The sequence below is a fragment of the Strix uralensis genome, chromosome 2 (assembly GCF_047716275.1).
Source record: "Strix uralensis isolate ZFMK-TIS-50842 chromosome 2, bStrUra1, whole genome shotgun sequence".
NCBI lineage: Eukaryota > Metazoa > Chordata > Aves > Strigiformes > Strigidae > Strix > Strix uralensis.
This window is the reverse complement of record NC_133973.1, coordinates 8,523,218-8,667,396: the sequence shown is the minus strand read 5'-3', so window position 1 is coordinate 8,667,396 and position 144,179 is coordinate 8,523,218. Positions and strand designations below refer to the sequence as shown.

The window sequence follows — 144,179 nt, the reverse complement described above, 5'->3', positions numbered from 1 at the left end:
ATTCAAATGCAAGCATGACAGGCTAGCAGAATCTTGACAGGTACTGTTATCATCATGTAGGATATGATGTAGGCAAGAATTGTTTGATGTAACTAAATCAGCCAAAGAATTTGATTTTCCTTTGGCATCTCCTTCTGTTTGTGAGCCATTCTTGAATTCTGCATAATTCATCCTCATCTTGCATTTTCCCAGGGTTTGGTGCTGTTGCAGAAGAAACATCATCTAACTTTTATGAAAATAAAGTAAATTAAAATAAAGAGATCAAAGGCAGGGAGAAATTGAGTTATTTTTCATAACTATTTACCAGACAATTTAGGGATATTATTTTTCAGCCAGTAAATTATTTATGAATTACTGACTTTGGCTGTTACTCAAATTGCATTTATCACATTAGTCATGTGGATGACATGTTTTCAGACTAATGCCCCAATACTCACAAAAACTTCAAAATTTTCTTAAATTTATCTTTTGTCAGCAAATCACTTAAGCACGTAAATTGAGCACATCAAAAACTATTTGTGAAATAGTATTTTAGCCTGTGTTCAAAATATAGTACCTGCTAACATGAGAAACTAAACAGAAAGTTTACTGAATTATATTCTGCATTGTCAAAAGTTTGAAGCATAACCATGGCCAATAACTATTTAAAATTATGATTGTTGTCTGATCTTTATTACACAGAAATATGAGAATGAATACACAAACCAAATATTCCTGCAAATTCTTCAGCCAGAAAAATGCAGACAAGGTAAATATAAAGTGACCATTTGCATTACAGCCACAGCTCTTGCAACACTGAACAGCTCTCAACATAACAAAACATACACATTTCTTTTTTTATATTATTTAGTTACATAGAAAACTTTACTTATCTCTATTGTCCTTGAATGTTTTGCACATTTTAGCAACCCTGAGCTAACTGTTTGGGTCAGATCAATTTTTCTGGAAATATGCAATTAACACTTTACTAGTTATTTATATAAGACATCAAATCAAGAAAAGGACACTGCGCTACATGGGGAGCAATTAGGCTTACCATGTCATTCTCACATTCAGAAAACTATGCCATGTTTACCCACAATTATTTGCAGGGAAAAAAAATTGCATGTTTCTGAGCAAGTACTTTCTTAAAATAATTTCTTCAAAAAATGGGGATACAATAAAAGATGCAAATTATCAGTTTCTCATTATTGTTGTTGTTGTTGATGTTATTACTATTATTACTACTACTGCTTATTGGTCAGTGCTTCAAGCAGATCTGAATACAGCCTCAGAATGGCCATTAGGATTACTAACAGGAAGGACAAGAACCCCTAAATCCTTGCACCACATCCCACATTCTGAGACCTGGACAAGACCCTTCTGGATACAAACTGTCAAAACCTCACCTGCTCCAGTTGCCTAGGGCAATAAGCAGTACAGCCATGACAGTGAAAGGAAAAGAGAGGGGTGCAATGAAGGTAGCTCAGCAGACTGCAAGACAGACCCATTTCCTTACCTCTGGAAGAGTCCTCATCCTTGTCACTGAGCAGGCTTTGCTCCTGTGGTTACAAAAGTTGACACTCTGTTTACTTATTTACTATCAGTCTTCTGTGCCAAAACACACTACTAAGTTCAGTGACAATCTCTTCTTCCCAGCTTGACTGATTGCTGTGGGGAGGAGAAAAGAGAGGAAAAGCTCTGAGAAAAACACCCTTAAAGAAAATGGAAGGGAGGGAAATGGATATACTTCTGCAACTCTCCACCCACCTTCTCTTCCTAACACTTCCACTTCTCATAAAACTATATTTTTTGTTCCCTTCTGCCTCTGCCTCTGACCCATGTGTCCAGGAGCAGTCCTGAAATCTTTTTGAACAGAAATATGTGATTCTTTATCTGCCCCAGCATCTTCACAACTATTTGCTGTTTCTTTTCTCTCCAATAGCCTTACTATCCTGCCCACCCAACAAGGCTCTTTTGGTCTGGTATTCTCACTGCTACTAGCCTGTTTCAACCTGCTGCTCTGGGGCCTGAAGGCCTCTGCCTATTGCATGCTAGTGTGGGCTATGGATCCTAGTGCTCCTCCTCCTGCAAAAGAAAGACCAATGTGCTTTCTCTTTTGCTCTCTCTCATCTGCATCCAAAAGGCCTTTCAAGGGGTGAATACAAATCCATTTCTGATTCTTTTCCTTTTGCATTAAGAGCCATAAAAGAAATCATTCATTACTGATTCTATTTACAGTTGTTCATTTGCTTCTCAGATGATGGCTAGCCTATGTGTCTTTGCTTCCTTAAGGATGCATATTGGAAAGATTTGGGAGGGAAGTTTCTCTGCTTTGAGGACTAGGAACCAGGATCATTTCCCTGAGACATTAAAAACTGAGTAGTGGATGTTGGGAGCTGAGACCTTCTCAAGTGGTAGCTGGGAGATGAGAGATATGGTGGGGACCTGTTTGGTGTCAGCTTTCAAAGTGACTGAAACAAGCAGAATACCAGGACAGAACTTTTTACCTCCTCACCTTGCTAGTCTCTCAAGGGAATATGGTGTCTTGGTTCACTAGTCTGAAGATAATTAGATATCTCTTTAACTGTTCAGAGCTCCCCAAATCTTTGGTCTCTCTCCTAAAGTCCAAATCTTCTTCTCATCTTCATCAATCTGATTTTTTCCCTACTCCTGTGTGCTTGCATAGTTTCCTAATGACTTTTTAATGATTTTAATGATTTTTCCAGACCTTGTAAACTAATGAGGACACATCTTGAAAAGTAGTTGAATCACAACCTCATTATAAGTCTGCATAGGATGTTTCAGGAAATGAAATGCATATCACTTTCTCAGTGAAGAGAATTAGTACATGTTTTAGTGGTGCTGCAATGCTGAGAAAGCAGTCTTGCAAGATCTGTCATGGAGGTGATGTTCCCTCTTCTAAGTCATCACAGACCATAATAACATTATATACCGTGTCTAACAAACACTGCTGTTGATTTCCATTGGAAGAGTATGCTACTGAGTAGCATTCTGCTGCAAAAGAGTTTGTTAAATAATTCACTAGCAAAGTTGAACTGTTATGGAGAGAATCAAGTTGTTACAACTTTCATTTATTCCAAAATTCATGTCTTTCCTTAGAGAGAATGTGGATTTATTTCACAGAGATGCTCACTCTGTGCTTGTGCTCTGAGATATCCAGGTGTAAGACATATTTTATCTAAAATTATATGACCCACACTTCAGAAAAATCTGTTTGACTGTGGTCATTAGCTGAAGCTGAGTAATTCAGACACTGTATTTACGTACCTTTTCAAGCAGAAGTTTCTTGCATCTATCAGAGTAAGGACAGAGCACATTTGCATCTGGCACAATAAACAGGGAAGCATATCTTACATTTTCCATACTACCAACTGGATATGGAAATCTTCTTCAGGTTAGGTACCACAGGACAGTGTAATGTCTGTATATGCATTTAGGCCTTGAAAAAGGTCTACCTTGGTGAGGATTGCATGATGGCAGTGTGCAGTGTGACATCTTTATTGAATATACAGCTTATAGAGCTTTGGGGATCTTGTGAGCTGAGTACGTGAAGTATTCACATATACAAGAATATGGTGCTGTATATATGCAGTTGTTTTTTCCTGCTAGCACATAAGTTTCTTTGAAGACGCCTTTATCAACTACTGAAAGTGAATACAAAAAGTTTCCCTGTAAACTTTTTCTAACTACAGAAGCAGGAAGAGGGTTTGGGAGGGGGTGTGGGAGACGTCACAAGTAAACCTTATCGACTGATTCCCTTCTTATCTTTAAGGCACAGATGACAGCTCTGCTCTCTTGAGTCTACAAATTAGTGAGAGGACCTCTGGCTTTTTTCTCTGTGACAGACTCTTTCTCTTCTCTATAAAGTGCATTAGTTTTTCCAAATGTAACACTTATCAAGCCCATTGAAAAGAACACAGTGTTGGACATGCCTTCCAGCTGTCGAACATAAAAATGTTTCATGACAATTATCTTTTAGATACCTCTTAGATTTAAATAGATATATAATTCAAAGAAATTTGGGATTATTAAGTGCATTGATGTGTGTTTCACAGATGTTGCTGCAAGCATCTCTTATATATTCAAGATGGTTAGTAAGCTAGACAGATTTCAGAAAATTATTTTCTTAATATCTGTCCTGAAGTGAAATTGAGTTGGAACTTTGATCTTCTACACTGTGTGAATAGCAAATTCCCCTGCAACAGTTTGGTAGGGTGAAGTTTTGCCTCATAGATTGATATTCCAGCTTCAACCTTCCAAAAATATGTATGTATTGTAGACAGCACAAAAAAATTGCCAGCTTTATGTAATTAAAAGACAAAAAGAGCATTAGAAAAACATGATGCAGCAACATTAATGTCACTGGTCATCTTGAAAACTCATGTGGAAAGGTTATCACTTACAAAGAGACTGTACTTCATTTTTAAAAATAAACTCATCTAACTCAAGCTTTTCTACCTCTCTGGTGGTACTACCAGTGACCAGTGTGATTTTTGGATTAAAGCAACATGAAAGAAATTCTCATTTATATGAAAGACTGTCTGCCAAAGGCTAGTAGTAGTTTTGGTAACCACCAAAAGCACAAATTTGTTTTGAAAACATCAGAACACTGTAGCACTGTGAGAACTTGTTGATTCATTAGAGAAATTCAGAAAACTGGAGGCAGGATAACCTGAGAGCCATAATGTTTTCCATTGTGGATGGGGGGACTGATAGCAGGATAAATTCATTTTAAACAGCCAAGAATTGGAGCTGCCAGTCCAATCTAGCTGAGTGTTCTAACTGCCCCATGTGTGACATAGAAAGATCCCTTCTAGGGCAAAAATGCTCTCAGAGACCCGTAGTCACATATGCAGATGGGAACTTTTCACTACCTTTTTTACCATGAAATACTTGCTCTCTCATCTACCTTCAGTCCATCAGGTACATAGAATCACAGAGTTACAGAATGGTTTGGGTTGGAAGGGATCTTTTAAAGATCATCTAGTCCAACCCCCCTGCCATGGTCAGGGGCATCTTTCACTACATCAGATTGCTTAAAGCCCCGTCTGACCTGGCCTTAAACACTTCCAGTGATGGGGCATCCCTGACTTCCCTGGAGAACTTGTTCTTCCAATTTCTCTGGGCCATTTGTTCAACATCTTTATTCAGGAAAAAGGACAGAAAGTCACTGATACTTCTAATCACTAACATCAGTCAAAAGACTTTAGGATCAGAGGAGGCAGGAAGAAGAGGAAATACCAAAGATTGTAACCACGGACTAACTCAGTGTATGGTAGTTCAGTTACCTTGTTGAATCTGTTAAAGATGATGAAAAAAAAGATGGGATAGCCTGACCTGTGTGGGTCCTTCAAACTGAATATTCATCAACCCATTCAAAAGGAATACTCAGACCTGGAAGCCAAGTGGATAGAATAGATGTGAGGTATGTGAGTCAGAAAGCACACAGGAAGGGTAGCCTTGATGACAGAGAAAGGGTTGGCTTCAGGTACTAGAGAAGGGAAGTCTGAGAATGAAGATAGGAGGGTAGATAAGGTTAGGCAAGAAAGCCAGGAGAAGGGGAAGAATTGAAAGTAAGACTGGCAGGAGAAGATATTGAAGCTGAAACTACAAAACACCCACCTTATTTTCTTGAGTTTCCCTGGGCATAATCGTGCCCTACATGAATGTCTTGTATTATTTTCTGTGTTACTTTAATATCTCATTTTATTGCTTCACTGGGCACAATCTCTAAGAATAAATAGGCTTAATTATAATATCACTTCAGGCTGTTGTTAATGAGTTTGGAGTTTGCTGCAGTTACTGTACTAGTGAGAACTTGAATTTATTTCTATGCAACAGGGTAAAGATTTATATTTAAAAAGATTTTTTTATAATTGTATATCTTTTTACACATTCAGACATTAACTGTGAAACCATCCCAAAACACCCAATGAGGCACTGTTATCCATTCAGAAAAGCAAGCCCTAGCCTCTGAATTTTTTATTTAAAATGAAGGAGGAAAAGGAAGAATAAAAACATAATCCCCGAACAAGCAGCCACACAGCCTGATATGGAGGATACATACTAAGGCAAATGAACTGTCTAAGCCCAGCAGACTGCCAGAGGGACTCTTTTAGAATTGAGCATGTACCAACTCTGTTCTTGCTTCGCCACAGTGCACCACCTTCCAAAATACACCCTAGAATACCCTTTTCCATAGTTCTTTAAAGTATTGGCTACCTACTTTTTCTTTTACAATTGTTTGCAGGATGATTTAAAAGGGTATTTGCTCTAAAATTCAGTTCTGACTCTGAAAAGTCAGTAGAACAAAAAATCCCCTTTCATATTCAGTATGGTATCCTGTGTTTTACTGCATTAGCCCTACAAATCCAACTGAGATGAGAGACAACCTTGTGTGACATATGGAGTTGTTCACTAATATCTGTTTATGGCAAACTCAGGCTAAGTTCTCTGCTTGGTATCAGTAAAAGAGAACTAAGTCTTATAACCTAAATGATGGGTGCTAATGTGTGAGGTGAAAAGGGCCTTTAATTCCAAAGATTATGGAGCTAATAACAAGAATCAATCATATTTCACATGCAGATAAAGTTCTTCTGATGCAGAATCACTTGAGTCGTGACTGTTAAAATGCAGTAGTCACTTGACACTTGTGTCTCAACATGTATATTTTAACTGTAATGTCACAACAAGAAATTATGCAGAAGCATAGTGTTTACAGTTAAATTAGAAACTGTAAGAATTCCATGGCCATTGGCAATGCTTTAGAAGGTGTCAGCAAGAACACTGTTTTTCAATATTTTTTGGACAGAAGTATGTCCATATTATTTACCATTAGTTGCAGCTGTGGACCAGATATTGAAGTGTCATGAGTCATAAAAATTCTTCTCTTCTGTTCAGTCCCCAAATCTGCTGTCCCCATTATGTTTTAGATTGTACTTGATACTAAAGATCATCATATACTTTACAATATCACAAATAAGGCTTGTGAAATGCAAAGAGGATTGACTTTTTTTTTTTTAAAAAAGAGTGACCTCATCTCTCCTGAACAGAACCCTCAATTTCCTTGCTCTGTATTTCCATCAAGTTATCATTTTATGTCTTCTCTTCTTACCCTTTTTGTCCCATTCAGTATCTCCAGTTATTGCACTGTGTTTCAATAGTTAAGGGTTTTCTTGGTCAAACCCTTGGAATTTACTTGTGTTGAATAGCACTGATATTTATTATTTTACCATCAGATGGTATAAATATGGTACTGGGATGGACTCATTGATAAAGTTCCCAGGCACCGCCATAGTGCATATTATCAGGGCCTTGAGTGCATTCCTTCTCCACTACTTCTGGGGTTTTGGCTGTCTAGATTCAGAGCCAACTTTCACAATGCAGCTGGCTGACCTTGAATCAAATTGCTGTGAAAAGCCTCAGTGGAGGTTGATCCCTGCTACTTTCAGGAGCTGCTTTGCAGAAGCTGGGAACTCACCCTTGGTCTCTACCTGAGCTATGCTGCAGCTGTACGTGTGCCTTTACACGTGCTTAGATGATCTGGATACTGATCCTGACCTGCAGACTTGAATTCCTGGCTTGATCTTGGACATGCCTTAGCACTATGGACTTTTCTGGCAATCACTGGACTGCTGGCTGACCTTAGTTACCATCACAGAGCTTACGTGCTATCCTTGCTCATATGGTGTGGGACTGCATGCCTGACAGTGCCCTTGCTGTCCCTGCCTGCCTTGTGGTGATGCCAACTTCTTGGGTCACCCTCCCTTATGGAACAGCTCCTCTTGACGCTCCTTGACACACATGGCCATTGTAATCTATGCTTCATCCATAATTCTCCCTCTGGACTTAAAGCATGTTGAGTAGCTTTTGAAATCAATGAACTGATACTGCCTCTCTATAAACAGCATATGGGGATATGTACTTTGTTAATTGTCTCCATGAAGATGTGGAGTTCCTGTTCAGCTAACACACATCTGATCTCTGTGATGATGTTTTTGAGTCATGGGTAGACAGTCTGGAAGATGGCCTGGGAAACCTCCATCTCAATCTGTACTATGGACTTCAAATTGACTGCCTAGCAATCAACACTGATATGGCAAGGCTATACAACACAATGGAGGACCTTCTTCACAGGTGTTGGAACCCAGTGTGTGATATGGGGACACCTGGTGACAGGCACGAGGTCACTGCATAGAACCTTGAAGGTGACCTTCTTCATGTCAAAATTTGGCACTTCCTGCTGGTCCACCCAAGTGCACAACACAATATGACCCCGGGAAGTGGAGGGTCATTTTCTGCAGTGTGAAGAAATTATCTACCCTTCAGCAGCATATTTTGCCACTTCCTGAAGAAAAAGATTGGTCCAGTATTTCTAGATAATTCCTAAGCACGAGCGTACTTGAGAATACTGCAGCAGTAGAATTATAACAGCTAGAAAGGAAGCAGTATCAGTCAGCTGGTCAGTTAATTGCCAGACAGGATAGGCTTGGCCTGGCTTTTGAAGTGTGCAATGAATATATGCACATGAGTCGCTCCAGGTCTCTTAGCCATGGAAACAAAGATCATTCCCTGGAATGGGTCACCAGGACGATAGAAAGTTGAATGAAACTGTAAGTTCTGTAGTTTAATTGTTACATATGGGATGAATTGTAACATACTAATAATCTACCAAAACTAAATTAAGAATAATTTTTGTAAGCAATTTGCTGACATGATCTGTGTCCAATTCTCTAATTGCACAAACAACTTGTACTATTAGGACAGTATTGTAGCATGTTAATAACTACTAACAGACATTAGTACACTGTTACATAATTTTGTTAAATGTAGAACTAATCTATCCTGTTGAAACACCACCAGCATAGATGGTATTCATGATACTTGTTTAAAGCAGTCTCTATACTTACTATTTTTCTTAATTAGATTCTATAATCTAAGGATTGTACTGCTACAGGTTGATGAATCCATTATCCTCACGATGCATGAATGCTGTGGCTTTGTTTTCCTGAGGTTGAGTTGGTAGTGAGGCTGAGCACATACTCCTCAGGCATATGCAGAAACACACAAGCACATACAGTCAGAATACTTAAGCACACAGCTGGCCACACAGATCAACATGCACAGAAAGTATGTCACCCTATATAATGTGCCTTGAAAAGTTAGCTAATGACACTATGAAGCCATCAGAGTTAGCAAGACATTTAAAAAATAAGCATCCAGAACATGAAGACAAATCACTACAATTTTTTCAGCAATGTTTCAAGCTATGTGATATTCAACCCAGTACTTCACAAAATTTCACAAAATATCAGGCGCGCATGCTCAAAAATTTTTTATTCATGGGGATGCGTTATCAAAAAAGTTTGATTACTGCCATAGGCAATCATAGATCACATTAAAGCATTTGTAAATTCAAACTACACTGTGGTGGTTTAGCCCCTGCCGGGGTCTGAGACCACGAGGCCGCTGCCCCTCCCCCATAAAGGGAGTGAAATGCAAAGCCCCAAGACTGAAATAAGGAAAGGTTTAATACAACAGTGCAATAGCAACACAACAAACAACAGCAATAACAATAACAGTAATAGTGATAGCAGTGAACAGAGCAAAATAGCTACCAAATACAGCAGTGGGAAGCACGATGTACAAAACCACGAGTGCACCGCGCTCCCCCGCCAGGAAAAATGTGACCTGCCAGGATGTGACGTCCGCATGGTATCTGAATAACCCGGCTAGAGCTCCCCCCCACTGCTGGGGAAACTTAACCCTATCCTGGTTAAACCAGGACACTACACAAAGAAACAGAGCTGAAAAAATATTTCAAAATTTCTCCCTTGATAACTGCCCACACCTTCTACTCTACTACTGACAGCAATTTGTACCACTTCATTTCTAAAAAGTCTTTGTGTTTTTATTTCGCTGTTCTAGCCTACATATAAAACATACTTCCCAAACCTTTTCACTAAACCCAAACCTAGCCACTCACTTCGAAGACCCTTGAATTTTTTCTTGTATGTGGGAAGTGTTTGAACTCACTCCTTTTAGCAAGTACAACAGAATTTTTAAAGCATGCACGTTCCATATGGGAGCAAGGCTCTGGTTCTGTTAACACCTGTGCCATTTCTCCTGTATTTAATGCTGTATGTTTCCAGATCTTAAATTCCTCAGGTGATTTTTTTTTTTTTTTCAGGACACTAGAGGAAAATGGACTGGTGAAGTACTTTAGTAAAATAATTTTCATTTTCCCTGTTCCTAGCTTCCTACAAATTTATTATTCTAGTTTGGGACACTCAGAACAAGCATGTAATGATAATTATAATGTTTAAAAATCTCCACACACGTAAGAAAAATATGATAATCCTCTTTGTAACAACCATTTAAATATATCTGATAAAGATAAGGAGCTGACCTGAGGCCCCAGTATAAGGACATCCATTTTGTTTCTTAATGTAGAAGAGGCCATGGTAAGTGTTTCTCATAAACTCAGAAGTGATAACTGTGCAATTCAGGGAGAGGTTTAGGCATCAGATATAAAATACAAATATTAGGCATGTAAAGTGGGACATTAGACACTTGAGTTCAAAACTGCAGTTGTAAAAACCCCAGTTCAGCTGCTGCATAACCCTAGCCATGCCTGTATTCATAGCATTAGGATGTCGGTATGTCTGGTCTGTCACCTCTTCCTCTGCCAGGGCTAAGGAAAGCACCTCGTTTCCCAGTGATTGTTGAACAGACACAAAGGAAGAAAAGAAAATGCCCAACTCTTTCTCAATGGAGTGAAAGAGATGTAGATACTTTCCCATCCAGAGTACTATTCATCTTGAAGTACCTTTTCAAGGTAGAGAGATTCCTGTTCTTCTTGATAATGTCACCTGCAAATAATTTCTGAAGTTACAATGTGTTTTTTATCATGGGAAATGAAGCAGGGTCCCTGTATCTTTCTCCTCTACTATATAGCAGTTAAGATGTTTAATTGAAACTTTGAAGGCTTGGCCAGATTCTCTTCTGGCCAGCATGAGTAATCTATCCCCCAGACCACTATGCTCCAGCACGGTGGGTGAATAAAAACAAGGCCAAAACAAGTAGTCTGGCAGCAGTCTAAGCAAAGAAACAAGGCAGTAGATCAGATCCACATCATGACATGATGATCACCAAGAGCAAATTATGTGCTTGCTTCATCAATTACCTGGTAGGAAGAAAAGCCAATCTGTAAACTATACCTTTCTCTTCAGTTCGCTTTGGTGTGATTGGTCCTTAAAGGTGTAGTTAGGCTGCTGGCTGCAGAACTTTAATGGTAGGGGGCTAACACTTCTGACTGGTCAATACATATACAAAATACCATAGATTCAGGAGCAGGGGGGAAAGACTGTAAAACAAATGTACAAAACACCCAGTTCCCTGATGGATGCAATGCTCTCCTTAGATAACACTAGATATTCCGTTACAAGTCCATAAGTAGAGTTGAACCAAGGTCTGAATCCTGCATTTTGTTGAGGAAAAATCAAGCATATAGTAGCCAAGCCATGAACGTCTTTTCTGCAAGCCTAGGTCCCAGTGTGAATGCTTGCCAAACAGTAGCAGGAGTGAGGGAAGAGGAAGAATGTTAACTGCATGATGGCCAGACATGGAAATCAGATCAGGCTTCTCAAAGAGGTTTAAGAGATTTTAGGTATTTATGTACAAAATCTAGTTCATTGCGTATTTTCTGAAAATGTCTTCTATTTCTTGCACTTTCTGATCTTGAATTATCTTTCTCTCCCCCCAGATAGGGGTATGGGGCCCAATCCTAGCATGAAAGAGAATACACACATTTGAAACTCTTGTCCATCTTGACATACATATATTCAGAGGGTTCTGTGGAAACTGGATTACAACATATTTTTAAAAATGCATCTGAGCCCTTTAAATGCAAATCCTTTCTCTGAATTGAAAAGACTGTAATTGAATCTTTATCCAATTTGCATGCTTAGAGAAAGCAGCTGACCTATTATCTGAAAAAAAATGTAAAATAGCATAAAGATAAATGACTTACCATTATACTTCTTCCTGTGAGATAAATAGGTGAGCATGTGCCGATAACAGCTAGTTGGGATTGACATTGCTCTGGAAATCTAAGGCTCTCAGAAGCCCATGAAAAACTGAACAAAAATTGTGAGTTCTTGAGTTACTATGCTCACATTATTTTCTCTCCTTATTCTAACAATTGCTATAATTGAATCCATGGCAGGACTTCTAGGAAATGGAACTATCTTGGCTGTCAGTTCAACTAGCTGCCTCAGGAGCAAAATATTGTCCTCATATGATATGATTATGATCTGTCTGAGTTTATCCAGATTCTTTTTACAGACCTGGATGATGTTGGATTTGTTCCTAAGCCTGTTTTGTGAAATGTCTTATTATGAAGAAAATTTGTTTGTAATTTTCAAGACAGTTTTTATGTTTCTGAACAACTCCAGCCTCTGGTTTGCTGCCTGGCTTAGTTTCTTCTATTGTACCAAGGTTGTTCATTTTACTCAGTCTTTGTTCATCTGGCTGAAGCAAAGAATTTCCAGTCTCATGCCCTGGATGCTGATAACATCATCATTTTTCTCCTTTGCAACCTCTCTTCCTTTTGCCTGGGATATCTACAATGTGCACGTCAACTTCACTGATCCTTTAACCATGACAAACTCTTCAGAAAGGAGAGTCACAATGAAAGCTAGTTTGTTTGTTTTGATTCTTTTCTGTAACGGTGGTATAGCTTTGCCTTTAATAGTGTTTGTTGTTTCAAGTATCCTGCTGATTAGGTCTCTCTGCATACACATCAGACAGATGCAAAATATTGCAACTGGCTTCAGGGATCCCAGCTTAGAGGCCCATATTGGTGCCATCAAGTCAGTCTTTTCCTTCCTTATCCTCTATGTTACATATTTTATTTCTTTGGTTCTTGTTTTATCCAATTTTTTTTTACCTTTAAGCATGGGGGAAGCCATGTGTATAGCTGTAATGGCTGCCTGTCCTGCAGGACACTCTATGGTCCTAATCTGGAGCAACCCCAAATTTCGAGAGCTGCCAGCTAGGATTTTGCACCACACAAACTGTCATGCCAGAACTAGATCCGTGTAAAAGACACTGAGCTAGCCTGGGCTTTCTAGTTTAAATCCAAATTAATTAAATTGAAGTCACCAGAGGTATAAAATAATAGAAGCATGAATGAGTAGATTATGGCCCTGCTCTGGAATAATGAAGAAGCTGGGAATTTGCTTTACTTGAATGTGATCCTTATAATGAAGAATTCTGTAACTAAGTTCTCTCCTACTTTAAAAGATGATTGCCTGCAGAATATAAGTACTGTACTTGCTGTACTTCCTTTGGAAATCACCACTGCTTCTCCAAGACAGCAGAAAAACAAGGCCAAGACTCAGACAGTAATGTAATCTCTTGAAATGGTTTAAGTTACAAATCAGACTCTCATGATGCTAACAAAACAGACCTGCTTAAGCACAGGCATGCTCAAATTTTGTATGTGAATATGAAGTTTGAAGGCTGTTTCTGGTTAGTACAAGCACACAATGAGGGTACTAAGGAATTCCCAAGAATTTGGGAATATCTTACTGATCATTTTTGACTGCTTGTTGAGTCTATAAGTAGAAAAATATTTGTTGATTCTAAAAGCATCTTTAAGATTCTAGTATGATTCAATAAAGAATGACACAGCCTTTTGAGCTTCCTGCTATTGCTGAACTAGTAATCAGTGGCTGCGTTCCCAGAAAAAAGATACATTGGAAGATTCCAAAATCATGTGATTAGAGCTAATAGGAAAAAGAATTTCCTTAATGTCAGACTTTTCTGAAGAATGAATTGAAAGGTTAATATTTTGGGTTTTACTATGGAGAATAGATTTCTCAAATCAGAAGCATGGATTTGTGTCACTTAAGTATTGTCAAGTATCATTAAATTACTAACATATTAAAATTAATTAATTAGTATTATTGAGAAAATAGTTTACCAGTGTTTAAATATATGGCTGGAAATTCTCTTTAAAAGTTTCTAGAAATTGCACATCTCCATGAAGTGTCTCAATTTTGACAAGGTGTTTCCTGTAATATTTTCCTATACAGGAATTCCTTCAGCTTTAGAAATAAATTGCAGTTTCCTGGACAAATCACATATTTTGGCAGAGTCCAAAACTCAGCACATTATTGTTACATTAGGACTGGGACTTTATGATCCTTTTCAGTTCCAGTGGGAGTTTATATTCTTTTAAAGTGATCATCACTGAAATATATATGGGTTGAGCCTTGTGTTGACTAAGCCCATTCTGATTTAAAATATCCATTTTTGATGTTGCCACAGTCAATCTGTTTGAAACAATGTATCTGTATTTAAGCTGAGTTTGTGCAAGATCTGGGTTTTAAAAAAGATTTTAAAATGCCAATTAAGAATTATTTCTGTTGGAGTCTTTCTTCCCCTTATGACATAAATTGTTCCACAGGTGACAGCAGTGGCTTGCAGAAGAATTTTCTACGGCATTTAACAGAGGTGGTGAAAATTCAGGACGTGGCAATGACACCATGATGTGACATTTTCACCATCTGTGAAAAACGGTGATTGCCAGCTTAGCACCGTGAAACACATATGTTGGGAGGTTTGGACTATCCTCTGCCCCTCCATGGTGTCCCCTCATTGGCCTTAGGGAAAAAAACTCTTGTGGAGCAGTTTGCTAACAACTGGCTACGTGAGAAAGGGCACAGCACCGAGGAACTGCTGACAACGGCGACGTGATGGGAAAATACCGAAAAGTATCAAAGAAGAACAAAGAACAGAAGCAAGACTATGTAGAAGGCCTTGCAGAAATCATAAGGGGTGGGATTGGTATTTAACCTTAGCAACCAAGGTATCTAACCTTAGCAACCTATAGGGAGCTCGCTTTTTGCAATATGTATGAACTGATTATTGTAGATATAAAAGAAGTGTGAGTACTAATAAAGTTGAGTCTTTGTGCATTAAATGATGGCTGGGCTCCCTCTGCGTTCTTTCAACAAACTCTGATCTCTCTGACCACAGGAACAAGCAAGACACATGGTATATGGTCAACCCATAAAACGTGTATTTTGTCCTGCTCCAGGCTGAGCTATAAGGTATGCGGCAGCTCAGCCTGAGTACCCTGAACAGCCTCTATCACATAATTTGGTTTACGTTACAGTTTTCTTTTCTATTTCCCCTCTCATGAAAACAACCTAACCACATTCCTTGGTGGATCTGGGATTTGAAAGATGTTCCTGTGTTATTTTTCAGACTCTTTAAGTGGGTCTTCCCTCCAAAGTTTTCTTTGAATAGCGTTAAATGAAAAAGTCACCTGTGCATCAACATGCATTTTGGAACCTAAGAGGGAAAGCAGGCAGAAATACTGGAAGGCACCTTATTGGGTCAATCCTCTGGTAGATCCTTCTTCCTGTAACTGACCAGCTAACTAATTTGTCATATTAATAAAAATGTCTTTAAAAGGCATTTTGTAAGCAGTCTACTAAATCCTTGTTGTTCTGTTTGATAAATTATTAAATAACATTGATAAACATTACCCCATGTAATAGTAGGAAAATAGTAGTACTAGAGTTAAGATTCTTTGATGTCATGCATCTTATCTGATAGTAGGCATTTTTCTTTTTTCTGTTTTGTTTGTAAGCCTGAAGTTGGTTTGATTCCCCCATCTTAAGTTTACCAGTTTGGAACCTCAAGAAAGTTTGAAATTCATCTTATCAGACCCTTCTAAAACATCTCAACTATTTCCACGCACAACAATGCTAGAGGCACTGGCAGCTCTGTTTAAAATCTGGTACTGCAAATCAAATCAGGAAACAAGCAAGGTTCAAAGCTCATCCTGTTCTAACACTAGCAGAATGAGATGATACAAATCTGCTGTCTTGTAGCTCTTTTCATTGAGGATCCAGAAAAAAAACCCACATGATTTTCTAGGAAACTCCTCAAATGTAGCCACAAAGATGTCAGCATTTGAAAAAAAGCTCTTTTCCACCAAAGAGACTTTTCTGAATTACTGTAACGTACTAGTTTAATTAGAAGCCTTTCTTTTTGCCTGAGGAGAAAATTTCTCATAAACTATTATGGAATGTGATTTCTGTTCCCTGAAGGAGAAGTATTATAAAATTGCAACATTATGACTATATTTTAACAAGATATATGTCCTTTATATTATTTTGTAGTGGACAGACAGAAAATTACTTCTGTTATACTGCATGGGACTGTGGACTATTGGATACTGATGAAGCCATACACAGAAAAGGCCCTAAACAAAATGGTTAAGAAAAGGGGTCACAGTGAGAACTTCAGTTTTGTGATAATATCAATATATTGTATTAAAGTAGCCTATAGATGACTAGTATATCATGAAATCCTTCATAATGATAAAAAATCATGAATGAGTAATTCAGAGAAAAAAGGACACAGCCCTCATTTGTTTTCTAAATCACAGTCTGTCCTCTTTTCCAAGTAATATGACAATAATTTGATTCTAGTTGTTAGCTCAAGGCAAGAAATGCAAAGATGTGCTATGTAATTGACAGATCACTACAGGATCCTTCTCTGATTTGCATACCTGTAAGCACAGCTGGAATTTTCATAACTGAAGTTCCGGAAAACATGCTATGGACTCTCTTTTCAATGCCTATCAGAACATGATTTTAAGAAATAGGAAAACCTGTCAGTAGTACACATATACAGCTCATTCCTCACATACCTTCCTGAAATGAACATTACATGTACACACCAACATATACATGCACATGTACATATTGGCAACCAGGCATCTTGTATGATGGTTCTTTATATATATGCATGTGCATATAAAAACGGAAGGCAGGACTTCAACATTAAACTGGATAGCCACTTAACCCCAAACACACATCTTTTTAAAAGACATAGTTTCTTCATTACACTTCATTTTCTTTCATCTTCATGTGGCTTAGTTTGTGGAAATACGGAAATGAAACTGTTGCTCATGCCTAAAACAGCGTATCTGATATGGCAGGTTGCAAGAGTCTTACACAAGCCAAATTTTGTTGTTTTGTTGTTTGTTGTATGTTTATTCACTGAGCTCTCTTTGCATCTATCTTCTTACTTTTTATTAAGAAGTGAAAACTCTTAGAACAGTATTTTTGTGGCAGTTAAAATTGTAATATTTACACTTAGCATTTGAATTATTTTCCTCTATCCTATGAAATGGAATTCTTTTTTTTCTTTTTTGATACCTGGAACACTACACTAAGCTCAGAAATGAAAAATGGGATTTCTATTATCTTCAAGTTGTTGCATGAATCTAAAATACAGCATGGACAGAAATCACAGTTTATTATGGTATATATGTGTTTGTGAAAGCCCAGGAGCAGTTAACATCAGTTCTTCCAAAAATGGAGGAAATTTCTGCTATAAGGAGTTGTCATCAAACCACAGTTTGTTGAAACACAATCACAGTAAGGCTGTATCTACAAGTATATCTTACATTCATGTGGATTCCTAGATCACTTATTTTAAAGGGCAGAAAAAGAGACCTGAATAGAAAACCTCTTTTCCAGCAAAGATGTTCATTTTAACACATCTCAGCTTCTCTCTGTGTGTATATGTGTATGCATGTGTAAAGTTGTCCTGAAAGTACATTTTGTCAAACCCATTTTCTGCAGAAATCACTTTTGAAAGGCTTCTAAATTTAAATTTCTTCATGGATATATAGACATTCAGGTTTGAAAAGCTGAATGACAGATATCAGCCTTAATGGTACAAGAGGAATGAGCTACCAAGTTATTTTCCAACATTGTTTGATCAAAGCCAGAAAGATCCCACTGTGTAAGAATCAGGCATGAAGTAACTAGTACTCTCTAAAGTGAGGAAAGAGTTGAAAGGGAAGACAAACATGACACATACTAAGTGCAGGACAGAGAGAGAAAAAGAGTCAGAGAAAAACTTAGGGAAAAAAGTAGACTATTGCATGACTCGTTATGAGTGCAAGAGACCAGCAATATAAAGGGAATTAATTAATTAATTGGTGGAGCTTTCCTCAATCATCTGTATTTTTTTTTCTCAGCATCTGAGTACATGTTTCTTCACCATTTATGTTGGAGTCACCACATTTTTCAACTCCTGAACAGGCAGGGTCATCAAAGTCTTCACTCTTCCAACCAGAAGTAGGAGCTTGAGGGCACATTATACAAATAGCCTATTGTCCTGGTTTCAGCTGGGATAGAGTTAATTTTCTTTTAGTAACTAGTAGAGTGTGTTTTGGATTTAGTGTGGGAATAATGTTGATAACACACTGATGTTTTAGCTGTTGCTAAGTAGCGCTTATCCTAAGTTAAGGATTTTTCAGTTTCCCATGCTCTGCCAGCAAGCAGGTGCACAAGAAGCTGGGAGGGAACAGAACTAGCCAAAGGGATATTCCATGCCATAGGACATCATGCTCAGCATATAGAGTGGACAGAGCTAGCTAGAAGGGCTGATCACTGCTTGGGGACTGTCTGGTTATAGGTCAGCAGGTGGTAAGCAATTGCATTGTGTGTCACTTGTTTTGGTTTTTTTCCTTCAGTTTTATTTCTCTCTCTTTTTGCTATATCCCCTTTCATTACTACTACTACTACTACTTTTATTATTATTATTATTATTACATTTTATTATTGTTACTTTATTTTCTTTTAGTTATTAAACTGTTCTTAACCCATGGGTTTTACTTTTTTTTCCAATTCTCCTCCCCATCTCACTGTAAGGGGGAGGAGTGAGTGAGCATCTGTGTGGTGCTTAGTTGCTGGCTGGGCCTAAACCATGACACCTATATTATTTCTCAATGGGTTGTGTCTTTTACGGCAAAACTGCATCACCTTCTGGAAGAGAAGCAGAGGGGGCAGCATATTCATGAACAATATAGCTTTTCTCAGGAAGCAAGAAAATAAGAGAAGGATACTGAGTTACAGAAAAATTTCACATATATATGGATTTTCTCTGCATATTTGAAAACAGTTAAGACTATTTTTGAGGAAGTCAGTTTTTATATCTAACATTTTTTAGCAAAGTAGCTTAGTCTTATAGTCACACCATAAATGAGGCAGAATTTTGTATATTCCTGTGCTCATTAAACACAAATGAGTCTCAAGGGTTAAGTGGGTGACCTGAAACTCCATACATACTTTTTTATGTACCCAATATTTTAATGAATAACTGAATGTAAGGTAATCATTCAAATTGTTTTGAAACTTCTTTGTGCAGTTATCACATTATTGTATAATTATTTGCTTTGAATGTAAGTTCTTACTGTAAATGATATTATAGTTTCAAACTATATTTACATACAGTTTCAGACAATTTGTGGATAATTTCCTAAATTTGAATAATTTTAGTTTTTGCATTTGTAAGGAAAACTTTTTATGATTAAATAGAAGTAAACTGTGCTTAGTCCTGCAACTTTTTCATCAAATAACACCATGTTATGAATTAAAGTGTTTTGCATCTCATATCCAAATTTGCTGGCATATAGTGTCTGTGTGGATTTTTCACAGACTATTTTTACAAGGTTTCCTAACAATAGTGACTTTGAGGATTTTGAAAATAAGATTACTGTTATAACTGCTGTTATCTGGTATAGTTAATCTTTACTAATGGGTTAATCAAAACACTTATGAATGCTGGTATGTGCCTGCTCTCTGACCACAGTGAGAACTCAGAGATACCAAGGCTACAGATACTACAAATAGTTGCATATTTAGGATAAGACTACAGAGGAATTAACTTGAGAAGTATTACCAGTCTCATGTATGGTCATCATTAGGCAAGCAGGTTTGCTATACTTGAGGAATAACATTTCTCCAGTTATTGTTGCACTTTACATTTTTGTGACTTACCAGCAATAACTCATCCTAAACAATGATAGTGTCAAATATAAAGATAAGTCATTGTCACTCTGTTAGGAGCAACAACCATGCTGTTTCTGCAAGCCAGAAAAGAACTTAACCCTTACCTTTATATAACATTGTGGTGGTTTGACCTTGGCTAAATGCCAGGTACCCACCAAGTTGCTATATCACTTTCCCCCCCTTCCCCCTTTTTTTTTTCTCAACAGGGCAAAGAGGGGAAAGAAAATAAGATAGGAAAAAAAACCCAAAAACAACCCTTGTGGGTAAAACAAAAGCAGTTTTAATATAAGCAAAGCGAAGCAAAGGTCCGCGTGTGGAAGCAAAAAAAAAGAAAACAGATTTATTCTCTACTTCCCATTAACAGGCGATGTCGGGCCTTCTCAGGAAGCAGGGCTCCAATACGCGTAGTGGTTGCCTTGGAGGACTAAGGGTGACCCCACCCCCTACCTCCTTTTTCCCAGCTTTATACTTGAGCATATGGAATATCCCTTTGGTCAGTTCAGGTCAGCTGTCCTGGTTGTGTCCCCTCCCAAGATCTTGCCCACCCCATCCCACTGGGGGCGGGGGGGAAATGTTGGAAAGAGCCTTGGTGCTGTGTAAGCACTACTCAGCAGTAGCCACAACACCAGTGTGCTATCAACACTCTGCCAGCTCCCGACATAAAACACAGCACCATGAGGGCTGCTATAGGGGAAAACCAATTCCGGCTCAGCCAGACCCAGTACAAACATATTGTAAGAAAGTCAGATTTGAAATAGAAGTCCAAAAAACACAGGAAGAAACTCCTGAAATTTTCTAGATTTCTCATTGCTTGTCTTTGAAGTTTATTTGTGTCTAGAGTTTCAGTTCTGCAAGCATCAAGAAGTACTCTATACTATTTCTGACTTGAATTCTGGTGAAATAAAAAAAACCAAACAACCTAGGTAAAGCAGCACATACGTTTGTCCTGCCCACATGCAGCATAAATCAATATTGTTGAGCACCTTCAAAAATCTAATCACAGCTGCCTTATTTTTGTTAACCTGGTAAGATGCAAACAAACATACCAGCAAGACTTATTAGGCTGTAAGTGTGAAGGGGTTTGGGCAAGTAGGAGTTTCTCTCCACTCATTTGGTGGAGATGCTTCCTAGTCTAATATTAATTGGACATAACAGAGAAAGTGTCACTTAAAATATTAAGTGTCCTGAGCTAAGAGAGCAGAGTCCTTGTTTCCAGTTCCTTTCCTATCCATGGATTATCAGGTTTAAATGAAACATTTATTGGACAAAAATCCAGTTGAAACAGGGAAAAAAACCCAACAGTTGCAATCCTACATGTAAGAGCTGAAGTGTCTTCCTGGGAATCCGATGTCATGCTCAAGTTTGAGCTATACACCCTTGGCCTAGGTTTTTCTATAGAAAAGTGTACATTTCTTTGTACATGGGTTATCATTTCCCTATGGGGCCCTGTCACTTTGCTTTACCAAATCAATTTCATATAACCTCCAGAGCCTTAGTAACTCATATTAGCTAGGTCAGCTCTATTCTAGGTGTATGATAATTTTGCTTTTGTAGACTGTTCAGGCAGCAGTTACAGAATCACAGAATCACAGAATTGTCTAGGTTGGAAAAGACCTTGAAGATCATCCAGTCCAACCATCAACCATCCAGTCCAACCATCGACCCAACATTAACAGTTCCCAACTACACCATATCCCTCAGCGCTAAGTCGACCCTAGTCTTAAACACCTCCAGTGATGGGGACTCCACCACCTCCCTGGGCAGCTCATTCCAATGCCTAACAACCCATTCTATAAAGAAATGCTTCCTAATATCTAGCCTAAACCTTCCCTGGCACAACTTGAGGCCATTACCTCTTGTCCTATCGCTTGTTCCTTGGTTAAAGAGACTCATCCCCAGCTCTCTGCACCCTCCTTTCAGGGAGTTGTAGAGGGCGATGAGGTCTCCCCTCAGCCTCCTCTTCTCCAGACTAAACAACCCCAGTTCCCTCAGCCGTTCCTCGTATGACATGTTCTCCAGACCCTTCACCAGCTTCGTTGCCCTTCTCTGGACACGCTCGAGTAATTCAATGTCCTTTTTGGAGTGAGGGGCCCAAAACTGAACCCAGTAATCGAGGTGTGGCCTCACCAGTGCCGAGTACAGAGGTAAGATCCCTTCCCTGTCCAGTTTAACTGTCACAGCTTGCAATGAATTCCTAATTTTCTTATTGCCTGTTCTTTCTGGGCACAAGATGGAATTGTACAGAAAGATACACAGGTTAAACAGAGAAAGAGTTAAATGATCCAAACAGGATATGCAAACAGCCATTCACTGTAGTTTACATCCTTGTGATAACTGATTGAGCTTTTACAATCAAATTCTTTCCTGAGCTAAGAGAAATGGAAAATCTTAATGCATCTTTGAGGTTTTCCCAGAGATCCACAACTTTGTATTTATCTGGGCAGGTATCTTAAGGGCAGTAATCTCATCCTGATTTTAGTTTGATTAATGCCTATACACAGATGGTGCTTGTGAAAGGCAATAAATAATTTTAAGACAGCATCTTGAAAATATGCCTAATATATGTTGCATATAATATAAAAATATAAAAACCTCAAAAGTGACCAAATTTTCAGTGCTGAAATTATTTCCTTGAAAAAATATAGGCATTCTTCTATTCTTCAACCTTGAAAAAATGAGGATTCAATCAGATATGCATAATAGGAACATTTGAAACTCTTGAATAGATTTTCTCCTGCTGTATATCAATACATTTGACATTAGGCTTATTGCAGATTCCACCTTTCTTGACAGAAGATAATGACACGGAGAAACTCAGACCACAAACAATATTGACTTTAATGTCTTTTATTACTTAAGCTGCTATTTTCTTAGAATACATTTTTCATTAATAGATAGCTATTCACACAGTACACACACTTACCTCCTTACACAGTTCCCTCTCTCTCCCTTTCTGTCTCACATACACACTCCCACACCCCCCCATATACTCATAGGAACATGGTCAGAATAATGGCTGAGAGACAAACCCCAGCTATTTATTCAACAGCTGTGCAACAGTAGCTTTTAGGTCAGTGTTCAGAAAATTCCTAAAGGAATCATTCCTTTCACCAAATATACATGTATATGTATATGTATACATACATATACCTAAATTTCTATATAATCTTCTAGTCTTTGTATATAACAGCTATTCCTCCTTGGCTGTGCTCTGAGCTGTTCAACCTGCTGTTGACACCAGTGTCTGCTGGTCTTGTGTTCTGAATTTATCAATTCATGTGGCTTCAACAGTACCACTGGTCTCTGGAGTGTATCAGTTGTTGGAAGATTTTCTCATGATACCTCTAACCATGCAGTTTTTAGTTCTTCCACCTGCTGTTTTCTGGTAACTATTTCTTCACCTACACCCTATGCAAAATCACACGGAACAATTTTTATGGTGCAGTGATGATAATTTTTGCAAGAAGATCTTGTGCTAGAACAATGAGCATGAAAGAATACTCGGATCTTTTTTGTAATCTTCCTTCCCACTCCTTTGTCTTCCTTTAAATGTATTTTCTTTCAGTACCAGATTACAGTACCAGATACAATGGGGGTTTTTCTGTATTTCTCCTGTATGAGTAGGATTCACTCACCCACTCCTAATGTAATTACAAAAGGAAAACAGAATTAAAATATTAGCAATAATCAATCACTAGCACTGAAGGAAGAAACTATGCAAACATTGTGAGCAGCAGTAGAAAGTTGATTATTGACTGATTTGCATCCCTAGCTAGTATCACCATATGAAATCATTTCCTTAACCTAGAACTGAGTTATTTTCAATCTCACTCTTTCTGAATCTTTATTTGATACCTAGAGAAAACAGTCCTGAAGAACAGATATACAATCATGCTGTAGTAAAGCTTTTCACCCCAGAATAATTCCTGCTGGAAGTCTATCCTGTGAAGCTTATCTGGGAAAAGGCTTCCTCCAGTTTCTGAAATGCACTTCTGCAAAGTAATTTCCTGTCATCTGTAACACATCCTGAATCTTTACTTGAAGCACGTAGTAATGTAGACACTGTGACTGTGACTGTGTTAACAATGCTTCTTACTTCAGGCTAGATGCTCCTTTACTGGGATTTTAGCTGTGACCCTGAAGAGATTCTAGTATGGACTGCAACTTGTAACCAATCTCATAGAACATTATTTTGTTAATCATCACCACAGAACTCCAAAGACACACTATTATACATTTATGGAAAGTCAACCCTGAAAAACAATTATTCTTAATTTTTCCATTTGTGTTCATTGGCTTTATTACTGTTTCACAATTTTAAAGACTTTTATCTATCATTGTCAATTAACCCACATCACAGCATGTTTTGACAACAACTTGGAACCATGGTTCCTTTTCTCCCCAGTGAATTTCCATGTCTCGCTTTCTCCATGTATGAGGTGTAAAGACATCATTGCCTGCAGCACTACAGGGGGTAGTGCTCTCTTTCCTCCACCCTACAGAAGGCTGTTGCAAGTCAATATGAACATACAAGAACATGTGTTTGACCCTATCTCCAGCATAGCCAGCATCAGCAGCCCCATGCTTTTCTGTGTATGTTTGGGGAGGGGGGCTACAGAAATATATGCAAACTTTCTGATGAAATTAAGGCCTTGGATACAGAACTATGAAGAATGTACAGAAGGTTCATGGCTTCCCATTCAGTATTGAAGGTGCAGGAGCAGGCCATCCCCATGTACCAAAAGACAAGTTGGCAGGGAAGAAGAATGGCCTGGCTGAACAGAGAGCTTTGTCTGGAACTCAGAAAAAAAAAGAGAGTTTATGACCTTTGGAAGAAGGGTCAGCAACTCAGGAGGACTACAAGGATGTCATGAGGTTATGCAAGGAGAAAATTAGAAGGGCCAAAGCCCTTCTAGAACTTAATCTGACTAGTGCCATAAAAGACAATAAAAAATGTTTCTATAAATACATTAGCAACAAAAGGAGGACTAAGGAGAATCTTCATCCTTTATTGGATGCAGGGGGAAATATAATGACAAAGGATGAGGAAAAGGCTGAGGTACTTAATGACTTCTTTGCCTCAGTCATTAATAGTAAGACCAATTGTTCTCCAGGCACCCAGCCCCCTGAGCTGGAAGGCAGAGATGGGGAGCAGAATGAAGCACACATACTCCAAGGAGAAATGGTTACTGACCTGCTACACCACTTAGATACACACAAGTCTATGGGACTGGATGGGAGCCATACAAGGGTGCAGAGGGAGCTGGTGGATGTGATCACTGAGCCACCTTCAATCATTTATCAGCAGTCCTGGCTAGCTGGGGAGGTCCCAGCTGACTGGAATCTAGCAAATATGACACCCATCTACAAGAAGGTCCAGAAGAAGGATCCGGGGACCTACAGGCCTGTCAGACTGACTTCAGTTCCAGGGAATGTTATGGAGAAGATAATCTTGAATGCCATTATGTGACACATGCAGCACAGCCAGGTGATCAGGCCCACTCAGCCTGGGTTTACGAAAGGCAGGTCCTGCCTGACTAACCTGATCTCCTTCTATGACAAGGTGACCCACATAGTGGATGAGGGAAAGGTGTGGATATTGTTTACCTGAACTTTAATAAAGCTTTTGACACCATTTCCCACAGCATTCTCCTGGAGAATTGGGCTGCTCAAGGCTTGGACAGGTGTACTCCTTGCTGGGTACGAAACTGGCTGGATGGCCGGGCCCAAAGAGTTGTGGCGAATGGAGTTAAATCCAGCTGGTGGCCGGTCATGAGTGGTGTCCCCCAGGGCTCAGTATTGGGGCCAGTTCTGTTTAATACCTTTATCAATGATCTGGATGAGGGGATCGTGTGCATGCTCAGTAAGTTTGCAGATGACACCAAGTTGAGTGGGAGTGTTGATCTGCTTGAGAAAGACTCTACAGAGGGATCTGGACAGTCTGGATGAATGGACTGAGGCCAATTGTATGAGGTTCAACAAGGCTCAGTGTTGGGTCGTGCACTTGGGTCACAACAACCCCATGCAACGCTGCAGCCTTGGGGAAGATTGGCTGGAAAGAGAGCTGGGGGAAAAAGAGCTGGCAGAAAAGGAGCTGGGGATATTGGTTCACAGCCGTCTGAATATGAGGCAGAAGCGTGCCCAGGTGGCCAAGAAGGCCAATGGCATCCTGGCTTGTATCAGCAATAGCGTGGCCAGCAGGACTAGGAAGTAATTGTCCCCCTGTACTTGGCACTGGTGAGGTCGCACCTCAGATACTGTGTTCAGTTTTGGGCCCCTCACTACAAGAAAGATGTTGAGGTGCTGGAGGGCATCCAAAGAAGAACAACAAAGCTGGTGAAGGGTCTAGAGAGCAAGTCTTATGAGAATCAGCTGAGAGAACTGGGATTGTTTATCCTCGAGAAGAGGAGGCTGAGGGGAGACCTCATCACCCTCTACAACTACCTGAAAGGAGGTTGGGTGGGTGTCGGTCTCTTTTCCCAAGTAGCAAGTGATAGCAGAAGAGGAAATGGCCTCAAGTTGTGCAGGGGAAGCTTTAGACTGGATATTAGGAAAAATGTTTTCACTGAGAGGGTTGTCAAGCATTGGAACAGGCTGTGGTTGAGTCACCATCCCTGGAGGTATTTAAAAGACATGTAGACATAGTGCTTAGAGACATGGTTTAGTGGTGGACTTGGCAGTGCTAGGTTAACAGTTGGACTTGATGATCTTAAAGGTCTTTTCCACGTCACCATAAGATTCTATGATGCACACAGCTCACCAAAAATGGAGGTTATGGGCTACACATAGCAGTGCTGTCAACTCTTCCATTCCCCACAAACCAGGAGAAAAAGTTCCTGAGGAGTATTTCCTTTTATATTGTATTCAAGACTGCTGGCAGCTGTGGTAGGGGTTGGTCGTATTAATGATCTTTCCTGTCCCCACTCAATATTCAGCAAGATGTCTGTCTGGCAAGCTACTTCAAGGGATTTGGGGTGTTTCATGGGAATTTCCTGGTGTTTTCTGGCATGCATATACCATCACATCATACATGTACCTGAAGGAGAAGTTAGAGTCTTTTGGGGCACAGCTATCTCCCCAATGGCCTTCAGGAGACACAGAAAAGGCCTCCAGGACCACCATCCAACTGGCAATGGTTTTGTGCACTTCTTGGCCTGTACTGAGGTTCACATTCTTGTGGAAATAAATGCTTCTGTACCCTGAGCCAACCTCTGGATGTTCAAATGTGAGTTGCCAAGATCGCCTTTTAGTACACTCCTTCACGTGTCTTTGAACAGCTTGAGGGATGTGATGGTGTTTCCTGGCCTTAGCCACCCTTAATGGCTTTGGGGTTGTCACGGTCCACTTGGTGGATTTGTGATGGTTCATTTGCTACAATCTCGAAAGTGCAAAGTTAAGGTGACCAACACCAAAGGGGATAGCAGTAATCAAACAGTGAAACTTTATTGTGTTGCCTGTGAAGCGGCATGCGATAGTTAGAGATGGGTGAAAGAAAGGAGAAAAGTAAAGTTAAGTTTAGAGAGAGGAGGGAGAGAGGTTATAGCTACCACCGCTGATCTCACAACGTCCTAACGGTCCCGGGTCCAGCAGATGCTGTGTCGTCGATTGCGTGGTCCTTGGTGGGGAAGCTTCCAATTTTCGTTGTCCAGAAGTCATCTTTTATGCTTAGTAACACACCTTGCTCCACCTCTGCCTCAGGGGTCTCTGCCCTTCTCAGAATTCAATTATCATATCTCCGCCCTTCTCGAGCGAGTCCACTGCGTGTGCGCAGGGGGGAGTGTCCGAGGTGTGGTCAGTCTTGGAGGTGGGTAACCTTCAACCAGGAGGTGTGTTTTGGTATTATAATGAAGCAAAGTTCGTCTAATGTTCATGATTTCTTCATCGATGTTATGGCAGCAGTTGCGATCCATCTTTTTTGACAATGACTATGCAATTATCTCTAACAGCTCCGGCTAGGCCCAGGTACCGAACAATAACACAGCACTCTTTGTACTACACAGCTCAGGCACTGAAGAACAGCACTGCACTGCCTGCACCACACGGTTCAGTGCTCAGGAGAACAGCACAGCACTGGCTGTGCCACACAGTTCTGCATTCAGGAGCCTTTGCACCACATTCCACTCCAGGGATCGGCAACTGCACTCCAAACAGGCCATTGTCGGGTACCTCACTGTCCATGTCCCTGATGACAATGTTGAGACAATGCTGATCTTCTGACTGACTCTTACAGGGGTGGCAGAAGTGAGGGATCTAGAACCCCTGTTGTCAAGTGTTCTCTGAAATTTTTAAACATTTGGGGGTATGATATGCCACAGCCTGGCGCTTTTGGGTACTGCTAGCTCTTCCACCATAACCGAGTAGCTCAGGAAGAAAGTCCAAGGCCACTGGCTGCCTCATGCTTGCTGGCTTTTTGGAGCACAGCTGTTCCTGGGCCAGTATCCTTTGTTCCTTCGGAAGGAAGTTTATATCCATGAGGTGCCACCCCTCCCCTGGGATTTTTGGGCACAGCTGATGCCACTGCATCCCCAGGAGGTCCACAGTAGTGTTTTGATTTCAGCAATTGACTGACACGTATTTTTGTGCTTTTGCTGATTTTCTTACATTTCAGGGTGTTTTGTAGCCTAATTTCTAGTGTGTCACCATGGATGCAGATGGAGATGTTCATGGTTTCTTTCACCCTTTAAGCCTCTCTGCCTCTTTATGGAGGGTCATAAGTCAAATCTGAGATCTACTGAAGAAGTGATTGTTTTTTTCAAGTATTTGTGACATGTTTCCTAACAATAACATTTTAGAAGTTCAATATTGTGTGCTCATTCAGAGTTTCCATACTGTAAGTAGTAAATCTCAGAACTATTTTTTTAACCTTTTTAAGGATCAACATTCCTGAGACACAACTAAGTTCACAGGCTATGTATATTTCAGATTAATAAGTAAAAATCTGTTAAGGATATCTGGCTAATGGCTATGCAAATACACAGAAAGCAATCAGAAAAGCAGTGACAAATCAAGCCAACCTAATCTCTCTGAATCAGCTCCTCCTAAAACCATTGAAGATGACTAATTTAGCAGTTGCCCCTGTTGTAAAACAGTCAGTGATGATTCAATTCTCTTTGGAATGCAATGCAAATGAAGGCAGACTACTACATAAAGGAGTACAGAAGCTAAAATGGGGGCTTGGGGGAAGATGAGAATTTGGGGATTAAACAGTGGAATTTTGGGAATGTAGAGGATGAATTATGGGATGTTTACAGGGAATGGGAAGGATCATGTTATGAAGGAAAATAGAGAAATGGGAGAAGAGGAGTAGAAAAATGCCATTGCACATAAGCAGTAAACTTGTCTGGCCAGTCCCCGCACCTGATCACTAGAGACTGTCCTGTCTTCATATTAAATTCTAACTGCTTTCATGTGAACATGCTCTCTATTTCTTCTCTGTGTGTGGTGTGCTAGCAAACTTAAAGCTGTCCTCGCTGGTGAGTAGAGTAAGAAGTTTAGGAGCTAGGTACTGGAGAATCTGAGGGTTCAGAGGTCAGCTACTGGAGAGACCTGATCCACTGGTTTTTACCTGTGCCTTCAAATTCAGGGATGAAAGATTTAAATATTTAGAGAAAAAGTTTATAAACCTTATCTTACAAAAAGGGACAAACACAGGCATTAATTCATCACCTCCTTCCTGTTGAAACTTGAAAGAATCATTTTGATCTTGAGAATTGAGATCCTGGCATTTAATTAAAAACTAGAGGTGACCTCACAGCCTCTGAAGCAAAGGTCATAGCATACTGCACCATCACTAATTCAACTTTTCAGAGGCCATTGGATCTGTTGTTCTGTCGTTAGTTGACTGCATATTCATCATGAAAACCTGGACAGTTACCTCAAGTTAATTTTACTGTACATGGCTTGAATATATAGTGATTTCATGACTACTTGGAATTAATTAAAAACTGGAGAGAAAAAAAGTAACAGAGGATCATATTAAAAGATTTTTTAAATTATTATTTTAAGGAAAAATAGTACAGAAAGAAATAATAGACACAAAAAGAAACCACCAAAGTTTCCATGTATCATTAAAATGTCTCAGAGAAAGTGCACTGAAAACATCTGCCTTAGACCACAATTCAAAGAAGTCACTAAAACTTTCAGTTTGTTTAGCTCTTCAGGACAGAGACATTCAACGGATCATAAGATCAAAATACAGTTTATTCTGAAACTGAATGACATCTTAACTTTTCTTAAAATATAAATTGTATTGGCTTGCACTTGAGCCCTCCCTAAAAACAAATATATATATATTTTTTTTAAAGTACACTTTCCTCAAGTCATACTTTTGTTGGAAAATTTCTGACCACCACTTCTCTAAAAGCATTTGGGCCCACAAGAGAGTAACAAAATGTATGACTAGCTTTTGGAAGTTTTTGAAAAATACATTCATTAAGATTCACAAAGGTGAACTACTACTCCAGGTTACTTAATTTCAGGTGTTTGTTTAAACCATTGTCAGTTTGAGATACAGAGATTAATCCTTCTCAAAACTCAGGTTTAACTTAACCACAGGATACATCTCGTTTCTCTGAAACTCAAAATCCCTCCAACACAGCCCAAGTAAGGAAGAAAGTGGTTTCCTTCCTAACTGCTTTTTTTCCTTCAGACACCCCCATTTTTACCTTAGCATTAAGTGTATTAGCTCCATCTCTTAGCTCCATCTATGTTCTGTTTCAAGATAACAGCAGTTCAAAGACATATATATAGCCCCAAAACAAGTTTTGAAGCAGCCCGTATTAACTTTGGACCACAAGACATGTGTTTGTGTGTGTGCATGCTTATCTTCCTCACCTGCTTGTAGATGTATGGGACTGAAGGTCTTAAGATCTGGAGGAAGAGGCTTTTAGAAACGTGTACGGCCTTCTGTACAAAAGGGTTCATATTCTGATTAAATTCATTTAATAGCACTGTAGGACAAATATTTAAGAATTTGTTTTCACCTGTAAGCCTAGTAGCTTGAAAGCTTACCAGAAGCCCTTACCGATGCCACTGTCTGGTAAGCAGAGAGTACAGCAGCTCTTCCCAAACGCAGCAGAGCAACAGTTGACACGGTGTTGGGGCAGTAGCTCCTTCACCCTCACCTACCTTTAGCATGCTAGAGAGGCTGACAGGGTTAAGCAGCCGAGGGGCAGCAAAAGCAGCTGCAGGAGGACAATCACTGGAATGCTGTCTGGCTGTGCTAGGTGGAGACCGAAAAATCACAGATAAAAATTTGCTGCACTCTGCCAATTTTAATTGGAAATCTGTGTGCCCCTGGAGTGAAAAGCATGGAAAACAGAGCTCTATAGGGATACAGTGCCTGGCACTTGAGGGGAAACGCTGCATCAGCATGTGGTAGAGAGAATTAAACAATCAGGCAAGAGCTGTTTGCCTCTTAGTTATGTTGCAGTGAGTGACACATTTTAAAATTCTAAGTTTTAATGTGCAGCAACCATAAAGGTATAAATTTCACATAGATACAAAAGAATTGCATGCAGAGGGACTGGAGGTAAAGATTACTGCTGCAAGCTGAAATCAAGTGATAGGAGTGTCTTGTGGGATACATGCTGGTTTATCAGCTCAGATACAGCATTTCTGTCACAAAAGCTCGTATTGGGTGAATTTGCATGAATGAGCAGTGCCTATGCACATGAATGGAAAAATAGTAACCAGAAATCAGATTAAAGAAAGGATGGGTACGTGCTGAAAGGCAGCGTGTAAAAATCTGCCAAGAATACATAAGGTCTGGAGACTCTCAGTCCTGTGGATCTACAAGAACAGAAAAACTCAGAACATCAAGAATCTCAAGTCTGTCAGGGCCACCAGCACACAATGATACCAACAGTGAGTTGTATAACTTAGACCACATCCTAGGATGCAGTGACTTCTGTGTACAAAGATAACAGAATTATATACACACCTGTTGAAAAATGGGCCCTAAAGGACCTTTCTGAGCTCACTCAGGAGCCCCTGGCATGACAGTCCTTTGCTTTTGGAATGGACTTCCAAGCTCTTGCTCTAAACAGGTAAGTGTCTGAGTGTCTGAGTGTGAGGCAATAATTGAGCATACTCTGTGAATAGTTATCTCCTATTAATAATAACAACTTGATTCTGTTTACAGTTTAACTAATAAAAGGTGATCTAATAAACACTGATTGTGATCTTTTTCTCCCGACTTGAACACCTATCAGGAAAATTTACAATTCTACCCATGAAACCATCCTGTCCTTGCTTGACTCTTTGGGATTAGCACAGGATCATCAGTGGTTGCCTGCCTGAGTCCCATCTGTAACTCACTTAATTAATAAATATTCCATTAATACTGCTCATTCTCCCTTCACGGACCAGCCTCCCTTGCATTTTGTTGGTCATGGTGTAGGCAAATCTGAGATTTTGCATGTCCACAGGGGAGAGTCCATTGTCACGTATCAGGTGAAAAAGCTACATAGCTGCTATGGAGTAAGGTCTTTTTGTCTACTCTACAGCAATCTTCTCTTGTTCGTCTTCATATTCTATATAGTTCTAGGAAACAGAGGATGCGGTAGTCCTACCACATCTTGAACTATGTATTCTCTGTGTTTTTACAGCAAAAGTATAATTTATACAGAAGGTCTGTTGTGGTAATTCCTGAATTATGGGGCAAGGAATTTAAGGGGATCACATCAGTCATCAGGTCTACACTTGTGTTAACTGAAGAAAACATGCCCAGTAATTCCTTTCAGTGATTATGGCCTTGGTCATTACTAGAAAAGTTTCTTTCTGTTACCATTTTTACTGGAAGTTATTCCAGTCCCTCATTTTTTCTGATTGTTAGAAGCCTCCTTGTGACATTCAGTTTTACATGTCTTCACAGCAACTTTATACTTTTCTTCACATTATACAGTCCTTGTTCTGGTTAGTGTTCTGTCTGAAAATACTTAGAAGCAGAAGTTTGTTTTGTTAGACTGACATTTTTTGTTGGTATCTTCATAACCCTTTGACTGTAAAACAGGTTTTGTATTCCTCTGATCATCCTTGAAGTCTTTCTTTGTATTGTTCAACTCTAGTACATCATTTGGGTTATACATGAGCAAAATTGTTTACTGTAAAAAATACTCTGCAATCTTAATAATCCTCTATCTGTACTGTAAATTCTCAACTGATACAGCCTAGAATTGCATTTGCCTTTTTTTTATAATTATATGGCCCCTGTTCATTGATTACAGAATTATAAGATCTAGGCATTTTTCTTCCTTTTCTGTTACAATGTGTTTCAGCCAGCCACCTTACCCTCATCCTCCGGTTATCTCATTCCTCCTTGGTACTGTTGAGGCATCCTAACATCACATCACCAGCTCAGATTACTCTTTCCACTGTGTAAAGGGAACACCATGCTGGTTTGAAAAGACTGTCTTGACCATTTTATCTTCCAAAAAATATTCTTCTATATGGAATGGGAACAGGTCTCCTTTAAAAATATTTCTCCAGAAGAACAATCTGGGAGATAACACAAAGGACTGTTGGTATCACAAGTGTGTCTTCTTCATGAGAAGAAGAAAAGGAACCAGACCCTGATAACAGAAAAGATTTTCAGTCAAGCCCAAAAAATCAAGTCCTAAAATTCATAGTGGAACAGAGTTTTGATAGGATTAGTGTTGCAGCAGAACTGGGGTATGACACAACCCTGAAAAGAGATGTAAAACCTGAAATTAGGAATAGACAAAAAACACAATACAGACAATTGCAGGGGAAAAAAAAAAGAAAAAAAAAAAAGAAAAAGAGCCTTAAGGGAAAAGGGGAAATATAGCTCATTGTAAAAGAAGGAACTACTAAAGAATCAAAGGGTTCTCTGTAATAGACAGAACAGAGAATGTCTTGAATATTTAAAGCATGTCTTCCACCTCTGCTATACATACCAGCAGAAATAACAGACATCATATTAAATCCAACATAGCTTTCTGTATCCCTGATTCAAATAAACCAAATTTTTTGAACAGAAAGTGAGATTTGGAAGAACTAGGAGGAAAGATACACTGTACATTTAAAGATCTGTCACAAGATACTTCTAAGAAAGGAAGGAATTAAATGAGATTCACTATTTGTTTAAGAAAGCAAACATAAGATGGAGGTGGAACTTTCCTTTCAAAAGTCTCTTTACCATCAAGAAAAGAAAAAAAAAAACAACAATGACAACACAAAAGAAAAGTTAAAAAAAAGAAGCATTCCAATTCTGAGAAACTGAAAGTATCAGAAAGTAGTCCAGATGTACAGGTTGAGTCTGATACATAGGAAAAAGTAGAAGAGTATAAGGTGAAGTAACAAATCAGAATTGAAAGCCAGAAAAAGATCAGGGACTGATCTGAATGAGATCAAAAAACAGTATCAAAGGAAGAGAAGAAATGAAGGCTTGAAGGGGGAAAATATGACAAGAAAAACCAGAAGTAATCTGAAATATAAAGAAGACTCAGGTGATGGAGGGAGATTCTAAGGCTAAATGCAAAAGTGAAGTCATAAAAATTACCTAAAAGGGAAACTAACACAAAAGTGAATACATAAAAATTACCTAAAAGGGAAACTCAGTAGAATGAATCTTGAAACATAGCTCTGTGCTCTTCCTTCTATTAGGGTGTTGTCAAACGAAGGAACTCGACAGAAGCAAGGCTGACAAAGCACCATGCCTCGAGGTCCAATCAACAGCAAGACTCATCATGTAGTCACAAAATGACATACACATATATAGTACACGTACACACATAAACACAGCTGGCCACAGAACATCACAGACAGAAACATTGAGCACTCGTGCAAACAGGAACAGCACCAATGACCTCATCCTATGGCCCTCCCTGGCTCATCAGGAGGAAGATCTGTTATTGTGAAACATATATATATACACTATGGATCCCACCAGTAACTGGGCTGAGACAAGCAGTCTGTCCAGCAGCTGGTCCTGGGATCCCCATTGCTGACACCTGTGCATGCAAGCCTCCAAAGGACTATAGACCCCCTCCTGTTGCTCGTACAAAACCCCCTTACATATATACTTTTAAGTACTGATCACTCTCCTGTGGTGGTCATGGGAGCAGCATGGTCAGGGTATTATTCAGGTATTGAGCTATCCCCTATCTTTGAACAGCAGTTCACAGGTATCTGTTTTATCTGCTGGGAGGGCTGCACTCCAGGAGCAGAAGACTCTAGAGATGCTGGAAGATTCCTTCTAAGGGGCCTGTAGGTTTGTGTGGATCCAGTGACATGTTTCTTGCAGCCTCACTCCTCAGGGAGGGCAGCTGCAGTCTCAGAGGTAATGCAGGATGCCCATACAGTCTTGGTTGGACCCATGGGCATTACATTCCTCTTCTCTTGGTATCTCAGTGGTGCTGCTGAGTTGTTCTTCGGTTCTGCAAGCTGGTGTAGGAGTTTTGCTGCTCCAATCCATAGGTAAACAAATTCCTTTCACTTTCACAGATCATTGAGTGCCAAGAGAGTAAGTACAAAACAAATAATGAAGGAAGGCTGTTCAGATGAGACAGTTCTAACCCTGCCAACCTTAACATGTCTTCAGAATCCATGGGAAAGTTGTCTGCAGTGTCCTTGGTTGAAATGTTTTTCACCACAACTAGCACAAAATGTCCTTCAAGGTACTCACGTGGCCTGTTGGCAATGACCTTGTGAGACACTATTTTGTCACAGGTGACCCTAAATATACTGTTTCAGAAGTGGTTGTGGCCAAAATATAAATTTAGCAGGCTACCCCAGGAAACCTCCTAGAGGATTTAAGAGGCTATATTGCAGGCAACTGTCTTCCAGGGAGTTTATTAACTGCCCCTGCAAGTGCCTTGTAGTTCATTTTGAGGCAGGCTGTGGCAAAAAGCACAATGAGTGAAGCTGTCCCAGACAACCTCCCAGAAGATGCTGAGATCTGTATTAAGGTTGGCAGTGACCAAAATCACATTTTTGTGTCTGCTTATTTTCTACAAGCACACATTATTTCTTCTTTTTTCCATTGATCATAGCAAATATTAGCCCCAAGCCCTGGAGATAATCAGAAAGTTTCTAATGAAGCCAACTAATCGTCTGGAAAAATAATGATTAAGAAACTCTTTTGCAGTAAATATAAAGATCCAAATATTTAGCTTATGCATATCTTGTACCACACACATCTTGAGATCTTGAACCCTACCCATCCACTTTTCATTGGTGCTCCCTAAGTCTTCTTATATTATCACCTTAATGCTGGTGTTGGTTTGTGTATCAGCCCTCTATCAGAGACAAGAAGTGTTGCTTCACAAAAGTGGGCTATGGCCAGAAGATAACAAAAGGCCTAGAAATTCTTGGCCATGATGATTCATTTTTTGTCACCAGCTAGTAAAGGCCCATAGGTTCTTATGTGTTTTGTGTCAGGTTAGCAGATTTTTCTGGATGCTTATTGTGTTTTTTCCCCTTTAAGAAAATAGGCAAAATGGTCATTCTAATAAAGTTCTGGGTTTTTCTTTAAGGGAATTTCTGTAGGATTTTCTGCTGTGCCTGAGGATATTTTCCAACTGCCACTTGGTAACAGTGGTGGTAATTTCACACTTCTGTTTCCACCATAACGTCATGTGAACTCTGTTTTAGAAGTATTCTGTTCAGTTTCTTGAGCAAAATATCTGAGTCATTCTGCTGCTTGCTCCTTGATTTTCACAGAATCACAGAATCATTTAGGTTAGAAAAGACATTTATGATCATCAAGTCCAACTGTTAACCTAGCACTGCCAAGTCCACCACTAAACCATGTCTCTAAGCACTATGTCTACATGTCTTTTAAATACCTTCAGGGATGGTGACTCAACCACATCCTTGGACAGTCTGTTCCAATGCTTGACAACCCTCTCAGTGAAAATATTTTTCCTAATATCCAGTCTAAAGCTTCCCCTGCACAACTTGAGGCCATTTCCTCTTCTGCTATCACTTGCTACTTGGGAAAAGAGACCGACACCCACCCAACCTCCTTTCAGGTAGTTGTAGAGGGTGATGAGGTCTCCCCTCAGCCTCCTCTTCTCCAGGATAAACAATCCCAGTTCTCTCAGCTGATTCTCATAAGACTTGCTCTCTAGACCCTTCACCAGCTTTGTTGTTCTTCTTTGGATGCCCTCCAGCACCTCAACATCTTTCTTGTAGTGAGGGGCCCAAAACTGAACACAGTATCTGAGGTGCGACCTCACCAGTGCCAAGTACAGGGGGACAATTACTTCCTAGTCCTGCTGGCCACGCTATTGCTGATACAAGCCAGGATGCCATTGGCCTTCTTGGCCACCTGGGCACGCTTCTGCCTCATATTCAGACGGCTGTGAACCAATATCCCCAGCTCCTTTTCTGCCAGCTCTTTTTCCCCCAGCTCTCTTTCCAGCCAATCTTCCCCAAGGCTGCAGCGTTGCATGGGGTTGTTGTGACCCAAGTGCACGACCCAACACTGAGCCTTGTTGAACCTCATACAATTGGCCTCAGTCCATTCATCCAGACTGTCCAGATCCCTCTGTAGAGTCTTTCTCAAGCAGATCAACACTCCCACTCAACTTGGTGTCATCTGCAAACTTACTGAGCATGCACACGATCCCCTCATCCAGATCATTGATAAAGGTATTAAACAGAACTGGCCCCAATACTGAGCCCTGGGGGACACCACTCATGACCGGCCACCAGCTGGATTTAACTCCATTCGCCACAACTCTTTGGGCCCGGCCATCCAGCCAGTTTCGTACCCAGCAAGGAGTACACCTGTCCAAGCCTTGAGCAGCCCAATTCTCCAGGGGAATGCTGTGGGAAATGGTGTCAAAAGCTTTATTAAAGTTCAGGTAAACAATATCCACACCTTTCCCTCATCCACTAAGTGGGTCACCTTGTCATAGAAGGAGATCAGGTTAGTCAGGCAGGACCTGCCTTTCGTAAACCTAGGCTGAGTGGGCCTGATCACCTGGCTGTGCTGCATGTGCCACATAATGGCATTCAAGATGAGCCATTCCATAAAATATAACATCATTTTACATGCAAGAAAATATGCATGCATTAGTACCAGTAGTGTCCTAACCTGCTTTGGCAACCTTCACAGATATATGAGAAGAGGGTCCTTTTGGTGTATTGCAGCAGTGGATAAGACCTCCAAGGAAATCAATGTGCATCTATCTTTCATATTTTCCTGTCTCTGCAGTGCTGCCATACCACTCCTCTTGTCAGCCTCTGTGATTGCATTGGACCATTCCATCAGTCCTTTGATCCCTGAACTGGTTTCTCTTGCTATTTCCTTCAGTGGACATCAGATTGGTTCTAATGAGGTTGCAGCTTGTCACAGGCAAAAAAGATGGCAACACTGACTTTTTTTCATCATGTTCCCACTTATCTTCTAGATACTATTGGCCTAAGATACTGCCTGAAGGAGCAGCTTTTCTCTCACGCCACTGCAAACCACAAAATGTGTGGATCTCAGCAAGGCAGCTGACGTGATTCCAGGTGCTGCAAGAGAGACCAGGCACTTTGCAGGGAGATGATGCCTCTCTGTGCTTTCTTTTCACCATATGTTGCCATCCCTGTGCCTTGAGCCCTAAGGCTCAACCCTAAGGCTATCTCCTTGCTTATGGCAAGACTGGCAACACCTCAGTGCTCCTCTGCAACAATAGTTGGGAAATTGCAAATGGCAGGCCTAGAGCTCACCTGTGCTTTTGAAAGGAAGTCCCTCTTCTGAATTACTGCTGAGACTGCCACTGGGTCTGCTGTGTGAAAGGTTCAGCAAGTTCTCATACTGATGTGCCTAGAGCTGAGGAAGATGATGGCATCTCTGTTGCTCCCTCATTACCAAAGATTCTGGCAGCTGGGGCCTCAGAAATGGTGTACATCTACATCCCTGTTTTAGCCTTCCTGAAAAGCCCCAAGGTAGAACTTGAAGCAGTTGTGACAGGAGGGCTTCTTGGTGTGCAGAGATCAAACCTTCCAGTGGTGAAGATGGAGACACCAAGCCTTTTGTGATCTGCAGATCTGCTGAGGTCCTGGATCTCCTGTCCCCATAGATTACCTGTTTCTACCTGCTGAACAGTAGTACCACAATACTACTGTGGTACCTTTCTTCTCTGAAGAACTCACCTACCCCTCCTCAGTCAAACTCTCTCCCTTCTTCACTTCCTTTCCTGGTCACTTATAAGCCAGTCACAGGCTGAAGGTTCTGTCTCTTCTTTCCTGGAAATAGGGATACTGACAGGAATCTTGCATTTGTCTTTAGAGTTCACCTGTCATAAATTGAGTACCTGTTTGGAAAAGATTCTCTGCCATCAGTTCATCCCTCTGGAGGTCCATCCCTGCCTTTTCAGAAGTATTCCCTGATACTTCCCACACTGTATTTTCACTGTTGGCCTTAGAAATACATGCCCTCTCCTCCACAAGGAATTGGTCATGACAGCAAAAATCTGTAACAGGGCAAAGAGGGGAAACTGAAAGTTTGAAACAAGGCCAGCTGATAGTAGGTCATCAAGTGGGTTTGGAGGACTAGGAATGACTTCAAGACTTATGAAGAAATACTGAAGTATATTTGCTTTAGGTTTAGTTTTCCCAATGTGAAGATATATTGCTGAAATCTTGGTGCTCTTTTTTTGACTTCATATGAGTGCCAGTACAGCTGAGGTACCCATTCCCATTCTCTCCCATCCCTCTAACTATGACTTCCTCTGCTTCACCTGTTTCTCAGAAGATGTTAACAAATGTTTTCCGTGTTTCCTTTCCCATCCTCTAAAAGGGACTATGCTGCACCCTTTGTTGCTTGCCATGCATTAATGTGCATACCTAGAATCCTGCAAATGCTCCTGTGTAGTCCAGGTGATCTGGCACAGAGCTTGCTAATGGGTCTTCTTAGTCATCTCCACTACAAGTGCTTCCTAACAGTTCTCCCACTAGACAGCTCTGTACTGACAGGTCTTGAAAACTCTTTTAGAAAGAAAATTTTTTGTAGACTACAAGGAAGGACATTTCTTGCTGACTTCCTACTCTATATACCTCATATTCTTGTGCACGGGAAGGGATCCCCCACGTTGCCACAGGAATGAATCCTAGCAGTGTCAAGAAGATCAGGGAGCTCTTCAGCTGCAGAGGAGATGGGAGGGACCCTGTGGATACCCCTACACTGCACAATAAGCAAGAAAACTCGAGCACTTTACCTCTGTCCATAGCTCAGGTGCTGGTTCAGTCTCTAGCTTTGCTTTGGCCCACTTCAAGAGAAATATGATATAGAGGGAATTAATCCTATGTGGTGTGGGTGAAAGTCAGTCTGTGCCACTAGACACCAGACCCAGGAATCAATCCCTGACCAACTTTTACTTAGCACTGTAGATAACATTTGTGCCGATTGCTTCAAAAATGAGATGAGCCTCTAACCACATCCTTTGTTGTTTGCTCCAGGAGATGAAAGCACCAGTATCTCCATGGTATTTGCTGTCTTAAGTGAGTCCATGTGAAAGCAGTTCCTACACACCCCTCAGCTGTGGAGTCCTGCCACATGAGTCTTCCAGCTACTCTTGCTGCACAACCCATGCTGTAAGAACATCCTTACGTATGGCAGTTCCCTATGCTACATTTCTTTGCAAATGCAAAGTGGTAGGACTGAGGAGCACCAGAAGACAGAACCCTCTCTTCTACCCTACTAATCCCTCACTATACCTATGATAAATGCTGGAGATTTCCTTATGGAACAGTGGGCTATTTACTGGGCTGCTCCCACCACGTATGTCCATTTTGCAGGAAAGTAAGTATCTCCTGTATATGGACAGATCCTGAGAACAACAAAGCTTTACTCAGTACTCCAAAAAGATTGGAGCCCTGCCCCATATCTACTTTTCTTCTTCCTTCCTTGCAAGCTGGAAAGCAATGGGCTCTGCCCATCTCTTAATTTTTGCTCATCCCAGTAAGGAGAACTGAATCAACACCATTTTTTTCTTGCAAAAGAACCAAGAAGTAATCCTGAGCTAGAGGGTACCCCTAGAGCTGACAACAGGAGCCCCAGGAAGAAGGTGATGCTTGGGGAGCAGTATGTCTTGAAACACCTACTTGGCAAACAAATAAACATCTGTCAACCAGTATCCTCAGACCCCATTTTCATTTCTGTGAAGAAATATATTTCATTCTGCTCTCAGAATGTGTAGTAGGGAAGTCATGGAATTAATTCTAATATGATGTTTCTCATGCAGCAGAGAAATTCTCTACTTAATTCCCACATTTTCATGCACTCTAACTATTGGCTGCAAAATTTCACAGTTTATTAGGGCTCATGTGAGGGTCTTCTACTTCTTTCAGATTCTAGACACCAACACTAGTTACATCTTCCTGTCCAAGGGTGTGTGCTAAGCGGTGTCCCTGCAACTTTGTATGCAATATGATTTTTAGTTGTAAAGTTTGTTCTCAATCACACAAAGGCTGAGTCTTGTCCCCAACACATTCTGTTGCATGCCTCCAGACCATAAGGGCTGTTTTTTGCCCATCTTCCCAGGCTTTTCTGAAAGAACTTTCACAAGCACACAAACCATCCATAAACTCATGTGAAGTCAAAAAAAGAGCACCAAGATTTCAGCAATATATCTTCACATTGGGAAAACTAAACCTAAAGCAAATATACTTCAGTATTTCTTCATAAGTCTTGAAGTCATTCCTAGTCCTCCAAACCCACTTGATGACCTACTATCAGCTGGCCTTGTTTCAAACTTTCAGTTTCCCCTCTTTGCCCTGTTACAGATTTTTGCTGTCATGACCAATTCCTTGTGGAGGAGAGGGCATGTATTTCTAAGGCCAACAGTGAAAATACAGTGTGGGAAGTATCAGGGAATACTTCTGAAAAGGCAGGGATGGACCTCCAGAGGGATGAACTGATGGCAGAGAATCTTTTCCAAACAGGTACTCAATTTATGACAGGTGAACTCTAAAGACAAATGCAAGATTCCTGTCAGTATCCCTATTTCCAGGAAAGAAGAGACAGAACCTTCAGCCTGTGACTGGCTTATAAGTGACCAGGAAAGGAAGTGAAGAAGGGAGAGAGTTTGACTGAGGAGGGGTAGGTGAGTTCAGAGAAGAAAGGTTTCATCCATCTGAGGAAGAAGCAGAACTTCTGCATATGTAGACAAAGATGTTTGTGCTTAGTGGAGGTGGTGCTGGATTTTATTCTGCTATCTGAGCATAGATGGTGTCCCAGAATGCCCCTCTATCCAGACAAAGGATACCAACAGTAATGATGGGCTGTGCAGTGGTAACCGATGGGTTACTTTTCCATATAGGAACATTCTGTGTCCAAGTCTAGTGAGAAGATACCCTTAAGGTCCTTCACAAACATTGCTAGGTAGATAAGGTTGGATGACAGACATGGTGTCATGTTGCCATTGAACTTCTCCTTGAATAGATGTCTTCTCCTGTTCATTCGACTAGAAGCACATCCCGGTATCACCAGACATATTTAGGACTTGTTAAAGTCATCATGGGAACTGTGGTTTTTAGGTAAGCCCTCATGCCAAACAGGCACAGGGAATTCATGATGCCAGTCTCAACCCATATGAATACTGATCCTCATGACATCCCTGTCTGCAATGGGAAAGAGAAGAAAAGGGGAGTACCAGCTTCAATGCAGGTGAGAATCCTGGAGTTCTAACATCCATGGGCACTGGCCTGTACCCGGTTACTTGGTCATAGTGCCCATGAAGGAGACTCTGGTCTTCAAGGGCCTGCATGCTGAGAAACATATCTCATTCTTAGACTTCCTGGAGTTGGTTTAAAATGTCAGTGAGAATTCTGTTGACGACCACTAATCAGCTAGGAAAACAGTGCTAAGTGAAACCACTGAACCTCGGTATAGGAACATACATTATAATGGATACCTTGTCTATCTCTCATTAACACATCTGTAGTGGCTTCTTCCTCACTCTTACCAGATTTCCAATGGAGTGGTGGTGGCTTTTTGTTTTTCAAAGATCTGTGTCCAGGAGCAGGAGCAGGCTGTTCTGCAAGGGAAGGTCAGCCAGGAACTGAAGTTGACAGCAAGCCAGGCATGAGGCAGGATCCTCACCAAGGGGTGCAGTCCCATAGTACCTGAACAAGAAGAACAGAATAGGTCTGGTGACTACAGCCAGGCTAAGTCAGAAGTCCAGACAAGACCATAGCAAAGTGGTAGGTCCAAGATCAAGCTATAACATCAAGTCAGCAGATCAGGGTCAGTATCAGCAAAGTTCATGGCCAGACCCAAGCTTGGCTGCCATATAGCTCTAGCAGACACCACAGGCAAGTGTCTGAGCTCCCGAGCAACTTTGCTCCTGAGCAAAGAATGGGCAGCCTCTAGCCAGAATTCTCTCTGCTCTTCCTCATGCAGCTCTTTTCACAGCAGTCTGACCCACGGTTACACTGCTGCAAGGTTATACAGACCTTGAACAGGCAGACAAAACCCAGTGAGAAGGGTTGCAGAGCTTGTTGGTATACTAAGGACCTAACAGCTTGGATGTCACTGAACTTGGGATTCTGGATAAACACCAGATGTCATCAGACAAAAAGAATATGTGCTCAGTGTCATAAAGAAGACTGTGTGCTTAGACTGGTGTAAACAGATAGCACACTGCAATTTGTTCCAGTTGCCAAGAATGAGTCAAGTAGCCACAGTTTGATTAACAGCATCTTTTATTTCCCTAAATTCATCATTCTAGAGTGAATGAGATGGGCAGAACTACCAGCAATGGTCATACATAATCTGAAACAAAAACAAACTCAGCAGAGGAAACAGGAAGTCCTGTAATTCGCACCCTAAGGAAGATGGTCTTTCAAGAGCTTCTGCCCATACAGTTTCCAAGTTTTGACTGAATAAGGAAACCCTGACCAGCACTTGCCTCAAAGACAGAGCAGATGTCATTTTTTACTCACAGAACTACTGCTAGTGATAAACATCACTTCTGTTGATTTTATAGTGAGAGTACAATTTCTCCCAAGGAGATGGATGAGCTACAAATTTAGAGTTTTTCTTTGCCTTTTCTTTTTCAAAGTGATTCATAAAATGACCAATGTTCTGCACTTTCACATTGCTTTGTCAGGTGAGAAATAACCATTTTGCGTCCTGCTCTGCGTGTACCACCTATATTGGTCCCATAGTAAAACAAGACAATACAGACGATGACATCAGGAGCGCAGTCATGCTTCATATAAGGTCACAGGCACAATTTTCAAATTTTATTGGAGGTTTTGCTTCTTTCAGATTTGAGATTAATCTGTTGATAATGTCTAAAAAGGTGAACAATATTTCTATTGGTTCCTTCACTAGCATGTGTGAATCTATATATTTCCTCCTTTGTAGTCATTTGTGAGACACAGAGAAGCCCATGCAGAGTTTGGTCTAGGCAGTGCTTAACAGAGAGTGAAGTTTCATCTGTCTGCGATCAGGATGACAACAAAAGTACATCTTTCTACTCCAGTGTTGTGGTTGCTTCTGCTTTCCGTGCAGGTCTCCCTGGGTAAGTATATATTTCATTTCACATAAGGCAGTGAGATAACAAAATAATGTAAATTCGATATAAATAGGTTGTTATTGTATCAACCTGTAAGGCAAAGTATCAAGAAGGTGTTTAAATACACTTCTGTCTTTGATTCAGTCTCCTTGGTGATCCTGAGAGAAAGAAGGGTAAGCCATTTGTAATAGTTTTGTATTTTACTCAGACGTCAGTGACTGGCCATTCTCATGGGAATTCAAGTCCAACTTTAGTAAACAGCCAAGTTGTAATGGAAACCGGCTGGGTATTCTTGTCTCCCCTGTTGAGCTCTGTGTAGACAGAATGAATAACTCCAGGTCTTTATTCAACACCAGTTAAAATTATGTTGCTGTGCTCTGCATGTCCAGTGGTGCTTGCCTCGGTAACATACTGTCCCCTCAGTTGTTCCTGTATATCTGAAGCATGTTGCTATTTGTCTCTCTGCTCTTCTAGAGCTATGTGCACATGTTTGAAGCTGATGATCAGAGACAGATTTTATGGCATGGTGGTGATGATGGTCACATTCCCATATGATGAGAACAAGACTTCATGGTTGATACTTTGGTGTAGCATGGCCCGAGTCTTAAAGGTTTTCACCAGTTGTGTGGAGGCAGTCATAGTTCAGGTGTGTGGGAAGAGGAGGCACAGGCCTCTGCTCTGACAGTACTTGCACTCTCCACACTACCACAGCCCCCTGCAGTCCCCCAGGGAGGGTGCCCTGCGCAGGGAGTATGGGAGACACAGCCCTCAGGGAGGGAGCGGGCAACCTGCGGCTGAGACAGCACCTGTGTGCTGAAAACCTCCACTTAGGATCTGGGTACGGGGGTGCATGGCTCATTCTTATCCCCGGCCTACAAGGGGAACCAGGTCTTCAGCTGGAGCAAGCCAAAGCCTGATGCCTTCTTATCCGAGCAGAACCTCATTCTGTGACTAGTACAACCGGATTCAACGAAGGCACTTGTGGGATGTGCTGTGGAGTGTGAAGAAATACAAAAGAGTGAGCCTATAGGTATCATAAAAAATTCACATAAGACTGATTACAGCAAATTATAGCTTTGATTAGAAAATATTTAAATCTGTTGATTGGGTTATGCCTGCCTTGCATGCTGTCACATGGTGAAAACATCAGATGTTGGAGTAGTTAAAAATTCAAGTGGAGAGAGGTCAATCAAAGTGAGGAACTCTTCATTTTACTCCTGGGTATAGCTAATGGAAATAGGTTATCTGGTTCCTTTAATAACGTATTACGAGTTTAACTTTTCTTAGAAATTAATTCTCTTTTGAATGTATATATTTTTTAGCCAAGAAAACTCTTCTTTGGACAATGTTCTTCAAATAAACTGTTGGTTGTTCTCCAGAACATCTTTCAGAAGAGTCTTAAAAGACTTGTTACAGAAAGGTTATACTACTTCTGAGACAACATGTTGCAAGTACAAAGGGATTCTGCAGTTATCAGAGGCTTGTACTATGTATGTGAGAGAATTTGTTACTCAGGAAATTTGAGGAAAGAGGGAAGTTTGCAGAAAAAATAGCTTTTGGAAGTTACTAGTTGTTAGTCACTTGAATAATCTCCCTTGAACTTTCTGTGTTGCCAAATCTAAATGGTAGGCAGTAATTATGAGGAAGTCCAGCAGCGTTAGCAAAGAGATAAAACTTTTGCCTATGTATAAGAGGTGATCACGTGTCAAAGCTATCTTGTCTGTGTCTGATGAAACAGGGAAGAATGGACTGCTACAGACCACATGGAGATGGAGGCAAAATTGCCTTTTAGTTGGCTACTGCTAGCAGTTTACTCTGGAATGAGAAATGAAACAATGGTTAGTTACTGAAGGAAGTGGCTGCATGCTAGTTCATGGGCTGAGACTGACATGCTTAAAGGGAATAGAGAGAACAATTAGATTTGCTTTCAGATGCAAAGAAAAAATTATATATTCTTGTTTCACAGTCTCAAATGACAGAAAGCAGTGTGATATGTAGGAACGCCTCTCTCTTTTGAGGAAGAGAGGGAAGGTGATATTTTCCACACCAGATTGTTTTGAAAACTCTTGCTGGAAAACCCAAGGCTCTTAGTGCCCAGTGCTGGGTCATAATGAGTACTGCAGGTTTCTCTTGGTCAGGTTCTGATACCTTTCTTGCTTCCAGTGAGGTCTTACTACACAAGACACTAGGAATTGTGGCTGTCTTAGCTAACTGTGTCACCTTTGGAGGGGTGACTCCTATGAGTCATGAGCTGTGGAGTTGGTATGAGGGTACAGCAAGGGCCAGCTGCAGTACCACAGCTGGCAGGGGAGGCACCTCACCAGCCGGGGTCCAGCCCTGCAGTACTCAAGAGGGGCAAGCAGGGCAGACCTAGGGATGGTAGCTGGGATCAACTCTTGTTGCCAACTTGCCTCAGATCATCAGGCAAGTTCATGGTGATGAGGCAGGTCCAAGGTCAAGCTGAGAAGTCAGCCTGTGGCATCAACAGGGACCATGGCCAAGCATGGATATACCTGAATTGAACACAGATGCACCTACAATGTAGCTCAGGCAGGGACAGAAGCTCCAGGACTGTGCTTAAATGGAGGCCTGGTCCCATGGACAGAGTCTGTGGGTGGAGACCCCAGGTGGGGAAGGTCAAGGCCCTTAAGGATTATTAGTGCCCTCATGGCACTGACAATTGGACCAAACCTGTCCTATAGATGTTTGCTTTAATTTTCCCTTGTGTGTCTGGTTTTGAAACAGTGGTAATCTGGTCCAAAGTTACTAGGCTTCTTATGTGACTGTCCTGTAAGCCTTCTCTAGATATATGGTCAATCTGAATGATATTCCAGACCCCAAAAGAAGTTGCCAGCCCTCTTCAGGGATTTACCTGTTTCATAACATGCTGAAATTCAAATCTGAACAAACTGAAGACAAGTCTCAGATGTGGTGGTCAAGTTGTTCCTGATTCTTGTGTGCACTTAGCTTGTAGTTTGTCCTTAACCTGGAAATACCAAGGTCCTGCATGTGGTTTTCTACCATTTGATTTTCCACCCATTTTGTCATGTCCTCTTTCACGCTCTAAACTCCAGTGGCTTTCAATTTACATGGTTCAGTAATGACAACAAAGCATTTTTTTTCCATTTGCTCTTTTTAAGTTTTCTCCTTGAGAAGCACAGTGCTCATACCCAACAACTTGATTCCAAGGGGTGCATGAGCTGACAGCAATGGTTAGCAGATGAACATGAGTACAGAAAGATTTATTTGTCAAGGGGCAGACTTAAATTTTTAAAAAGTGCCCTAGGATTCTTAGTTCCATCACAAAAGCTGCAGAGCTTCCTTTCCTCTGAAACATAAAATTCCTTTTAAATATTTCAATATTCTGTGTGTAATTCAATTGAGCATTTATGTCCAGCAAATAATTACATACCTGTCTTAATTTCAGGTTGGCCTGTATCCCAAGGTTTAAGGCATATATCTTTCTCATGTTATCACTGCTTAAATGTCTGATTACTGCTTGATAAAATACTTCTGAAAAACCTTTCTTGTGCAGGGGTTGCTGAACTTGGTAGCATGATAAGAGACAAGGCAGTTACAGCTCTATTTCCTGAGGTCCAACCAGTAGCAAGGCTAACTTGTAGTACCAATAGGCACACATATAGGTAACACACATATACTGATGTACAGATATGCACACACACCCACCCCTGTAGAATGGCTATACATGGCTGGCCATACAGAAAGAAACATACAACAGTGGCACAAACACAAACAGCACCAATGGCCTTAATGTGAGCAACTGATGTCATCTACCTTAAATTCTGTAAGGCCTTTGAATGGTCCCACACAACATTCTTACCATTAAATGGAGATATATGGGTTTGATGGATGGACTATGCAGTAAATGAGGAATTGGCTGGATGGCCACATCCAAAGAGTGGCAGTCAATGGCTCAGTGTCCAAATGGAGATCAGTAACAAGTGGTGTCCCTCAGGGGTCTGTACTGGGATCGGGACTGTTCAATATCCTTATCAATGACACAGACAGTGGGATTGAGTGCACCCTCAGCAAGTTTGTGGATGACACCAAGCTGAGTGGTGCAGTTGATATGTGTGAGGGAAGGGGTGACATCCAAAGGGACCTTGAGACATTTGAGAAATGGGCCAAAATGAAGCTGACCTCATGAAGTTCAACAAGACCAAGTGCAAGGTCCTGTACCTGGCTCAGGGCAATCATCAGGATCAGTACAGGGTGGGGGATGAATGGTTTGAGAGCAGCCCTGCAGAGAAGGACTTGGGGATACTGGTGGGTGACAAATTGGACATGAGCCAGCAATGTGCGCTTGCAGCCCAGAAAGCCAGTCATATCCTGGGCTGCATAAAAAGAAGTGTGGCCAGCAGGTCGAGGGAGGTGATTCTGTTCCTCTACTCCATGCTGGTGAGACCCCACCTGGAGTAGTGCATCCAGCTCTGGGATCCCCAGCAGAAGAGAGACATGGACCTGTTAAAGTGGGTCCTGAGGAGTGACGCAAAAATGATCAGTGGAATGGAACACCTCTCCTATGGGAAAAGGCTGAGAGAGTTGGGGTTGTTCAGCCTGGAGAAGAGAAGCTCCAGGGACACCTCCTTGTGGCCTTTCAATACTTAAAGAGGTCTCATAAGAAAGATCAAACAAGAGTTTTTACCATGGCCTGTAGTGACAGGGCAAGGGGCAATGTTTTTAAACTGAAAGAGGGTAGGTTTAGATTGGATATAAGGAAGACAGTTTTTACAGTGAGGGTGGTAAAACACGGGGACAGATTGCCCAGAGAAGGTGTGGATGCCCCATTCCTGGAAGTGTTCAAGGCCAGGCTGGATGGGGCTTTGAGCAACCTCATCTAGTGGAAGGTGTTCCTGCCCATGGCAGGGGAGTTGGAACTAGATGATCTTTAAGGTCCCTTCCAACCCAAAACAATTCTGTGATTCTATGATTCTGTGTTTTCCTCTCTGACTGATCAGAATAGAAGTCTACCAGTGGGAAATATGTAAATACATACAATTTGGATTCCTCCAGACACTCAGCCCATCCAGTATCTGGTCCTGGATTCTCAGTGTCCGTAGTTGCCTCATGTGCTGGCACACATGCAAATGGGTCTCTGAGTTGACCCCCTGACCATCTCTCCAGTAGTTGGCCTGGTCCCTCTGGTCCCTCTGGTAGCCAGCTCCTCCAGTTACCTCAGTTCCAGAGCCACACACACATACTTGGCTCCCAGGCTGATTAACTTACTCACTGACTAGTCCAGCTTGATATTTGCTAACAATCAGGCACTGACATGCAGTACCCTCACTCACTCCAGTTGCTGGCATCTGTTGTGGTATAACACCAACAGGCAGCTAAGCACCACACAGCCGCTCACTCACTCTCCCCCAGTGGGATGGGTGTCACAGTCCATTTGGATCTCTCAAATTTACAGGACAACTTACTCTGTGAATTAAACTTTATTTTAGGAACTCGTTAAGAAATACAACAAACAAACACAACAGGGACTCATTTCCCTGTTGCCCAGACTAGTCTGTCATGTGAATTCACTGATTAAAGTTATAAAGTTTCATTACTTATAACCTGTAATTTTTAATTCATGAACCTATTGGAAAAAAAAATTAGAATTAGTTACCTAGCTGATGGTGAGAGTGCTCACCCTTCCTCCTCCATCACAGTGCTGGTGGCCCCTGTATCACACAGCAATCCAATTGCTATTGCATCTGCTTCAAAGGCTTTTTGGGTAAGCTGATGTTTTACTTTTTCCAACTTGGAAGTTTAGTCCATTCCATTTCCATAAACTAGCAGATTCTGAAGAAACTGACAAAGACAATGGCTGCAGAAGACAGAACTCTGCAGGTGACAATGGCCCTTTTGCTCTTTCTGGGCACCTCTCCCTCCTACCTGGTGCTCTCCCTTTGACCTAATGGCACTTCTCGCAGCATACATCAGGCCTTAGCATGAGCTGTGTTAGCCAAAATCTGAGCAGGACTTGAGTGAACAGTCACAGATTGTGGAGAGAATTGGAAGGGTAAAGTGAGAAAAACTTGTAGGTTAGGATAAACACAGTTTAATAGGTAAAGCAAAATCTGCGTGCAGAAGCAAAGCAAAATAAGGAATTCATTCATTACATCCCATTGGCTGGCAGATGTTCAGCCATCTCCAGGACATCAGGGCTCCATCACATATAATGGTTACTTGGGGATCAAATGCCATAACTCTGAACATCTCCCATTCCTCCTTCTTCCCCAGTTTTTATTGCTGAGCACTATGTCATATGGTATGGAATATTCCTTGGGTCAGTTGTCCCAGCACTGACCAGCACCCTCTTACCCACCACTGGCTGCTTTTCACAGAATCACAGAACGGTTGAGGTTGAAGGGACATCTGGAGGTCATCTGGTCCAACCTCCCTGCTCAAGAAGGGCCACCTGGAGCCAGGTGTCAGGACCATGTCCAGACCACTTTTAAGTATCTCCAGGGAAGCCAACTCCACAACTTCCCTGAGTAACCTGTTCCAGTGCTCAGTCATCTTCATGGTAAAAAATTGTTTCCTGGTGTTCAGACTGAAACTCCTGTGTTTCAGTCAGTGTGAGGTTAATGGTTGGACTGGATGATCTTCAAGATCTTTTCCAACCTAGATGATTCTGTGATTCTGTTTCAGTTTGTGCCCATCACCTCTGGTCATTTTATCCACCTATTTTGCCATGCTTGCTCGTACTCAAGCATCCTTGATCTCTCCCTTTCCCCACTTTTGATTTCTCTCCTAAACATCCCATAATAAGCCTTGTGCAATTCCAAGATGCTTTTCTCTTGCATCCCATACAGTGTCCTGTACCCTCAGTCTCTAAGGTGGCATGGAAAGCCCTCATGTAGATTCATCTGATGGGTTTCACACCTGGACAATTGGGGTGATGGCTTTGTTCAAGAGCCCTGTAAGAGGTCAGGACAGGACCCTAACTGGATTATTGGGGTTCCCCCACCTGCTGTTGTTCCTCTCTCCTCCCTTCCACATGGAGACAAGCTTCCTATCACATTACCTAACAAATGAATGCCATCCATATTGTTGTTTAATTACAACAGTGACTGGATTTGATGGAATTTGGCAGAAGGTTTTGGGGTTTTTTTGTTTCAACATTTGTTTTCACAAACATCTACAGAAAATCATTGTCTATATCAATTCAGAATATTAACATATTTTATGATTCTGTGATTCTGTGTATGCTGTTTACTCAAGCAGATATGAACATTTCTGTAAGTAATCTTTTTTATGAAAAGATGCTCCAAAACTCTTGCCTTAAAATTCCTGACTGGAAAAAAAACAACTTAAGACAATTCCTGAACAAGTCCACTTATTTTCTTTATGTGTCATTACACCTTAAGCTACACGCTTCTGATTTTCCAATGTTTACTGTGTCTGTGTAAGATGTAGACTCAGACCTGTTCCCCTGTCCTTCTTGGGTCCTAGCAGGCTTTTGTGCAGCCTGGTTCCCTAGGAACTGCTTCTGTCCCACCATCATTCCTGCATTTGAAAGTAACAAAAGTCTCCCTGTGTTTTCTATTCTTTAAGTCCCTGTGCTAAGCTACTGTAAGATATTTGAAGCATCTATAGTAGCAGTCCAACACTGTAAAACAAGAAACCAACATGTGCATCTTCCCTCTTCTGTCAGGATCTTTATCAAGTGCTCTGTGATGACTAACATTTTATTTTGTAAGTCCACAGGTAAAAGGGCTGGGAAATGTGTATCCATATCAAAGAAAAGAGGCAGACCTGGGAGCAGAGCTGGAAAACAGGGTTCTTTGGGCATCAGTCCCACCCCAAGAGATGGTGGGGCATGAGGAACAACATAAAGACCTATCTGTCTGTCTTCTGCTTATGCTGCTGCATCCTCTGAGATAGTTTGCCACCCCTTATGAGTAACTCTCTTCTCTCATTGGCTACCCCTGACTAGTGTATCCCGTGTCTAGGGCAAGAGAGGAGGGAAAGAATAAAGAGTATTGGGAAACTGAGTTGCAAGTAATAGTTTGTCTGAGAGGAAGAAGTTGAGGCAGACAAGAGAAAGTGCTTCTTCACGCCATAGTGAACATGAGAATGAAGAAACTGGTAATTGGTGAACATTTTCAGATGGATATCACCATGGCAGAACAACAGAGAGAAAGGAGGAGTTTTTGTCAAAGCCTTTGTGAATCACACACCAGGGACGTTACTCAGCATTTCCCAGCTCTGATAGGTCAGAAGAAGAGAAAGCTCACCTGTCATTAGAAATAACTTACATTTTAGCAGTGTGGTTAGCTCAAACTTGTAAATACAGACACAACTCCCTGAAAAAAAACTTTAAGTTGGACTATTTAGAAAGGTGAACCAAATACATCTGATTTAAGAGTAATAATAATCTTATTAACCATCTGCAGTAGATAATAACGATTAGGCACTGTCCTTTCCATAACCTTGCTCTGTCTCTGTGTATGAAGGTGCTGATGAACTGAGGCTGTCAAATGGAACTGGACCCTGCTCTGGGAGAGTGGAAGTAAAACATGAGGAGCGATGGGGGACTGTGTGCGATGGTGACTGGACCATAGAAGATGCCGAGGTTGTTTGTAAGCAACTACGATGTGGATCTGCCATTCAGGCCCTTAATCGAGCTCCTTTTGGAGAAGGATCTGGACCAACATGGTTGTATCGAGTTTATTGCCGTGGTGATGAATCCACTCTCTGGAACTGCTCCCATCCAGGATGGGGTGCTTTTACCTGTCCTCATTACTTTGACACTGGAGTGATCTGCTCAGGTAAGAAGTCATCCAACCTTGTATAATAGAAAAATGCTGTGAGACTGAGATCAAACTTTGTCCTATCTGGATAAAGCCAAGTACTGCATGGAGGTAACACTTTCTCCATGGCCTCCTCTCAGCCAAAGCAAGTTGCACCAGCATGAAGTCTTCTGCTGATTACAAGTGTATGTGTCCTTTGCCTGGGCACAGCAATGACATAGAATGGAAGTAGACACAGTAATTGAAATAGAACAGAAAAACAAACACTATTTGTTTCTACTACAGCTCTTCCAGGCAACAGGAGAGAAGTACTAAACTTGTCTTTGACCACAAATGGGGCCTAAAAAATCAGATGTAGATAGATGGAGAAGCAAGAAAATGCTGTGTTATGCCATACAAAAGCCATTCTTCTCCAGATGTTCATGTAACCTAAAACAGGACAGTCTGCAATGGCAAACAAATCCAATGTCTGTTCGGCTGCCTTCCTCTTAAAGATGTGCTTGATTTTGCTCTTTGGATAAAGTAGCACTAAAAGAGGTTTTTCCTTCCCAGCTCCAGGACTTTACATTTGTCTTTTTTGATTTTTATAAGGTTCCTGTCAGCCCATTAATCCAGCCTGTCTAGTTCCCTCTAAATGGCAGCTCTGCCCTTGGGGTTACCTCCCCCCACCCCTGAAACTGATAAGAGTGCACTCCATCACCTTCTCCAGGTTGTTGATAAAGATGCTGAACAGTACAGTTCCCAGGAAAGACCCAACAAGCGGTATTCCACTTGTTGCCAGCCTCCTGGTAGAGTACAACCCACTAACCACTACTCTCTGAGCCTGACCATCCAATCAGCTCTTTAAGCATGTAGTTGTCCACCCACCCAGCCTGTAACAGCCTAGTTTGGACACAATATTGTGCAAGACAGTGTCAAAGGCCTTGCTGAATGTGAGGTAACACATGCTGGTCTCCCCTCATCCACAAATCCAGTCACTTCTATCAGAAAAAGTAGTAAGATCACACAGGCATGATTTACGCTTGGTAAATCCATTCTGACACTTCCCATTCACCTTCTTGTGCCCAGAAATGTGTTCCAGGAGGACTCACCCCATGTTTTTCCCAGGTACCAAAGTGAGGCTGGCCAGCCTATAGATCTCCAGACTGTCTTTTTAGACTTTTCTGAAGATGGGTGTGTGGTGGTTTAGTCCCTGCCGGGGTTCGAGACCACGCAGCTGCTGCCCCTCCCCCACAAAGGGAGTGAAATACAAAGCCCCGGGGCTGAGATAAGGAGAGGTTTGATACAACATGGAACAGCAACACAACAAACAACAACAATAACAATAACAGTAATAACAATGAACAGAGCAAGATATGTACCGATACAGCAGTGAGAGCAGAGAGATTGCATAACACATGTGCTCACCGATTCTCCCGCGCTCCACCCTTGGGCGCCAGGAGGTGACATCAGCATGGTATTGAATAACCCAGCTAGAGCTTCCCCCCCACTGCTGGGGAAAATTAACCCTATCCTAGCTAAACCAGGACAGGGTGCAACGTTTCCTGTTTCCTCCTTCTGGGGTGCTTCAGCTTCCTATTCATCTGAATAATGAATTCTTGAAGGCACACACTAGTAAATGGTTATTTATTTATTTATTTATTTGGGGATTGCTGCTTCTCAAGCATTTGGCAGATATTTAAAACTTCCTTCCTTCTGTAGCTTCCCAAGGATTTAGTATTTTCACATAGTAAGAAATAAGCATTCCCACACAGCATTTCTCTCTTGTCAGTGGCATACAGGAATTGCCACAATGGTTATTTAAAAGTGTCAGTGGTCCTCAGAGAAGTGACATGTGTCTTGCCCATGAAGGTATGGGAGTTATTAAATTAGGTCAGTACAACCAATCCTTGATGTTGGATTTCTTGGGTTTTTTTTCCAGGTTTCTCTGGGCTGCGTCTGACTAGAGGGGACACTGCCTGCTCAGGACATCTGACAGTAAAGCAAGAAGAAACTTGGGCTACAGTCTGTTTTTCACACATTGATTTCAAAACTGCCTCTGTTATATGCCATGAGTTAGAGTGTGGCCAGGCTGTGGATATCTTCAGAGGAACTCACGTAGAAGACAGACATGAACTGATTTGGCAAGAAGAGTTTCACTGTGTAGGGAATGAGACTCACCTTGCACACTGTCCCAGGATGCAGCACCATAGTAAGACATGCTCTCATGATGCCACTGTTGTATGTTCAGGTGAGACTTTGTACTGATTGATGTAATTTATGTGTGTCCTATATATGTCTTCTTCCTGTCAAGCCACAGCCTCTGCATATTTCTGTGATGCTCAGGGTTCTTGGGTGCTTCCCCTATCATGCCTTGAGCCACCCAGGGAAGGCCAGAGAGCAACCCCACAATCTCTCATTCACTCTACTGAGAGTCTGCATTTAACATGGGCTGTTCTAACCACTTCACTTCTGCACCAGGGATGCAGATCTCAAAAGGGCTGTAATTTATTTTATGCCACTGGAGATATGCACTCAAGAGTGCTGAGGATTCCTTCCATGTCTTTCTCATATACATAAAAGGAGAGATGGCTAGAGCAGACAAACAGGAACATGGAGAAATGAATTTATTTTCTATGCTGACAGAGAATATGTTAATCCCTGGTACTTCAGTTATAAAACTGGGAGCAGTACCATACCTCGAAAAGGTCAAAGGAGGCAAAAGTTACAAATTTAAGTTGGTTAAAAAAAAAAAAAGAGAAAGCTGTCAGAGGCCTGGATGACTTTAATTGTGACTGCCAGGTAACATTATTTAAGAACACCACACAGTCATGGCTGCTGGGGGCTCTAAATACAGCTAATTTATTGCTACCCACTACAAAAGTGATGATTAGACCTAGCAAATACAAATTTTTTTCCTGAGGGCACAGATCAAAAGGGGTAAACTAAACATGGGGCAGAGCTGCTGGCAACAGCCTGAAAAGGACTGCAGTTCTTTCAAAACTGCCTTGGACACTGTCCCACTGGTCACAGCAATCTGGATCTCTGGCTGGGGAGCTGTGGCAGATGAACAGCCCAGTTAAGGTGTCAGTAGCTGACGGGTCTTGGCTCCTGCCTCCATCTTGCAAGAGTCACAGCTCAGAGAAGAAACCCAGGTCTCATTAGGGGGAGTACAATGCAAGAACCAGGCAAGGGTAAGAAGTAACAGTGTGAGAAGACAGAGGGACTTCATGGGGCTGGCAGTAGGACACCATAGTCCTACCCATGCCACACTTAAATTATTGCAAATACACTGATGGGCATGGGCTGTTGTACTCAGAGCCATATCCTGTGGCGTGGATGAAAGTTGAGAATTGCACACTGCAGTTGCTGCTTACCAGGTAATGTGAGATAACCAGCTACTGTGAGAGAGTGTTACTGGTAACTCCTGCTCTGAGTTTCTCACATGCTCCAAATGCAAGGCTATGCTGAAACTGCCTCTGCAGGAAAAGATGTTGCAAGGTAGCTGCAGTATTGTGTGGGGAGGAGAGAGCAGAGCAGAGGAGGAGAGGCTGAAAAGAGTCAAAAGACTTTTAGTCATGTGGTGCAGGCTACAACATGGGCAATAAAGACTTTTTTTTTTCAGAGCTGGCTTGTGAGCATCCTGGTCTAACATGCTTCCCGGTAACCTGAGACATAGTGAGTGCTAGTTCCTTGCAGCTATTTCCTTACAGCTAGATCTCTCTTACAATTTTCAATGCAATAGCACAAAAAAAAAATGTAACTGCTAAGTTCCTTTATTCTTCCTGATTCTTCCTGCAGGCTATGGTGGGTACAGGCTGGTAAATGGCAGTACTACATGTTCAGGGAGAGTCGAGCTTCTTCATGGAGGCACGTGGGGAACCCTGTGTGACTACCTGTGGGACTTACCAGCTGCCAATGCCTTATGCCAGCTGCTGGACTGTGGAGTTGCCCTACTGATACCAGGTGGACAGTCCTTCGGAAAAGGAAATGGATCTGTCTGGAATGGCACATTCAGCTGCAAGAAGAATGGCTCACAACTGAGAGACTGTCCTGTCAGTGGGCTAGGTCATGATGAATGTCCTGTTGGAAAAGACGCTCGGGTAATATGTTCAGGTGAGCAGCAGAAAGGTCTAAGAGGAGAAGTGAAAATCTCCTTCTTTGAGGAAAAATATGGACCCAAAATCCAGAGGGTGTCTGTGGAGCCAAGCTGCATCTTTTGTCTGCTGCTACAGGCATTTCCAGGAGTTGAGGCTGCACTTCACTTGTACCACAAGGCTGCTGTCTGTGAAATGCTCCTAATGTCAGGGAACAGCAAGAACAGGGCTGCTCTACAAGGTAGGATGAGCTGGGGGCAGAGGGCGAGAACAACACAGGCAGTGTCCTTATCCACCAAGGCACAATCCAAAGCATCTGCACAGAGAACAGAGGAAGGTACTGATAACAAGGTCTATGGACAGTCCCAGACAAGGCAAAGTAATCAATCAGGTATAGGGTCCAGCTGGAGACTACAGTCAGGAGTAGCAGGAGACAAGACTGCAGACAGTTACACCAGTCACATATTTGAGGCAAGGACTGAAGGTCTGGTCCAGGTTTAAGTGAGGCCTTGGACCAGTAGCCTGCGGGTACATAGCTGGAAGCCCTAGGTGAGGCTGGTCAGAACAATTAAGGTCTACTGGTTCACCCAGAGCCCTGAAACCTAGTGCCCTGAGGCCCTGAGTTTAAAAATTGCAAAGGGGAACAGGTCCTGATTTCTAGTCATTCTCAGTAAAATAGGGTGGACTGAAGTGTAGTTATAACTGTGGAAGTTCCAGTGGTCCAGTGAAGTCATATTTACTGCTAAGGAAAAATCATTCCAATTTCCCAGTCACTTCCAGGTTGTGCCCATGAGCAGTTATGAACATGACATCTCAGTACTGACTTTCTCTTATATTCAGGGTGCCCAGGGGGCAGGTTGGTGAATGGCACCGCATGCTCTGGCAGAGTGGAGATCCGCCACGGAGACACATGGGGAAGACTCTGCCGCTCCCACTGGAATTTGCAAGCTGCCAGTGTTCTCTGTCATCAGCTGAACTGTGGCTATGCAAAGTCAATCCAGACAGGAGATCATTTTGTGGATGGGAATGGGCCTGTATGGAGAGATGCTTTTCACTGCGAAGGGTCAGAGTCCTGCCTGTGGGATTGTGCTCAGATGACTTTGGGCAATCCAACCTGTTCAGCCAGAGAAGCAGCCACTGTTATTTGCTCAGGTAAGTCAGGAATGGCCTTTTATGGGTACTGCAACTTCAGACTAAAGCAGCGTTGGTAATCTCACTCTGCCAAGCAAGTATGTCAGCCTGTCTTTGCCTCTCCTCTCCTCTCCTCTCCTCTCCTCTCCTCTCCTCTCCTCTCCTCTCCTCTCCTCTCCTCTCCTCTCCTCTCCTCTCCTCTCCTCTCCTCTCCTCTCCTCTCCTCTCCTCTCCTCTCCTCTCCTCTCCTCTCCTCTCCTCTCCTCTCCTCTCCTCTCCTCTCCTCTCCTCTCCTCTCCTCTCCTCTCCTCTCTCCTCCCCTCCCCTCCCCTCCCCTCCCCTCCCCTCCCCTCTCCCCTCCCCTCCCCTCCCCTCCCCTCCTCCCCTCCCCTCCCCTCCCCTCCCCTCCCCTCCCCTCCCCTCTCCTCTCCTCTCCTCTCCTCTCCTCTCCTCTCCTCTCCTCTCCTCTCCTCTCCTCTCCTCTCCTCTCCTCTCCTCTCCCTCTCCTTTCCCCCACCCCTCCAACCTTCATTTCAGCATAGAAACTTCATTTACTAGAGGGATTCACATTGTTTAGATGTGTCTGACTCCTCACAGGACCTAGTCCTTGAGCTGGGGAAGCCTTTCTTGCTTCCCACTGCAGACCCTTGTGTGCATGAAAGCAAACAAAGCCTTAACAGAGGCTGTCTCCTCAACCAGTGGTGAGAATTCTTTTTTTACCAACGTAGAAATTTGTCTTCCATCTCCCTACTACATGATATTCAATACATTTTCCAACTCTCTTGAGCCCAGGTCTTGCTGAATCACTCAGACTCTCAGGTGGTGAGAGCCGCTGTGATGGGCAAGTTGAGATCTCACTCCATGGCATGTGGAGCAGAGTCCTGGATGATGACTGGGACATTAAGGATGCTCATGTGATATGCAGACAGCTCCAGTGTGGAATTGCCGAGAAAGCCTACTACCTTCCAAGGTCTGAGCGAGGCATGGGTCCTGTTGGCTTAAGAAGTGTCCAGTGTGGTGGGAATGAGACTCAGCTGATGCTCTGTAAGACCTCCTATTCTCAGATGGTGCCAATGGGAGTTGCTGAAGACGTTGGTGTGATTTGCTCAGGTGAGTTACTGTCCTAAAGGTACACAATGCATCCTAGGGTTGCCTCTAGTCCACCTTGTGCTGTGGTCTCACCAGATCTTAAATAGGCATGGGTCTGAGCTTGTGATACCCATCTGGTTGTATATTCTAAGGGACAAATGATAGTTAAGGAAGCAAGTGTCATTTCCATAATGCTTTCTTCATAGAAATTTCTTAAAGAATTTATCTCACAGAATCAAAAAGAAAGAATAGAATACAGAAGCCATAAGAACACTAATTTGGCCATGACTGCTACACATTCTGTCACTTGGGAATTAAGTAAGTTTTATTTTGTGACATTTCTGTATTTATAGATACCTGCAACCTTTCTAAACTAAATGAAACTGTTTCTACTCTTCTCTTTTTTGTAACCCATCTGTAACAGATACTGTTTCTGTCTCTGTCTCTGCCTAACTGAGTTTAGACAGAAAACAGCTTCTCCAGCTTTCTAAGATAAGGTGATCTCTGTATATACTTAGTATGACTAGACACTCCTTCTTGTTTGCAACATCTCACAGGAATTATTCAAACGTTTACGTGATGCAGGAGCATGCCTTTCCCTTTATGCGGTTTTAGCATCACAGGAGTTCTGCCCAAGAAACCATAACAGAAGAACAGGAATATAACAAGAACGTGATGCCTTAAAAGTGTTTTAAACATACAGCCATTATGGTGACCTGTGCATTATCGTTATATTGCATGTTGACAGCTGGGTTTTCTTCCTGCAGGTAGCAGACAGATCAGGCTGGTGAATGGAACAATGCGCTGTGCTGGGAGAGTAGAACTTTATCATGATGGCATCTGGGGCACCATCTGTGATGATAACTGGGATCTATCAGATGCTAATGTTGTTTGCAAACAGCTGGGATGCGGACATGCCATCAAGGCATTTGTCTCTGCTCATTATGGTGAAGGCTCAGGACAGATCTGGCTGGATGATGTGAACTGCACTGGGGCTGAATCTGATCTCTGGGCATGTCCCTCTAGGGCATGGGGCCAGCACAACTGCCAACACAAAGAGGATGCTGGAGTCCTGTGCTCAGGTGTGTTCAGGAAATCCTTTTCTGAGCCTGTGGGTTGAAAGGGGAGGGTTACATGAAGGGGAAGAAGAGAATAGTCAAGACTTGCTTGGACAGCCTATTGCTCTCTTGACTACAAGCGTAGTTGGTGAGCACATCCCCTTGGTCCCACCAAGATGCAAAGGGTCTGCAGAAGTCCTTATTTTGCATTAACATACACACACACAAAAAGTGTGTGGTGGGGTGGGATATTTAGGAGTAAATTGAAGAGTTCCTGCAAAGATTTCCACAGCAAGGGGCTGTGGGTGTTTCTTGTGCAGGAGGAGGTCATCAACTGCCATGTGACCATTACAGTCAGTTGCAGCTGGCTCTGAAACCAGTGGAAGCAACCCACTGTGCACCAAAGCATCAACCAATCAGAGGAGCATATCGTGGCTCTGCTCATGCATATTTAAGACACAGTGGCAACTGCAAGAGAGAGGAGAAATGAAGAAGTGGAAAAAGACACTGCTGGGGACATGGCTGGAGACACAGTTTCCACACCTCTGAATCTGGTTGATGGCCTCTGTCAGAGTAATGGTCTGGTAAAATGGTGTTAACCAGTGCTCAGCACAAAAGGGAGGATTCTGGTCAGAAGTTAGCAGCTAGTAGCACTGAAATGGTCAAATTACAAGCTTCAGGCTGCTTGTGGGAGCACCTACAGCTTAGACTGACTGACCTGGAGGGGGACTCTAACACCTTGGGAGGGGAAACTAGGGGGTCATGATGAATTAAAAAATGAGTCCTTTCAGGCAACTTTAGTTACAGTAATTAAGGAGCCCTACAGAAAAGGGTATGCTGGTCCCCAGACTAAGCACTCAATGGGTCTTTACTCTGAGTGTAAATGAATGGAAAAATGTGGAGAAACTTACAATCACTGCTCCAGGGAGCAGAGGGAGAGGCCTCTGCAGGGGCTATGACATTACTGGGGCACCAGAGCAGAGCAGATACAGCTGAAAGCTTGAGACAGCAGGACTTTGGGGAGTTTGGGGCATAAGCCACTTGTAAAGACTGTACTGTACAATGTAGGGGGGCTTTGGCATCAGTTTATGGAGAGATATGTTGAGCAGTGCCTAATCATGCTGATCCTACAAACAAAATACCCCTTTGAAAGGACTAGGAATAAGGGGATAATCAACTGCAGTTTCCTGGACTGCTGGAGTCTTGTTACAGGCAAAGGGAGAGGGACCCTGAAAAGCTCGTGATCACTGATGTTAGGGCTTGAAATCTTCAATGGCTAGGCACAGTTACTAATGCCCCTCTGGTAGCACCAGGTGCAATGTGCTGTTGATCAAGGAGTGACCTATGTATACCATTCTGGAGTGAGGATGCCAGAAAAGTGCAAGCTTAGAAGTGCAGACAAGGATAATACCAAGGATCCAGCAGTATGGTCAACCTCAGGAAAAACATGAAGACAGAATGAGAATTCTGCATGTCCCCCTCCTACACACTGAGACTTAAGGATGTATCTGAAAGAAAAGGGAAACAATATGAGACACTGGGAGGAAAAGCCCTTCATAGGCCGAGCATTGTGAGCACAGGAGAGAGCTTATTTAAACCATTCCCTTCTCCTACCCCCACTTCTGGACCACCTACTGCCCTAACAACTCATTTGGACTTACTGCATCAGTGGGGTTAACCAAAGTTATTAGACTGTCCAGATAAGGCAGCCAGGCATTCTTGCCTTAACAATAGTCAAGTCTATACCTAATGATAGCAGCACTCAGTGAACCTTATTGTCCTCCCTGTGTAGCCATGATAAACAAATATTTCTTGGAGGAGAAACATGCGCAGCTCTGGAGGAAGGGAACCTAAGCTTGAATAGATGGGTTTGGTACACCTTGCTGCCACTGGCCCTACTGCCCCTGTCATCCTTGACATTGACTTTCTTCACCACCAGAGATGCACGGATGGGACAGAAAGGCTTTTAGAATAGGCAGTGTGGCTTGCACAGATGAGAACCAGCTATGAGACTCCCCAGGACTCTCTAATCACCCAAACAATGCTGAATTTGCTTAAACAGAACCAGGTATTGGTCCCTTGGCAATCCAAATAATTTGTTGAAAGCAGTATCAAACTGACCAAGGGGCCATGAATAAAATCCCAAAAATAATTGTTTCTCTGGAAAAACAAGGGGTGGTCTTACACACAAAGTCATCTTACAACAGTCCTGTTTGACCAGTACGGAGGTCTGCTGGAGAATGATGGCTTACAATAGACTTCAAGGCTCTGCATGAAGTCACACACCCATTAGCTCTTACAGTTCCAGGCACATTGCAGCTCTTGTATGAGCTAGAAGCTAAAGAATATACCTTGTATGCTACAACTGATATTGCAAATGCTTGTTTTTTCAATCTCACTGATCAAAGAAGCAAGACCTCAGTTTGTCTTCACCTGGAGTGGTGTGTAGTACATCTGGAACCAGCTGTTGCAAGGGTGGAAACACAGACCTTGCTATCTGCCATGGCATCATCCAGCAAAATTTAAAGCACAGAATTACAAAGAACTTTCCTCTACCTTCATGATATATTGATTGGAGGAACAACTCCAGAAGTACTAAGTAAAGGTCTGTAGGTAATCATTACCTTTCTCAGTGCTGGATTTGGCATTAAGCACTCCAAAGTAAAAACGACCCCTCAGATATACAGGTTTTAGGCATGCAAAATGTATGCAAATACATGCCAGCTGACCAAATGGCTTGGATAAGCACCATGGACCTCCACACAATAAACAAGAACCTGGGCTTTATTGGACATTACTGGATTTTGATGTAAGCAACATCCCTGGTGGTAGCCCATTGAGCAAACCCACATATCAAGTGACCTGAAATAAGTCTCATTTTGAGTGGGAAGAGGAACATCAGCAAGCTCTGGAGCTGATCAGCAGGGGATAGTCCACAGCCTGGCATTAGTACCAATATGAGTAGGTAGCAATACAAAAAATTTATTATATATGCATGCAGGAAAGAAAAGCATCATATGGAGTTTGTGGCACTGAACATCTCAAGAGATGAGAGACACTGTTGGCAGTCTGGTGTAAGATCCACAAAGGAGCAGAAAATAACTACTCCCCTCTACAACAAGAAGACCTAGCTGCATATGCAGAGGGTGTCTGAGTTGCCACTGTGGTTATGCCCTAGACCAGCTGTCCTGAATTTTAGGTTCAAGGATTCAAAACCACAGAGAGAGGAGCAACCACACTACATGGCAAAAATGGCTACTGGCCCTTTGCCAATCTGCACCTATTGGTTCAAACTCCAGACCAGGATTAGTTGAATTTACTAAGTCAATGGCAAGCAAATCTGAGCTCATTTGGGTGATAAAGTACCAGCCAGCCCCGAGGACACTTGGATTGGGAAGCCTGCAACAGTTGAAATCCCTAAGAGAGTGGCCTCTATTGTTTGAAGATCAGGGTTTAGTTACTGGTTGGTCTTTGGAAAAAGAACAATGAAATGTGTGCCTTTATATAAAGTACATAGAGTAATCTTACTTTACCTACGTTCTTGTGCATGTGTTTTGCAGGGACAAGGTCTGAATCTTGTAATAAATACATGTTGAGATTGGTACAACTCCTATAATGTGTTTCCCAGAATAAGAGGTAGCATTTTATTGACTATACATGCACATTGTTACAACATCAATACCTATTGTCTGGGACTAAGGGTAGAGTTTATAATGCATGCATTTTATGACTGTGATGATGGTAAAATAGAGTGTATAATGGATGTATGCTCAAACACTTCTTAAATAGGTGTTTCACACAAGTGAGGGGTGAAACATACTGGCTACAACAGTCACCTGAGGCTGCTCGGATGCCCTGTGCTTCTGCAGGGGAGTCATTCCAGCTGGCTCTGAAATTATTGTAAACAAGTCATTGCACACCAAAAACTTAAACGAATGAGAGCAGCACATGACACCTACTCTTCAACATACAAAGAAATATGCCTGCAACTGTGGGGGGTGGCCATCACTGTTGTTTGTTGACGTAGATGCTGGTGAATGCTGGCTAACCAGAGAGGATCACTGTATGACTTGGTTTTAAGTGTTGGTCACTATTAGAGTGGGTTCCTCGGGCACTTTCTCATTCAGAGTGATGAACAGGATTGTTAGCAGATTCTGGATTTCACTCATCACAGCCAAGTTCCTAGCAGAATCAGGCCCCTCTAATTCTATTTTTATGTCTCCACTTCTAGAGTTCCTGGCTCTGAGGCTGGTGAATGGCAATGACTGTGCTGGGCGGCTAGAAGTTTTCTACAATGGGACATGGGGGAGCATTTGCTCCAATCGCATGTCTCAGCTCACTGCAAGAACTGTATGCAAACACCTGAACTGCGGAGATGGTGGGGAAATCGCAAGAGACTTCAAATATGGCAGAGGTTCTGGACCCACATGGCTGGACCACATTGAGTGTACTAAGCAACATAATTCTCTCTGGCAGTGTCAGTCAGACCCCTGGGATCCTCAGTCATGTGATAACCGAGCAGAAGAGACCCATATTTCTTGCACCGGTAATTAGAAATGCATCTGTACAGGACCTATGCATGCATATATGGACACTGTAGTAATTACTTTGTGTTCATTTGTTATCTGGTATATATTATGTCTAGTTTCATGCAAATGGCACAAACATTTTTCTTTGTCTATATTTTTGATGTAAATCAGTGAATTAAAATTGCATGAGTGTCACTGAGTGCAGTTACCCAGTGGAAATCCCTGACAGGATGGTGTCATTGCATATTTTTAAAACTAAAATCTATGACACACAGTCAGTCTCTGAGATCTGAGTTAGGATCAGACCCCTCAAGAAGTCTAGAGGCACGGATGTGTTTCTACATGTATGGAGGCATATCAGTGCGTATGTACATGTACACACATGCATGTATGAATTAGTTCAGTTCTAAAAGTCCATTTCTAATGCCTGCTCTTATGACAGTATTTCATACCTGTAGGTTCTAGATGACATTCAGATCTCCTGAAAGGGATTGCAGCTGCCTCACACAAGAATAAAGAAAGCACGGCCATCAGGAAGATTATTTAATTCACAGCATTAGTCAGTCATCCACCAAGTACTAAATAGGCCATATATATATATATATATATTATAGGAAAAAATTAACTTGATGGTTAATTTTCAGGAATTTTATACTTCCTCACTCTTTTCAGAGAATAATCAAATTATTTACTTCAGTATTTAAATTCTGCAGGAAGAAAAGAGGCAACGTCACCAGCCACATTTGTTGAGTGTCCAAACTCTACAAGTTGTTCAGGTACCTCTACCTCTTTGTTTCTCCTTACTGGTCGCTATGGACCTTCCTGCTGTTTCAGCAATACAGAAGGTTTCTGTGTTTTGCAGACAGGGAGAAGTTACGAGTCATAGGAGGAGAAGATGGATGTTCAGGCAGAGTGGAGATTTGGCACCAAGGTTCTTGGGGAACAGTCTGTGACGATTCCTGGGACATGGCAGATGCTAATGTTGTATGCAGGCAGCTGAGCTGTGGATCTGCTGTGTCTGCTCTGAGTGAAGCTGCCTTTGGGGAAGGGACTGGTCCCATCTGGTTGGAGAAGGTGCACTGTAAAGGAACAGAGCTGTCTCTTTGGGACTGTCCTGCCAAGCCCTTGTTTGGCAAAAACTGTGATCATAAGGAAGATGCTGCTGTGGATTGCTCTGGTTAGTGACTGGTCCTTTGGTTCATTACATAGATCTGTGAAGGAGGTGGATAGAGGAACATTATGTCAGCTGTATATCATAGTGACTAGACCCTTCATAATTTTGGCTGCAGGAAACTCAGAAATGATGTGAAGATCTTCTCCCTATTTTTCACACTTGCCTTTTCCTTAATCTGGGCTCGCCTTCCTTTTGCAGGTATGACAGAAACAACAGCATCACCCACTACAGCAGGTAAAACATTCTTTCTTCCCCCTTTCTCTCTCCCATCAAATGAGGATTTAATGTCCCTGCTACAGCATAGCAGGTAAATCAGCAGTATATTCCAGCCCATCAGAAAGCATCTCCCGCAGTCTTTTGTAAAGGAGACCCAAGTGGCACTATCAACAGCTGCTGAATTCTAGCTGCTTGAGCAGGACCCAAAACTGGGCAGCAGGCAACCTGCCTCACCCTGCTAGCATGGGCACAGCAGCAGGCTACAGAGGAGCAGCTCTTTGGGTCATCTCATTCTCTACCTGTTGCTTCTTCATTTCCATTCAGCTCCTCCCCGCCGCCCTGCAACAGACAGTAAGAGAATTTCAACACCTGTCATCCTCTGCATTATCCTGGGGGCCCTTCTTTGCCTGGTCCTTGCCATTCTTGCTGGACAGATCCGAAGTGCCAGGGTACAGCAGAGAGGTGGGTCCCTCAGGACTGGTATGAAATGCCTCCTTGACATGGCTGTCGAGTGTTTAGGTGGTTGGGGGGATGAGTGACTGACATGAATGGCATCTCCTGCCACACAGATTTTCACATACCATCTGGCAGTGAAATAGCCCAGCAGTGCTTATCCTCAGTCAGCACCTCTTCGTGACTTTCTGGGGACCAACCAGGCCATGTAGACCCTCTTAGGTCACTTCTACTTTTCCTGAACCCAGCCTGAGTATGAGCAGAGACTGTGTGAGTGATCACTGCCTTTTACTTTCAGACTCCAGACTATCTGATGACCCCTTCTTTGAGGCTGTCTATGAAGAGATCGACTATAACCTGATGAGGAAAAAGCAGAGTACAACTGGTCTCTCAGGTCTGCATGTCTTGCTCTTGTCCTGGTGACCTAGATCTCAATCTTTGCAGCTCTCAAATCTACTGGGAAACTGAAAACGCCCAGATTTGAGGAGGGGGGTTTCCTGCCCACTGGACTCTGCCAATTCCTCTCCTAGGGACAGTTCATTTTGTGCTGTCCTCACTTCAACCATAAGAGCATAGATCAGTATAGGTCAAACAAACAAACTACAAACAAACAAAAAAAGGCCCTTGCTGCAAAGCATGAAAAAATAAAGGAATAATTTGTATCTCCCTCCCAGCAGCTATGTGTGTCTGTAGGCTTCCTTCTGTCAATTACTTTTCTCCCTTTGTGGCTTGCCTTCTCCATGAGCCACGAGAGGTGTTATGGGGCCCCTGAGGGATTCTTGGCTATTTCACTGTAAGCCCGTTACCTTGCAAGAGTAATATTGGCTGACCAAGAATCTGTTGGACCTGAATGTTATTACTGTAGCCTACTCTCTTCCTCATGATGCAGTCTTAGCAGCTAAGGAGAGTTTAATCTGATATTGCATTCTTTCTTATTTGCCTAGATTCTTATTCAGAGAATTCAAAAGCAAAGGCACAGTTTTATAGTAGAGACAGTGATGAAGAAAACGATCCTGGAACAACTCAAGGTAATGGAAGATAAGGATCCTACAAAGAAGGAGATGCAAAATCAGGGTAGCTTTTAATTTCCAAAGCATTGTTGGTGATTAAAACTCTTTTCTTGCTGTACTTCATGTCTGCTAGTGATGTTTTGATGTGAACCGAAAATTTCTGTTTAATTCTTGTGGTGGAAGAATGTCACACAATCTCATATACAAGTGCTAGTCTTCTCTTTTATATGAGAAGATGAAAATAAATGTTTGTGGTAGTATTGCACTCTTCACAGGATCCAGTCACATGAATCCAACAATTTGACAACTGTTTCTCCCAGAAATTGCAACTGTAACAGTTTGTAAACTGTTACTTCATTTCTGAGATAAATGGGGAGAATTAAGACAGAGGAAAAACATGCTCCAAATAATAACATTGGCATACAATTGGAGTTGATTACAGAATTTTAATCTGAGTGATCTGAAGAAAAGGCAGTTTGCCAGATGTGGGGTTTTTTTTTAATTTGAAAACTCTGAGGGAAAGCAAGTGTTTGAAGAATAATTGCATTTTCCTAGAGCTGATCAAAAAGCTCTCTTAGCTATTGCCTGGTCTCCAAGAGATCAACTGCGCATATCCCAGACTCTCTGTTGTGCTATGTCTTTAATTTTATTTTCTATTGTTTTTCTTATATTAAGGTTTTTTATTATTTAAAATTAAACTAACAGCTTTTCTTTTCCTTACTGACTTTGAAATTCTTATCAAGAAGATAATTGTTCCAAATAAGATCTCTTTTTCTTATTCAGATTGAATAGTGAGTACTAGGTAAAAGGTGAAATAGGAGTGTTTTGATTTACTTTTCATTTTATACATGTCTTATTTGTATGTCCATGTGTGTATGTATATACCATAAAACAGTGAAACTAATATTCTCTGAAGGATGGATTCTAGTTAAGTACAGACCACAGTGCTAGCTGACCCTGAGGAATCAGAGAGCTGGCTACTCACAGAACTGAGTTTGATGGATGGACTATGCAGTAAATGAGGAATTGGCTGGATGGCCACATCCAAAGAGTGGCAGTCAATGGCTCAGTGTCCAAATGGAGATCAGTAACAAGTGGTGTCCCTCAGAGGTCTGTACTGGGATCGGGACTGTTCAATATCCTTATCAATGACACAGACAGTGGGATTGAGTGCACCCTCGGCAAGTTTGTGGATGACACCAAGCTGAGTGGTGCAGCTGATATGTGTGAGGGAAGGGGTGACATCCAAAGGGACCTTGAGACGTTTGAGAAATGGACCAAAATGAAGCTGACCTCATGAAGTTCAACAAGACCAAGTGCAAGGTCCTGTACCTGGCTCAGGGCAATCATCAGGATCAGTACAGGGTGGGGGATGAATGGTTTGAGAGCAGCCCTGCAGAGAAGGACTTGGGGATACTGGTGGGTGACAAATTGGACATGAGCCAGCAATGTGCGCTTGCAGCCCAGAAAGCCAGTCATATCCTGGGCTGCATAAAAAGAAGTGTGGCCAGCAGGTCGAGGGAGGTGATTCTGTTCCTCTACTCCATGCTGGTGAGACCCCACCTGGAGTAGTGCATCCAGCTCTGGGATCCCCAGCAGAAGAGAGACATGGACCTGTTAAAGTGGGTCCTGAGGAGTGACGCAAAAATGATCAGTGGAATGGAACACCTCTCCTATGGGAAAAGGCTGAGAGAGTTGGGGTTGTTCAGCCTGGAGAAGAGAAGCAGAACTGCAGATATTTTTCTCCAAAAGTTTGGCCTAAGTTTGTAGTCACATTTCATAGGCAAGCAGCCAAGGGTGGCTACTTAGCTAGATCATTTCAGAGAAATCTAACAGAAGGTGGCTAAAGTAACGAAAAGACAAGGAAGCAGGTGCTACACAAAGATAAACAAGGAATAATTTGTTGTTGTGCAATTATGAAATGCAATGAGAACTGTTACTTTAAATAAACCCTGTCACTATCTGCCTCCTTCTCCAGACCTTCTTTCCCTCCTGTCCCTCCTCCATGTTGATTTTCGCCTTGTTACAGCAATGTATAACAACTATTGTAGCTATATCATTGTTGTCTGGAGTACCTTAGAGTCCACAGGAGGATTCTTGGTTTATTATTGTCCATTATCATCATGGTAATGTCAGTATTACAGGCCCTTATCACTCAATCATCAGCTAGTGCTTTCTCTAGTGGAAGAACTCTCCCTGTTATAGTTAATACCTGTACTGTTTCAGAGGTCTCCCTACTGCCTGGAAATGCCCTTGAAGATGGTTATGATGATGTGACAGAAGCTTCTGGTCCTAAAGATGCTTCTCCTTCTGGGCAGAATGAACAGGAAATCATTGGGAACCTTGAAGAAAGTGGCAGAAACAAGGATTCACAGACAGGTGAGGCCAGAAGAGCAGTGCTGTTAGTTTCCATAATCTATACTTATCATACAGAACTCAGGGAAAATCAAGGTGGAGGGTACCTCAAGGGATCACCTAGGTTTTATCTAACCCCTGTCAGGAAGGAACACTACCTACCTACACAAAGAATGTAGGTTAGATGTTTGTTATTCTGTTCTTACAGCCATTCAGTAGCAGTGCTTCCACAACCTCTGCAGGTAATCTATACCCATGCTGTGTTTTCCTTACAGCTGTAAAATTCTTGCATGTGGCCTAACCTCAGTCTTCACTGCTGAAATTAAAATTGTTACTTCTTATTACAATGACCCTGAGGATAGAGGAACTGAATTTATCTTTGTTAAAGCCTTTTAAGTACCTGAAGACTGTTAACGTATCTCCCCTCAGTTCTGTTTTGTATTTTGTTTCTCTAGACTGCTGCAACCTAAATTAGACAATTTTCTACTTCAGTCTTGTTGACTAGACCTCTGCTCATTCTGTATGTCTTCACTCAGGCTATGTCAGCAGGTCCATATCTTTCAAAAGGTGTTTCAAAACCAAACTTTTACAATATTTTTGTACAGCATGGTACTAAGACCTTACTAGTGTCAGGTAGAGCAGAAGGACAACTTAATACGTCTTATGGGATATCCTTCTGTTTATGCATGCTAGTGTGGTGTTTCCCTTTTTTGCAACAGCATGACACTCCTGACAGTTCAGTGCCTGACCTGATGCGACTTCAAATCCTGCTCTGTAAAATACTACATACCATCAGACACCGATTGTTCTAATTATGCAGTTGATTGTTTCTCCCTTTATCTGTTGTCCTGTAAGTGTCCTTACTAGATTTCATTCTATGGTCATCAAAACTTTGCCAGGATCATTTGAATTATAGTATGGTTTCATCTGGAAAACACAATAAGAACATCTGTCTTTACCTTAGGACTTAATAAAAATACTTAATTGTATTTAGGGCTGTCAAAGAATTTTACCTGGTACAGTGAGCTACACTGAGAATACCATTTTTGACTGAATTTGTACCCAATCTACAGAGGTTTGAGTTGGACCATATTTCTCTAGTTTACTTATAAAAATGTCATGTAGTTGAGTGACAAGTTGCTCTACTCCTTTATAAAAGCAGTTTCAGAAAATCAGAAAGAAAAATCAGATATATCTGGTGTGATTTATTTTTGATAAATCCATGTTATTTGTTAGCTACCTCCTTTGTTCTTATCTCCTTACAAGTAGCTTATTTGTTCTCATATCTTTCTGAAGCTGAGCCTTCTGTAACTCCTAATCTGTTTCTTCTCCCACACACACCATCTTAAAAATAAGCATATGTTGTTCATGTTTTCCCAGTCTTCACAGCCTGCTCTCTGTGAGTTCTTAAAGATGGTGGATAGTGCCTGAAGGATGGATTCAGCTAGGTTTTTAACCTAGCACTAAATTTTGTCAGGCCCATCTAATTTAAAAATAATTGACAAAAAATATTTAAGATAGACTTTTCTTTCTCTGTGCATGTAATATAACTGCAGAAGACCTTCTGATCAGCAGCTGAACTCCACCTTTTGGGGTAGTGATAAATATATTTGACAGACTGAAGACATGAAAAAATAATAAAAATATTTTAGGACTCAAACTGAGTAGAGAAAAATTAGACATTTTTTTTTAATGGCCAGTTATTATATTCATTTTAACATTTTGCATAAAGTTGTATACATTTCTACCTTACTTAAATGAATTCTCAGTGTCTTTGTGAACCTCACTTGCCATTGACTTCATACAAAGCTACTCCATTGTATTGACAAACTTTGCTGTTTGCAAAAACTGTGTATAGTTAAGGTATATTCATCTCTCTCATCTGTTGTTTGTCTTCTAAAAATTAGAAGATACTAGGGGTTGCTAAATCTGGTGGTCTGATGGAGGTTCTACATCCCTAGGTCCAGCCAGTAGTGAGACTGAGCACACGTGCACATATAATACATATTACTTGAATTACTCGAGCATGTCCAGAGAAGGGCAACGGAGCTGGTGCAGGGTCTGGAGCACAGGTCTGATGGGGAGCGGCTGAGGGAACTGGGGGGGTTTAGTCTGGAGAAGCGGAGGCTGAGGGGAAACCTCATGGCCCTCTACAACTCCCTGAAAGGAGGGTGCAGAGAGGGGGGATGAGTCTCTTGAACCAAGGAACAAGCCATAGGACAAGAGGGAATGGCCTCAAGCTGCACCAGGGCAGGGTTAGACTGGCTCTTAGGAAGTATTTCTTTCCAGAAGGGGTTGTTGGGCGTTGGAATGGGCTGCTCAGGGAGGTGGTGGAGTCCCCATCCCTGGAGGGGTTTAAGAGTCGGGTTGACCCAGCACTGAGGGATCTGGTGGAGTTGAGAACGGTCAGTGTGAGGTTCATGGTTGGACTGGAGGATCTTCAAGGTCTTTTCCAACCTAGATGATTCTGCGATTCTGTGATATATGCAGATACAAAAGGCTGGCATGTAAAGACAACAGACGTAAAGCATAGCACTCAAACACAAGCAGCACCAATGGCCTCATTCTGTTCCCCTCTCTGTCTGACCAGGATGAAAGCTTATTGGTGGAAAACGTATACGTACACACACAATATGGATCCCTCCAGTAGCTGGCCTTAGAGCCACTCCAGTTTCTGGTAATCAGATCTACAAACACACACCTCCCTCACACACGTGAGCACGAACACTATGCTTCCACCAGTAACTGCCCTTAGACATTCAGTCTATCCAATAACTGGTCCTGGAAACACTTGGCTTTCCAGTTACTTCACACACCCACATGCACACTAACACCCACACATATGCACAACACGTCCTGCAGTAGCTGGGCTTAGGCATGCAGTCTACCAAGTAACTAGGCCCTAGATCCCCTGATCTCCCCCAGCTGCTGGTGTCTGGGCACATGAGCCCCCAAGACTCAGATGCTACCCCAGTTGGCGGCACTTAAGAGTTCTCTCCACTCTAGTCTCTCCAGTTGCTGGCACCACAGACACACAGTCCCCTCTGACCCACGGTCCAGCTCTGGTTGCTGGCACTTAGACCTCAATACACACACATACACACAGAATGGAAAGCCCCCTTAGTCAGGAAAGCAACAAGTAATGGAGTTTAACAAGAAGACATGACAGATATTGCTGATCAGACACAGGGCATGGCCAAACAGGCATACTGGCCAGCAGCCTGTTTACATGCCACCAGCCCCTTTTATCCTGTTATCATTCTATTTTCTCATGTTTGTTCCTCCCCAAACTACACAGATCCTTCCTCTGTGCTTTTGTTTCCTCCCCTAAGGAGCCCATAGTAAGTTGTCTATAATCCTAAGACGGTCCCAAGATGATTCAAGTCTCATACCTTTGTGGGCAACAACACCTCTCAGTCAGTAAGGTGGGTTACATCCTCTTAAAGGGTTTCAAACACAAACAATGGGATGTGATAGCCCTGAGAGGAGCCAGATCAGGGCACATCTGTGGGATGGACAAGGACAGATCTACTAAATTCACAATGTGTCAGATAACACTTGAGGCAGTAAAACAGCATTGGGTTATTTAGGGATTTTGAAGAATTGCCTTTATTAGAAGTGTTTAAAGTTAGATCAGTAACCCATTTTCTGGGAACAGCAAGCTTGATCCTTGGATATGTGCACATGTAGCAGTGGGCAGGATGAGACAAGCAGTCCTCACGTCTTTCACAGCCGTGCATATCTAAGGTTCTAATTTCTGGAAGAGACAACTGACAGCCCATGCTGCCAGTTGCTCAACCATGAGGTAAAGGTAACACATACAGGATGTGCATTTATCTCAGTGTTCTTCCCTTCATTTTTTCAGACTGGAGTCCTAATGTGTCAGGAAACAGGACCTCTGAGGCTGAGAGACATTCATCCACTGCTCTTGAAGATACAGGCTATGATGACATTGAAGAGCTGGGCCACTGACAGAGACTGCTGAGTTGTACTGACCACTTTGGAAATACACCTCTGTTCATAAAATGCTAATAGGGTACTAGTAGAACCAGAACAACCCACATGTAGGATTTAGTTTACTTAAGTTTGGTTTATTTGCAGAGAAGTGATTACATAGTTAGAAGATACACAAATGTGACTGTTAAGAAAATCTGATTTCCTTTATAATTTCTCGTTGCCACAATTGATTGTCAGTTTTGCTTTTTATTTCTAAATATTTTCATTGTAATTTTTTTTTTCTACTGAGTTAATTTTTCATCTTATGAGATTTTCTTATTAGAAACTGGTTAAAGATCTCTTCTCAAATTTATGCTTCTCCCAGACACATGGGACAGCTTTCTGGAGATTATTAGGAATAGAGACTGAACTCCAAGAAAATCATCAAAGTTGTGTTTCATCTTTTGAATATTCTTGCTTGTCACACAGAATATGAAGACAAGAATTAATTTTCTAGACAGTGCTTTGTGAGATGAGAACCTCAGTAAGAGGTTATTCTTGTCCTCACTTTACATGCAGGTCTGTCATTTGAATAATGTACAAGTGAATCACACAGCTGATTGGAGGGAAAAGCTTCTCTCCTCTTTTCTCCCTCTATACCATGATGACTTATTGCCTCCCAAAGCCGTACCGATTATACAGTAAGAGAAAGTTTAATTTCTTTCCACAAATGGCAAGTAGTCATACCTATAGGTGTCTGTCATGTCATTTCTTTTAATCATATGAAGGCAGATTGAAAAGTACTGCATGTTGATGGAATAGAAGGTGAAGTATTGTTGTCTTGGCTCCTAATGAAATTTCTTTCACGTCTTGAAACAAAAAACCTCCCTTGCATTCTGTCATCTCTCTTGGCCTTCATTTATCCCTCAAAATCTGAGATCTACCTTTCCAGTAGGCACTCCTTCTCCACCCAAGAAAGCTGCTAATTTATTCAAGAGTGTGAAGGAAATTTTTTATGAACCTTATTCAGATCAACTAAGTATCTCAAAAGAAAAAGGTCTGAAACTTCAACATGGATATGATTTTTTTGATCAGAGGATAAATGTAGTGGAAGCGCAGGCTCTTGAGAATTTCTCTAGAGCATGCCAATGTAATGATGCATCCAGAAGAAATATCTGTGAGAGTCACCCTAATCTAGATGAGACTCTCATTTGCACATAAAAACAATAGTTGTTCTAGCCATCATGATACATTAAAAAAATGTGAGTTTATCCCAAGCAGCTGAGAAGACACACAGACAAACAAATCTCTTCCCAGGCAATCTCCCTAACCTCATTATCCCAGCATCAGGACACCTTACAACCCTGTGCCAAGGACTGAAGCAGAAGAGGTTGCATGAGATGAACCAAATATTTCTTTGTATTCAGTGGGTATCCTGGCAAATCTATGCTTCCCTGGCTGTCTCACTCTCAGTACTGACTGGAGCTTCCTGTGGAATATCATGAGAGCACAAGAGTACTCTGTACTGCTATGATTCTGTGATGCACAGGATGTTTCTATCTGTGTAACTTTATCCTTTCCAAGCTAGACTGGAAGCAGTGAGGAGGGAATTCAAAAGGAAAGAAAAGTCTAGCGAACACAAGGCACTTTGTTAAAAGAGATCCTAAGGGAAAGCAACCACCTTGACATCTAGCTCCAGGCAAGCGTGGTTTACTTCTTCCCTGGTCAAACCTAGGATCACAGGAGGACATAAAGACTCTGCAGAAGCCAAGTCTTTAAGAAAGGAATTCTTGCTGATTGCTTCTCCAGCAGCATCAGCAAGACCTGACAAGCATGCTACAGGCATGCTGTGAGACACAGAAGGAGAGAAACACATACATCCATGTAATTTAACTGCATCACGCTATCTGCTTGTCCTGGCTCACTAATAGAAAAAGTAGGAAAGTGGAAATAGAGAGTGTTTGCAAGGAACAGGAAAAGGCAGCAACCAATTCTATGTCAGAAGTATGTGTAGAACACTATATTCCCTGCCAGAATTATCTATACAGGACAGGATTTCCCCTCCCTGGGTGCGCCAGGCTGGGCTCCAGGGACCAGGAAGGAGGAATCCCCTGGGCCTCAGAGATGGCAACAACTGATGTCACTGGCATGATCCAGTTGAGCTGAATACTCCCCAGGTATATAACGGTATATAATCCTCAATGTGGCAAGTGAACTGATCGTGGAAATGTATCCACAGTGTTAAAATTTGTAACTAAACTCCTATAGAAATAGGGGTGCACCTGAATGGGACCTGCCCAAGGAAGTTTTTAGGATGATTGGAGTAACCAGGCTGAAAGCATATTAACAGAACACAAGAATAACAAGAGATGTAAAGCAGCTTAACGGTGAGATCTATCAGGCAAAATTTCTACTCTGAGGGATGAAAACAGATGCTTACAGAAGTATGTATAAGACCTCCTATAAGTAACAGATCACTTCAAATTACTAAATCAGAAACAATATTGGCTAATGAGCAGGATGAAAATCAAGAGAATCAGATTAAGGCTGAGCTCATTATAAATTTGTGAAAAAGTCAGTTACAAAAGGAAAATACACTATTGCAAAGCTATAGCCTCAATTTACAGAGAGATTTAAACCTTGTGGAGTCTGATAGCAGAATTCTTGAGCACTGCATACAAATTTCAACCTCACCTGATTTTACTCAGTTTGATCCCTCTAATCCTCCCATACCTATTTTTCCCTACACTGAACACCTTTAATTCTTTCTCTGAAACAACACAACTCCATAAATAATGTAAATAATGTACTTAGTGGAAATACAAATTTCTCACAGCTCCTGTCATTAGACAAACACCTAGACATCCTGCTAGGAAGGAAGAAATGGCTGCACAGGACAACCCAAGGTCAGCCAGTATTATTTTAGCAGCACAGAGGCCTGTGTTTCTGAGGATGCTTGGACAAAGATCCTGACCTAAGGGAAAATACACAATTTCTAAAGAGCCTGATCCTCCTAGGGAACTTTAAAGATTTTCCCCCTGAAGAACAACTAAAATATGGAAACACAGGATGGGTCAGGTTACAGTTTATGTGTCACACTGCATGACATCCCACTCATCAACACTCCTTCCTTCCAGATAATTTAAGTGCTAAAAATAACAGCACTTAAAAGGGGTCACTGCAGGGGAAGAGAGTTGAAATAGCATTCAGAGACCAGCACCACCCCACCCTGGAGTGCCAAAGATGCAAGGGTCATTCACAAGAGCAGAAGGAACTATGTTTTAATCCATATTAAACTTGCTCTTAGGCATACAGAGTCACAAACATGACTAGGAAATGGTAAGAGAGACAAGACTAAAATTCTTCAACCATTAGTTGATGGGCCATCAAGAATCTATAGGATTAGCTTTGAAGAGAGTCGACTAGGACTTTGTAACTGATAAGAAGGGGGAAACAAGAGAACATGAGTATTATGGATATTTGTGGAGGTCTGGGGGACTATGCAAAACTTACTAGGGAATATTTAGGGAAAGAGTCAAAGGCAGGGAAAAAGGGGAATCAGGGAGGAACAAAGTTGTGGGAAAGAATAAAATGGTCCATTTGTGTGTAAGCAACTGCTGGTCAGAACACTTGTCTGAATGAGCCCTGTGCCTGATTACTGTCTTATTTTACTAATATTTATTAAATATCTTTCTCTTTAATTTCACCCGCTATCCTACGTGAGACTGTTCAAAGGTGTCATGTTTTAACCCGGCAGGCAGTTGAATACCATACAGCTGTTCGCTCACTAAACCCACACACAGTGAGATGGGGAAGAGAACTGGAAAAAAAAAGTCAAATTCATGGGTTGAGATAAAGACAGTTTAATAGGACAAAAAAGGAAAACAATGGAAAAAAAATAATTAAAATATACAAAACAAGTGATACATAATGCAATTGCTTATCACCCACTGACCGATGCCCAGCCAGTTCCTGAGCAGCAGTCCCCAGACTGCTTTCCCCCTAGTTTATCTACGGAGCATGACGTCACATGGTGTGGAATATCCCTTTGGCCAGTTTGGGTCAGCTGTCTTGCTGTGTCCCCTCACAGCTTCTTGTGCCCCCAGGCCTCCTTGCCAGCAGGGCAGTATGAGAAACTGAAGAGTCCTTGACCACTGCTTAGCAACAACTAAATCAGTGTGTTATCAGTATTATTCTCATTCTAAATCCAAACCACAGCACTAAAACAGCTACTGGGAAGAAAATTAACTCTATCCTAGCCCAAAACAGGACAAAAGGTCTAGGTGACAGCAACTGGAGACACCAGACTAACTGAATCAAATACCAGCAACTAGAGTTAGATCATGGGTGATAACAGCCTGTGTCTTTGTGGTGCCAGCAACCAACTTTGTGGTGGGTCTCAGCATCAGCAATGGGAGAGACCATGGGTCATAGGGCACATGTAATGGGGATGCCAGCAACTGGAGGGACCTCTCTATTTGTATTCTCCCCTAACCTGATGGGCATGGGTTTGTTGTAAAAGGATATAAAAGCAAAAATTTAGCAAAAGACAAAAAAGTAATGTTTCTCATACGATCTGCAGCTCAGAATCTAAGTTTTGTTTCATAAGCAGGACCAATATTGCTATAAACAAATGTATGGTTGTCTAGTTCTAGGATAGGACTACTATATTTTTAAGATTTATGACCAACAGAATGATGATCTGAAACCATGCTGTGGAAAGTCCCTATTTTTGTGTCCTTTAGGTGAACTTAGGTCATTATAATATGAAAACCACACCTCTGGAGATTAAGTTACCCGTCTCTTCATGAAGCCCCTCACCCTTTGAGCATGCGTACATTAATAGGTAGATACTGTGACTTTAAATGAAAGCAAGGAATAAAACTAGCCAATAGATGATACTGTGATAAAATACTAACCAATAGTTATGTATAGAGGCGTGTTTTTGTGTTCAGAATCAAACAAATCTGGTGTGTGTAACTCAGTGTGCTGGCCACTTTGGATGCATAGCACCCTCTTCTGTGCAGAACTATAATACATATCTTGATTCTGTGTGTTAATTGGCTCTTTGCACACTGCTGAACAACCCTGGTTTTGGGACAACAGATGCACATGTGTAATTTGCTAGAAATCTTCTGGTAGGGATGGGGTGAATCTGGTAGCTCAAGAGAAGCAAGGCTGCCACCACTCTATGACTCCAGGTACAACCAGTAGTGAGACTGAGAACATATTCCCATTAGGCACACACACAAACACACATATACAACACAGATCAACACAGTCAGACACACCTAGCACTCACACAGAATCAACAGCCTCATCCTAAACCTGCTCTGGCTGATCTGGATGAAGATCCACTAGGTACAACCTGGATTCCCCACCATAGCTGGGCTAAGACACTCAGTCTAACTAGTAGGTGGCTACCGGATCCCAGCCTCTTCAGTTGCTGGCACTTGGTCACAGAAGCCCCTGAGGCCACAGCCTCGCTCCAGTTGCTGTTACAGACCTCTTAACTCACGGACACACACACATACATACACTCACAACTTTCTAGCAGTTGGCCAGGACTCCCCTGGTCCCCTCTGGTAGCAAACTCCTGTGCTCTTGCCCTTTGAGACACACAGGCATGCACACACAGAGCTTACTGTCCCTGTGCTAGCCAAGTCATGTTTACATATGACTGGCCCATTTTATCCCCTTATACCTCTATTTTCCCATGCTTACTCCTCCCAAAATCACCCAGATTCATTCCTTTCCCTGTCTTTGGTTCCTCCCATAAACACCCCTAGTGTAAACCCAAAATTATCATCCCCTGCACCCCAGACCCCGCCCCCAACAGTCCTGCTCCTGCTGACTTGATGGGTTTTATCCCTAGACTTTGGGGCTGATGTCTGTCCTGGGACAGCCCTGGGAGGAGCCCAGGACAGTGTGTTCCATCTCTGGGAGAAGTGGAATCTGGGTTCTCACATGCCGTTGTGTCTCTGAGTGCCTCTGGGCTTGCAGAGGTGGGCCTGTAACATGCTCCTATGATAGGACTGGAAGCAGCATTACTTGGGCTCCCCCACCCACCACTGTCTTTCTCTGCTCCTCTGTGGAGTGCAGATTAGGTTTTTTATCAGATAACCTAGTAACATCAAGCTGTACTACCAGATTAGGAGGAGGAAAACCTGGAAAGACTCAAGTCTGAGCGTGAGGTGGCTGAGGGAGCTTAAGTACAGTCCATGGGCCAAGCTGAGAGCCTTTGCTGATAATCAAGGGATCCATGAGTGAGACAAGTGTGTAAGTGCATGCCTGTTTGCCAGTGAGTATTGAGCTGGACTAGGTGGCAAGTAAAAGACCCATATACTGCGCAAGAAGGATCAGGATCAGGGCATGAACATGAGAGGGGCTAGGGACCCATGCTGATATTCAAAGTATCCGCAAATGTGCATGTGCTCATTAATCTAGAGGATGAAGGGGTGTGTCATCACTAGTAAACCCCAGTCAGCCACAGAGCAACAGGACTGGACTATCATATTTTTTTTAGTTCTAGTAGCATTGTATGTGAGTGTTGTTGCAGGCAGCACTCTGCCTGTTGCAGTCTGTGTAGCTGGTCATGTTAGCTGGGGTGTGTGTGTGTGTGTGCGCGCACACGTGCTTCTCCTCTATAGAAGCCCTACCAATTCTTCCAAAGAAATTTTTTTATTCAGTTGTTCATTAATTCTTTTTTGCCACCATGTCTACCAATATGCTTGGTAAAGACCTCACACTGAAGTTTCCCAGCTCTTCCCCAAATCCTGTCTCAATGATTGGTTCACTGCTCAGTACTCAGGTGTTAAGAAAGATTTTAGTGAGAAGTCACAAACTACTGTTGGCAGTTCAGATTTTTCATCTCTGAGTTAAAGTTACTTTAATTTCAGAAAGCTGCTTCATTGAAAATCAAGATCACAGCAAAATGACTCACCAGGAGTGTATTCCAGATCACATTTAGGACGAAAGGGGGTTGCTGCCTACAGGACTGTGACACATGACAGGGTGCAGGGGAAGAGCATTTTGGGACTGCACAGGGCTTCTTGTGGGATGGTCAGGGGAGGAACCAAAGGTGGGAAAAGGGAAGAGTTTAGGTAACTGGAGGAAGAACAAATGTGGGAAAATAGACTGTAAGGGGATAAAAGGGCCAGATGCATGTAAATTGTTTGCTGATCAGTATACTTGTCTGGCCATGCCCTGCGCCTCTCTTCTTATTAAAGTAATTTCTAACTCTGCTGGGTGAGGGCTCTCTACTCTGTGTGCACATGTGTGTACATGGGTCTGAGTGCAGCAAGCGGAGTCAGACCGCAGGTCTCAGGGGCCTGTATGCCCGCAGTGCCAGCAACTGGAGAGAGTGCAGGTGTGCACACGAGTGTGTCATCACTAGTGAAGATCCAGCCAGACCAGCCTAGTGAGTAGGTGAGGCAACCTGAGAGCTGGGGCACTGAGTAGGTCTGGAAGGGCCGGCTCCAGGTGTGAGAGTGCCTGCGTGTCTCTAAGGGCAAGACCACAGGGAGGTCAGCTAGTGGGACATGGGAAGTCCTGGCCAGCTCCGTGTGTTTGTGTGTGTGCACGTGTGTGTGTCCATGACAGTCCGTACCAGCAACTGAAGTGGGGCTGTAGCCTCCAGGGCTACAGGCACCAGCAACTGGGGAGACCGAGTGTCTGAGCCCAGCTGCTGCAGGAAGCCACCTTATATACCCTCATTAGTGGACTTCCATTTTGCTCAGCCAAAGAGGGTAGCAGAATGAGGCCACTGGTGCTGTGGTCATGTGAGCTCTCTGAGCGTCTCTGTGATCTGTGTGGCCAGCTGTGTATGTATGTATATTTGTGGTACATACATATATGTACATATGTGTGCCTATCGGGAATATATGTTCAGCCTCACCACTGGTTGTACCTGAAGAGGACATGAAGCTGCAACAGTGTTGCCTCTCTTGAGCTACTGGATCTAGCATTATGCATTTCCTTTAACGTCCTTGACTTCCTTTTCCCTGAGAACTGTACATTTTGAGTACCTCATATAGCTGTATTTATTCAGACTTACTGGTAGTTTCATAGTTTTTCCTGAAAGCTTTTTACAAGTCAGTATCACACCAGCAACCTTCCATCCTCCTGAAATCAAGTGATGCTAAGTGAGAGGTTGCACATCCCTGGTGGTTATTGAGTTATTTAATTTTTAAAACCCTTTAGAAGTCTTGGCTGACATTCTCCGAGTCTGGCAGTGTGCCACTGCTCATTTCATGTGCTTGCTCTATAATGCCCTCAACTCACACTTCAGTTTAAGATAGTTTAAAGCAGGATTCTCCTTTACTATAAACAAACACTAATACAAAAGATTTTTTTTTTTTTGGTGCAGATAGTATTTTGCTATGACTTTGTTTTCACTGAGCAATTCTTTTGTATCTTGACTGAACAGTGATTTTGTAAACTTTTTGGAAGATTTCTCCATCTGAAGTGTTTCAACACATGTCCAACATTAATTCTTTAAGAACTGTTCCTCAAGTCATTCCAGATGCAGATGGCCATGGTTTCTCCATACCTTATAACACCACTGCACCTTTATTAAGGCTCATGAGCCAAATTTGAGATCTCAAATGATTTGACTTCTTTCTTTCAAATATTTACTGATGTCTTCCTTAATAACATTCTACAAGAAGTTCGTGAGTGTCTGGCTCCAATGCCCATTCAGACTCTATAGATCATAAAGGCTGAATGTCAGAACTGTTTTGTTAAGTTTATTAAGGACCAGACTCCTGCAACAACAGTAAATTAATAGGATATTTATACTTCAGATTACTACATATAAAATCCTATGTGATTTCAAAATTCCTTTAATTTTCCCTACTATCTCTCTTTATATAAATACATATAATATGTAAGCAGTAATTCTGAGCCAGTTTGGCTTCTCCAAGGGAAAACTGAACTCTTGATTGTTTATAGTACCAGTGAATGAAGAATTGAGTAGAAAAAGTCAAGTGTGTAAAATTCCTAAAAGCACTCAAAATAATTTAGAAAGTATGTATTGATTATAGCTGTTAATAATGTTGGCCCATCCTTACAATGTCATTTCAGAGCTACATGTGAAACAGCACATTTCCTTTCCAAGGGTAGTTATATAATGATCAATCGATACAGTTTCATAGATGAAACATGTTAAATATAAAGACAAATAGATCTACTATAATGAACATCTATTCTTCTAACACATAAAAGTTTGTAAACAACCATACTTCTATGCTGGAAACTGTTATAATCTCAACACTTAAAATCTATTGTCTGAAGCTAGACACATTCATATTTTAACTTCTGAAGAGGAACAGGCTCTTTTTCAGAGCTTCTGAGTGCTTGGAAGCCTACAAAACCCAGTGGGAGATGCCTGTCCAAGAGTTGAATTTAGCCCAGCATATTCAATATTCTATATAAGGGAGGAAGTAAAGACCTGGGCCTGTCGATGTACCTGAGTTACTTCAAAGAGCAAATGATGGTTGAAGAAGGTAGCAGGGAGGCATACTGCACTTCCAGATCAGACAGCATGAAAGATGAAATTCAGTTCTCTTAGGTCAGATTGTGATTGTCTCTGACGTCAAGGACTCACCTGAGGAAAGAAATGGAATTAACATGGGCTGCGTGCTTTTGGAAGAGCTGTCTTTGTGCTGTTGACCATGTGCATATAAGAGTGAAACAAACTTACTGAGTATATCAAAAAGGAGATGGGAAGTAGCAAGATAGTATTTTGCCACCATGTGCTTCAGTGGGATACTGCAATATACTTGACAAGACTTTTAAATAAAAAGAAAGGACACAGACTTACAGATTGTTTGACTGATGTGTGTAACATAATACAAAAAAAAAAAAAAAAAGGATAATACAAAAAAGGAAAAACAGTTATTGTTTGCTTTAGATTGTAGCATTATAAAAAATCTTTAAAATAATGTCAGTGTATTTAGACAGAATGGTTTATAACTGCATGATTTTTCTGGCTAACAACAATTTCAATTTGTCACCACAACTGATTAGTTTTCGGGGGGAATTTTTTAATTTTTTTAACTTTACCTACCCTCTGCAGGCTCCGGCAGGGACGCCGTGCTCCCGGGAAAACATGCTGGCCTGCCCTGCTGAGTCAGCGCCCGGGTTCCCCCCTCAGGAGCCTCCTCTGCTCCTGCCTCGCCATGGAGAAGGGCCCCGACTGCCTCCCAAGCCCCGGCTCCCGCCCCCACCCCTCCTCTTCCTCCCAAGCCGGGCTTCAAAGGAGAGACCGCAAGAAGAGAAACAGGCGGAAAGACAAAGAGGAGCCCGAAAGACCGACCGGGGCCTGCGGCCTACCGGGGCGGGAGGGCGGCCTACCCGCCTCCCTCCCGCGCCTGCCGAGGGAGGGAGGTACCTCTGCCGCTGGGAGCGCTGGGTAGCGGCGGCCGGACGGGACGGGACGGGACGGAGCGGGGATGGCGCGGACGCTGGTGGAGCTCTTTTACGATGTGGTGTCCCCGTACTCCTGGCTGGGGTTCGAGGTGAGGCGGAGGGAGGGTGTTGCCGGGGCGCCCCGCTGTTGTCCCGTGGTTCTGCGGCGGCCCGGGGCGGCCTCTCTGAGGCGGCGGGCCCGGGCGGTCGCTCCCGCCGCGGCCTCACCTTCAGGAGGTGGCTGAAGGGCAGCTCCTCCGGCCGACCTGCGGCGCCTTCCCGCCTTGCTGCAGGCAGCGCCTTGCACACCTTTTGTTTAGGTTTTACTTTTATCTCACCTGTGAGGGGTATGTCGGTTTCTTCCTCACGGGTTGAAAACCGGGGACACTAAGGAAGCGTGTCTCGTCCTAATGGCAGCATGGCCTGTGTATTTGGGTGTTCTTCCTGAACATTTTGCTTTAGGGGTAGTTTTGATGTTTAACCAATGCAAGTGTCCACTCATGAGCTTGATCTTTTCCCTGCTTAGACATGGATGGTTGTTGAAGGTTAAACTTTTAGAACAATGCAGCAATATTATGCTTATGTCAAGAAAGATATTCTTTGTATAGGTTAAAGCCAAAGGCATCCTTAATCAGAAGTAGATAGCCTTATTTGATCAAGGACATCCTAGAGGCATTAGACTTTGCAGAGGGTATATTGCCAACTTGGAAAGCAAACTCAAGGTCCGTGAATCCTTAGCTGAACTGCCCTCATTCTAACACTAAAACTCATGCCTATAGGTCAAGAAGACCCTTGGCCAGGTGAAGACCCTTCCCCTGAGCATGCGTAGTGGTATAAGTATTGTCTCAGCAGTATTATAATTGTATGTAAATTACCAATCATCATAGAGAGGATGGACTTGGAAAATTACTAACTACAAGTTTTGTGTATAAATATAGCACGGAAAGTCCCATTGGTGTGCTTGATTTGTGGGAAGCTGCCAAGCACCTAGGCTTGTGCAACCCTAAAATAAATAAGCTATGTCTCTCCTGAGTGTGTGATTATTGACCTACTGCACACAGGGTGACAAATCTGCTTTTTGGACAACATAGTCATAATACAGATGTGGTCCTTTCAGTTTTTCTGAGATAAAAGTTCTCAGGCAGCATCCAGAAAAGGCTTTTAGGACTATTACTAGTATAATAGAAAATTATTTATCTGCAGTGTCTGTTTAATGCCTTAACTTACTGCCTAGCTGCACACAGCTCTATAGACACCTCCTCTGACTCTTAATACATTGCTACTTCTTTTATGTTGCAGGTGCTCTGCCGGTACCAGCACATCTGGAATATTGACCTGTGCTTTCGTCCAGCTTTCCTTGGTGGCATAATGCAAGCAACTGGTAGGCAATATGGGAAGATGAGCTCTGCAGGGAAATAACTTCTGTAGTAGGCCACTAGTGGGCGAGGTCTTGGTGAGTGCAGAGCCCACAGAGCCAGCTTTAAACTTTTGGCATCAATAACAAATAAACTATAGGACTGTGGAGCTCAGTAGTGACTGGGAAATTAGCCACAAGGAATTTCATACTGTTGCAACTACACAGCCACTGTTTGTGGGACATAGAGTCTATGCCAGAGTTCATCAGTTCTTTGGCACTCCACAGCAAATTATTATAGGATAACAATAATTATTATAGGATTATAATAATAATTTGATATGGAATGTTTTCCTAAAAGTTTTCTGTTGAGTTCAAACCAAAATTAATTTGTGGAACACTTGCAGTTTGTAATATGCATGAATGAACCAAGTATGCCATAAAATAGTACTTGTGGCCTTATTAGAACAGATTATTCACTGAGATTTATAAACCATGAGATTAACAAGTCTCTACATTTTTTTTATCTGTGCATTAGTAGTTGTTTAGCTTAAAAGTCATCTGTCTGAATCAATATAAAGTCCTGCTAGGACATTTGTACCTTTGTTTAAAAATTATTCTGCTAACTTAAAGGGTTGATCTGTGCAAAAACAAATCATGTTTAAATCCTAGCATTATCTTTGGAAAAGCTGTGTATGTTTCAGTAAGCCAATAGGAAATTATACTCTTCCTTAGGCACATGTATGCATGAGGTCTAATTTGTCCAGTTTTGTTTTGTCCTTGAAAATATCAACACAACTTTTTCCTGAAAGGTAACAAACCCCCAGCAATGTTGCCAAAGCGTGCAGAATACCTGCTGAAGGATATAAAAAGGATGGCAAAATACTATCAAGTGCCTGTACAAATTTCAGAAAATGTCTTCCAACGTATCCTTGGTACAAGTAAGTAAGAGATTTAGCTGGTACCTTTCAACTCTAGCACTTCTGGTTCAAATTCACTGGTAAAGGTGAAGATGAATTCCCTGTCCACAGCCTCCTCCTGTATCTGTGAGCAAGTAAGTCTGTGCATTTTTAACCACAAAAGGAATTTCTGAAGAAATACTGTTGTGAATGATACTAGCATGGAAGATATTGTGAATCAACATGAGCTTTACTGTCTGGGGACTGTTACAGAGAAGATCACACTGTTCTTAAATAGCACTTGTGCAGACTGTGTCTGTTCCTGATCCTGTGCCTTGTTTCAGTGTGTTCTCTGTCTCCCCACTAATTCCAGGCACTCTTGGGGCCATGCGCTTTCTCACAGCCATTGAGATGACACAACCACAATACTTGGAACCCTTATCTAGGGAGTTCTGGATACGTTTTTGGTCACAGGTCAGTATTTTATGAAGCTAACTTCATCTTTTTTCTGTCACCCTTCCTGTCCCACTTTGTTCAAATGTGGAATTTGAGCAATAGAAAGGAAATGTCTTTTAATGAAAAGTCATAGCAGGAAACTTAAGGTCATAGTGGTTCAGGAGCCATTACAAGGAAAGAACTAGCTTAATTTGCCTTCTTTTAGGTATGTATGGTGAGGCCTGTGGGCTGAGTGGATCAGTAGTTAATATCAGAAAGCACTTAATACATTCCTAGGTTAGGTGACTTAAAAATTTTTCTGAGGAGATGAGAATTCTCTAGAACTAGATTTGGTTTTATTTCTATTTTCTTAGAAAACTTGCTTTCAAGTCCAAAGCTGAGCTTTTGTTCTAAAGTTCTGAATTACTTATTTTATTCTTTTACCAGCATGAAGATATCAGTCAGCCGGAGAACATATTGGCTGTAAGTGTCTCCTTTATGTTGGTGCTTCTGCGTTTCTGATACAGACTCTTATTGATGGCTTGGATCAGTAATAGACATGAAGACAGCTTAGTCAAATGATCACTTGGAGTTTTGAAAAATTTCAGCTAGAAAAAAGAGGATTTAATTTCCCTAGCAGCTCTGTTTGGAATGATTTTTTTTTTTTTTTTTTTTTTGTCATGCTTTGAATGACATTCAGAACCAGAAGCTCCTTTTTTGTTAATTCATGTGGCAAGATACCCAGGATGGACAATGAATTATCTGTTAATACTGGTTTATTAACAGTAGTAAAAGTATGAACAGTCTCCAGAATGCATTGAGGTTTTGCTGCTATATGAAATCTTCAGGTGAAATGGAACACTTCGGGGAAGTTGACTTTCCTTGGAGTGATGGAGCCAGGCTTTACTATTAAGTTCAGTACTGTATTGCCCTTTTACATGCTTAGAAATTGTACTCTTTTGGTGTATTGTTTAGATTTTGTTTATTGCAGTAAAAGCTGTAATGGCATGTAAGTTAGCACACCATGAGATCCTCTTTAAGGGCTCTCATTTCTACATTATTTTATTTTTTAAGTTCTTGGAATATGAAGAAAAGACAGGAATTGTCCGTGACTACTCTCTCCTATCCAACATCCCTATTTGAAACCTAGGGATGTCTTGAGTATTTGAAACCTAGCCTAGTCCTTGCACTTCGGCTTCATCTTTGTGTACCTTTTTTACCAGAACTTCAGCAAAGGTTTGCATTTTGCCTTTTCAAGAGGCAAGACTTGAAGGATATAATTAAACTGTGGTACATTAGCCCTGGTAGGCAGCTAAGCACCACACAGGCACTTTCTCGCTTCCCCCCACAGCCCAGTGGGACAGGGGAAGAAAAAAAAAAAGTGGGAAAACTTGTAGGCTGAGATAAGATTGCTAATAAGCAAAGGAAAGTGGAAGAAGAGAGAAAGAAAACAAAACAAACAAGTGATGCAAAGGCAATCCCTCACCACCTCCCACAGGTAGACTGATGCCCAGCCAGTTCCCAAGCCAAAGGTGGCTAACCTCCCTAAACCCCCTCCTCAGTTCTTACTGCTGAGCATGATGTTATATGGCCTGGAATATCTCTTTGGTTAGTTGGGGTCATCTGCCTCATTGTGTCCTCTCCCAACATCTTGTGTACCTCCAATCTATTCTCACTGGGGAGGGGGTGGGCGAGGAGAGTGAGAAACAGAAGGTCTTGACACTGTGCAAACACCATTCAACAATAATTAAAACATTGGTGTGTCATCAGCATTGTTTTGGTCACAGATTTAAACACAGAACCACAGGAGCTGCTGTGAAGAAAATTAACTCCATCCCAGCCAGACCCAGTACATAAATAGATACAGAAAGTCATCACGTAGTCTCTGAATCCATTGTTACGTAAATAAAGATAAAGCAAGGACATGTAGAACATCAGAGGAACAAAGTTCATACTGATAAAGCCTGCTCTGTGTAATTTAGTCCCTGTCTGGCGGTCTGTTCGGCAAGGCAGAGGTAGGCCTCTCCTTGTTTGCTTGTGTCTGTCTTTAGTCACGCCTGCAGCAAGTATTAGACTTTCCTCTCTTCCGGAGATACACCGTCCAAGGGTGGGTGAGGGGTCCCAACCCTTTCATCTGAGTCTTAATTAGGTGAATTTGTTTTACACATCAATTAGAAAAATGGAATGTTGTTTACTTGATACAGTTTCTTAGTATTTTTTTACTTTTTCAGTCAGCAGTACCTTCACATAAATTACTATAGAAGCAATGTATAGTCTTTGAATCCTGCTCCAGTGCACTTAAATACCCCTTCTGCCCTAGAATGGTGAGGACCAGATGCTACGTCTGTGTAAATATTGCAGTCTGAACACTGTGGCTACCAAGCATACACAGCATTTTGTTCTACTCCAGTGCTACACTTGTTTATCTCCTGTTCAAGCAGAGTCAAAAAGAGCTCTAATCTCCCTGATGTGGAAGTAGAGAATGTACAAGAAAATGTGGAAGCTAAATGAAAAAGTGATTGAGAGAAAGAAATAAAAAATCATTAACACTTGCATGTGCAGGATTACTGGTCCAGGTGCAATACTGTAAGCATTTTAAAATTTTTTTTAAAGGAAAAAAAAGGGCATGTCATTCAGGTAGATGGCATGGAAGCTACCACTTCTTGTGAAATACTTTATTAACTAGGTACTTGCAACTTTGATGTTACCCAGTAAACATTGGACCTTTACCTTTGGCCACTATTTCACTCTTGTGTGGCCAAGGCACAGAGGAGGCTAAAAGATCCAGCAATAACACTAGCAACTGGTTAACCTCTGTGAATTATAGTCTCTTTCATGCAGTATCACTTACAGATCCTGTGTGGCCACCTTTGTCATACAAACTGGTTTTGTCTTGGCAGTCTTGTACAGTAAGATTTTCTTTTGCAGGACAACAAATTTTTTTTTTTTGGTAAGTTATCTGATAATTTATTGGATCAGAGGTTAAACTTAGTATTCACCTATTTTCTTTTTTTTTTTTTTTTTTTTCTGTTTAGGAACTCCTGAAAAAAAAAGTTCGTATTTGGGGCTTGGAAGTTTAAAATATCCCTTCTACTTTGTATCTGAGAGTTGATAAATGATGAATGGGTTGGGATTACAGCAAGTCAGTGGTGCACGTGCTTCATGGGTATTTTGTAATTTTTTTGGTAGTAAACCTTGGGTGGTAATACTGACAATTAAATTAATTAGACCATACTAGGAATTAAGAGTATTTAGTAGAGTACTCTTAATTATATCATCTTTTCTCAGGTTGCCAGACAGGCTGGGCTATCATCAGAGCTCACCCAGAAGCTAGTAGAAATGATTTCAACCCCTGCAGTGAAGAACCGACTGAAAGAGACAACAGAGGAGGCAATAAAATACGGGGTGAGATGCTTCCAATGCTATTTGGTATCACAGCTATGCATTCCTTCCCTATTAACAATACTGGGAAGCAAGGAACAATGAAGGTGATGATTAGAAAGCACTGTATAGACCATCTCTCTTAGGTGGTCTTTGCTTTTTGAACATGTGAAAGCTGTACCACTGTTGCTGGTAGTTTTATCTCATTGTCTCTGGGAAGCCAAGGTTGACCCATTCACCTCATTCCAGCTGGACAGCAAGGATGGGGAGCTACAGGACCAGTGCTAAGAGATACCATTTATTGCTACTTGACATAAAACTCTGGATTTATCAGGTTGCTTTTTTTGCTCCCTCAAAATGGGCACAGAGGCTCTGGAGAGTCCCCTACTGTTCTCATGGCTCCATTAGACTCATCTTTAAGAATGAAGAAGGTGAAAAGAAGGGGAGGAAAAAAGTCTTAAGTTACTGCTTTTTATTCCTGAAGATTGATCGTGTGGCTGCAAAAACTTCTCTCATTGTAACATTCTCTTTCATCTCCATGGTCTCAATAGGCATTTGGGATACCTGCTGTTGTGGCACATTTTAAGGGGGAACCTCATCTCTTTTTTGGCTCTGATCGTTTAGAGCTGCTAGGCAGCTTTATAGGTGAGTAACATCACTTTTGGTTTCATGCTTTCACCCTCTTTTAATGAAATATGTCATACAGCTAAATAAAACACTCTTAAGGTCTTTCAAATATTAAATATGTTGGGTATTCTTCTCACGGGATGAAACTGCTCACCGGAACATATCTCAGAACAGTTAGAGTGACCAAAGATGTAGTCCTTTTCCAAACAAGAAATAACTTGAGTTACATCCCCTCTCAGTATGTTCCAGGGCTTTGTGCTCCATATTCCATTCTCAACTTACTACTAAAACTCTTCAGTTTTCAAAATGTCCATATTTAACCTTTTGGTACTGGGCATTAGGTCTTGACTAAGATTAAGACTATGGCTGATACTGCTTTTTTTGTAGGTTCAACATTTTCATTTTATATCTGTTCTTCCTTAATAAAAAGCACATTATCACAGCTCCCCAATCCATAACTTGTAATTGCCTAACTACACAACTTTTTAACAGATACCCACATACTGACCATCCTTCTTTTCCTTTTCCTATTAATAGAATACAAACTTTAAATTTTTAAAGAGAATCAGAATAGGTTGTGATAACTAGTAAAACTCCGTCACTTTTACATGAGTTAGAGGGCATTTGACTATTGATCTCAAGATCAATATGCACATAATTAGGTCTGATGCATTTCCTGAAAAATGCCAGCAGAAAATCTTAGTGTAAATTAAAATTAATCTAGGCTTAAATAGAAGGGATTTTTTTTGAGTTCTGATTGGGTTTCTGATTCTATAAAAATATTCTTGATGAAAATGAGAGTGAGGAAGACGAATACCAAACATCCACTACCATAGTCATTAATTGATTCCAATTAGGAAATTGGAATGTTACGTTCTGGTTTCTAGTCCCAACTCCCAACAGACTGTCCTTTTGTTTCTCTGACTCCACAGCCTTCCACCCCTTTTCCTTACCCGCAGCCCCTCAAAAAAGGAGTCCTAAAAAGAATTGGCTTCACCTTCATGTGGAGTGCCCCAGACCTGCAGAATCTCTCATCTGCGACAGAGGAAAATAATTCTGTAGAGCTTCAGTTGTGACTAGACAGTGAAAGATTTATGGAGCTGGCTGAAGCATGCCAAACAAGATATAAATCTGTATTCCATCATCAGTAGTTGCCCTTCAAAAGAAGAGTAGGAACAGTCATCCTACTGAAGAAATGTGACTGGCCAATCACTTATATGTATTACATTTTAACTTTCTCTTTTGTGCTGGTTTGTCTTGCAGGTGAAAAGTGGCTGGGTCCAGTTCCATCAGTTCCAAGCCCCAAGATGTGAAAAGTCCTGGGGAAATATATAAGACTGAAAATATATATGTACATGGTCAATCTTGAGTGATTATCTGAATGTATCCCATTTTATGGCTTTCTCACCCTCAACAGCTAATTTTACAGCTCAGTCTCATCTCTAATTACAAAGAATTTTGAGGCTTGCCAGTAGTACCAGTCTGGTGAGGTCTTTACCAATACCAGTGTGCTTCTTTTCTTTCAACAGATTAATGATTAACATTAAATATTTAACTTCTTGCAGATTAATCATTCTTCCCTGATTAGTTCTCTTTCTCTTCCCCTAAAAGCATGAGGATTAAATTGTTACGGGACTGTGATCTCTGGATTTCTCATTTCTTCCTGCTTGTCCTTTAGAAACACACACACATACAGCCTAAGAGAAGCTGGCCACATTCTCCTTTTATTTTAAGTCTAAGGTACAACATAGACACTAGAAGCACTGAACAAGGCATTCACGCTTCCTTTTACTCTGCAGCATGGCAATTGGAGGGGACACGAGAGAGAAGCATGGAAGAGAGAGGGACAATTCAAGCCCAAAGAAAAATCTAGGGAAACAAGTATTTCAGAAGGAACTGTCCCCCTCCTGAACAGTACTTTATACACTTTGTTCTCAGTGACTGACATTTGAGGAGGCTGCCACATGCATTCTCAAGCACCAACCAGACCTTGCAGGGGTTCTTAATGAATGCCAGTTTTACAGTAATGTCTGTGGAGGACAGTGGTGAACACCATGTAAGTTTAGTTGGTAACTAAACCAGACTCTGTTTTGCTTCCTCAAGGATGGCCTAATTGCTGCCTATCCAAAGGTGATTTGGATGTGGTTATGAGGGACTTCCCATATAGTCTGCAGAGAGAAAGATATGCAAACAATAAAATTAATGAATTTCACACTGAAATAGTTTGAACCTGGCTGTGTATTTGCTGAATTGGAATAATGCACTTGAATTAATTTGATTCGTAGGAGGCTTGATTTTTCAGTGATTCCTGGCTGTCTCTGACGCATCACTAAAGGAAGCAAAAGAATTCCATCCATCAGCAGCTAGAATTCCATTTTTTGTCTCTTTCTGAACTTTAAGGTAAAGCATATTCATGCTTGTTCACTTGAACAGCAAATCCTGGAACAAAGCATCAGAAAAAAAATTGTATCCTTCACGTTCTTACAGCTGCAGGTGTTGTGGGAGTATCATTTGTTCCACCATTTTTCTTTCTTACACCTTTCAGCTCTTCAGGAAATACCCTATATTTTGAGTACTGCTTCCTCCTTTCCACCAGTGCACCCATTAGTCTTTGGGCAAATCCAGCCTGGAATTCAAGGAAATCTTTGTGAGATGTAAGAGGCTATGTTCATTTAGGAGTTAGAATGACAGGGAAGTTATTGTGTATGTGGATGCTGTAGGTTTCTTTGAGTCCCTTGAAGCCACGTTGAAAAATTTTTTTACCACTTCCCCCCCGCCCCTGAAATTTGCTAGTCTCCAATCTGTGCTGTCAAACTGATTCTGAGGTTGTGATAAAATGGAATGACTTTGAAACATCACCCCAGTGACCTGGAGCCACTGCCATAGGCAGTCCTGCCTCAGAAATGGGTCAAATGCACTTTTGTGGAGGTAATGAACTCTAGTGGGGAGGTGGTGCAAGGAACATCTTGAAATAATCTCATGGTGAAAGCCAGGGCCTCATGAAACTTTATCCCTTGAACCAGCTTGACTGAAAAAAAACCTCAGCCTTTGTGACAAAACATTGATTTGGCAGATGGACCAAATGAGATGGATCTTATAGACTGCTATGTATTTCCCAAAATGATCTAAAGGCCCTTAGACCTACTTGAAATCAGTGGAAATGAAATGCTCGAAGCCTTAGGTACTTAAACACTACTGAGAAGGAAAATCCAAACTCAGGATTTTCCTTACATCACTTATTGCCTGTGGTAACCACTAGTAAGTGGTTACAGCCTTTGCATTGTTATTGGTGAGTATGCATATTGTCGCAATTCTGGCTGCATACCTACTTGGAGCAAAATTTGCCTGTTTGGGAGCAGAGCTGTGAGGAAGTTGTGCCTCTTCTTTAGGCAGCCTTACTCCTGTGTTACAGACCTGATCATGAGCACGAGCTCTTGGTGGATGCTCTGGTGATTACCGCAGTAAACACTGGTAGCTACATTGTCATTCGCAGCACTAGTCTGTGGCATAGCATGAGTTGAAGTAGTCTCAGTGCTGAGTACCAGCTGCTTTTACCTGACTTGCCTTTCTGATGCACTGTGTCAGTCTGCTGCAACACCAGTGGCCACCACTGCATGGAGTTGGAGCTGTTTGTCTGACTGCTCTGAATGCCACCAGGCAGCTAAAAGCTGAGCATTGAAAAAACACTGAGGATCTAAACAGTTGTGTCGTTTTACCAGGCACAAGGCTAAGTGGTCATAAGAACTGCCAGCTATTTAGGAATAGCTGGCAGAATTTCATTCCGTAAAGATAATACCTCTTCTATTTAGCTGTATACCAAACCAGTTCCTGAGAGCCTCACATCTGCATCGCTTTCAAGGTAGCATGCTGTTTAGCTGTCAAGCCAGAGAAGATACTGGGTAAGGAAAGGGACTTTGAGCCAAAAAAAGACTCAGTGACGCAGGCAAAACTGGACTATGAACTCTAGGGAACAAACTTTCGAGTTGCGTTCCCCTTTGCTCTATTATAGACCTCACTAGGAGATCTAGTCCCACTTCCCATGTCTGGAAAAGCTGTGAAGCTGGCGAGACGTGGGTCCCACCAATGCTAAGCTGAAAGCAAACAAGCAAGCATAGAGATAGGCACAAAGTCACAAAATAAGCAAAAGAAAGTGGTTCAGTAAAATAATGAAACCATAGGAAGCAAAGGATAGGTGCAGAGAAAGCTAAGTTGCATAAGTTGCATCTGAGCGAAAGAAACCAAACAATGAAAGAAAGAGAATAAACCAGCATAGATTAGGGCAGAGAGAGGTGTCTCAATGGGAACTGCTGTTCCCTGAGAGGCAGCAGGCAACCAAGAAAGGCAGAGCTGAGGTCGATTAAACAGCCCAGAGTCAGCCAGCCATGGAAGATCATTTAGGGAAGAAGGTACAGGATTAACTATTTACTGTGAAGCCGCACAATACTTGCTGCCCTCTTTCAGCGAGGCCAGGGATGGCCCAGGGGCCTGCCTCCACCCTGAACCACGGCCTACTGCACTTCTCCATGTCTGTTACCTGTGCTCCTCACCCGGTGTGCACCAAGACAGTCCTCCAGCGGTGACCTCACACGCAGCACAAAATGGAGGCCTGCAGAACAAGGCAGTGCTTTAACCTTCCCCTGCAAGCACCTTCTTATTGTCCTTTCAACCCTCAGCAAGCAAAGCCTCCTAAACTCTCTCTTTTTTCCTCCCATCCTTATCTCTGTTTAAGTGAGAAAGAAACATTTTCTTAAAGCACTTACTGGATTATGGTGCTGAGCATCTGCTTTGCTGCGTTTTCCTTTTCCAGTGGAGCCAGCAACACTGCTGGAAGGAAGCAACCTGCTTCCTAGAAGGGAACCAAGCACAGAACAATAAAGAAATAATCAAGAGGGTATCCCAGGAGCTGCACACATAGCTGGTTTTACCACAAATTTTTCACAGACGTGTGGCTCATCCACAGGTAAGAGTGAAAGGAAGGTATCTACACCCAACTTGACTAACGTTAACCTTGACCTACTTATTCCAGCTTGAAACACAATGGAAATGACTACCTGGCTTTCATTTCACTCAAAAAAATCATTGGGCACTGGTTCCAGACTGTGTTTCAATGCCACAGCTGTTCCAGCTATAGCTTCTTGCCTAAAGCTATATCTATAGCTATCTAATGCGTAATGAAGGCATTCTCCAACTTTCCCAAATGTTTCCATCAGTCCCATTTCCAATGTCTGTATCAGTCTACTGTTACACACAAAAAATAGTTTAAAATAATACAGCAGGTTCCAGTAGGGAACAGTGTCATGCAGCCGAGCTAAGAAATGCCATTGCTGAATAGATCTGTGCAACCTGAATGCCTTATCCTTCAGAATACACTTCGTGAAGCACAGTCTGATCTTATGTTCTCACAGCATTTCTCTTCTTTGTCCTCCCTCTGTCCACTCCCTTAAGATTCCCACATCTGACTTCAGGGTTTAAGGAATTTGCCTGTCATCACATATCAACACCATGGCAAAAACAGGGAAGAAATACTTTGCAAAATCCACAAACTTAAAACATTCTCTTGCTTTCTGTAATCATCTTATATTCACCATACACATTTCACAAGAAACGAGTATGTAATGTAACAGCCCTGTTCCTTACACCATTCTAATTTATTCTTAGGCAACCCTCCACCATATGCTCTAAGGATGGTTTGAAAGTATTAAATATTTTAATTTCATAAATAGTATTGTTTCTGGAAGTTTATGTATAGCTGTATTGCTATACATAATACAGTATGTTATATGTATAGCAATATATGTTATATATATAGTACAGTAAATCTGTGTTATAACTTTTAAAATGGAAAGAGTTTGAATTAAAGAGTTGGTGTCAGGGTGGAATGTGCTAAGGGGGCAGGAGGTGCAGATGAATTATGTTGATGGCATACCTATCCTCCATTCAATCAGGAAAGTTAAGCAAGCTGTAAAATTCAGCTCATGCAAGATGGTAAGCCAAGATGATCTTCACAGGAACATTTTTTTCTTTTTGAACTACCCATGATCATACCAATATTTTCTAGGGAACAGATGAGATGCAACTGTGTTTCAGCAGTTTTTCAAAGGTATCACCTTTCCCAGTTTCATGATGTAATTTAAAACTCTGAGGTTTAAAAACAAAACTGGTAAATCAATACCATTTGTTGCTGAACTGTGGTTTTAAACAACATGAATTTGCAGTACCAGGGTTATTCTCTGTTTTGTATATATCCCAGCTCCAATACTTTAAATATGAAAAATTTAAATATGATGTAAGTTTGTAGGTACTAACTGAATAACAACACATCTAAAACAACTATGCATATTAACTAACCTAGAAGTGTCTTCAAGAAAGTGTTAAAGAGGGTTATAGCGGAATTTATATCCTGACCTTGAGGCTAGGGGGAAGTCACCTCTGCCTCATGTGATATGCACTGGCATATAAGACATGTTAGTGCTCTAAAGCCAACTCAGAAAACAGCAGTTTTGGCAATGGCAGTTCTCTATATCTTTATCTAGTTCTGGCAGCATAATGACCACAGACTGCTGCCATTTTCTTTTTCTTTTCTGTAAGTTTGCTCTCTCAATCTGAATGGCAAATTGGAGAATCCAAGAACATGTACATGGATTAGAAATTCTAGAATCATTCAGCATAAGATCCAGACTTGCAGTGGGCATCCAAAATGTCTTAGGTTTCTTCATAAAGAATCAGTTTAGTCTGATTTTACGCATTACATTAACTGTGGCTGAATAGTTACTGTATAGCTCACTAAAGGGCAAAACTAAAACACCTGGATGTCTCTCTGTGTTCCAAGGTGTTTGCTTTCAGTTTAGCTTAACTCTGGCATTTCTTCAGTTTATTATGCTTGGTGCTGAATAATTACAGTTCTTCCCTGTTGCACAGATTAACCCAAATTATCAATGCTCATTTAAATGTAATTTTGTCTAGGAACATTAACATGTATTGCCACATTTGATCTTTTGGTAATTAGCCTTCTATCAGGACTGGCTGTAGTAAGTAAATAGAAAACTTTGTAGTATTTGGAAAAATCAGAATAAATATATCATCCGTGGTTTTTTCCCTAAAATTTTAAGCACAACAAATTCCTCTTAATCCTGTCTTCTTCTAGCTCAAGAACTGTCAGAATTTCTGGAAAATAAAATTTCAAGAATTTTGAAATTCCTAAGGACAAGATTTCACTTTGTGCTTAGAAAATGCAGGCTCAGCTCTGCTACCTCACGTACCTCACACACACATGTAACACCTTTTATTTCCTTCCTCTCTGCCCCTTCATCTATTACCACAAACACATTCTAAATGGTGTGGATGGTGACATCATCAAGCTTGCTTACTGCAATCAGCAATGGCACTCAAGACTGCATCTCAATCATTCTGTGATTCTACAGTCTCCTGATTAGGTGAGTGTATTTCAACTAGTCAGAAAAGTATCCATTACGTTTATCCCTTTCAACCATGGCTCTCCTAGCATTAATCAGAAGTCCGTATACAAACCTGCATGTTTATTAGTGTACCTTCATATATATTTTTTTTAAAATCTCTGTACTGAAGATACAAGAGCGGATATGGTACAGCAAAAAATCACCACTCCTGCAGGGTGCTGCTGTCTTACCATGCCAAGGTACTGAGAAACCACAGTGAAAGTTTTGCAGTGTCAGTATCAGATTACTGCCATTGGCAATGGAGTGTATAAAATCTAAAAATTATGTTGAACTTTACATCACATTCTCTGTAATTATTATTCTCAGTGATGTATATTAATGATGTATATACCTGTGGGACAATAAGAAGTCAGCAGATAGGGAAACTGTCTGGGAAGAGCAGCAGAGGCCACTGGAAAGCAGCCCTGCTTCCAATATCCGTCACAAAAGGGGAACAGCTAGGCTGAATAACCTAGCACTCTTCTGCTTGAGAGCATATAGAGTCAGCAGCTTTTCCCCAAGGTGGCAAGCTGAGAGCTCAGAGCGCGCTGGGCCTGTACTATCATCCTAGCACTTGCACTTGGATGTGAACTTTCATATCTCAGGTACAGCTCGAGGATCCAGTGGGATTTTCTGGCAAGGGAAAGAATGCAGGAAGGAAAATGGTCCACGAGTAGAGGGGTAAAAGGAGAGAGAACACAAGCAATGTAATAGAAGTTTGTAGTGGATCCCTTCCACTGGGCTTTACGTGACGCAGGTAGATGGGAGTGATAAGTGGATTTATGGAAAGATCACACTTGGATTAAACTATGGGCCATGGCAGGGGAGGCATAACAGCACTGTTAAAAACAGCACTGCATTATGTCTGTGCCTGGGAGCGCTCTCAGAGAAACAGAGGGCAAGGGGAACTGCACTTACCCACAAGGTCAAAAGGAATGTGAAGTCTTTTATTCGATGACAACAGAATTTCTGACAGTCAAGCAAAACAAACTAGTTTGCATTTACACTAAATTTCTGCTCCCACTAATATTTCTCATCACAAGTAAACACAAGCTGTTTGTTCACTTTTGACAGGGATCCATCTTTCACACCTGCCTGGTCTCAGTGCAGTGCCACAAAGGCAACAGGAATGAATACAGCTCAAAGATTTGTGAGGGGAGCTGCGACCTGCTCGGGATACCACCAGACCTGTGGAAATGGTAGCCTGGATAATGCCATGGTGATACTGTGAAAACCCTCACACCACCAGGCACAAAACAGCCTTTATGGTGTCATTTCCAGATCCCTCTAAAAAGAGACAATTTCACGGTGGTGGGCCTCCTGGTCTTAGAGTATTTATTTATCACTCTTGCTCTGAGCTGATGACACTCTCTTTCTAGCCTTCAACACACAGATCTACAGAAGCTCATTCCCAGCTTCTGCCTCTTAATAGCAGCTCCTTAGCTGTCTTCTGCAGTAAAGGTTCCTGACATGATGTTTTTTCATATCATCACATTTAACACCTTTATGTCTCTCCCTCAGGACAGGCAGGCTCTGTATGTAGCATCCCACTTCCTAATTATAGCATACCACATGGCTCTCTTCTTTCTCTCCACTTGTTTCCCTGTTCTTCCAGAGTTTCAGTACCAGCCCCTTAGGTTCTCTTGTGCCTCTATGTATATAAGCACTTATGCTGTGAGTTGTTCTGCAGAAGTGGAGAAATCTTAGAGAACATCTCAGAGGTCTCTGCAGAACATCTCACAGTATCACATCTTCATTGCTGTTGCTAAGATACAGGCAATATTAAGCAGGGATCTGATGGCCACTTTTGATATCTCAGACAGGGCTGCTGCAGAGATTGAGAGACCTATAGAGTCTTCAGGTAAACTGGCTTCACTTTCTGACCCTTGTAATCTTTTTCAACAGTCCCTTTGCACACAATTCCTATAAAGATTTCACTGTTCCTTCCAACCAACTCTCTTCCTTGCCATTCACATAATCTCTAGTATCTCTTACCATCTCAACCTGCTTCTATTTCAGATTCTTTTAGCAACAAATGTTAAGTTTTGCCTTCCACAGTTCCTAATGACTTCCAAATCTCAAAAGCTTAGTCTTTTCAATCATACTTTCCCAAAATCTTACACAGTCCTTTCAACCTCGTTCTCAGAAACAGACTGAAACCGATTTACATTTTCCATAATTTTAGCTTTAGGCTGATGCTCAACAAGAAATGCTTCAAATCCAAACCAGTTCATTTTAACAAAGTGAAACACAGCTGCAAACAGGGTCTGAGATCAGGGCAGCTGATACATCCTCAACAACAATACTGCCGCAATTCTGCCTGCTATGGGAGCAAAGCGAACTTCTAATAACTATAATCATCTCTGCACTGTCAATGGATCTGAACTTACTTTAATCAACTACCTCAACTTTAACCAGTTACTACACTAAGAGCCCAGACTTGGCAGTCAAAAATCTCAGTGCAGGTTAGCTACCTTCTCAGGAGCACGCTGCTGTGTTCAGGAAGCACTGTTTCTCTAGTTCCCACATCCAAACTATCTAGTTTGTAAAGAGGTATGGGCACTGCATTCAGAAAAACAACCACTGAGATACATGCTCTCCATAGAAACACATAAACACATTAATTCTTTGCAATCTACTGTAACACCTTCTGCAGTGTGTACAGCACTATTTCACACTACTGAAACACACTTCCCCTCCCATTCTCTCCCCATTAAAGTCTGCAGGCCAGCTTCTCTCCCCATTACTCTGAACTCATCATCTACCCATGCTTCTCAAATATTAAGTATAGCATACAAAAGATTTTGCCAAACAAATGTGGCCCAACCTCTCATATTCTTCTAGAAGCATAAGCAGATGATTTTTTTTTCTTTTTTTTCTTTCTCTTTTACCTGGTGAGCTGGAAGTACTGGGTGTGCAGTCACTCTCATCCAGCCACATACTCTGAATCACTGAATCCTGTTTTGGAGTGCCCTCAAGAGAGCACATCAGCTCCTGGAGAGGGCAAAGAAGACGTGTTTTAATAATGCACTTGGTAAAATCAGGGAAGGTAGCCTGTTTGTTAGAGATCATACACCCACCCTGTCATTCTCCTCTTCCTCAGATGTTTCATTTTCCCTCAAAACACTACAACAACTGCTTACACTGGATGAAGAACGTGAGAACGGCTGCATCACACAGTATCCTGAAGTCTGACTCCTGAGCAGTCTGTGAAATGCAAGCATTCAACATCATCATGCTTATTGTTACACACAGACTTGCACTTCTTGTGACACAGCGTTATTATATAGCAGTCAGAAACAGTTAGAAGAAATTATTCATCCACAACTAGTTTTTCCACCTAGGAACAGAATTCAGGTGAACTGGCTTGCTTTCCTTAATTTCTAGTTGCTGCTTCATTTAGTAGAAACACCACTTCTTCTTTCCATTCTGGATGAAAGGATAAGACTAACTGAATTTCAAGTCACAAACCTAAGTGTCTTAAAGCAGAGTGAGTCGAACCACCTGTATTTAAGCAGTGTTTACCTCTAGTCATTCATTAAAATCTACAGATGCCTTCACTTTAGAGATCAGAGATTTCAGGAGCCTAAATACAACATGATAAGCTGTTAGGGAAGGCACCACCCCACCTAGGCCACCCATTCCCACAGCCACTCTCATCCTATCATGTTTGGTCTTAGGTGAAATTCCAAACAGTACAAGGGGACTATAAAAGCACATTTTTCATGTCATAGAGTTTATAAACTGTTACTGCTGTGTTTCTGGACAGCTGTAACAGGAGGAGTCAGGAATGCATACAGACTAACCTGTATTATAGAATGGTTAACTAAGAAAGTTTAAGGAAGCAGTGGGGAAGTAGAAACAAATTACTGAGATCTGCATTATTGTAGAATGTCTCAGTGACAAACTATTTAGGATCAAGTGCCAAGCTCTTGCAAAGACAGATCAGAACCCTCCTCCTGCTTACAGGTAGGAACCTAAGTCAGGATGCTCATCCTGGTGATTTTGCATGTGCCCAGTTGCCAGCAGACGGGCTCCTGTAGGTCCATCCCTCCAGACCTTTAGCTCCCACAGGGTCATTACAAAGGGAACATTCAAAGCAACCTGTATTGGATCACTTTCTCAAATGTTACGGACACTGAGGTAGCCTGCTGCATGTTTCATAGCTGTCAAGAAAGTCCCTTAAGGTCAGCTTCTCCCAGCACAGAATCTGGGATCCACTGCTTGCAGTCTTCTAGTAGAAAGAGCAGTCCATGAACCTGACACTTAAAAGGTGCAAGGTGCACTGTGCATGTAAGCCTAACAATTTATGGTGAAATACTCACTGCCTCCACAAGAGACCAGCCAATAAGAAAGAGATGAAGTGCTTAAAAATGTTAAGAAACCCAAAAAAGCTAAGAGAGGCAAGAAAGATAAGACACCTTTAACATACTAAATATATTTATTCCTTCAGAAACACTGCAAAATGTGGCCAGTCTTGACCTACAAGCAGTAATGAAACCTACAGTCCCAGGCATATTACATGCCAGCATGCAACAGGGAGAACAGTAAAGATAGGGCCAATATAGGCCAAAGATATTTCCTCAGGAGATTAGGAAATATATTTTGGAGGAAATGAAGGCCAACATGCTTCTCCCTTGGCAGAGCAAATCAATAACTTGAATTTAAGTGAGCTGGGACCTAGATTTCCACAAATATCTCCTTCTCACATCCTTCCTCAGCAAATTTCTCCATCCTCATTCTCTGCACTGCACTTCCTGAACTATGTCATCCAAAGGCACTAGAGACAGAGGTGAAAACATGTTCTTCTGCTCTTGCCTTCTGCAGGCCAAGCTGTTCTCTTCTCGCTCATCTGAGGGGAGGGGAGGAGAAGGGGAGGCACTCAGGGTGGCCTCCTTTCCCCATCATTAGTAGAGGTTGGTTCAGTGTCTGCTGACCGGGCAATGAGAAGGGCATAGAGCCAAAATGCTCCAATAGGAGTTATCTGTCCATCTCCCTTTCCCAGGATTCCTGCTCCAGGAACTGCCAGTGGAGCGTTATTTGGTGCCACTTGGTCTCTCCACAGTCCTTGAGGTCCTCTAAGTAAGTTCATGTTCCTCTTAGCCAGGACTTTCATTTCACCCCAAAAGTCTTGCCAGTATCTTCAGTGAGGTAACCAATGACTGAGTAGCATCCGATCCACTCCTGATTGGCTTGATGTTCCCACTCAGATGTGTCTGAGGAGGGAAAACACACACACAAAAAACCCATGTACTTTTCCTAGGATATGGACATACACAGTACAGTGCTTGATTTTTCAGATGCAACCCAGAAAGCCGTCTGATCCTGAGGAGTTTTGCTACTTGGTTACTTAAGCTGGGTTCATTCTTTTGAGTCTGTCCCTTGGGAAGAAGGATTATTTGGAAGGCTACCTGGACAGTAGAGCAAAAAACTAAGGACAATAGTCCCTGCATGTGGGAGAGAAGACACTGTTAGCCCGAGTGAACAATACAGTTTCATGGATTGCAGGCTGATCACTGCAGAAGGGTGTGCTGGAAATCAACATGCAAGGACAGAAAGTAAGTGCTGGTTTATCTCTACTATAAAAGAATTCATCTATTATTTATGTGTTCCCTTTGCATTTATTTCCAGGTTGGTTTTAGTAGAACAGAGATGAAGAGTGTGATCACTCAAATCTGGAATCTGAAATGATTATTTAAGACCAGCAGCAACATGCTGGACATTTTTGTGATAGAGAAATTTCCTGTTATGCTACTCCCTGGAGAGAACCAGGAGTGGACTAATGACACACTACCAGGGATAAGATTTTTAATATGGGCTGCGGAAATTACTCTAGACCCTGCTGGAACTCTTTCTGCATTAGAAATATGCTTACATCATGATCCTGATTTGTGGTCCCAATATTAATGAACAATACTATTTCAGTAGAACTTCAGTAGAACTGTCTCTGAGACAGACTGTTAGAATTACACTCCTAGCCTGTTCCTGCAATAGTGTGCTAATACTGTCTTGGTGAAAATGGTGTGCTTTACATGGTGGAGTTACATGTCCTTGATTCCCTGTCCCAGACACAATGCAGAAAGTATGACTGCACGTGGGCTGGTCCCTAACTCTGAAATCTCCACTCTAACTCTGGCTAATCACCAATTGTGCAAAACGCTATGCTACATCCCACCTTGCAAACAAACTGTCCAGGAATGGGCTGAACCACTACAACTGTGAGAAGACTTTTTCTGGTGATTGTACTAGTGGTTTTGAGTCCATATTGGAAAAAGATGCATGGAGAGAATCGTGGGGACAGAAGTAGACAGACTGACAAATCATGCCTCATGTACATAACAATATTCTGCAATATCATTGTTAGTGAAATCCCATTCTATGTTTGCTCTCTGAAAGCATGCGATACCAATCTGAAACAACCATTGCAGCTGTCTCACCTCCCCAGCCGATGAATGGAGAATGGGGGTTGGGAACTGGGGGAAGCCCACAATCAAATGTGGAAATCAGGAACAAATGTCAAGAAAGCTTCATGATTTTTTTTTTCCAAGACATACACACATTCTACAGTAGGGTAACCAGGACTAACCAAGCTGTGAGATGTTTTCTTACTAGACAGAATTCTTGCTGATTATGAGAGGTTACTTCAGCTACCTAATCAGAGCAAGAGTCCCTCACATGCCTAGCCAGGAACTTCTAGTTCACTAACAAGGTCCCAGGCAGGACAAGGAAGGGGAGGTGGAATGATGTGGTAATGCTGGAAGATGGGGTTTGCTGACCAATCAGCAGTTCCATGCCCTGCATTCTCTCTTGTCCTTGGCTGCCAGAGCTAGCATGTTAAATGGTCTGTATCTCCTAGCTGTGTTCCCATCCTCCTCCCCACCAACATTTTGGACACCCACCCAACCCAAAAACTAGTATCACAAAAACATACTTACCAGAACTCTGCCCCTTGACTGTGACAAAATTCTGGACAGTCCTACAGAATACAATTGGGTAGCTGAACTACTGCAGATAGTCACCAGCCTGTAATTCTTAGGGAGCACTGAGTCTAGTTGGAAGGAAAGCCCTTCCTTGTCAGACTTGGCACCTGGAGCAACTACAACCGTTCTGGTTCTAGGGCACCTCCTAAAATTTTCTTAGAGCAGCCCCAGTCCTGAGAAAGGGACATGCCCTACCACAAAGTACTCAGTTCTCTTTTTGCCACAGGTCTCATCCAAGTTCTCATGCAAAAAAATCAGATGTGGCAAGCTGTTCCAGAAAGTCAGCTGCAGTCTTGGATTTAGAGACAGGCTGCTCTGGAGTCTTGGAAATGTAAACGTGGTTTCTGTGAAGTCCTGAAGTATTCTAAATAGGATCGTATCCCAGCATAATACAGCTTAGTAACATCAAAGCTGCACTATGAGGAAAGTGTATTTTTCCAGTTTTTGACCACCAGAAACTGGAGAACTATTTTGCAGACTACTGCATGAAGTGTTTTGCAGGAGAACACTGGGTGTGATATGGCGTGCTTTAGCAAAGAAACATAAGTGCAACACATGAGACCCTCCTGTAACACTTTGGGAGGACTGAAGACAGGCTAGTTGATGCTGGTTGGGAGCAGCAGCATGAATCCTGCTTAAAGGGGCAGAACTTGAGTACAACCCAAGATCCCAACATACCCTTGTCCAAGCTTCTCCATGAAGCTCCAAAGTCACTCCAGAGCAAACTATAGAGGAAACATATACATGAGTAAGCATGGATAATTGGACAGCTAGGGCCTTGTGTATCCTGTTGGATGCAAGCTAATACTGCAGTAAAGATACAGCCAAAATCACCTTTAAGTGGTCCAATCTTTCTTCACTGGCTGTTTAAGAAAGCTGAGTTCCTCACTTACATGCTCTGCATTACTGTGCCACAGCCAGACATCTAACTTTTAAGATGCTGCAATGCCTGATGTGAACAATCTCAGCAAGGACTTCAACAGAGCAAGACATGCACTACACTTAAGCCAATACCAGACACAGTGAGCATCTTTCAAATATTAAATTTATTTTCAACTCACTTGCTCTTCCTGCTGGGGAACTCTGGGGAGCTGGGACTGGATGATCCATCAGACTTCAGGTCAAAGAAAGTTCCTGGACTGTCCAGCACCTTCTGCATGTCTCTGCTGGGACAAAAGAGAAACCAGCTATACCACAGCGCCAGAGTTAACCACTATCTATTCTTACACTTCCTTAGAAGCCACAAGATAAAGCTGGATCTCTCATATACACATGAAAGTGAAGCAAATGCAGTTGTGTGGAAAAGGGCAGACTCCTTAAGATGTGACCTGTTGAGGGCAATATATTAGAAATGGCCAACTTTAACCTCCTTTTGAATTGATATAAATGCCTAAATTAATTTCATTATTCTCCTTTTCCTTCTACTCTCCCTGTTTCATTGGTCTTAAGATGTAGGATTGATTAGGGAGCTTTTACATTTATTGCATAAAGAAAAAGGATTCAGCAAATCCTCTTTCAGGATGGTTACAATAGTTTTATTGCTACTAGCACTCATCAAGATACTTCTGAAGAAAGCTGTCTGTGTGAGTAACTGAATAGAAGGGTATGTTTAATACAGGATTGGAAAACCTGGGGTTTCATTGGGGGTTTTTTTTGTGGCTTCAGTGATGGAGTTCACAAAGCTCCTCCCCTGCTCTCTTGGTCAGTTGATCCTACGTGTACCCCTCACATCACAGTTCCTCATGCCCTCACTTTGTGCTAATACAACTGTTTGTGAGACTGGAAATTATCCCGACAAAAAACAATCATGAAACTAAAACAGCCCTGAAACTTCTGTAACACATGAAGAAGCAGGATGGACTGGGTCAGCTCTGTCTTCAAACCTTGCATATCATTAAACTACAGCTTCAGGGTGAAGTCACACACAACGTGTTGAGCTCACTGTTGTCAGAGAGCCTGCTCCAGCCTCCTTCACTCTTGCTGAGTGTACTCTCCATCAGCCCTGGTACCCATCAGACTTCTCTATAAGCAGACAATTAATCCAATGAAAGAAAGTTGATGCTTCTTCTGTTAGATTATGGGGCTGAATCAGTTCCACGAAGGGTCACTAAGCATCTGAGCCATCACAAGGAATGGGACAGGATTGGGTAGTTCAAAGAGACACTGGGAGAGGGCAAGTATGATATCTGTGCTCTTCAGTAGCAATGAACTGTTAGAACAGACCAGTTGCTAGTGAAACTGCACCTTCAAGAACCACCCAAAAAGTCTTTCACAAAACACAAGGCTCACTGTTCCTCATATCTAAGATTACAAATAAGCAAAAGCTAAATAAACCCAATAGCTTACCAATTCCCTCCTAGCAAAGAGCAGGAAAAAAAAAAATAAATCCAGCGTTTTTCCTTGTTGTAGAAAACTTTTACAGGTCTTTTAAGGGGATAGTGAAGGACGTTGTGTACAAAAAGTAATGGATTGAGGGGCACAGCTGCCTAAGGTACAAAACTATTTAAAGTAGTGAGGAGCTGTGGCTACTGTGTTGGCTTAGACTGTTACAGGGAAGTCGTCTTGGAAGATTTTATTTTCCTCAAAGAAAGCTCCTTACTATTTTTATTCAGATTAGGTCATCGGCACCTCATTAAGGAAAGATCCAAGAGAATAACTAGGAAGAAGGCAAAATGTACTAATTCTTCCTGTTGTGAAATCACTAGTTTCCACATTAAACTAGTGATTTTCCGCTTTTACACTGAGTCTTTAAGCTGTTCACTGGCATTCTCGCAACTGTGAAAACTGTATATTAGATGCAGAACACTCATGTGACTTTTGAGACTCTGTATAATCTTAAAATTTATCGATTTAATCTCTCATGACTAGTAGACTTTTGAATGGTTATCATTCTGTCAAATACGCCAAATCACTCCTTGAACCTGTATGTCACCCCTTATTTATTTCTCAGACCATCTAACTTAAATGCTAATCATTTTGATTTAGAGCTTTTTTAAAAAACCCTTTAAGATATCAGAAGTTTTATCTATTTGAACTTTTTCACATGAAAACAGACAAACAATCAAGGACCCAATTCCCCCTTCCCAAGAAGAATACAGGAGAATCGAGAGTCCTGGATCATAATGCACAACATTTAAGAGCAATCTTACTATGTTCTTCCACCGATCTCCTCCCTTCATCCTCAAATATTGATTCTCCCCATTTCCAAATGTCTTTTTTTATTTTGTTTTTTTCTGTCATTTGTCCATTTCTCCATTAGCCAATAATCAGGCTTTTCTTCCCAGTCCACCCACTTCCATTTCAGTTCTCAGGCCAATCAATTCCCTTTCTGGTTTCATATATATGCCTTTTTATCTCCCTTTTCTCATCTCCTCCTTTTTTTTTTTCTCTCTTTGTCTCATCTTCTCATGGCCCATACCTCTTTTCCTCCTGTATGTTCTCAATGCCAATGGCACTACTCCGTCGCCCATGGAAGCGGCTGGCTCGAGTACGTGATGGGCTCCTACCAGGCAAGGCAAAAGACTAGAAAAAAGGAAAGTGTGACAGAAAGGAGGGAGGGGAAGACATGAAAAACTGTGGAGAACTGTAGGCATGGGAGAAGGAGTTTGCAACGTGGATCCAGATCCTCTCCTTTACTCAGCAATACAACAGCACAGCTCAGTTTCACCGGTGCAAGAAGGAGTTCTGTCAGTGAGAAAGAGAAGCTAGAGCTTACAAAGACAGTCTGAGAAGGAGACAGAGAGATATAGAAACAAAGGCAGAACAAGATACGCAGCCAGTATACAGAGAAAGAGGCTCAGGAAGGGAGGTATCCCCATATGATGAGAGAAGGAGAGGCAGAATCAGAAAGGTAGAGAAAATCAGTAGTTAAAGGAGAGAAGAAGGCAGCAAACTCAAGTCATTACTATTCTGTGACTTTGTTGTGCTGACATAAAGAATGCATACAACTGAGTAAATTGTCACCAGGAAATTTCCACCATGAAAGGCACTTTCTGGGCTTACTCAGAGATGGTTTTTTGTCATTTGCCTATATTGACATCACTAGTGCAGAGACCACAGTCAACTAGATGCACTTTCACCAGGGTTACCATATTTCCAATATCAGAAATACAGATCCTTTTCTGGAAACATTTGTCATGGATTTATTATGGTCACGCTGATGAGGTATGTTTAGTATCCCTATCAAATAAGAAAGGCTTTGATAGTGACTAGAAATATTCACTCTTTTCCTCACCCCCAACATTATTAACTCCGCTGTTTGTTCCCAACATGCAAATTATATTTACAGAAAAACAGCACCTTGAATAAACATCGTGCACCTGTTTATATTACAGAAAATAATCTGATTGGTGAAATTGAAGAAAATGGAACAGATCTAGTGTCCTTATGTTCTCAGCTCTTGCCATATGACAACACAGTACCATTCTGGTCAAACCACAGTGCATGCATGTTTTTAAGGTATGGCAACGTACAGGATCTAATCCAGAATAGCAGAGATAGATGTCTGATGTAGAATCATGTTTGGCTTTCTTCTCCCAGTCTGCATCAAGCTCAGCTCTAGTTTACAGATGAACTGGGGCTAGAGATAGGCACAGACAAAATAGACTGCAACACATGCTGTCACCACATGTGAAATGGGATACAACAAAAAAGAAGTTCACGGAAGTACAAGAGGACAAACTAATAGGGAAAGAGAAATAAAATGTCTGGGTGGGTCACGAAGGGATGCTGGGTTTCTTCCTACAGCCCACCCAAGTACCTTACCGCAGCAATGGCCTTAGGGCCCTCGGCGACACTCTGACTGAGGGCAAGGCCAGCTGTAGCTGGGCGGCTGGGCAGGGTGGCTGGCTGCTGCTTTCTCATGGATATCCCTGTGGTATCCAGGCTCTGGCTGCGGCCTCTGATCACCCGCTGAACAGAAGGGAGGCAGGGAAACAGACAAACACAGATACACGTAGAGATATGCACACGGTAGGGTAGTATGAAAAGCACCACAGATTGGGTGGAAAGTTGTGACACACCAACACCAGAACCACAGAAATCCTAACTCGTAGGAGGCAGCGTCTCAGATATCACCCATTTTTGGTCCTAGCTGATTCATGGAGCTTACTGCCAGGGAATAACTCTTCCTCAAGTATATCTTCTACTTTCACTTCCCTTGTCCTACTGCAGTAAACAGAGACTCCACACCAGTATCCCAGCAGAGTGGACAGGACAGCATCCTCTGCGGCAGTACTACCCACTACAGGCTACAAAACACAAAATCAAACTCCTGTTCAAGACTGTACGGTTCTGTCTTGCATGAGCTTGAGTGCTGATTCCAAGGGGAAAGCTGCCATATCAAAATCTGCAGCATGTGAAAAAGCCATTTTCTAAGTTTACTCAGCCTTTTCCAGCCTTATACAAAGGTCATCTGTGTACATGACATGCAAATCACAGCATCTGCTAGAAGTCAGAAAAGGACATTTTGGGATAATTAGTGTCAGACATGGATGGGTATGAAATTCCTGGTTAGCAGCAAAGGTAGGGTAGATGGATTGTAAGTAAAAATACACCTCAAAGCATCCCAGCTCAGACCAAAGCTATGCATATAGCTACCAAACCTGTATGTGAATGGATTAGTTTCACAGCCCTTAACAACTCTAACCAGCCCACCATACAAAGCAGGTGGAGATCATCTGAAGAAATGTTATTCATAATACATCTCCCTGTCCAGACAGGTAACTTACAATACAAAAGAAGCAGTGAGGCACTTCCCATAGAAGTGGGAAAGGGGAATTAGACAGGAAAGTCATATAAGATTCTCTCTATATAATCAGTTCAAAACTCAGTTTGCCCATTCGTACAAAATCTTTGCTTTCTCATATCATCTCGATCACTTTTAAACATAAGTTTTGTCACCTGATCCTGATTTATTATAAAAAAGCATCATCTATACTGAACAAAGCTAAATTAACTCTGGCTTTTAGAGGATAAGTAAAGTATCACAGTTCTTCTAGACAGTACACTAACAGATATGTTAGAAACTCTCTTGCAGTGGCTCTTTAACTCTTTTAGTTATAATGAAAATTAATTGGAAGAGATCTGCTGTAGGAACTGAAAGCTGCTTGCTACTAGTTATTACAATTCCTCTTGCAAACACTCACTCCTTTTTCTGTAAATCATGGAATGAAACCCTATCTGACACTAGACACCAGCATGAAGCATGAAGAGTCTGACTTCTCAGGGACAGTATGGAAATCCACCCTGGACCTCGCTGTAGCTCTGTAGGAAGGAGCACAGGAAGGGGAAAAATGTCTTTTCTTGAGAGATACAGTAAAGCACAGCTGAAGGTGCTCTAAAGAAAGGCTGCTGGATGGAAAGACTTTTTTTCTGTCTCACTCTAAGAACAGCTGATCAGCAGGATCAATATTCCTTGGAGTGACACACAACGAGCTTGAGAAAAGTGTGAGCAACTGGGTAAAGCATCAATCCACTATGGCTCACCTTGAAATTCTCAAGGAAGCCCCCACTGCCGTTCTCTATCTTGTCATCCTCCCCTATGGGTAATCCCATCATACTGCGACTGCGAAGCTGCAGCTCCTCAAAAAGGCTCTCCAAGAGGGCACTCCGGGTTCTTTCCTGCATCAACATTGGGAATGAAAAACAGCCATTATTGGGAGTGGAGGGATTTTTCTTTTTTTTTTTTTCCTGTTTTTGAGGTGTCTCACATCCTAATTTAAAAAAAAAAAGTCATCACAAAAATTACTTTAAACAGTATGAAGTGGTTTTAGCTGTATAGTTTTGGAATATATTACAATAATACCCAGCCATTTTAAACTGTTTATAAAGCAAGTCATAAAGGACACCAGTACTTTTTTTTCCACAGGTGATGAAACAGAGGCATGTTTTTTCTAGATCAGGCAAGCAGCGGAGTCTGGAACAGAATTTTGGTACCTTGAACCAAAAATCAGTGATATCAGTACGTATCTGGTAGCACAATACTGAGTTTCAACTAATACAAAATTTCCTCCAGCAAAATGTATGCATCCCATTCTTACATACTCCCATTCTTACTTGAGGATTAGATCTTTACATTCTTATGAGGAGCGATTGAAGGAGCTGGGACTGTTCAGTGTGAGGAGGAGAAGGCTGAGGGGAGACCTCATCACTCTCTACAACTACCTGAAAGGACATTGTAGAGAGGTTGGTGCTGGTCTCTTCTCACAGGGAATTAGTGACAGAACAAGAGGGAATGGCTTTAAACTCCAAAAGGGGAGGTTTAGACTGGACATTAGGAAAAAATTTTTCACAGAAAGAGTGGTCAGACAGTGGAATAGGCTGCCCAGGGAGGGGGTGGAGTCACCACCCCTGGATGTGTTTAAGGGTCGTTTAGATGAGATGTTGGGGGATTTGGTGTAGGGGAGAACTTTGTAGAGTAGGGCTAATGGTTGGACTCGATGATCCCAAGGGTCTTTTCCAACTTGAATGATTCTGTGATTCTGTGATTAGAATGTACCTGTTCATATTCTGTCACGCCTGCTGTGAAATACAAAGGAAGCATCACATGGCTAAGTACAATCACATTCCATTTTCCTTTTTTAAGCAACACAATAATAGAAGAAAATAAAAAATTATACTGTATTTTCTTAATTTGGCAGTAATATATTTTTTATAATTTTTAATGGAAATAACCAAGTAAGAGACCCACCTCTAATTTAGCAAATTTCTCAGCTCGATAACAGCTGTACTCAGCATTGATGAGCTTGACCAGGAGGAATTCACGAAACTCTGCACTCTACAAGACAAGATGAAGACCAGAGATGAAAACAGCAATAAGAATATCATATGAGAAAAGCTCTGCCTTACTACTCTTTAGACCTCCAAAGTCATCTAGCCAGACTGACAATACTGACTCAGAACACAAGGGTGTGTACCATATCCCACTGCCATCTAACACTGGACCAGAGCAACAAACCTTTCTAAATATGGCTGGATTTGGCAGAGGGGGTCCAAAGAAGGGGACATCATCTCGGGCTGTGACTGAAACCTGAAACAATAGAAGGGGAATAAAATAAGTATCATAACACAATCACTGAATTTGACACTATCAAAGCCTTCAAAGTACTGTGGTAGATATGATCCCTCATGAATCATTGACATATCCAGAAGAGATCTATTATGCTGTCCTGTGCATTCATCTGTCTCTGAGCTCAGTGAATGGTTGTGCTGATTTATCTCCCAGAAATTCAGTCAGCTAGATGTGCACACAGTAAGTGCAACAAAAAACAATTTTTTCTAAAAAATATTTTTAATAATAAACATACATATTTGTAATAATAAACAGTATGTTTAAAACAAAAACTTAAGATGCTTCTACTCTGTCCGCAAGATTTACCCCCACTAGAAGAACCTTTGTCAAATGGTTGTACTGACCTATGTTTTTGACAGAGAATGCTCAGTGGAGATACTCCCCTCACTGTGCAGTGTATCTCAGTGACATCATCTCCAAGTCACGTGTGGTAAATATACAAAAGCACTTTCCCAGTAAGAGCTAAGGAAATGCATGCTTTTTTTTTTTTTTAAACATGCTCCTACCTGACATACCAGTGCCAAAAATTGTAACTGTAATACAGTCCAGTTTTTACATACTGTCACTTGGCTCTTCACAGCACTTACCTATAATTATATGCAGCTATCTTACCAGATACATAGAGCACTTAAGAATATTTCACAGGTGGGGTTTTTTTGTCATTTTTGAGATGTAACAATATCATCATTTGCCATTTCATACAACAGGGAACAATGTCAGAAGAACTTAACAGCAACTGCCTCAAAATAACACTCCATTGTAAATGTCACAGAGCCAATGAGAGGCAGGAGATTAATGAGAAGAAGGAGGAAAGGGGCTCTTGATTTAGTTCGGATTTCTTACATTGTAGGCCAGCTCCCCTAATTACAAGGCCTTCCTCTCCCTCCCAGTAGATATCTACCAGATAAAATCCTGCTTCGTGTTTTTAATTTTCTGATTGCAAAAACTGATTCAAAGAAATAAGTGCCATTAATATTCCAATTTAACCACTAGGCACTAAAGCTCAAGTAAATGGAACAATAGATGGAAAAAATCTTCCCAAACTGCAGTCTCTTAGTTCGTAGAATGCTCCCAAGGCAAAATGAGTTAAAACCCCTTTGGAAAAGCCTTTACAGAAAACTCTGCGTTGGCTCTAGGGTCCTGACTAGAACTATTTCTTTTTCATTAAATGATGCAAGCAACCCTATTACACTGACAAAAACAACGGCATTGCAGACAGGCAAAGATGAAAACAATAGTAGGAAGAGACAAGACAAATGGCAAGTTCTCCAGTTCTTTCTCTTGTCATTAAAAGAATCCAGGGAATTTCTGCGCCCTACAAAACAGCGAGTGAGAGGAGATCTGAAATCCTATGGCCCTGATAGCCAGGCCAACCAAGTTACCAAGAAATTAGGCCAATCAGCTGTATCTAACCTGCAGTCTCAGGCAGTGCAAGGTCTCAGCATTGTGCTGTGCAGCATGTGCAATGCAGACATGGCTGTCAGGTGAATGAGTTTTACCTGGCTTACATAATACAAGCAAGACATCCCCCAAAATGGGATCAGTTGCATCTCATGCTCTTTAAACATAAACAAAAATTTTTATCTGAATTTGTCCTGCTTCAATTCCCAAGCTTTAAGCTTCAGAAATGCATCAGCTACTTTGAAAATACACAACCACATTCTAGTTCCATGTGTAGATACTTAACGAATTCAGATGGCAGCTGGCTGAACCTGTACCTCTCCCAAAGGCCCAAGAATAGGTTTCCACTTCAAGGATCAATATCAGTAAATCAGTACGGAGAAATCTGTTGACTCTGTTTACCTTGTAGAGAGTGTCCCCAGTGGTGCCATGAGTGAGCTGAACTACCACATAAGCATGTAGGAAATTAGAAGCAATCATATCAGGGACAAAAGGTGTGCTTTCATCCTGGAAGATGATGGCTACAATGTCATTCCCAATGTGACGCTTCCGCTGAAGCTGCAGAGCAAAAAAATAATAAAGTGAGAAGGCAGGTGAAAAAGAGCAGAACAGTATGATGGGGCCTCAAACACCAGTCTGCCTACAGCATATCCAACCCATCTGTTCAACCAAACTCCTCTTCACTACTTTTACCACTACTCCAGCCATAATTGCCAACATTATGCAGTTAGGTATTCTCCCCTCTATGCAGTCCCTCATCAAATATCCCTCCTCTCTTAGCCACACTGTCGTATTCCTTAGTTCTCCTTCCAATACCTGCTGGGAATCTCCCTCTGTGAAGGGCAGCTTTGTAGACACATGAAACATGATCTCCTTGCCCCGGAAATTTGTGTAGACTGACTCAGTGCCTGTTTGACCTCTGGTAACATCCAAGCCTCCCCGGAACCTGAGCAAATCCATACCACACCATAGATCAGGAAGGACAGAGATGAGAAAGTGGAGAGAAGAAAGATGGTATCAATAATAGTAGCTTGGTACATCAATATTATCATAGGTAATTTTTAAGATATCAGTGATAGTGAGGCACCAAACCTTGCCAAAACAAATACACTGACTGAAGCTGCACACTGTTTCTGCTCATGAACATACTTCCTTGCTAAAAGCTATGAAGCTAAACCAGGGATCCTCAAAGGAGCATCTTTCTTTGGCACTCTGAGAAGCACAATCCATATTTTAAAACTACAGAAAGGATGGGCTGCCCCACAGAAAGAAACTAAAACAATACTGACTCAAACCATTGTGAAACAAAAACTTACATTCACACAGACAAATAAAAGTATTTACTGACACTCTGGGTCAGGAGACCTGTAAATGAAAATACCAGTAGAGACCTAAGCTCCAACTTGTTCCCAGACAAGATGGCTGACAAAAGCATTCTGGGCTCCTCCACCTGCACTGAGATTCAGAGGACACAGCAGGGCTGTTTCTGAAAGCAGGGCTCTAACAGAGTTGCAGACTCTGAACACATGATGTTACCCAACTCAATCTGGCTTTCCAACTGCGCTGGCTACGTACCCACGGAAATCCTGCAGCTGAATTTTGTCACCAAGGAAATCCAGAAACTCCAGGAAACCCAGACTTTCTTCTGTGTTACTGAAGACTTCTTCTTCGGTTGTCTTCAGAAGGAAAGGAGAAGTCATAAGGAGCACAAGCAGTACAAAGAACAGGCAGTAATTTCTATACATACTTCAACCAGCTTTGAGGACCTGAACAAACAAATTGATCAACATAAGGCAAGTTTCTATCCTTTCTCTTTATGGCATCTGTATTTTTCACAGGATAGTACAGACCTTGTTACTACATTTAAGCTAAGGGAGATGACTCTTTGTGTTTTGCCTCAAGTATTGTGGGATCTGAGGGAGCTCACCTGTCCAGGTTTCTGGTAGATGACCCCAAATTTGAAGTTATTGCTTATGACATGTTCATCAAACGCAACAATAAGCTGCGAAGCCTGAGGTAATGAAAATATAAATTATCAGTTGGACGTCATTAGCCAGACCTTGATGGAAAAGGAACATACAGACATAGCAGAACATTATACCTTGGGGTACAGGACAGGAAAGAAGCGTTCAACATTCACATCCTCACATAGTAGCTGTTGAGTGAGAGAGAGAGAGGGAAACAGAAGTGCGATTATCATGTACCCTAGCTTGCTGTGGGCATGACAGCATAGGCACTGTTTATAATTATCTGACAGGAGCCCCTTCAGGCAAAAACTCAGAGGTAAAATTAGAAGAGAAAGAAGAGAAGTCAAACTGAGGTGTAAAAGGGAAGTATGTAACAGTACTATTGGGGAATAGGAGAAAAGAGGGAAATGGGAGGACAGAGGTGAAAGTAACTTGAAGAATGAGGCAAGCACGAATCTCACCTTTGCCATCTGGACAGCATTGGGAAACTCATTCAGACAGGAAATGGGGATCAGGTCATGTTTGGTGCCAGTTCGGGTCCTGACACACAACAAAAAAATGCATTAGAACAAAGGCTGAAAGGGAGACATAAGCAACACTGGCTCTTTAAAGAAAGAATAGCCATTCCTTCAGACTATCTCTAAAGCAGTTAATTCCAGATGATTAATTTTAGGCCTGGTACATACAATTTGGAAAAGGGAGGTATGCACACTTCTTACTGCTCATCACTTGTTGTGGGGAGCAGAGGAAGACAAAACAGGGATGCTTAGTCTCTTGCTCCTTAGCATTATTTTCTTGCTTTAAGAAATATTTTGCTTCCCCCCCACATTCTTTCACAGAAATCCAAATGTTGAAATACAATTCATGGACACAGTATTATAATAGATTCATAAAATCATACAAGGAGGGTTTGAAGGACTGTTAAAAGGTCTGTAAGAGACAGCCTAGGAAAGCGGATCTATGCAAAGTATAGGAGGCAGAAACTGGTGTAGCATTGTTCCAGAAAGCTGATGGAGAAGAAATATTGGATGGGTTGTCAGAGTCCTATTCAAACCATTATAAACAATCTATTGAGCAAAAGGTGCTGCATATAATACAATATCTTAATAGAGGAATTACTACCCTTTTGTTCTTCACTGGTGTCTTCCTTGTAGGAAGATTTTTGGGCTCAGACAAACATTCCCTGGCACAGCTCACAAACAGGCACTCTCTTTTTTCCCCCAGATTATTGCTTCACCTGGCACTCTGAAGTGTTCTCCGCATACAATGGAGGAAACCCACCAGTGATTCTTTTGTAGCTGACTTCAATGCAACGGCTATTTTCCCTCAGTCCTGGATGAGTCCTTGTCAGCAGCACCTGTATGTCACCTCTAGCACATTGCCTACTGGAAATGCACCCAGTCCACAGTGCAGTAAAAAGCATTTCTGCACCATGCCTCTCCACCTACACAAGATACATCTCTGATCTTCCTCTAGTTCATTCAGCAGCTCTCTCTAGGTAGTGGCTCTCTGTGGAAGCCCTAAAGGTTATGGCACTTCACAGGCTGTCCTGGGAAGCTAAGGAATATTCTAGCTCACCTTCAAGGGACCCTTAATCTCAAGTACAAAGCTAGGCTGCCCTCCATCAGGAAAACCATATCCTCCTAGAGAATATGTGCTCACAAGTCTCTAAGTAAACAGAGTAAACAGGAAAACTTTCTTTTCGAGGGAAGAACAGATGTTTTTCACCCAGGAACTATAAAGATGTGTCTGAAAACACCACTTCAGCTTCCTGAAGGAAACTGCTGAAAGAAACTCAAAGGGGAAGGCAAGAAAACAGGGCTCAAAGGTTTCTTTGCAGTCCTCTCAAGGAGAAAGACATGAGATTCACACTCACACCTATACAGAGGAAGCTGAGGGTAAGATGAGAGACACAGCACAGTGTGCTGGGTTTGTGTGTGTGGCAGGGTTTTGGTAGCAGGGGAGGGGGCTACAGCAGTGGCCCCCTGTGAGAAGCTTCTGGAAGCTCCCCCAGATCCAAGTGGGACCTGCCTCTGCGCCAAGGCCCGGCTAATTAGCGATGGTAGCTGCGCCTCTGTGATAACGTATTTAAGAAGAGGAACCTGGGAGGAAGAGGAGAAGTTGTGAGGAGAACACCTATGCGAACACCGAGGTCAGTGGAAGAAAGGAGGAGGCAGGGGAGGTGCACTGGAGCAGAGACCCCCGTGCAGCTCCTGGTAAAGGGCAGGCTGTGCCCTACGCCGCTGAAGGGGGGGAATCAGGAGCAAAGCTGAGGCCAGGAAGAATGGAGGGGTGGGGGGAAGGTGTTTTTAAGATGTGATAATGCTTCTCGCTGTCCTACTGTCTGTGAAGTGTTTTTGTTGTTATTGTCTGAATTAAATTGATGCTTTTTTTTTCTTCCCCTAACGAATCTGTCTTTTGCCCATGATGGTAATGGGTGAATCATGCTTCCCTGTCCTTACCTCGACTCCTGAACCTTTTGCTTTGTTTTCTCCTTCCCAGTCCTGAGGGGGAAGGCGAGAGTGAGTGGCTTCATGGTGGTCAGTCTGGGCTCAAACCATGACACACAGTAATGTACACTTCAACAACAGGCACTGTTACCTCAGCAACAGGCGTAGATTTTCCTGTTTCTCAATCTGTTCATACTTCACAGAAAGTACCAGATAGCCCAAGGACACGTCACTGGAGTAAAAGTTCTGGTGCTCCTGAAAACAGGAAGAGAATGAATGCATTATTCCCAACATGCTTCACAGAGAAGTTTACCAGATTTTTTTGCACACAACCTGTCACTCAAGATTAGCTAATTTTTTCTTTAACTAGCAATGGCATGCTTGAAGACATGTATATACTGTCTCCCAGCCCCCTTGATGATCAATGCATGAGCATATCAGTCAAAGTTTATTCACTGTCAGTTCAGTTCCTCCTCAGCTGTCCATCATCAGAAGGGCTCCTGAGAAGGAATAGGATAAGAACATTCAGCAACACATTTTGAAGAAATCAAGTTTCTTGTAAATAAATTCATATCTTTCACAGACTTCCCCTGTATCCATTCACACTCTGCATGACTAAGTAGTGGTCTCCAGCACATTCAGCTGGATGTGGTCACGGGCATTTTCTACAAAAACAGTAATGGCAGGATCATTATACCAAATGGTTGATCTCTAAGAGCGCTCACATCTCAGAGAGAATGCAGTCAGAGCTCCAGGAAACTACTTTGCAGATGAAGACTGCTCAGCAGTGCCAATAACACTGCTTGAGCTTTAGTGGAGTGTGCCTCGAACAGAGGGAGTCATTCTGTCAAACAGTTAACCATAATGCAAACATTTTCACAGGCTCTATATAGAGGTGGCTGTGGCCATATATTTCTCCTGGGTATACAGCCATGTTCCAATGGCCTGGGTATAGCAATATATATATTTTTTAATATATATAACATATATATTGATATATACAACCTCTAACCTCAAAAGGTTAAAGCCTTTTGACAAGGAATGTGAACGGAAACCTGTAGCACAATGAGAATACTATACAGGTGGTATCATCCAGATTGCTCTTATCTTCCTGGTGGAAAACCACTTTATGATCAGTATTTGGAGCTGGCTGCTACATAAACTCTAACCAGATAGCTGAGACTGAACTCATGCTTTCAGCAAACAGTCCAGAATACAGGTTGAGGTATAAGCAGGAAAGAGACACCAATGAGAATGTCATGCAGGGGATTCAATTTTCTCTGGATTAGATTTGATTAGATTAATATCTTAATCTCTTGCTGATAATGAGAACTTCTGTTGAAAGGGGCAGTAGTACATTCCAGTATTTAGCCTCCAACCCAGGAGAATATAGTAAGATTGGTATAGTACTTCTAAGAGAGCAATGATGGAAGTTGGGGTAAGACTCCTTCTCAGCAAAGCAAAATCATAATAAATAAAACAAAATAAAGAATCCCAAACATAGAATTGTCTCAGCTACCCTATAGCAGGCAGAATAATCAGTGCCTCCTTTGCCTTGCGACCCCAAAAATCAGGAGAAAGTCATATAGCAATCTGCTGACAGTGGAATCAGGAATGTGTCCACAGAGATCTTCAGTGTAGAACAGTTTAGGCAATAGTAAAAAAAAAAAATAAATCAAGGCTTTCTTTTGATATCTTTTGTAGACAAACCTTGGGATTTTCCAAATCCCAGATGATGCACCTCAAGATACCCAGCTGGGCACAGCGATCATGAAATAATAGAGTTCTCTATTCTTAGAGAGGCCAGGAGAAGGCTAAGCAGAACTGACACCCTGGACTTCAAAAGGGCTGACTTTGTCTTATTTAGGCACCTGCTTGAAAGGATCCCTAGGGAGACGATCCTGAAAGGTACAGGGGTCCAGGAAGGCTGGGCACTCTTTAAGAAGGAAGTCTTAATGGCACAGGAGCAGGCTGTCCCCAGGTGCTGTAAGAGAAGCCAGAGACAGAGAAGACCACCCTGGCTGAACAGGGAGCTTTGGCTGGAACTCATGGAGAAAAGGAGAGTTTACAGCCTTTGGAAGAAGGGGCTAGCGAGTCACAATGATTACAAAAAGGCTGTGAGGCTATGCAGGGTGGAAATCAGGAGGTCTAAAGCCCAGCTGGAAATTACTCTGGCTTCAGCAATCACGGACAACAAGAAATGTTTCTATAAGTATGTCAGTAGCAAAAGAAAGACCAGGGAGAGGCTCCATCCCCTGCTAGATGCAGGAGGAAACATGGTAACAAGTGATGAGGAGAAGGCTGAGGTGCTTAATGTCTTCTTTGCCTCAGTCTTTAATAACACGACTAGTTGTATTGAGGGAATCCAGTCTTCTCAGCCAGAAGACAGAGACTGGGAGAACGACCCCCCGGCAATCCAGGAGACAGTCAGTGACCTACTGCATCACATAGACACACACAAGTCTATGGGACCGGATGGGATACACCCGAGGGTGCTGAAGGAGCTGGCTGGGGTGCTCGCCAAGCCGCTTTCCATCATTTACCAGCAGTCCTGGCTGACCGGGGAGGTCCCGACAGATTGGAAACTGGCCAATGTGACGCCCATCTATAAGAAGGGTCGGAAGGATGATCTGGGAAATTACAGGCCTGCCAGCTTGACGTTGGTGCCCGGGAAGCCGATGGAGCAGCTCATCCTGAGTACCATCACACAACACATGCGGGACAACCAGATGACCAGGCCCAGTCAGCATGGGTTTATGAAAGGCAGGTCCTGCTTGACAAACCTGATCTCCTTCTACGACAGGGCGACCTGCTTATTGGATGAGGGAAAGGCTGTGGATGTTGTTTACCTTGACTTTAGTAAGGCCTTTGACACCGTTTCCCACAGCATTCTCCTGCCAAAACTGGCTGCTCGAGGCTTGGATGATCGCACGCTTCGCTGGGTAAAAACTGTCTGGATGGCTGGGCCCAAAGAGTTGCGGTGAACGGAGTTAAATCCAGTTGGAGGCCGGTCACCAGTGGTGTCCCCCAGGGCTCGGTTTTGGGGCCACTCCTGTTTAACATCTTTATTGATGATCTAGACGAGGGGATAGAGTGCACCCTCAGTAAGTTTGCAGATGACACCAAGTTGGGTGGGAGTGTTGATCTGCTGGTGTTGATTGACAGCCAGCTGAACATGAGCCAGCAGTGTGCCCAGGTGGCCAAGAAGGCCAATGGCATCCTGGCTTGTATCAGCAATAGTGTGGCCAGCAGGGACAGGGAAGGGATCTTGCTCCTGTACTTGGCACTGATGAGGCCGCACCTCAATTACTGTGTTCAGTTTTGGGCCCCTCACTACAAAAAGGACATTGAATGACTCGAGCGTGTCCAGAGAAGGGCGACGAAGCTGGTGAAGGGTCTGGAGAACATGTCGTACACGGAACAGCTGACGGAACTTGAGTTGTTTAGTCTGGAGAAGAGGAGGCTGAGGGGAGACCTCATCGCCCTCTACAACTCCCTGAAAGGAGGGTGCAGAGAGCTGGGGATGAGTCTCTTTAACCAAGTAATAAGTGATAGGACAAGAGGCAACGGCCTCAAGTTGCGCCAGGGAAGGTTTAGACTAGATATTAGGAAGTACTTCTTTACAGAACAGGCTGTTAGACGTTGGAATGGGCTGCCCAGGGAGGTGGTGGAGTCCCCATCCCTGGAGGTGTTCAAGAGGTGGGTTGACATAGCTCTTGGGGACATGGTGGAGTTGGGATCTGTCAGTGCTAGGTTAACGGTTGGACTAGATGATCTTCAAGCTCCTTTTCAACCTAGATGATTCTGTGATTCTATGATTCTGTGATTTCCCACTTGTGGTTCTGTAGGAAAAAGCAGCTCTGTCCACTCACTGAGAAGTCAGACGCTCCCAGGAGATAAAACGCACAGACTTTAATGGGAAGCTTGATTCCCAAATTCCACTTGTCAACTGTTTCACAGAGAAGAGGTACCAACTGCTATCTTGTTTGTTGATATATTTTCTCATTATAGTGTTGCCCATCACCAATTAAATTGAAAGATACAATCAAAGTACTCTGCATACATTTTAGCATGTACAGATTCTGTTCTGATGTACACGAGTGGTTTTTTGCTGTTTGTACATAGATCTCCTCAGCCTAAATGCATGGTCAGATTAAATGGAGGAGAGAGAGAAAACAGCATTCCCCTGCAAATAATGAATGGGCTGTTGTTGTGGTTTGAACCTGGCCAGTAGCCGATCACCACGTGGCTGGTTGCTTCAGCTTTACCCCACCTGGTAAAACAGGCGAGGGACAAAAAGGAAGAACTTGTAGGTTGAAAAAGAAAAAGGTTATCAATGGTAACAAAACAACAGTAACAATAGGAAGTCCAAACGGGTAACACACAATGCGATTGCTCACCAGCAGCTGACCGATAAGCAGCCCGCTCCAGCAGCAATCCCAACAGAACAAAGATCCCACTGTGCAGACCCAAAACAAGAGAGAACCTGCCTCCTTTATATACTGAGTATAACATCATATGATATGGAATACTCCAATGCCCAATCCGGGCCTGGCACTCCAGGCCGAAATCCAGGTCAGGTGCTCAGGCTATGCTCTCTCCCAGCTCAAGAAAATTAACTTTATCCCAGCTGAAACCAAGACAGCTGTTCTACCACCAGAATAGCAGTCATCTCAAATCAAAAAGTCACTTGCAACCTGAGAAGATGGCTGGGGAGCATGAAGTCAGTAACCAGGATTGCAAGATTCAGAGGGAGCATCACAGGAAGCACTGTATAAATGCATCCTTGTGAAGGACACAAAAGCATTATGCACTGCGACAGTAAGTTAAGTTGTACAGTCCCAACTTGCACAATTTGGAACGTGTTCTGTGAAAGGAATAGTCTGGACACAATAAATTAATAATAAGGACTCAGTAGGAGCAAAGTGTGTAATTTGATCAAAAAGAGCTGCCAGTCTGACAGTTCCTTCCTCAGACTTTTGCCTGGAAAATACATAAGGTCTGTTCTATCTCTGGTGGATTGCAACCCTTCTCAACACACTGAGTGCCTTTTGCTGTGGAAAAAATCTGTGGAAAAAATCAAATACAATTTTTTGTATTTGCCATAGTTCTGACTCACTGTGAAATAAAGACACATTTAGTGAAATACTCTTGATACCTATATGGATGTAGACATCTTGAAGTCAACAGACATAAATCAATCCCCTCTTTGGAAAAAAAAAATAAATAACTAAGACTACAGTCACTACCCTGAACATGGATGTGAAGATGAAGATATTGAACTCTATTAGAGATATCATCATCTTCAGTTCTTCTTTGAGACAGAAAAGCCAACATCAACAACTGCCCTGCAACTGACATGGGGAAAAAGTTCCATGGCTTTGGGTGCTAGCATAGTCTAACTTCTGCTGAAGCAGACCGAACAAGTGGGTCCTGAAAAATATAAGGTATAAGTAAGAGCAGCAAACAGGCAGACAGAATAATGTGGCCTCTAGCTGCAGTGTTCAAATCACAGAGTTCCAGTGTGATCTGTCACACAAGTTAATGGTAGTGACTGAACTTATCTGTACGTGGGAAGAAAAGCTGAAATCAAAGGAAGCCACAAAGGCTGAGAGGGCAACTTATTTCTCCTGACCATGACTTTTAGTATACTGATAGATTTTTGAGATGCGAACAAGAATCAGGTACAGTAGTCACTGTGACCAAGGGCAGAAAGACAGAACAGCTGAGGAATAGATGGATTCAAGGAGCAAAACAAGACCATGCTCAATGGTCAGTTGAAGTCTAGAATCAAAAGAAGTCTGTAAACAAAGTAAGTCATATGTTAGGGTGGATGCCCAAGACAGGCTGTTAAGGAAGAAGATAGAACAATGCCAACAAAAGTCAGGACTAGAAGGCAGCACAAAGGAATAGGAGCCAAAGCTTTTGAGGTTAGCTGCAACAAAAAGTAACACTGAGCTGCAAAGACCAGAAAATAGGATGCCTTTTGATGAGACTTCTAAGTCAGACCCCAGCAGGTCTGACACACTGGGATCTCAGTTGCTTTGAAGACTATCAGCTCTGAACAGGCACCAGAATTAGTGGAGGTCTTAAAATAATTGAATTTTTGTCAAAGCTACTCTGGCTACCTAGCTTTTTCCTGAATGTAAGCCTGGGTTTTAAACTGAGATCTGAGTAATCATATGTCTGAACAAAACTATAATTTCCTCATTATGACTTTTTTTTCCTCTGTGATTTTCTTTCTCTGTAAAAACATGTAGGCAACAGAAGGCAGACTCAGAGTCCTTCAACGTACAACAACATTTATTGTTAGCTGTCCTGACGTTAGAGATGAACCATGAAAAGGCTTTATGGTTAATACTGAAGATTGCAACCCAGTGGTGACAAGATGCCCTGCAGCTTAGATGACTTATGTATAGGTACAAATTTGTTCAGCCATAGAAGCTGTTTCTGTAACATTTAAGGCACTCTGAAAGGAAGTTCTGGATTTCAAACAGATGTCTGTAAAAGCACTTAAGTATCTTCCATGGGGCCAAGAAAAAATTCTAACAGAATACACAAGGAGTGCTGACAGTTTACCTGAGAAGTTATAAAGCTATTAAGACAGCTGCCACGTTCTTTGCCACTTGGGTTATTTTTGATAAAATAGAATTATTTTTCACTACTCAGTAACAGCAATTGCACCAAAGATGAACAAACCAGACAAAAGTAAAAGACATCTTCCCCATGGGACCTGGTATGTTTCATAACCTCTTTTAGCAATAGGAGCATAGGAAGCCAGAGAACACTAAAAGATCTTTACAGGACTCAAAATAGGTTCATTAGCCCACTCTCTTCCTTCAAGACAACCAAAAATAAAAAAAACAATTAACCTTGAAAAAACTTGGCAACCTCTGGTCATCTGGTAAAATACTGGGATGATTTCACCCCTGAAGAAGGAAGAAAAGCAGCTTTGGTGGCCAAATGATTACATGATGCCCTGCAGGAAGATATCGATACCTGAATATCCAAACATATCAACAGTGATAGATAACTAATAAACTTACAGTACTGAGTAGGCAACACCATTATTCCAGCAAGCCTTCTTGTTGGAGAAGCCTAAGGTGTTGTTTGCCAGTCAGATGACAACAATGACCTAGAAGCTACTGCCATTGTTGGCAACTCCAGAACACAGAACAACTAAGACTGGGCTGGTACTGAAATAATAAGGTTGTCTCCTTGCATGCCCTCCCTGCATCTCTGCTTAGACAAAACTAAACAAACAAACAAAAAAAAATCTTGGGCTGATGTCAACTTGTCATTACAGGAAAACAGGATCAAGCTACAAAACACATACCAAAGGAAAATGATCCTGAATATAAGACGACCTACAGTCTCAGCAACTCAGAGAACGTGTTTACTAAAACCATAGACTTGTAGTAATGAAAAAAAAAAAATTAGAGAGACTTTAAAATAACAAAAGAGATCATTACAATTATATCTAATAATAAAAATGTCCTTTGATTGCTTCAAAGGATTTCCACCTCTTTGTCCTAGGCTATGCTAGAATTACACAGTAATACCTTAGGACATAGTTCTTTTTGCTGAGAGGACTCCACTGAGTCAGCTCCCCAACAGTTCCAGCACTGCAACAATACTTTAACCAGAACAAAGAAAGGACAACATAGTGGAGAAATATGTGACTACATATGAGTATACGGCAAGAAAGCTTCTCTCATCAAGCTGTCAGCTGTCAGCTTCAAGTGCTTATGAAACTGCATCCTAAGATTCCTTGCCCGGCCTTTCCAATGTATACCTTTATTAAATCCTTCCTATCTTCAAGCTACTTCTTTATTAGTCTTGAGAAACAACATAGACATTTAATAATTCCCACAGTATACGACATAAGGTTTTGCAGCCTTCTTCCTACAGGCAAAATGAATCCTACTGTGTAATCTTCATATAAAATATAGACCATGAAACAAAGAAAAGGACTGAGCTATGGCTTGTATGTCGTAGCACTTTTTTTGGTGGTTGTTTTATAGGATCTGCTGTAAGGTGTTCTGCAAAAAATCAGAAGAATTTTCCGAGTTTGAGTGACCCAGCATATGCACACCCACAACACACACATTGCATATAAAGTTTGTAATACCACACACACTCTAATCTCTCATCTTGCTTAAAGGATATTCCCTAAACCACTGGCTATGCCTCCCCCATCACATGATTCTTATGACTCTTCTTCAGCTAAGAATTGTCTGCAGATATTCAAAGCATGCAAGAGACCTTTCTTTACCTTTCTGAAATAACCTTCCCATGTTATCAGCAAGAAAAGGACCTGATCCACAGCACCAAAATCACTGGTCTCTCTAACTTTGCACTGAAGAAATACTGTCATTGGGGAAAAGCTCTGAGCTTTCTCCTTACCTAAGCCTTTAAGCCATGGGTAAAGACATGGGTAAAGTTTTCTACCCATGGGTAGAGTTTTCTGTGACAAGAGTCCTGTTCACCTTGTTCTTTTCTGACACTGGCTTGCTCAAAAACTTGCATGTTTAATTGAACATAGACACACATTCATCTCAATTAAGACAGAATAAAACACTGGACACTGTAGAAAAGGAAGAATATAGAAGAGTGTTTTTCTGTAGTACTGCAGCAGTGGTGGTTGGGCACTTTGCAAATGCATATAGTCCAATGATATGGGAACTCCTGTATCTCACTGGTAATGAACAACGATGATATGGTCCTGCTTGAGCAGGAGTATGGACAAGATGAGCTCCAGAGGTCCCTTCCAACCTCAACCGTTCTGTGCTATCAGGTCAGCAGTGAATCCTACAATCATTCCCTGAAAAAAATCATATCCCAATTTGCCTCTCATCCTAGCTGGCTCTGGAAACCTTCAAGCACAACCCTAAATTTACCATGACAGAAAAATAATTACAGTTGGCATACTGAAAGCTTCCAGAATGTCACAGGATAAATGTCCATTAACAGACTGTACAGCAGATCTGTCAGTCTAGAGAGGAAGGATACTTTGTATATAAATTATATTAATATTAGTTTCTAGTGTTGCACACTACACAAGATCACTCAGACAAGCCCAGCTACTGCAGAACAGGTCCCCAGCACTGCTCAAAGCTCCACCTCTTCCTGGTTTTGCATTTATTAAGCAGTCGCAGTGGGAGACCACTGAATAAGGTGCCAGTGAGGCTTTCTTATCTCCTTATGTCATGAACTGAATTTCAGAAAAGATAATGGGTTTGTTCTCACTTGTTCGTGATGGTTAACATCATCCTGAGATCCAGTCTGGGAATCAATCAATCCTCTAAACAGGCCAACCCTGATGGACCTTAATGGCCAGCCACCTAACATCCACTTTATGAGGTCAAGTTCTGTTTCCCTATCTGTCAGACTGGAATTTTTAAAGTCAGGGAACACTTAGCACCAAACTTACTTAAACAACTATAAAACACATTGTCCAGATTCTTCATACACATTCTGTGGTGACCATACTTGCTACTATCTACACGAAGGAAAATGGACCATTTTGCTTACTCTGAGGGGCTTGCACAGTCAGTGCTGAAGTCCCCTCTAAAAATAATACCACCTCCATTTCCAGTATTATTACCAAGGTTGGTATCCGTCCAGGAGCCTCAAAAGAGCTTCTTAACCAAACATAAGCATTTCCTGTGCAAATCTTTCTCTTCTGTTAATGAACAGACCACAAGGGGACAGGACCAAGTCAACACACTACAGAGCATATGGTAGTATGTACCTTATCTACATTAGCTCAAGGCATCATGAGGAGTTGAAATGGAGTCGCTCTGCAGTTATGTCTAAGTCCATCAGAAAAAGCCTGAGATACATTTCAGCCTTGAGGCTAGGTGGGCAGAGAAGGCTCTGAAGGTCAGCCTTACCTTTCCCAGAAAATGTTTGCGGTACAGCTTGGCTGTAGGGTCACTTTCCAGTTTCATTTTACCACTCCAGGGAAAAGGTACATCAGACAGAGTTGGACTCAAGCTGGAGAGGTTGTGGCTGGTCCCTTCAATCCAGTAGCCCCCAAACTGGGGTAAGATAATGAGAGGATATGGCCAGCCTTTCTGTAATACCTATTTACAAGGACAGAGAACAAGAAAGCTGAAAGGCGAACAAGCTGAAAAGCCAATAAAGTCCAAGGAAAAACAGAGGAGAGCGGTACTAACTCACCTCATGGATGCTGGGGTAAGGAATATACTCCTCTTCTGTCTGAAATCAGAAAAAAAATTAGCAAAACTGCATGACATCTTTTGAAGTGTTATGCTCTCATGATGGCACAAGCTGTGCCCTCAGCTTCCATTCTGCCCTAGTCCATCTTTAGTTTTACTTTAGGATTTAAGGTTAGACTCCATTTCCCAGGTCTCAGCATTATAATATAGAACTTCGAGAACAATATATTTAGGAGTCAGATTTCACCCACCTTCCTCCTTGAAACTACACAGAATACAGGCATGCAAAATGAGGAGGTAGACAAATAAGAGGCAAATCGGATGAGGTTAGGAGTGACAGCCTCTCTCCTTTCCTTCCACACAGTGTTAGACAGTTGCTGTTCTTCTGCAGATAGAGATGACAGTAGGGATGGTAGAAATAGTACTGTTATTTACAGTGAGATCAAGGTTGTATCATCTCCATAGCTAGACCTGTAGTATAGAGCTGAGCACTGCTGAGGCATTACTGCAGGAATAGGAGCAGCATCTGAGCCACTTTATGCCTCTTGGATGCCCCTTCCATCACCACAAAGAGCACTGACCATCTCTGTCAGAATTGAGCTGTATCAATTCTCTACGTGGCTTTTTTTAAAGATCATTCCAAGATTAAATTCAAGGTCAAGGCTGATTTTAAGGTTACTATGCCTGAGCTGAGACTGAAGGAATGGAAGGAAGAGTTAAGAATTTAAAGATGGGGATCTGTTCTTATTGGCCTAATATTGAGGGAAACAGACCAGGTTTCTAGTAGCATCTACACAAGTCCTCAAGCAGACTACTGAAATAAATGCAATGTGGCTTCACAAGTATTATTATAGTCTTACATCGAATAAAATTTAAGAAATTACTTAGTCAAAACTAAGATTGCTAATAATAACAACCACTTAAATCTGAAAAAGGGAAGTATTGATTCTATTTCAGCTACATAGTTTCACCCTCTTGTGCAGCAACATTATAAAAAAACCAAAACCAAACAAGCATATGTGTGTTCTTGGGCTGTTTGTAGGCACCCTGCTCACTCCAAGATGAAAATACACTGCAAGACAGGTCAGTAATTATCTGCCATTCTCAGCAATTTAGGAGGCAAAAAACAACTTGGCCTGACCTTGAGAGGAGCTGGAAGGGAACATCTTTGTTCATCCAGACGACTCCCCTGGAAACATAAAGTCACAGACAGTGAATCCTGTGGTTTAGCATGTCTGTTTCACTTACCCTCTGTGTCCTTCTCTGTATCCCAAATATGAATATTTTGTCTCTCTATATGATTTTCTATTTTATGCAAGTTTGGAATAAACAGGAGGAGTAAAGCTAGAACTTGGCCAGTCCCCTAGTTTGGCATTAAAAATGACAAGCTCCCCCCCACCTTACATCTCTTAAAAAGCAGAATACTTTTGATTTCTGTCAACTAACTCCCAAACTGATTCTCTTATTTAATTTCCTAATCTCTTCTAGCTACTTTACTTCCTATCCCAAGCAATAAAAAAAAAGGAAGAGAAAGAACACAAAAGAACAGCATTTCAGACCATTCATTCCTGTTCTACTCCTCCCTCTCCCTTGAAGATACGGTCAAGCAGAGTATAGAGAACCACAGAGCAGGGTTAAGAGAAGTAACAAACACTTGTTCTGAGGATTAAGGTTAGGCAAGAAGACTTCTTCTTATTAAGCAGCTTATGTGCCTTGCTTCCATCCACATAAGGGTACAAATCTGTCTCTTGGAGGGAAGACAGAAAATCAGAGCCGCTCTCCATCTATACATCTGACTAGTGCAACAGCAAGGAGCCACATAGCAAAGCCCTGCACATCTGCTTTCCTAGGCACTGTTACTGTCAGCTGGGTTGGAATGGCAGGGCAGAAGACTACTGGATGCTTAATTGCTTCCTGAATCAGCAGCTGGCATCCAGACTTGATTCTCTTTCTTAAGGCTATTCTATCCTCTGCCTTCTCACCACGGCAACAGTAGCTCACTTCCACCACACTTCCACAGCAGAAGCACACAACAGGAAAAATTTAGTGAGAACAGCCCCAGCACAGACTGAGCAGAGGCCCAGAATACAAGAAGCCAAAAAGATATGGGGGCCAACAGGCTGCATAAAATGCTGGCCGTACTCCCAGTAGGCATCAATACAGACAGAAGAATAAGAGGCAAAATTTGCATTGGAAGCTGAAGACCAGGATTCAAGTTGTAGCTTTCCCCTATACCCAATACATGAGTATTCAACTACTGCCCCCTAAATCTTGTAACTCTCATACTGGAACATGATGCTGAGACTACATTTTTCATTTTTTATACCATCAGTGACTGCTTAATGGAGTGGCTAATCAGGGATTCCAAACAGGATAAGCAGCTCTTGACTTTGTTCTGAAAATGAGCAGGATCTGATTTATAACAGCTATGTCTATGCAAGTATTCTACAGTGGAACTAGTCTGTAAACTAGGATCTGGCAGAAATATGTAAAGCTCAGTGGAGCTCTACCATGGAAATTTAAGAAGCTCAAGAGCAAAAGTTTGGTACCAATGTTCCAGCCATATAGGTTGAAAAAACTGCCAGTATAGCAACATTAGCATTGAACAATAGTAACATTACATTGAGGATTAATAATGATCAGGATGCTCCTTGCAGGAGCAACAAAAGAAAAAAAAAAAAAAGAAAGAAAAGGTATCCGCTACACATAAAAATGAGGTTATAGAAAAAATGAGAAAGCTTATTAAAAGAACCTAAAAAAATGAGCCATAAAAAAAGCTAAACCTTCATGAAAAGATGAGGAGCCAGACCTTGAGCTCACAACAAATACATAACACCTTCAAAAAACTCTTAGAAACACCAAAAGTAAACCAGTATGGCTAAACTCCAGGGTAAGGGAGACTAGTGGTAGATGCATGAGGGCATTTTTCATAGGTCTGAACAAAACAACAAAAAATAGCAGTAACAATTTTAGTTGATTAAATATAGAAACACAGTAAAGCAAGTAAGGAACAATTTTCAGATAACATAACAATAGCAAAAAAAATTATTTTCCTTAACTATATTAGGAGAAAGAAGCTTGCCAGACTGTCTACGGGGTGACACAGGATCAAACTATAAAAGCTGAGCTTTTTTATTTGTATTTTCAACAAAGAAGCCTGAATAAGATTAGAACTATTCTTCATAGGGAAATCAGAAGATCTGTTTCAAATTGCAATGACAGCACTGACAAAATGAACAACAAATTACCAGGACACAGCGAGTTGTGAAATTAAGATGGAACAGAGGCTGACAAGTGATCTTTACCTTTTCCAGAGGTAGTAGTAACCATTTTGCAGTTGGGGAAGTCATAAATCCAAGAAAGTGGAGTGCATGACAAAGTGCAAATGGATGTTTTGTTGATGTGATCTGGAGTTTCACCTGTCAACCTAGTGTGTTGGGGCTCATGAGGAAAGCTAGGTTCTGAAATAGGGGTCTCTGGAACAGTTCTTTGGGGCAACAAGTCCTATGCTCTATCTAAATAGGATTAAGACAGGAGGGACATGTAGGTACAAAGCATCCCCAAGTCTTCCGGAATGAACTGTGGAAAATACCATGACAAACTTGCTATGCACTGGGAGCTTCTGCACACAGAAACAAAGATTGGGAAATGGCAATTCTGTAAGATCTCTCTCCCCTTTCCTGGCACTTTTGGCAGATCCAATAACTGCAGAAACTTTCCAGTTTCAAAGGAGGTCCTGGTAGGAGACCAGCATCTCAGAGAGGCCTGAGGAAAAACTTCCTAGGCTGCTGTAAAGGAGCTGCTGTTTGTATCAGAGCCTCTACAGAGCGTGGAGGAATGTGCCAGCACATTCCATAACTCTGCACTGTTAAAGGAGCTCCTGGTAGCCTGGGAACAGAAGACAGAGTGAAGCTTAAGATACTGGCAAAGATTGAATGCAGCCCTGATCTGTATAGTCCAAAGCTTTATTTTAGAGGTTAGGCAAGACCACAGGGAACTTACAGCATAAGCTGTTGAAGTGTCAAAGCATGGGCAGAACAACTGGTTGATGATCACTGTCATTCCTCAAAAAGGACAGGCATAACGTATAGCAGTCTCAGCTACCTGTTGAGACACCCTTCTGGTTTGGTCCAGTTTGGCTTGCAGCACCACTTTTAAGGAAACACCTTCCCTCACTGTCTCCCTGGGCAGTACTGGAGACAGCAGCAGTCTGGGAATCTGATATTCCCAGGACCTTGTACAGGGGAGACACCTGGCCTGAGCAGGAGGAAAGAATGGACAGCAGAAAAAAGAGCCGTCCAGACCCTCAGCCAGGTCCAACATGGCACAACAATGCTATGATGTGTTTTTTAAGGGGAAAGAGCAGTGCCTTGAGGAGTCTCAGAACAGACAACTTAGATATAAAAGGGACACAAGAAGAAAACATGAAAGGAGGTGTGAGAAAATAAGACTGAAAGATATGTTGAAACTGTACAAATGCAGACTAGAGGTAGTGAACATCACACCAATAAAGACAAAAGCAGGTGAGAGAAGAGGGATTGGCTATGCAAGGATGTGAAGACCTGAAACATCTGGGTTTATTGGCTGAAATAAGATTTGCTTGCTTTTCAACTGCTTGAACTGTGGAGCAATCTAGGAACAATGTATTCCTAAGTGTCCTTAACAAAGTATTTACTGTGACTTCACTACACCCGTATACATAGAACAATGGAGCCAGTAATCCATTTTCTTCAAGTAATGATTATTAAGATTTTTTTTTTTTACAAAAAAAAGGGGGGGGCAGGTGTGCAAACTTCATTCCCAGATCTCAGGGACAGGTTTCAGTTTAAAAAGATAGCACAACTTTACCTGTTAATTCATCACACATAGTGCAAAACGGCTATGTTAATTCTCAGTCAAAAAACTATACTCCAACCTGATTGTTAAAGTACTCAAAAACTAATTCTAACCTGTGGCTTTGTTGTTGTTACTTTACAGGAGAAATGTCCAAGTCTCCTGCTTTGCCTTTTACTCACTGGACTGCTAATGAAAATCCCAGATTTAATTTTCAAGAATGATTGATTGAACAAATCTAAAGGATAGCAAGTCAAATGGAAGGAAAGGGAAAGCAAAACCAGAAAAGAATAAATAATGAGGAAAAATATGAAGAAAGATCACAACAAATAATAAAAAGAAATATTGGAGTGGGGAGGTTTTTTTCTTTTGGAAAACACCGCTCTTCCCTTCTTTCAAAAAAATTGCTGTCATACTTAAGCAGCAGTTATTAATTCTCCTAGTGCAAGTCAGGTTACAAAGCAAGCTAAATTAAAAACCAAACAAAACCAAACAAGGTCCGTGTCTGTCTACACGTGAATATACAGAAGATACACCCCCAGCCCCTCTTTCCCCCACTTCTCCTTTCTCATCTGCCAAATAGTACTTCAGCCTCATAACTCTATACTCAGCATTCTGCTGCCACCTTCCACCTCCTCACCTTTATAGTCCCACCAAAGTCTTGCATTTTCCTCATATCCATAATTTGATCACCCAAATTCCAGAAAAAAAGTTAATTGTTTCTTATAAGTTTATTCCTGCAGATAATAAAAGGCAGGAGTTGTGTGCCATGTTACGCGGTGTTAGGTGAAAGTTAACCACAGTATTTTAAAGAAGGTGTACCACTTGGAGAAAATATTGGTAGTCTGTGAGGATGCGCTGAGAACAGATCATCTGAAAAATTTACAGATTTTGTTGTTAGATATATAACATATTATTACATTACTATCTCTTTACTTGATAGGGCAGGGCTAGGTTTTGTCCCCTTTTACTCTATTTTAGTTTTGTAATCTAATATATGCAACTAAATGCACATATTTCCATAAGAGAATTAAGCCAGAGTCCTTCCTTGTGCAAGTTAAAGATAGGGACTACAGTAGGTATTTATTAAACTGTTTGACCTTGTTAAATGCAGTTATGTTAATATCCCATTAATCACCTGTCATTAGCAGCTGCTACCCAGCAGAAACATAGTTTCTTGAAGAAGATGCCAGAGATACCTTAATGCAACTTTGATTTTCTCTCAGAATCACACTTCTCCAAAGGACAGAATTATAATAATTTGAATCTATTCCTTCCATCATGTTGGTTGGAAAAATGAACACAGGAAAATGCTTTTGAAACCCCATTTAAGAGTAGGTATAGGAGCTTGGGCCTAGAAGAGCTAAATATTCTGCAAGCTCAAATTAAAGGGTATTGGAAGTGAAGTGACAAGACAAATAGCAGCTGATTATTTGTTTAGCTATGAAAAATCAAGAGATACCAAAGTCTGACAGAATAGCTTCTTCTTACCTGCATTTTTTCAATCATCTCAAACAAGTCCACAGTCTGTGAAAAGACAACAGGGAAAAGAATTTAACATGTGCGAAAGCTAACATTATCTTCTGTGGTAACCCAGATACCAAAGCCAACAGCTCCTTCCATGTTTTGGCACAGATACTACTTGCTCACTGAAGACAAGGTAGAATCATTCTTCCTTAAGAGATAGCATGGACAATACAACTGGCCAAATTGTCTTCAGCTTGTGTTGCAACAGCTTGACCTGGAACCTGATCAGACAGGTATCATGAATTTCTCTCTTTCAACAGGTCAGACTACTGACGTGATACAGTATAGCATAAGAAATGATTAAATGAACAAGTGTAGGATTCTCACAGAAGTGGGCAACTATAGCTATAACGCATGCACACAAGCTTGCTTTCAGTCCTTTCTTCTGCTCAGTGGTTCAAGGCACATTCCAACCCTGACCCAGAGGAACATGGACTGCCTTTACCTTGTTGGGGACAGCAGCAGCAAGAGCACATGGAAAACCTTGGGTGGGTGAGTCTATAACATCACTGAAGCAGCACACCCCCTCCTCAGACCTCCTGCAAGAGACAGAGGCAGAAGGGGGGGGGGGAGGGGGGAGAAAAACAAAAAAAAAGAAGAAAACTTCTAACTCTCGGAGAACTCAAGATGCTAGTGCTTGCCTGCAGTGCCTCCTTCTGCTGTCTTCTGCTTACGCTTCCTCTCCCCAGATCACTTCTTGCCTATGAGGAAGCTGTCATTCCCTGTGAGATACCCTGAGCTGTCTTAACTTACTACTTGCCGCCTGCAAACATCCTGGATATAACAGCAAAAATCTTCTGGCCCTGACTGCTCTGTCTCTGTTCACACACACTATTTTCCTCACAACTGTCGTGTAAGTGCTGAATGATCTTTTTTGCCAAGTTCTTCCTCTATCTTAGATTGGCAGCAGAATACAGATAGGTCTCACAGGAAGCTTTGGGATCAGATCTCAAAGCTGAGCCATATTAAAAGAGCTGAAAGTTCTCAAATATCACTGAAATCAGCACCTAAAGGACAGCCCCAGTTGCCACAGCCTGGGTATTAGTCTCCAAGACAGGAACATAACAGACATGGTGCTAGAACAGAACCGATACACCCTGCAGCAGAGATACAAGCATGGTTCAGTGTTATCACTGGCATCAGTGGCACCCAATGGCATCACGTAACTTGTATATAGGCTGATCTACACAAAGTAACACAATGCTTCCATCCCACAATTTTCTCCTAAAATTCAGATGAGAGACATCTGTGTAATGCATCTAGAGATTAAAGCCATAATGTATATGAGAGGGAAGATGTAGGAGTTAGTCTTGACATCCTCAAATAAATACTGGACTAGTTAGATGGCAAATGTATTTTAAATTAGTATTAATATTACACTAACACATGCTTTATTTATCATCTTATTCATTTACTTGAAGCATGTTTGTGACTAATAAAATTTATGTCCAAGGCAGTACACGAAAGATTTTCATTATTTCTTTTAGAAATCTGAAGTTCCTGTGAGCCCTAAAAAGGTAACAATTTGATAAATTCTTGTTTTCAGCAACTAACCATCTCCAGAGAAGTAGAACTTTTGTGAAACTGGATGCCCTGGGGCCTTGTTGCATGCTATAGTGTTTTTCTTTGGCATGTCACTGGTTTGAATCCTGAATCATTCAGAAAACAGTAAAACACACACCTGCAACATGAAAATCCAGCAGCTCCTACATGATGTCATCGTGGCCAGTCCTGCCCCTGTTCTCTCAGCACAAATTCATCTCTGCAATTTGGACTGACCAGAGCACTTCGTGCAGCAACTGCTCTTTACCGTTCAATTGTAGTACAGTTCTATTGTCAAAATGACTCCAGCAGATGCCAAAATCACCAGTCTCATTTAGAGATGTTCTCAATTCTGTCACTATCTCAGGTTAGGAATGTGCTGAGGGACTTTAAAAATCCAAGAGAATGACTTAGATTTTATGTTATCTTTTACAAAATATCACAAAAATTTGGGGCCACTGTAACTATTGCTTGAAAGTCCATTTGTGAATTTTGAACTTCTGGAATAAAAAGCACTAAGCTCCATTTATAGAAAGAGAACATACTTCTTTTCAAATTGGACCTTCAAAGTCTTTGATCACAGAAAAGCAGAATATTATCCTTCTGAAAAAGAAAAGCAATTCTGCAGACTGGGAGCAGAATATGTATCTGCAAATGTATACTTGCTGAAGCTTTATTTTTAGGAAATGGCAACAAAGAGAAGCAGAGGGCCTGGAAAATGCTGAAAACTAAAATAGGATTTTACTAGTGCCAGTAACCAGCACATTAATTTCAATCAGGTAGCCAAGCTAAAAGTAGACACTGCTGATCTACCGCTCTCAATTGTGAAACAGTGCGAGAAGCACCTTAGCAGACCTCTAAGCCACTATCTCTGTACGTACAACTCTGCTCACACCCTGTATTCCTGTCTTGCAGCATCCTCTGCTATTTCAGTCCTGGGATCTCCCTATACAGCTCTCTCAAAATCATTCCCAACTGCTATAGCTGAGCCAGTTCAATAACCAAATCAATGCAAACGTTTGTTCTGAGAAAAACACAAATTGGCCTTGACAGATTTCATACGTCCTTTCATAAGTATTCCAGAGGTAAAGAGCATCTGTGACACTCTGAATAGACAAGCGCCCCAAATCTTCAGGTAACTGTCTTCCTGAAAGTTCCCAGGGAAGTGGGTGCATAGCTATTGTAAACACCTTTGCTAATCTGGAAACCTTCCAGGAGGAGAAACAATACAGCATGATTTGCAGCTAATTATGGAATGACAGTATAATAACTAGCATCCCAGCCTGATGAGTGATTCTTGCAATGAGACACTGACATGTTTTTTAAATCCCACACTAGACAGGACAGCCAATTCAGAACTGAAGGTAATTTGAAACAAGATCAGTCCTGAAATGCTCATATGGAAAATTCTGAGCAACCACTTCCCTTGACCAACAGCTCTTTCACTCCCTCGCTCCTCCCTTAGAGGGACGTATTTGCTCTACCAAATACAAGTTTTAGGTATTCAGTGAAAACAGCTGAAAACATGACATGAATAGCCTTACTCTACGAACACCTGTACGGCTTTGACTTTTGCTCACACAGATTCCTAAAATTCAAGAGAAGGAATTACCAAGACAGAACTAGGAAAAGGAAGCAAGTACTCCAGATGAGACGAGGATTGCCCTCAGCCGGTCACAAACTTTTCTGCCCACAGACTCTGACTTCCAGCTGCACGCCCCTTCCTGGCTACTGGGGAGCCTCCCTGAGAGCCTCTGCTCCCACATGCGGGCAATCCCTGCTCAGGATCTGCCTCTCCTGGCACCGACAACGTGGGCAGGGTATGGAAAAGGCCCGGAGAACCCGGCTGGCTTTCACCAGGCACTACCCTGCCGGGCAGGAGAAAGGAGAACTCCCGAGTGAAATGAATCTCGCCGCGCACCCGTACTCCCACCTCCTGAGAAGAGCAAACCGGAGAACTCATCCCCTCCCAGGGAGGCAGGGGTAAAGCCAGAGGGGCTCACTTGCGCCCCTTCTTTCCCTTCAGTGAGGGGCGCAGCCGCTCACCCACCCCCCTCCTCCCGACCGGAGCGGGGCCTCCAAAGCCAGAGCCGGACCTTCCGGCCATCACCTTCCCTCTCCTCGGCCCCCCACTCTTTCGGGCAACCGCCGAGGGCTCTTCCTCCCCCTCCCACAACACGGCGGCAGCCGCTGGGGTCGGGACCGGCTCCAGCGCTTCACCCCAAACGCCCGCAGCCGCTGCCCTGCCCTGCCCCTGCCGGGGGAAGGGAAGGGCCGGAGCCAGGCGCCCGGGAGGAACAGGGCCACCCAGTACCAGCCCCAGTACCGGTACCTACCCTCTGCAGGCTCCGGCAGGGACGCCGTGCTCCCGGGAAAACATGCTGGCCTGCCCTGCTGAGTCAGCGCCCGGGTTCCCCCCTCAGGAGCCTCCTCTGCTCCTGCCTCGCCATGGAGAAGGGCCCCGACTGCCTCCCAAGCCCCGGCTCCCGCCCCCACCCCTCCTCTTCCTCCCAAGCCGGGCTTCAAAGGAGAGACCGCAAGGGCACCTTACAGTGGGGACCGGGCCGCGGCCCCGGGAAAGACAAAGAGGAGGAGGAGAGATGGGGAAAGATGAGAGAACGGGGGGTGGGATGATGACTTCTGCCCCCTTTCCGCTGTGGAAGGTCAGTTCCCCCTTGATCCCCCCCTTTCTGGGGAAGCCGTGGATGGTCGCAGCCCACAGGCAGGCTGCCGGGACAGCCGAGCCGAGGAAGCCGCACTCCGGGCTGTCAGTGATGGTAACACAAGCAGTGTTGAACAAGGGTGGCAGAGGGGTCCCTTACTCAACTCTCCCGAAGCTCTCAGTATCCAGAGGGGAAAGTGAGCATCAAGGCAGTCCCCCACAACCTCCCATTCCCTTCAAGGGAAGACTAAGAAGATAACAAACTCGCTAGCCTTTGGTATTTGGAGCTGATTTACATCAAGTACTACAGAGATTTGGCTCTACGTGTCCCTTATGAAATAGCTCACTGATCTAACATGTGAGCTATTCTCTAGGGAAGCTCAAATTTTGGGGGGTCAGAAACCTCGAAACCTCAGAGAATGTATTTGCATTCACTCATCAGTAGATTATCATTCCTGATGAAAACTGAGGATGAGAATCTTCCATTGCAAGAGTACATATGTACTTGTGTTTCAATAAGACCACAGAGCTCTTCTGGACATACTTTTTTCCTGTGATTCCCTGTTTCATTCCATCGGATGATGTAATGTTTCCTCTTTACATCAGGGCCTATAAAGGCAGCAGCTACAACCTTATGCCAAGTGTCAGCCTCACACTGGGTTTGTTCTAATTCATGAAAGGGACAGTAGGAACCACAGAACGAGACAGAATTTGGGAGGAGCCAGACAGCTAGGAAAAGATACAAAGGACAAGTGAAAGCAGAATGGAGAGACCAGACAGAAAATACAAGATAGCTGATACAGATGAACAAAAAGAGAGTAAGCAAGCAGCTACATCAAAATTTTAGGGATAAGAGTGCAGCAATTTCATCCTAATGCTTCCTACTGATGAAAGACCTGGATATAAATTATTACGGGGGCTTCAAGGGTCTGTGGGTGGGAAAAGAGACTGTAAGGAGTAAGGAATCAATCAAGGTAGGTGACAATTTGAATGGACAAAGAGAGGAACCACTTGCTGGTTTCAGGAACTTGCATGGAGGCCAGGTGTTTCATTTTCCTCTTGCCACCCTCTTTTCTTTTTTTTTTCCCCCAGCAGATCTGATGCTAGAGTATGGGCCAACGCATGCAGCCCCCTCCTCACTCCAGATGCCTCCCAGATGTGTCCAGGGCATTGAATACAGCAGCTGCTGTCTGCACAAGCAGTTCTTATTCATTCACCTGGATCTCTGAGCAGAGTTGTGACTGGGCCAAGGTAAAGAGCCAAGCTTGCCACTTCTGCTGCATCCAGGAAAGAGGAAGAGACATTATTTTCTGCTGCTAGAGAGGGCTGCCAGCAGTAACTACTGCCCTCCCCCATCCCAGAGTCATTAGCAGCAGCAATAGCAAGCCTGGCCGTGGTGAAAGCAAAGTACATAGAGAGGCTCAGGCCTTTCTGCCATTCTTCATCAGCTTGCCATGACAGACAAGAGCCAACTTTGTTCACATACAAAACCACACTGGGATCAGCTTTCATTTAACTGCCTCACAGCTTTACCTAACCTCCTGTGCAACTCCACTTGTGTACAAAGCCCTCAAGACCCACAGGCAAACCAGTGAACAATTATTAGATACCCTAATTACTGTTCTAATTAGCCTCCTTTAGCAATAATCATATGACTAAATCCTTTCTACACGTAAACAAATCACAGGCCCCCTTTCCCCTTACTGTTCCTCAACTTATAAGCAAGCTAACAATTTTTACTATTTACACAGCTGATGCAACAATATAAGCCTTTAGTTGTACTAAGTAGATTTCGTTTCTGTTGATACTTGCATTCTTATATGACTAATACTTATAGTCCCACATTGTGAGACTACATATATACATATAGACATATAGACTATATATAGACATATATGTCTATATTCGCATAGATCATTATGCATTTTATAGCTCTGTGTGTTTTAGGGACTGGCACACAAGCTTCTGTTCTTTCAGGTATTCTTCAGGTATGTTAATATGTATTACAGTAATTGATGTCTATATATTTTGCTATGTAATTTCCTAATTTTTGTTAAAATACTTTTTTTCATTCTTGTAACTGAATTAGCATTGTACCTTGCTCACACAGGAAAAGTCTGTATTAGCTGTAACACAGAATCTGATCTCTGCAATGTTATTAATTGAGTCATTGTAAGAACATCAGAAGCTGCACAGTACCACATGAACACAGCAGCATATCCTTCCAACGGTAAACTCTTCAGGGCCGAATTTGTATTTTTTTTTTTTTATTTTTTACTACAATATTACACTCAGATGTTACAAACTCATAGATGCACCCACAGATAGAAACATACATGTTTTCACATTAACTGTTTCCACAGATCCATGCACACAGCTTCTAAATATAGCAGCCAGTGTGTACAGACAGCACTTCCCACTGCCCACTTGGACTCATCATTTTATGTCGAAGGTTGACAGAATCAGGGTGGGATTCTTTTGAGTCTGGACAGACCCTCTTTCATGCCCCTCTGTCTCTTCAGTTTGTCTCACTACCTACACAGATATCCCCACTTCCACTCTCCTTCTCTCTCTCTCCCCAGCTGCTTCTCTACACAATGCAGTATAGCACAATGTCTTTTAAAAAGTATAGTCACTTTCCCTGCTGAGGCAGAAACTGCCCCAAGGTACATCCATTACACAACCAAGCAGCAGAGAAGATCTGGATCAACCCTCCCCCAGCTACCTTTGCTCCTATTCCTTCTAGATGCAAAATATCTTTAATTGGCTTTGCAGGCAAGACGAGAATAAAAGCAGCTGAGCCATTCATCCCCTACCTGAGCAAGGATCTCTCATCCCCAGCTGGTGAGCGGATGGAGGCAGGGAACCCAGCTGCTCTCCTTTCCTTACACCATCAATTATTCACGTAGGTTGCAGTGTCCTCCCTCTCCCTCCCGCCCTTTCTCTTCCGCTGCCCCCACCTGCTGATGAGCGGAGAGCGAGCAGGTCGGTGCTGTCGGATTTGAAGCTAGAGATCATTGTCGATCGAACAGCCGGTCTGGGGAGCAGCCCTGCTCTTAAGCAAAGATTGGCCCTGAGGGAAGGGGTCAGACTGGCAGCTCCATAGATGCAGCACACCAGCATCCTGCTCCCTGCACTGCTAATCCCAGACCTGCAGGGGTGACCTTTAAAAATGAGAGTTGGGGTTTTTTTTTTTAAAACCACATTTTTTTTTAGTACTCTCAAGTATAATGACAGTTATTTGGTGGCAGTGAATTGGGTCATGTGGATTCATGATCAGAGTAGGAAGGGAAAGTAGCAGACTGGAAAAATCTGAAAATTGCTTACTTAGTACTGATTTAGTCACATGGCAAAGGCACTGAAGAGGATAATCTGAGGGGACAGGATGACATGGTACTTTCTGCAAATGCTTTTGGTAATCATGAGTCATGAGACTGACCTGTGGATTGGAATGATTGTTCAGTCACAATTTTTGCAGATACCTAGAGAATTTCCTATGTGGTACCAGCCTTAGGCAATGGTAAAATGAGTTCTGGCTGACCTAGGTGAAGGCATTTAAAGCATTTTGTAGAGGGCTACTACCTACAACTCAGTGAGCGCTTTAGATCTGTCTCAGAGAAAAATTAAGTTTAATTCCCAGGCCAAATTAACCATTCCATTTTGCACTGGATTAACTCAGCCTGACTCATTCTGGTATCATCAGTCAGCTGGGGGGACCTTCTAAGTCATCTCAAACATCACAGTAGTTTCTTCTGTTAATTCATCCCATGACCATAGCCAGGCCAGAGGCACTGCGGACACACAAAAAAGCACACTAGGGTGCTCAAACAGTAGGT

The 144,179-nt window shown here is 42.1% G+C and overlaps 5 protein-coding genes across 41 annotated transcripts in view; 3 read left to right on the top strand and 2 right to left on the bottom strand.

Annotated features, from left to right (window-relative positions):
* The window catches only part of KEL (Kell metallo-endopeptidase (Kell blood group)), a 25,140-nt gene extending 21,851 nt beyond the window's left edge, over positions 1-3,289 (bottom strand). For 3 of the 8 annotated variants that reach the window (XM_074855576.1, XM_074855551.1, XM_074855606.1), the window contains exons 1-2: positions 1,750-2,022; positions 1,499-1,650 (exon numbers count right to left, since the gene is read on the bottom strand). Coding sequence is in view for 4 of the 8 variants with exons in the window: in XM_074855551.1 (XP_074711652.1) it covers positions 1,499-1,516 (18 nt within the window). In the remaining 4 variants the exon portion in view is untranslated. Of the gene's footprint in view, positions 1-1,498; positions 1,681-1,749; positions 2,024-3,270 lie in introns of those variants that run through there. The other 5 variants (XR_012627019.1, XM_074855585.1, XM_074855568.1 and 2 more) reach the window with 4 other exon arrangements.
* An 8,882-nt stretch (positions 3,290-12,171) lies between these two features.
* LOC141940078 (taste receptor type 2 member 40-like) lies at positions 12,172-13,107 on the top strand. Its single transcript, XM_074860865.1, has one exon. It carries the CDS (start codon positions 12,172-12,174, stop codon positions 13,105-13,107), a length of 936 nt encoding a protein of 311 aa, XP_074716966.1.
* A 31,119-nt stretch (positions 13,108-44,226) lies between these two features.
* On the top strand, positions 44,227-75,781 carry LOC141937511 (antigen WC1.1-like). Of its 2 annotated transcripts, none has more exons than XM_074855280.1 (16): positions 44,227-44,377; positions 52,843-53,157; positions 55,061-55,369; positions 56,920-57,234; positions 58,056-58,367; positions 59,139-59,456; positions 60,203-60,517; positions 64,725-65,039; positions 65,736-65,798; positions 65,885-66,199; positions 66,395-66,430; positions 66,737-66,874; positions 67,164-67,259; positions 67,810-67,893; positions 70,102-70,254; positions 74,096-75,781. In XM_074855280.1, exons 1-16 carry the CDS (start codon positions 44,308-44,310, stop codon positions 74,200-74,202), a joined length of 3,261 nt encoding a protein of 1,086 aa, XP_074711381.1. In that variant the 5' UTR covers positions 44,227-44,307; the 3' UTR covers positions 74,203-75,781. The 2 variants fall into 2 exon arrangements, with proteins under 2 accessions (XP_074711381.1, XP_074711391.1); XM_074855290.1 differs by lacking the exon at positions 74,096-75,781 and adding an exon at positions 70,950-71,033.
* Positions 75,782-78,013: 2,232 nt separating this feature from the next.
* LOC141937520 (rap1 GTPase-activating protein 1-like) lies at positions 78,014-143,409 on the bottom strand. Of its 29 annotated transcripts, none has more exons than XM_074855340.1 (24): positions 140,018-140,301; positions 136,585-136,678; positions 136,104-136,139; positions 130,921-130,968; positions 129,781-129,819; positions 129,492-129,683; positions 119,747-119,850; positions 117,607-117,685; positions 117,280-117,333; positions 117,106-117,189; positions 116,754-116,854; positions 115,995-116,124; positions 115,581-115,736; positions 113,664-113,735; positions 113,397-113,483; positions 112,193-112,327; positions 110,471-110,617; positions 109,125-109,228; positions 106,768-106,872; positions 101,807-101,933; positions 101,618-101,720; positions 96,033-96,118; positions 95,807-95,878; positions 78,014-83,773 (listed from the first exon to the last, which is right to left on the bottom strand). In XM_074855340.1, exons 1-23 carry the CDS (start codon positions 140,059-140,061, stop codon positions 95,855-95,857), a joined length of 2,151 nt encoding a protein of 716 aa, XP_074711441.1. In that variant the 5' UTR covers positions 140,062-140,301; the 3' UTR covers positions 78,014-83,773; positions 95,807-95,854. The 29 variants fall into 29 exon arrangements, 23 of the variants coding, with proteins under 23 accessions (XP_074711441.1, XP_074711432.1, XP_074711424.1 ...); XM_074855331.1 differs by lacking the exon at positions 78,014-83,773 and adding an exon at positions 92,976-93,898 and having other exon boundaries at positions 140,018-140,300; XM_074855323.1 differs by lacking the exon at positions 78,014-83,773 and having other exon boundaries at positions 92,976-95,878.
* GSTK1 (glutathione S-transferase kappa 1) lies at positions 84,473-92,913 on the top strand. The gene is made up of 8 exons (XM_074855538.1): positions 84,473-84,686; positions 85,876-85,957; positions 86,743-86,871; positions 87,203-87,303; positions 87,712-87,747; positions 90,553-90,669; positions 91,197-91,290; positions 92,536-92,913. The coding sequence occupies exons 1-8, from the start codon at positions 84,621-84,623 to the stop codon at positions 92,583-92,585; spliced, it is 675 nt and encodes a 224-aa protein (XP_074711639.1). The 5' UTR covers positions 84,473-84,620; the 3' UTR covers positions 92,586-92,913.
* Positions 143,410-144,179: the final 770 nt, after the last annotated feature.

Excerpts from the sequence above, each read along its gene's own strand:
- GSTK1 (XM_074855538.1), top strand. The coding sequence starts at position 84,621 with ATGGCGCGGACGCTGGTGGAGCTCTTTTACGATGTGGTGTCCCCGTAC. Across the intron at positions 87,304-87,711 it reads GGATACGTTTTTGGTCACAG|CATGAAGATATCAGTCAGCC; the intron begins GTCAGTATTTTA and ends TTCTTTTACCAG. Across the intron at positions 91,291-92,535 it reads GCTGCTAGGCAGCTTTATAG|GTGAAAAGTGGCTGGGTCCA; the intron begins GTGAGTAACATC and ends TTTGTCTTGCAG.
- LOC141937511 (XM_074855280.1), top strand. The coding sequence starts at position 44,308 with ATGACAACAAAAGTACATCTTTCTACTCCAGTGTTGTGGTTGCTTCTG. Across the intron at positions 55,370-56,919 it reads TGCCACTGTTGTATGTTCAG|GCTATGGTGGGTACAGGCTG; the intron begins GTGAGACTTTGT and ends TTCTTCCTGCAG. Across the intron at positions 58,368-59,138 it reads AGCCACTGTTATTTGCTCAG|GTCTTGCTGAATCACTCAGA; the intron begins GTAAGTCAGGAA and ends TCTTGAGCCCAG.
- LOC141940078 (XM_074860865.1), top strand. The coding sequence starts at position 12,172 with ATGCTCACATTATTTTCTCTCCTTATTCTAACAATTGCTATAATTGAA.
- LOC141937520 (XM_074855304.1), bottom strand. The coding sequence starts at position 140,061 with ATGTTTTCCCGGGAGCACGGCGTCCCTGCCGGAGCCTGCAGAGG. Across the intron at positions 116,855-117,105 it reads TCTACCAGAAACCTGGACAG|ACAACCGAAGAAGAAGTCTT; the intron begins GTGAGCTCCCTC and ends TTCCTTCTGAAG. Across the intron at positions 112,328-113,396 it reads AGAAATTTGCTAAATTAGAG|GAAAGAACCCGGAGTGCCCT; the intron begins GTGGGTCTCTTA and ends ATGTTGATGCAG.